General features: G+C 28.6%; 6 protein-coding genes and 2 non-coding genes across 12 annotated transcripts; 4 read left to right on the top strand and 4 right to left on the bottom strand.

Annotated features, from left to right (window-relative positions):
* Window positions 1-27,112: 27,112 nt before the first annotated feature.
* LOC107164258 (uncharacterized) lies at window positions 27,113-32,550 on the top strand. 2 transcript variants are annotated; one of them, XM_015512017.2, is made up of 2 exons: window positions 27,113-27,439; window positions 30,313-32,550. In XM_015512017.2, exon 2 carries the CDS (start codon window positions 30,381-30,383, stop codon window positions 31,842-31,844), a length of 1,464 nt encoding a protein of 487 aa, XP_015367503.1. In that variant the 5' UTR covers window positions 27,113-27,439; window positions 30,313-30,380; the 3' UTR covers window positions 31,845-32,550. The 2 variants fall into 2 exon arrangements, with proteins under 2 accessions (XP_015367503.1, XP_015367511.1); XM_015512025.2 differs by lacking the exon at window positions 27,113-27,439 and adding an exon at window positions 29,785-29,976.
* On the bottom strand, window positions 32,124-90,349 carry LOC107164547 (uncharacterized). 2 transcript variants are annotated; one of them, XM_089218524.1, is made up of 5 exons: window positions 90,096-90,349; window positions 55,449-55,623; window positions 38,349-38,475; window positions 36,821-36,836; window positions 32,124-35,029 (listed from the first exon to the last, which is right to left on the bottom strand). In XM_089218524.1, the coding sequence occupies exons 3-5, from the start codon at window positions 38,458-38,460 to the stop codon at window positions 32,521-32,523; spliced, it is 2,637 nt and encodes an 878-aa protein (XP_089074650.1). In that variant the 5' UTR covers window positions 38,461-38,475; window positions 55,449-55,623; window positions 90,096-90,349; the 3' UTR covers window positions 32,124-32,520. The 2 variants fall into 2 exon arrangements, with proteins under 2 accessions (XP_089074650.1, XP_015367897.2); XM_015512411.2 differs by lacking the exons at window positions 55,449-55,623; window positions 90,096-90,349 and adding an exon at window positions 51,120-51,350.
* A 3,885-nt stretch (window positions 90,350-94,234) lies between these two features.
* On the bottom strand, window positions 94,235-102,157 carry LOC107164435 (uncharacterized). 2 transcript variants are annotated; one of them, XM_089218523.1, is made up of 5 exons: window positions 101,895-102,157; window positions 101,549-101,782; window positions 101,259-101,399; window positions 97,712-98,016; window positions 94,235-94,802 (listed from the first exon to the last, which is right to left on the bottom strand). In XM_089218523.1, exons 2-5 carry the CDS (start codon window positions 101,771-101,773, stop codon window positions 94,658-94,660), a joined length of 816 nt encoding a protein of 271 aa, XP_089074649.1. In that variant the 5' UTR covers window positions 101,774-101,782; window positions 101,895-102,157; the 3' UTR covers window positions 94,235-94,657. The 2 variants fall into 2 exon arrangements, with proteins under 2 accessions (XP_089074649.1, XP_015367755.1); XM_015512269.2 differs by lacking the exon at window positions 101,259-101,399 and having other exon boundaries at window positions 101,895-102,150.
* LOC149058234 (5S ribosomal RNA) lies at window positions 97,444-97,562 on the bottom strand. Its single transcript, XR_016190648.1, has one exon. It is a non-coding gene; the product is annotated as a 5S ribosomal RNA (ribosomal RNA).
* Window positions 102,158-105,032: 2,875 nt separating the features above from the next.
* On the top strand, window positions 105,033-105,104 carry TRNAH-GUG (transfer RNA histidin (anticodon GUG)). The gene has a single exon. It is a non-coding gene; the product is annotated as a tRNA-His (tRNA).
* A 217-nt stretch (window positions 105,105-105,321) lies between these two features.
* Window positions 105,322-112,358, bottom strand: LOC107164134 (uncharacterized). Of its 2 annotated transcripts, none has more exons than XM_089218522.1 (4): window positions 112,234-112,358; window positions 107,818-108,024; window positions 106,106-106,419; window positions 105,322-105,718 (listed from the first exon to the last, which is right to left on the bottom strand). In XM_089218522.1, exons 2-4 carry the CDS (start codon window positions 108,019-108,021, stop codon window positions 105,580-105,582), a joined length of 657 nt encoding a protein of 218 aa, XP_089074648.1. In that variant the 5' UTR covers window positions 108,022-108,024; window positions 112,234-112,358; the 3' UTR covers window positions 105,322-105,579. The 2 variants fall into 2 exon arrangements, with proteins under 2 accessions (XP_089074648.1, XP_015367324.2); XM_015511838.2 differs by lacking the exon at window positions 112,234-112,358 and adding an exon at window positions 108,475-108,647.
* On the top strand, window positions 111,578-117,248 carry LOC149058232 (uncharacterized). The gene is made up of 4 exons (XM_089218521.1): window positions 111,578-111,661; window positions 111,753-112,531; window positions 115,132-115,341; window positions 116,260-117,248. Exons 1-4 carry the CDS (start codon window positions 111,578-111,580, stop codon window positions 116,357-116,359), a joined length of 1,173 nt encoding a protein of 390 aa, XP_089074647.1. The 3' UTR covers window positions 116,360-117,248.
* Window positions 117,249-125,694: 8,446 nt separating this feature from the next.
* Window positions 125,695-134,458, top strand: LOC107164624 (uncharacterized). The gene is made up of 3 exons (XM_015512511.2): window positions 125,695-125,902; window positions 128,780-130,158; window positions 133,649-134,458. The coding sequence occupies exons 2-3, from the start codon at window positions 128,780-128,782 to the stop codon at window positions 133,893-133,895; spliced, it is 1,626 nt and encodes a 541-aa protein (XP_015367997.1). The 5' UTR covers window positions 125,695-125,902; the 3' UTR covers window positions 133,896-134,458.
* Window positions 134,459-135,326: the final 868 nt, after the last annotated feature.

The following is a 135,326-nucleotide window of genomic DNA, read 5'->3' as shown; positions in this document are numbered from 1 at the left end:
GTTGATGGTATACAAGTTTAAATATGTTATACTCGGATAATTTTAATATTTTTTTTTATAGTATTAAGAACATTAAAGTTATAAATGTGATTAATTTAAGTTCAGATGTTAGCTGTAAATGATCAGTCATCATAGTAATTGTTATTTAAAATCTATTAAAAGGTAAATAAATGTACCCTAATTAATGGTCAATAATTTAATTAAATATTAAATACTGAGAAAATTAAAATGATAGTAGCAGTTTATGTTTTGTTTTAAACATAATTATATTATTTATTTTATGTTTAAATATCATTTATTATTATTTTCTCGTTTATTTAAAGTACTTATGTCTCAAATTTAACACAGCTTTGCTTAAATATAATATATTATTATTTAAATTATTTATCATATAATGATATTATATAGTGTTTTGAAAAGTGTTTGTAATGTTTATAAGAACCTTGAAATATTAAGTTAAAATAAAGCTATTGTATAAAATAAACAGAACATTTAAAAAATAATTTTCACTTGTATGTATAAATATTAGTCACTTATAAACATTTATTCCTAGGCGCCGACATACTAAGATACTACTGAGTATTAGTAAGCGTAAATTAATTACGATATTTACAACAATGAGAATACATTTTAAGTAGCCAGTAAGGAAATAAATTAAACAGTGAGCAGCTTTTTTTTATAAATTTATTATTAACACAATGTTTATGTTATAATTTACTCCGAGACCTACACAAATAGTTTTATAAACTGCTTGATAATGTACCAAAATAAGAACATGACTGAAATCATTTATCTCTTTAATTGAAGAATTAAGCAATTATTTTGCTACATCCTACATGGCTACTACTCTGTGGTGCCCAACCTTATTACTAGATGTAGCGGTCGCTACACTCTGAAAATAAGGGATGGGTGGGTATAATAACATAAAATATGTTCATAATTAATTATCATATTGGTTGCCGGTTGGTACCTATTTACCAATATTATTAATTAAAATATGATAAAATAATATAATTTTGAGTTTTTAAGGAGTTGGGTTGGTGGGTAAAATTATTTCTTGCTACACCTGAAAAATATATCTTGAGTGTTACTGCTAAGACAAGAACTAATCTTTTTAAATTAACTTACACATTGTTCAATGATTAATGTTTATATCGCATCAAATATAATGTAGGTATCTTTTGATCATTAAAAAATTTCTTGAATGCAATAAAAAAATGTGTAGAAACAAATTGATGGCAAAGAAATAAACAAAGAAAAAATTACATCAAATTTTACACTTGATATAAGGAATTTTGTCAGCTATAATTTTTAATAATTTCAATAGAACATTTAGACATTTTTTTTATATTGTTTATGCTTATACTATTAAATAAGTTGAATACATTTATGATTAAATTATTTTAATTTTTAATAAAAGTTTGGTCTTATCTATTTTTTTTTTTGGAGTTTGTATCATTAATATCTGTATCAAACAATTAATTTCTGTATTGATGTACCACTAACAAGAGCGACTATTGGGTGATTTTTTTACTTTTATGGCATATTATAATGGTATTCCTTATAAATTGTGGTATAGTTTATAAATTACTTACAGTCATACAGTAATGACTAATGACTAAATACAATATTTTGTATTTGTACATTATCGATTAGAACATTTTGTAATTTGTTTTAAAGATAACATTTAAATATCATTATATTAATATTATGGTTATTGTTGAGGGACTCACAAATTAATGGCTCCGATTAATAATGCAATTTGTATTTTACTATCTAGTATCTAGTAGGGGTGGCCACTAACCTTAATTTTAGGAGTCGTAAATTTATGATACTATTTCGAAGTGAGCCACGTTGTAAGATAGTTAGGTATATTTATAAAATGAAAACGTATTTTTAATTTTATAACAAACAAAGGAACATTCATTTTTTACACTACATAGAGCATTATTGTTCAGGTAGGTACACATTAAGAATTGGGATCCCACTTTTGAAAAGTGCTTTTTATATTGTATGAATTAATTTTACTCTAAGCTTGATGTCAAGAGCCACACGAGACTCACTCGGGAATTGTATGCGACTCATTGTGGCCACCTCTGCTAAATAGCATACAATAAAACTGCAAATTGGATGAGTTGTTTTGCGCAGTTCAAGGAGGTGGAGGAGAGTAGCAGACCTATTGGCTACCTACAATATATTAAAAATACAGTACATACTCAGCCAGTATAGATTGGTACCATACTGGGTATGATTATTTCTTATGTAGTTATGTGTGTAGATATTAACTATTAGATTTTGGATTTAAAGATGATGGTGTTTAAATATTAAAATTTACTTTTTAAATATAATATTTTTGTAATTAGGCCACTGACGGTGTAGCCCAGTACAAGATCATTTGAAGAGGGGGCGAATTGGTTTCATAGATTGATAGGTAATAACAAAGACGTAACTGAATACTGAATACATATTTCCCATTATCATATTAAAAAAAAAATACCTTTTTTTGTATCATTTATTTATAAGTTTAAATTTTAATGCTATATAGCTATGACTTATAAATTTCATGTTAATTTTATCATAATATATGGCGCTATAATTTAAGTAAAAAAATTCCCTAAGGAGGGGTAATCTCCAAGGTTGCCCCCCCCTCAAAGCCGCCACTGGTGTAGGCAGGAATTATCCAAATGGGGGGTATCTTTTTGGCCTTTTTGCACATCACTAAAAAACGTTTAACCGTTTGGATTCGTACTTCGTTTTCGTCATTGAACATTATATTATGTTGTTGTGGTGCCAGTGCCTTTATGAAGTGTATTAATGTATTATAACTGCGACACTGCATTATACAATCAAAATCAGGAATTTAAATATACTGGATACCCAACGACCTATATAAACAACAATTTTTCTTGGACCAAAACTGACTATAAAAAAAAAAAAAATAGCCAAAACAGCGGCAGCTGTTGCCAACATCTTGCGCTTGTTATCATATTAGTGACAACTTTTATAAAATTATTTACCGCTAAATTTGTAAATATTTCGTATTAAATAAGTTAGTAATTACCATGACAAATCAGATTCATTAATTATTCGTTAATTGCTACCAAAGATCATTGTTTACGACCAGGAATTAAAATAGACGTATAATATCTTAATACGTGTTTATAACTGTAGGTAATAGATTTCTCATTTTTCATTAGTCCTAAATTTTTTTCTTTAAAACCAAAATGAGTTGCTGTGTTCCATTTTGTGATTCAAAAAGAAAATTAAGTACTTTTGGTGTACCTATAATGATTTTTACTTGTGGAAAGTATGGAATGAAGCTTTAGGTGTTACATTAAAATCTAAATCCCGGATTTGTGAACATCATTTTAAGCCTCAGGATATAACAAGAGAATGGATATCAGGCCAGGGAACTAATAAATACACGGGGTTGAACTCTGGGCCTTTGGATTTTGGGTATGGAGAAAAATCAAGAAAAAATTACCAAGTCCATGTCGATATCACGACTGTGGTAATACTATCACTATAGCAATACTCCGCGGTGTTCCCACAACAATAATAATTTTATATTTTGTAATCGCAAAATTATTATTTTAAGTCCAAAATAAGAGTAAATATAATATTTTTTTCACTCGTTCATTTTTTAAGTTCAATATATCGCTGATCAATTTACTCTTAGTACAAAATAATATTTTTTAAATGTGACTGACGTGAAGAACCTCCGTTTTTTCGAACCCTCTCGGAGAAATACACTTATTACGATAATAATTTCGATTTTCTGACGGCTTTTCACTGACGATCTTGACTTTTGGGTCTGGGAAAAAATGTCAAAATATCGAAAAACGGCTTAGAGGTTTTTCATTTGTATACCGTTGTAGATAAATAGCCCGTGGTCAAATTTTCGAAGGGATGCATAACGGACATATTACATTTACATATTCCTTAGTTCCTTACATACATACATACCTACAAACATTTTTTGACTTGTTTTAATTTCTCATGTTATATTTTTTTAAATATATAATAATATATTTATCTAACATAATATAATTTGAAATTTAAAAATTTATTGGTCCAGGAAAGGGCCGTTTTAAATGTGTGCGATGTGTAGGTACAGCCTACATCGCCCACTCTTGTAATGCAGCGGCGGGTCGCTGATCTTATGAAATGTATCTGTGGAAATAAAAACAATATTATCAGGCCATCAAAAAAAAAAGAGGAGAAAATTTGTATCTAAACGCCTAAACGTCGTTTATATTTTTTCAATAGTATAAATAAAAACAAAAACCCTTCTTATTAGTTTTGATATCGAAAAAATAAAAACAATAAATTTTCTCCTATTTATAGTGTGAAGGTGAACATTTGGTGGTTGCTTATAGCTTAGACCACAGCCTGGGTGGTTCTTAACCACGCAAAACAATTTTTATAAATTATTTTATTTATAAATAACAATGATATACTTAGTACCTATTTTATATTATAGTAATATACTAATATGTATTATTTAATATATTATGTATAGAATGCTAGTATGTATTACCTCTAGCATCACTCTGGACAATGACAATCGTCAATTGGTTCATATCCAATGCCTGGATATGCCTTTGCAACGTCGTTCGTAAACCTTTTGAAACGGTCGCTGATTGTAGGAAGGCGATTTAGTGTATTGGTCCGATACGTCATATACATACATTAGCCAATAATGTCCGAATCCGCTACCCGCTTTCAATTGCATCTTGTTAAAATGCGTTTAAACTCTCTCCGCGATCTTTCGATATGCTGTGTGTGCAGGTAGCGAATCGGTTCTTGGTTAGGTGACCAAACTCCTTCCCATCATTGCTTATCGTATTAGATATCAGTAATCACTCTTGACTGAATCTGCCGTTCACTACCCAAATTGGTGGCTCATTTTTCGGAGGCTCCACAAAGTTAATTGAATGGTATACCACACCATGACCACTACAATTATTTAAAAAAAAAATTGATGGTAGAATCTTGCATATTATTTTTAAAATGGTATATGTTTAATATTTTAATTAATTGATTTGATTTATTTTCATTAGCATTATTATAATACTAAATACTTATATTATATTACTTTATAATATTTACCTAAATACATTGCCACATTGACCAATGACCATACGCCCTCCACTTGTCAGTATGTCACTATACAGGGTGATTCTTTTATCAAACAACACTCATTATTCAAAAAAGTATTGAATTTTTTCAAAATATTTTTTTTACATAGGTAGTTTCAAATTGTTAAAAAACCAACGCTTTTATTAAAAAATTATATTTTTAAATATTTTTTATCCTTATCATTTTTTAAGTTTTTTACTTTTTTGAATGGCAATATAGTTTTTTAATTTCATATTCCAAAGCAGAATATTTTTCTAAAAATTTTGATACATAAAAATCGAATTTAGAACGAGTAGTTTATGAGTTATAAGTATTTTAAGTTTAGACAAGCGGAGTAGTGGACAAACATTTTGCGGGGTAACCCCGTACCATTCCACTCTGCCAATCTAAACTTTAAATATCTATAACTCATAAACTACTAGCTTTGATTTTTTAATTTAACCGATTTTTTTGTTAAAAGTTAAAAAAAAAATAAAATTACCTATCTTATAGGGTTTATTTTTCTGAAAATTTTGACCTTTCAACATTTTATATTCATTAACTCACGATTTTTAATAATTTTTTTAGTTAATAGATAAAACGGCAAAAAACTGGTTCTTATATTGGCGGATAGTGCCTCTCTACGGCTCATGGGTATATCCTCACGGAACACTCTGTATACGATATACTCTTAATATCCACAACTTTCATAAAGATCGTTCTTAGCGATCAGTAAAATCGGGCCCTCTGCAACTCGTGTGGAAAAAAAAATGATTATTATCTCTTCGTAACGGAGTGTATTGGTGAATTTAACAAGCAAATACGAGAGAACTATTATTTGTTACTTAGGTAGGTCGTAAGTACCTATATTATTGATTTTCGATCGCTGATAGTTTTAAAGTATAAGACCTTGCCTGTCTTCCTATTTTCACTGTCTGTCCAACTAGAAACCACTCCTTATGTTACGTCCCTTCCCATCGTAAGAACTATAACCACAACGTCCACAACCATCCTATATTACATACTATTAAAACTATTATTTCTTATTACAAACAATTTCCTCATCTTAGTTTTATTAACAAATTTTTTATATTTATGTTATAATATTTCATTAACTTATATTGTAAACGAACGATAAAAATTACAAAACTACACGACAACTATTTTAATATTCAACAAATATTTTCACAACTGTTTTATTTTTGTTTATATTATATTAAAAATAGAGTATAGTTGTTTATTAGTTTATTACGTATATGTAATTTCCAATTGGCGTTAATAAATAAATAAACTAAATATAGGTACATTAATTGTTTCAATTTCAAACAACACAATAATTTTAATTTTAAAGTTTTAATAATTCATAATTCAAAAAAATTTAGGTCACAAAATGGTGTCACCTCCAAGCAGTCTTCGCCATGATCTCCCTTTGAGTCCACTCTAATAGGTATTAAATAGATTAAAATGCAATAAATATGTACATTTTTTTCCGTATTAAATCACCACATGGGAGCCGAACTGTTTTCACATTGCTTAGCTCCATCACATTGCTTAGCTCCAATAAATATGTACCTAATATGTATAAAATACACTGCTTAACTGATCTGTCTTAGAGTGTTGCCTACCGACATTATTATAACGGTATAGCTAGCGAAAGTGACATTTTAATAGTTGAGGAGGGAAATTATGATTTGGTTGAAATACCATTAATGTTTCAAAATTATCTGAGTGTAAGCTTCTCCTTAGTTCTTCTCGACGCACGAAAATTTAGTTTTATATTTGTGATCTTTGATTTTGGTGTGGATGGTGATCCGCACATTAATTGATATTTATAATTTTTTTAATATATTTAGTATTTGTAACAGTTTGGCTGTACTGTCGTTCTGGCTGCCTGCCTATTAGGTTAGGTTAATATTTTGATATATATTAAACAAGAATACAAGATCATGTACGAACTCGTGTATTACAATTCCTTATAATTTAACTTATTAATGTAATAAAAGACTATAAGTACGTTTATTATAATGTTATGCGTGTAGTTATTATTTGAGCGTCTAGATAGGAATTGTACAGTACCTATTTACATTATTTTATGATTTATAATAGGTACCTATAGAAATTTTGGTTTGTAAAGTGATTATATTATCTACAATCAGAATATTTTAGATATGAAAGAATTAAATTTCATCAAAATTTAATAAATATTTTCGTACAAACTAGTAAAAATTATTGTTTATTTTTTTCGTAAAATTTTTTTTTTTTTATTGATAATTTACAACTTCGGCAACAAAGGCCATTAGTTATATTTTACATTACGTTTGCTTACATGTTTAGATTGGTTATAAATATTGGTTTGTTAGAGGAAGTTAATTAAATCCGCGTTGAGTTGGTGATTGGCTCCAAGGGCTGCATCGAGGTTGTGTGATATCCCGTATTTGATCCTTTTTTGATTATACTTTTTGCAGTCCGATGTGATGTGCTTGACAGTGAGATTTGTTCCGCAGGTTGTGCAGATGGGGGGTTCCTCTTTGGCCATGAGGAAACCGTGTGTGATTCTAGTGTGTCCTATTCGTAGTCTATGTATTACTGTTTCTTCTTTTTTTTTGAGTGAGGGGTACCATTGGGTAGTGTCACCTTTGATTTCGTTGAGTTTGGTATTTTGTTTGGACCAGATGTTTTGCCATTTGTCGTTGGTGATTATTTTAATGTATTTTTTGTGTCATCGTATGATATTTGTTCTATCAAAGGAGTATCTGTATTATTTATTGCGAGTGAAGCTTGATCGTCTGCTATTTCGTTTCCTCTTATTACTGCATGTCCGGGTATCCACATAATGGTTATTTTTTTTCCTTTTCGTCAATTATTTACTCGTATAATTGAATACAGTATTTTTACTTTAGAAATATTTTCAAGCTTACGTATTAAGTATATAGTATATACACATAACGCAACGGCTCAAATATGCGTATAAATTTTATATATATAAATTTTAATAATTATATATTTATATCGTATATTCGGATCTATACAATGTATGCAAACCAAAAGTTATTTTTTCCAATTTTGAGTATTTATGATAATAAATTAATAAGTGTGTTATTAAATATTATACAGTTATTACATATATGATACGCTGATATAATTGGATGTTGAAGTTAAAATGCAACCTTTTTTTGTATGTTAATACTTAACAATTGTAAACTTTCCTACGTAAGAAGGCACTTACATTTAACAATAAATAATTTTAGCCATTTTAGGTAAATTTTTAGGTATAAATGTTGATTAAATAAAAAAACATTGATTGCGATCAAATGTGAAAGTTTTATAAATAATGTTTAATTAATAAATTAAAGTATAATGACTAATGATGCTTAAAACAATACGTATCGTGGTATTATTAAACGTTTGAACTATAGATAGAAAGTAAAAAGAGGCTTAAAATTTTCGCAGTAGAAAAAAAATACTTAAGAAGAAGTGATTCTTTTAACTGATGTTCCACCATTGTTCTGGATAGAGAATTTAAACGGATTTTTAAAACTAAAAATACTATTTTTGCATAGATAAGTTTGATGTAGGAAATTTTTGGTTTCAACTTTTGGTTTAAAAACTATTTTTTTTAAATAAAATTATTTTTCTTATGTCATAAAGTTTTAAATTCTGAGTGGAGTATTTTGAAGTATTATTTTAAGTAGTTTTAACTACAATTGTTATTTAATAGATATTGTCATATTGATATATTATATGATTATCATCACTTTTTCCACTAAAATTAGGAGTGCTGTTCCATGGACCATGATTCCTGTAGTTGATTACACCTGAATTGTCATCAATCGAATGCGTTTATTGTATAATTTGTTTTTGATAGTTTCTTATCATATAGATTAAGCGCGAATAGTGAGTAGTTAGTCTTAATTATTCTTAGCAATGCATTTTTTGTATTAGACATCTATATAAGGGTATAATAAATGTATATTTTTTTCAATTTAATTTATACATATAGTTAGTATGGGAGAGATGAAAATTGCGATTTCAGTACAATATTTGAACTGTTCAAGTATTTATACTTTATACTTATATATATTTTACAAACAGTTTAAACTTATTAATCAAGCTACCTAACGATACCTACTGATACATATACCTTGGGATAGTTGAATTACACTTATTACAAAGAAATGGTCGAATTGCACTTGGATTGAAAAAAGTTAATAGTTGAACTGCACTCGAACAAATTTCAAGTAGTGCTCGAACTGCACTTGTTCAAAAAAAGAGTTTAAATGGAAAACGCGTGGAAACTTGTTACGAGTCGAACGTGTATAATGAAAATCTGTTAAAAACATTACGAATTTTATGTTTTCGAACGCTATGGCGTACTTATTTAATAGCATTATATTATATAGTTCGTGAATGCTATTTATATAATGCAAATAGTTGTTGTCATAAAAAATCTACAAAAGAATCTAACCTAATTGGATAATAAATAGTTATCAATAAAAATATAAGATTAATACTTATATTTTTTACCATGTATAAAAAATGTTGGAAATGAAAAAAAAAATTACAATAATTAAATTTGATGGTTTAAAAAAAATAATATATGTATAATAATAATAATAATAATAATAATAATAATATAATATAATAATTATAATGTATATTAATATGATTCACATAATGTGATGTATAAATCAATCATTTTTAACCATGCTAATGATTAAAATCATTGTAAATTCTAGGTCTGTAAGTGAGAAGGAAAATGGGTGTTTAATAAATGTTTAACTCACTCAAATGCTTGATAATTTTAATGAAATACATTTTTTGAGCCCAGGTGCAGTTCGATCATTATCCTTTTAACTTCAAGTGCAATTCAACCATACTCATCTATCTCTATTTTATAATAGGTAGGTATACCTATTATTTACCTAATTTACCTATAATATTCAGGATGAGTGTTCCCATAGGATATAGTGGGTATACTACATACCTATATGCCGTATACTCTCAAGATTTTTTTTCAATATTATGGTTATACTGTGTATAATCTCAATCATAATCGATATTATACCATTATTATACAATATTTGTAAAGATTGACGAAATATAGGTACGTATAATATAAAGAGGATGATGTATAAAATATTTGGTTTAAATTTTTTTCGATATTATTGAGCTCTTTACCGGCTTTACTCCTATAAACCATAAGAAAAATATTTTTATTATATTAAATATTTATATTTGATGATATAGTACACTCTCAAAAAATTAATGGGAACACCTCTGATAATATTACATAGTTTTTTAAAACATTTTTTGAATATAGTTTATCTACTATCTACCTAACATACAGTTAATGAATATACAGACATACATTCTACTAAGTAATTTAGATTTCTATTGTTTCAATTAATAATAATAATAATAATAATAATAATACATTAATAATGTTAATATTCTACACGTTGATTTTACAATCAATGAATAATATGTGTGTTGTGTTGAGACAAGTGTTTGGTCACACTAAGTTTCTGTATCCTGCAGCAATTCGCCTATTTGGTGTTAATCTCAAACGCTGCAGGTAGTGCAGTTAAATGCAATATTTTATCTTAAACAAAATCTAATATTAATTTTATCATGCTATAATTTTATTATCCGTATAATATTTTATGTAGGTAGGTATACGTTGTACAATTATACGTAATACGTAATACTTACACATGTGTCTATTGTTAGTAATTTTCTATCCACGAAATCCAGACAAAAAGTGATGCGGACTTGTCGTCATACGTATTATATCAAATACATCACATCATATTGTGTTGAGAGGCAACAGTATATTACATAAACAGAAAAAATAAAAACCATTTGTATAATATAATAATAATACTCTCCCTTTCTAACTCAGACTTATACAAATCGGTATTATCACTTTGATTTTCGTTAGCATGATTCGAGAGAATTCGAAGGCAAGGAGGAAATGTGGTAATAATAATGCTGTATGAAATCAATGTGTTGTTTATCCACAAACAATAAATAATAATAAAAAAAAAAACGACAATAATATAATATATATAGTTTGCCACGGATTGTATATATACGTATACGTCATGGTATGTGATTTTTGCGAGTCACACGTATGGATTTATATTTCGATTTCGTTAAAATCAATTCACGGACGTCATCAGTGCGGGACTCGACGAGTACCTACATCAAAAACATTATACATTTATACATTCAATAACAATATACCTATTATATTTATAGATATAAATATGTGTACCTAATGCGTATTAAAAACCACATAGAAAAAAAAAATATGAAAACTCGATGCTATAACGCATACAAATTTATCATATTATTACAGGTATCTATATTATTTTATACCTATGTAGTATGTAATAAAATATTGTTTAAACTATATCCTCCCTAATTACTTAGTTAATGGGTTAAGCATATTAATGTGGCTTAAAAGTTAATTTTCTTAGAACGCTATAGCTCACGTATGGATCTAGCCCGTAATAAATGGGAAGCCTGTGTAATACATATGAACTGCTGTCTTCTGTTGGATGTTCTGGAGTTCATTATTAATTCAGGTGGACATTTTTAATTATTGTGTTTACGATCTACGCAATATATAAGGTACCTAGTATCTAGGCAATAAGTAGCATGCTTAAAATAATCAGACTGTATAGAATCGCAATATAATTATACACCTTCGTAACTTTTCAGGTATATGTCAACTACAGAAGACGTAGACGTATAATAATATAATAGGTTGGTCTGAATATACTCAAATATTATAATACTTGTTAATTATTATTATTTAATTTAGTATTTTTTGTGTAAATACTAAATAGTATTTTTTACGGAGATGAATGTACCCATCATACGCACAGAAAGGTATTAATTTATTGTATCACACTATTACTACGCTACAAAACACGAATACATAATATTATGAAATTCACTAAAAACCGGGGAATTCGCTCTACTTTGTCGCAGTTTTAAAGTGTACATTTTGAATGAGTAAGAGGTCACTGTAACAAATGTATTAAATTTTAAATTTGAATTTAATGATAAATAATTGCATTATATGAAAAATGATTTGAACAATTAGAAGCCACGTGTCATTCTCTATTTCTAAGGATATTTTATAATTTATTAATACATAATACATTACTATTCGTAATTTATATTAGTTTTATATATTTATAGTATACATTAGTTGAACTGATTTTTATACTCTTATGACCGTATATGATGACCTATGAATAGGTATAAGATATAGTTTAAAATTATTCGAAATATGCAGGTATTTTAAAAATTGTATTGTGTACAGAAAATATTATAGTTAACCCAATGGGTTGTGAAAAGTTTAAAGTTCTTATGAACGCTATGATTAAAATTGTTGACAAAATAACTATAAGATCATTTTAGAAAAAATCGTTATTTTTGTTTAAATATCAAATTTCATAAAATTAATAAATAAATGCCAAATGTGTATAAAACAAATTGAGCATAGATATAAAATGTATTTTTGATAATTTAAGAATATTCTAAGAATTTTTGAAGAACTTTGTATTAAATTGTTAATTAATAATTTATTATAAATTTATTAAAATCTTGAAAATGTTCAAAATATTTTTCAGTTAGAAATTCCACCTTACAAAAAAAAAGTTTACCTGAAAGCAACATTAATTTTTTATGATTGTTCGAATCAAAAATGTTTATGTCATTGGATTTTCTGATTTTCACCGGTAAATTAATGAATTTTCATCTATAGATTTTTGATATTTCATTATTTTATTCAAAAACTAATAATTGTAGATAGGTGGTACTCAACATTTTCAACAAATCTTAAAATTACTTACCATTTTTCATACATAGTACATTTTTCATATTATTTTAACAGTTATAGAATAGCCATGAGGATTTTTTTTTAATTTTGTAAATTATTTTTAGTTAGAAATCTATAAAAGTCTCTTCATAGCTGCAGAAATTAAACATTTTATTAAAAGATTCCACCCACGTTTTTCTACCTTATCCAAAAAAAAGTTTATCCGATAGTTACGGTAGGTTAGCCATGAGATATCTTCGATTTTTAATAATTTTTTTCGTATTCGATAGTCTATCATTGAATTCAAAAAATATTATACATCCATAATTACATTGACATACTTACTCATCGACAACTACTGTACAATAGAGCCATGCTGCTGTACCCATGCCGCATGTCCATCTTTTTTTTTTTAGTTTAAAGTTTGTTAATTTGGTAAGTACTAAATACTTTTTACCAAAAGTACCTATCAGATATAATTTGAAACCAGAAACCATCCTAAAAATTGAAGATTAGTGCGCTTAAACTGCAACTCCAAAATATAGTGACTGCAACACCAAAAAAAATTATTTTAACTAAAAAAACACTTCGTTTGCTGTGAGTAAAATTAAAATAGGCACCTACATTATTCTATTTAACAACATAGTTGTATATAAAATGGATGATAATTATATTACGTGTCTAACATACTACAATGTGATTAGCTTTATGGTAAAATATTTTTAAATTTTATTTTCGTACTAATTATTATTGATAATACTATATTTTATTATGCTGTATAGCTGATATCAATTATATAAATTAATATCATATATACTATTCGAGAAGTGATGAACTTGAATTTAGTTCTTAATTCCGAAATTCACTTTACTGAATCTTATTTGTTTATAGCTTACAAATATATATTATCATATCATTTTAGTGGATAACGTATGAACTATCTAATCAAATTTAGAAATTTACTCAAAAGTCAAAATATATTTTAGTTTTTATTTTAGTTTATACTTATAGTTGTTTAAATTGAAAAAAAAACTAAAATTGTAGGTGTATAGGCAAGTTTAGGTAATTATTGGTAAAAATTGTATTCATGTTGCTATAATTTGCTGATTATTTCAAAATAACACTTGAAAAAAGAAACATTGTGATTTATTTTATTAAAATAATCATCAAATGAAAATGAATTATAGCTAAAGCGACCAATTGTAATAAATATAAATCGTTAACATTATATTGAATTTATACAAATGTTTTTCAACAGAAAAAACTATATAAAAAGATCAATTATTAGTAATTTATTGTGATTGTGACTAAGGAAATTCATAGACTTGCCACGGCTGAAAAATTAAAATGATTTTTTTAGTAGAAAATCGTTGTTACGTTGGAATTTTGTGGTAGGTAATTTTTGGTTGAAATCACTTTCAAATTGATTAATATTCCGATGATAATAACAACTATAGACGGTATTTATTTTCAACGAAATCATAGAACAAGATTCAAATCACGTTAACCTACTTCTTACTACATTTAAGAGTAAAAAGAAAATTTTGAACATGGGTGACAGAATTGCGGTTTCTAGATAGTTTTATTTGCAGAGAAAATTATCAAAAAAAAAAAAAAAAAAACTAAAGCTGATCGACGATCGTTAATGAGGTGAGCTGGTAATACAAATTATTTTAGTTACTTATGGTAAAAGAATATTAATGGTTCGGTGGATTTAAAATTTGTTTTCATATGTGATAAATGTTAACTTTTCATAAGCTATAACTGTTTTATTATAATCGGGTGTAATTTTTAAATGTAAATAAAAGCAACCTATATATGAGTGTTATATAAAATATTTAATTAAAAATAATCCTTACTGGTTACTTGTAACTAAACAATACATATTAGGAAATTTAAAAATGTTATCACAGCCGATTCACAAAACAAGTTTTATATTTTCACAATGTACACAAGACGTCACACGTTAACGTCGTTAACATTATAACTAACGTAAGACTGAAAAAACTACTACTAGTACTAGTATTATAGTTTATGTTGTATGCATATATAAATATAATTTATACGAACTAATAATAACTGCAGGTGATCACGGTTTAAGTATTTGAATTTTAAATAAAATTCGTACCATGGTATAATTTGGTACCTAATATATAAATGAAAAATATTCTTTGTGGCAAGTTCATGGATTTTCGGACATTCCGTGAACGGCGTGAACTAAATACAAAATATTTAAGAATTATTCGTTGACGTTCCTGAACCACTTAAATATTCAAAATCTAAATTAGTAATTTTATTTTATTAACGTATATAACGCGTACGGCATACTTCAGTTGTTCGATTTCAAGTACGAGAATATAAATTTTCGTTTGTATTTAGGTTACCTATATGTGCTATGTCTTACACTAGGACTAGGTATAAAGGCATTGGTTCAAACCACAGAAATAGATAATATTTAGTATCTATATACTATGTGGTTCAAACGAACGGTATCCTCTGTTATAGAAAAATAGTTACATATAGGTATAGGTTGATATTATGAACGATCGGAAGCTCTTCTGATGGTCAACTCTCCCGGATCTACTCCAATATACCTACTACCTGATCTAAACATGTAAACTCTCCAGGGTCCACTCCAGTACTACCCGACGGGAACATGTAAACTCTCCAGGGCTTACAACACTTCAGTACTACTAAGTTATTTGATAATTTGCTTATTACGCAGTTGATAACACTAGATAATCTATCCGTCACCTGTTATCATAATACGTTAATATCACCTATTACCTACCTGTTTATTTTATCATTAGTAAGTTTTGTATGAACTATAATTTTCATTTATATTTTTTAATTACTTTTTGCAATTAAAAATAAGTGTATTCACCTTGTCTTGTTGTCTAGCTGATTGTTAAAAATGTAGACTTGCTATTTTAGGTACTTTTAAGTTATAATATTTTTTTTTTTATTATTAATGAATACCCTCGGCAACATGGGCCATTGGGTTTAACGTGAGAAATTATTAATATAAAGGGGGGAAAAAAATACATGAATTGTATCTATATCTAAATTAAACTAAATTTTGGTAAGAAGATTGGCGGCTGTGATGAATTGTATGATGTTGGTAATGGATTGAGGATTGTTGTTCAATATTTCTGAAAGTGATGATTCGGGTAGGATGAAGCTAGCTAAGTTATAATATTATGTCTTGTATTATGTAATATTGTTTTTACTTATCATTTATATACTAAATAAGCAAACATAATGTTAATCCACAGAGTTTACTCATTTTCTTTAAGTAAACATAATTTTGACCCAGGAGAGTTCACTAGTTTTAAAAACCGGAAGAGTTTACCATACACTCGGGAGAGTTTATCATCGCTCGATATTATTATAATATTATTGATATTATCATTCAAAATTGTTTTTTGGAGTTAAGGTAGGTCTCCATTATACCCGTATGCTGTGTATACATAAAATGTTCAGCTATTTCCAACAACACGGTAACGTGGTTAATCGTGTGGTAACCGTATAGGTACCTAACCAACCAATTACAGAAAAGTATTTACGCGAATGTGTATAGTGAAAACCCACTTTATGGAGTTATTGCGCACATACCGCATACAGTATACCTATTATATTGTTCTGTGCTTATACCAAGCGAATATGAGTTATTAATCTAACCTAGTATGGTCCGTGATATATACAGTGACAATGAACAGTGAACTGACTCCGATACATACATTATTGATACGATTATATTCATGCAGCAGTATTAAGATGCGCGATACCGTGAGAGACAACTGTTATAAAAGTCGTGTGAAAAAATAAAAAAATTTGGGCCACACGAAGACAATTATTATTCTCGAGGAACGAGTGGAGAAACTCAGAAACTGGCGTAAGTCTCATTGTAGTGATAATAACTTGTACACATTTGTTCTCGGTCGAGGATGACTCGGGTACAAGCGATCATCATCATCATGAAATAGAAAAAAAAGGGAAAACGTTGAACATCTATATTTTGATGTAATATGTATGACATATACTCTTTTACGACGGCTCTATTATCGTTATTATAATATAAAAACTGTATATTATACAGTCGGGTTTCGTAGTACCAATTTCAAAGTTTATCGTGATTCATACTGGGCTTGGTCACGAACTTATATAACCTGTATTTTATATCAAACGTTCATATACGTATACATCATGCAATGCTCGAATCAAGATTTTAGTAGAAAAGTGTTTTCAGGAGACCGGACCAATGTCGTTGTACATGGATTCAGAGGAACGGCTGTAGGGCATATAGACCGGAGGATGTGAAGATAATATTATTTACATAGTCACAATAATGATCGATCGTCGATTGTTTAATATACTTATCGAAGTACCTACACTAATATTATATTAAAATGGCATGTGAAATTGGTGAGCATATAAGTTTAAGTGCAGCCATGTAGGTATCTATAGCAAAATATGCTTATCACTCGATTAAAGAGTGAAATGAAATAGAATACCGTTAATAGTTTTCAAAAATTATCAAGTTACAAAGAATAAAAAAAAAAAATAATAAAAAAAAATTATAATAATATTATATTCAGTATGAATTTATTTTTAATACGTTTTATATTATGTGAATAATGTAGCTGTGTTTTCAAGTCGCAGATCGTTGTAATAAGGCAATAGCTAATAGGTGAAAATAATCAAAAGTTCCTGTGAAAATATTGAGATGTTTGTGTACTGCGGTAATGCGTATATAACGTGTTATTTTAATGGCATACCAACGAGTGAAACTCGAAAATATTGATAAATATAGTAGAGATAAATGTTTAAAATTATTTAATTTAACTCAACGTTGAAGTAGAGCGACGAGTGAGCAGTGATTTATACAGCCAGCTGTCATCAAATTTTATAAAAACATCACTGCATCCTGTTTTGTTTTTTAAATTTAAAATTGGTTGCTTCAAAACATAACATAACTAAAACTATACAAAGAAAATATAAATCAAGGGGGTAAAAATAAATTGACTAAGCTGGCTAAAGGAATAGATCTGTCTTTTACAGTGGCGCTGACCTCCCCCCCCCCCAACAAGTGTTGTTAAAACAATAGCCCCCAATAATGGGGTAGGTGGTCCTAGGGGGGCTAGGTAAATTGAGTCCGAGATAAGTTTAGTACATTTTGAAAGCGGTAAATTGGGTCCCGGGGAAAAATAGGTAGTAGGTTAGTTGAGTCCCGGAAAAAATAAGGCAGTAGGTAATTTGAGTCCCAGGGAAAAACTATTTATATACATTTAAAATTTAAAAATGTGTACTATAAAATGTTTATTTGTGATTTGTGGACAATTCATTGTTATATCCATTACAATCTGCATTTTCATTACATGTTCATTTGCATTACATTATCTACTGCATGTATATGATTTTGAAAATAGCAAAATGCATTTTTATTGCATAAAAAATAATTATATAATTAATAAAAATCCATGTTGCTATTTTCAAAATCATATACATGCAGTCAATGAATGTCCACAAATCACAAATAAAAATGTTATAGTGTATATTTTTAAATTTTAAATGCAGCATATAAATCGTTTTTCCCTGGGACTCAAATTACCTACTACCTATTTTTCCCCGGGACTCAATTTACCGAGTTAGGGTCATTTTGGACTCGATTTACCAACCCCACCCAGGAGCTTAGTCCCTAATGATCATAAGGACCTTAAGGCTGCTGATATAACGTATATAGTATCATAAAGTAATATAATAGTATAATAATAATCTGGGTTTGAATATTTTTGGTGGTTTCTGAAAATAATTTTGACAATGGTACTTTTTTTGGAGCTGGTCCTTTAAATTTAAAACGAGTACCTATATACCTTTTTAAAATAATACTATAAATCACGATACACAAAAAAAGGATTATGATTTGTGAACACATACAATATAAAACATATTTCATATTCAATACCCATTACCCAATAATAATAATGATTATTATAAGCGTTGTACATTTTTTTAATGGCATCCTGCAGACATCCCATGACAGGTGCATGTTAATATTATAATTGACAAGCATTTAACTGCATTTAATATAATATACAAATGACGAGGCGCCTATAAGTTTTTTTTGTGCATATCATTATCTTCGACCACACCGTTATAAAATAATGTACGCCCGGTTGTATATAATACACGTGCGATATAATAACGAGGTAATTGACACGTGCGAAATATGTAGCTAAATACAAATATACACATACATAATAATAATATAATAACAACACAGTATATCTACGACTTTCGCCATCCATCAATTTTTTTTTTTTTTTTTTTTAAATCTTTTTGTTCGATGTTACACCGCATACATTATTATAATTATTATCATTATTGAAAATAAAATGAGAAATAAGAAAAACATTAGTAAAAAAGAATCACTCTCTCTTTCTAATTGTAGGACGTAATGATCAAGTTAGCGCGACCACGCGGCGGCGTTGGTGGCTCGTTCGTAGAGAAACGGTTGTCGACGAAAAAAAGGGTTATCGAATCGATCATCAACTGTACAACACCACAACGCTCTATGCGAATCAGAGAAATTGTTGTTTTTATTTTATTATCGTCATTGTTGTTGTTCGTCATCAAAGTGCACAAAGGGCTCCTGCCGCCGTATATATATATATATTTGTTTCCTATTACTTATTGTCATCGTAATTGGATGATTTCTATATTATTGTCGTTTTGTTTGCGACGTTAGCGTATACCTATCGTTATTATTATTTTATTATGAATTATGATTGTTATATTATTATCATTATTATTTTATTATACCGCACACATTTCAGTGTTGGATTATTAAACTTGAATAGGTTATATAGCTACATACTTATTTACCTACAACAGTTCTATTTAATATCCCTACACATAATATACACGATGACCTGCTTACACCTTACCTCTAATTTAATATTTAATTTTGGATCAATTTCAAGTATTCACGCAGATGTCAAATCTTATTTGTATGTCCGTTGTTTTTTTTTTTTTTTTTGTAGTTGTAGGACGATTTAATTTTTATAATATTAATTTTCTTTAAAAATGTTATGTTTTGAATGTCAAATAATAAAAATGAAAACAATATACTGCATGAAAAAGAATTTGTTTGAAAAATATGTTAGAAATTCAAAACTAACAACCGAGTTATAAAATACGCTTCAATCATTTGTTTTTAATTTTTACTCAAAATGTTATTCAAAAGATCTCTCCACTAGGGTATACTCATAATATATCAATTTCTTCATAATTACCAACATCCCTCGGTAACGATGGTAACGAAAATATATACATATATTAAAAATATTTAAATTTTAAGTTTTTGTACATTTGTACAGTTATATTATTTACTTATTATCTAAAATAATGCTAATTATCAATTAGATATGAAAACAATAAATAAATTAAAATATTTTTAATCTCCAAACCTGGGTTTCAATAAAATTTCAGCTTGCAGTTTTTTGGAATTAATTTATAATTGTTTTAAATGTTATATTACTATAGTTCAAATGAAACAAATCAATCTAATAGGAGCCCATCAACATATAATGTATCCATGATTTTATTTTTTTCATAAGTATGATTTGTTTATTATTTTGTATAATATATAATTTATTAAATAATATGATTATTTGATTTATTAATCGAATTAACTCTTACTTGTCTTTATCTGATTTTATAACATAGTGTTTCAATAATAAAGTGACTATGTAATTTCTTGACTGTTTAAAGACAATGCATTCGTAAAACTAAAAGAAATCAATGTTTTTTTCTAAAATTGAAAATAAAAGACTAGGTATGGTGAAAATCGATTAATCATGCATTTTATAATGTTGCCGTTATTAAAAACGAGAGTGTATGTGTGTACGTCTTGTAATAATGGACTGGAGAGTCCGTTGAGTTTAATAGATACCTATAATAGTGCCGTGAAAAATACGCTTGTATTATATTTCAAACAGCTATAACGGTATTGATATTAAATTATAATGAAGGAGTTGTGTATGCTTATCATTCACAAGTTTCCATACAAAAAATATATTTGTACTGTAACCGGTGTATGCCTATATAAAATACAAAGTAACGAAAATGTTTTTACTAGACTTGTATTACATGAATATAGTTATTAGTTTATTACATTATAATTATACGTACCTATCAATAAAAATAAACTAGTTTAAATCTAAAATATCAAATATAATAACACAAATCTTGAGATTTAATGCATTGTGCTGTTTGTTATAAAATGTAATGTTATAAATTATAATCCTTTCAGAAATTATAAGTTTTTCCGTGACATTTTACTAAAATGTCACGTTCTGATTATTATAGGTGTACAACTCTACAACCGCAGATAATAATTATGCGCGGATAATTTTGTCGAGTGGAATATTCACATTTCTTGGTTTTATTTTTTATTACTGAAATGAAAAACACCTTAATTGAGCAACGTAGTAGTTTCACTGTGTTTACAAGTGAAATAATGATAATATAAGCGCTGTGTTTTTCACGATGGATGAAAATAATCATAGTACCTACAAGTTCTTTGAAGTTTGAATGTAAATATAAAATAAAAAAATTACATTATGAAATCAAGATAGAACCTTACACTATTATAATTTATTATGGTGTTTGATTTAATAAAAACTAAAAACAGTTAATTATTTAATCACTATACCACTATATTTACACGTCTATAAAGCACCACGTCTCTACGTCAATTTTTAATTTCATTAACACTATGCTTATATTATAATTATATATAATGCAGGTCTAGTAAGTACACAATAAATTGAATTATTATGAATAATGATGTATTACAAATTACCAATGATATACTATTTGGTCATTTGGATAGACATGTATCTAAGTAAAAATGCTTGTAATCAAATCATCAAGTACCATGATAGTGTCGCAATGATTATGTTAAATAAACATTCAATTCAATTTTAAATTTAAAGAATAACTTTTTACTTATACTTGAATGTGAACTGTGGCAATTAATATAACTTAAAAGTATACCACTAAAATAAATGGTCTAAAAATGATTATTAGTAATATTTTTTTCTAATATCCATATTACAAGCCTAGTTTATATACTTGCGGTTTGTTGAGTGTTGCGAGTATTAATTATTATTACTCTAATATGAATTTATAATTTAATTCATGTATATTTTATTTTAATATCAAAAACATTTGTAAATGAAATCATAAATGTTTTGTTATACGATACTAAAAGTAATCAGTAAATAATCTAACCAAATTAAATATTAGAAAGAATATAAGTTACATAATATATTCTTTTTATCTTTAATATAGTATAGGTATGAAATATAATGTATTAAAGTAGTTTTTGTTGTTTTGGATATTTTATACATAATGAAACAATCGATTAGAAATTTCTTTTGATACATTGTAATCACATCTTATCTTTGATAATCATAATATTGATAGAAATACTTTTTATATTGTTATTACTTATTGTAGTCACAAGTCACACCGAATAGATATTATTGACACGGAATTGTTTGGACAATAATTATCAATACGTCAATCCAATTTCGTTGAAAATGTGTTGATATTTTTATAATACACCTAATTTTATCAATGCTTATACAGTTACTTAATTGCAAATGAATATACGTCTTGTTAAAATGAAAAAACAACACAATACATATATACAATGTATTATACAGTGATATACATATACTATTCCGTAGTACGTATATAAAATGTATACGACCAACATAGGCATACAAATATTATTAAACTATTTTCTGCAACATTGAGGATAAAGGAGATTTGGGGTTAAAAACAAACTTATTCTGTTGATAGACTAGCGTCAAAACTATTAAATTCATAAATTTTTGGTTCGATTATATAATACAAACATTTTTGCAAGAAACACAGAAAATTTTTGAAAAATATAAAGTCAATACAATAAAAATTCTTCTTATATAATGCTATAATTAATTTATTGATTTTCATAATTTGTATAATATTTTGATTGATTAAATTATCATTATATCAGTCAATATCTTTCAGAAAAGAATGTATGCGATCTGCAAACAATTTTTAAAAGCTCATGTTTGGCTCTTTCCATAATTCTAAAAAGATAAGTGTTTAGCTGGTCTAAAGGTTTCCTACTAGTCTGAACGTAATCACTGTTTTGTGTTTAGATGTTTGTTCTTTGGTTTAGACATAGAGTGACAGCGGTCGTTAAGTTTCAACTGTCTACAGTGTGTAGAGGTAGACGCTGCATGGAAGATAGACATTGAGAACTGTCAGTGCACAATCTACAAAACACTAATATTATACAGTGAAAACTGTCTAAAGCGGAATCGCATGGGACCAACAAAAAATTCCGCTTTAAGCAGTTTTCCGCTTTATTCAATAAAACGGAAAAATTCCGGTTATTCAATTCAAATAAATAAGAAATACATACCAAAGAATAGTTATCAATTTATTGTTTTAAATACATAATATAATTCTTTAAAATTCATTAAATTTAAACTAAAATCATGTATAGGTTTTTTATTACATATTACATACTACATATAAGACGACAATTAAATATTACATATAAACATTTAGCATTTCCAAAAATGATGAAGTGTTTTTTGTTTTGTTACGGTTGCTGCTATTTTTTGTTCTGTATGTTGTTTTGTTTGATGAACGGAAGATAAAATAAAATAAAAAGTGTACGTACGACTGTTGGTGTAAGACTGTTTCACAGTTACAAAGAAGACATTTCATATCGTTTAAGATGCGATAATATGCATTGTATGTACATATGAACAATTTTATCTTCTTTATCTATCACTATTTAACGATGTACATTGTACATTCGCAATACGCATATCGACATATCTATATTTTATACCTTATTTTTGGTTTAGGTTTGACACGCGCGTGTCATTTTTCCGGTTTATCCAAGGTTTTTACTTGCATGGGACTTACAAAATCGTTCCGTTTCCGCGTTTTGAAGGTTCCGTTTTATTGAGGTTGAGCGTCTACGTAAAACTATAGGTACGTGCCGGGACCATAGAAAAATTCCGTATTGGATAGTTTTCCGTTTTATTCAGGGTCCGCTTTAGACAGTTTTCACTGTATACGAAAATCCAAAACTATGAGATGCATTTAATTTATCCATTTATACCATTGAAGAAGGTTGATTGAGAATGCTTCTTGAGTTGACATATAGACAACAATCTAAGACTAATAAATGTATTATTAAAGGGAAAAATGAGAGTGAGCATGCTTAAAAAATCACTCTGTATATATACATTTATATGATATACCATACACGACAAAAACAAGTACCTTCTAATTTCTATACAATTTGACAATCATAACATTTGTATACCTACTACAAGTATATAAATAATATGTATAATATCGCTGTTATATAAATCATAACTTTCAACACGGTAAAAACGATGTTTAAAAATAGGCACTTTCATCGTTTAAATTTCATGTATATCTAAACCTACCTATTATATTATGAGATAAATTAAAAAGCGCAGTCACCTGCAGTCACCTGCAGTCAGCCAGTTCAAATCCCTATATGAGTTATCCGTAAATCCACGAGTGTTGAGCTGTTATATTATTACTGTTATTATTATTGAACCGATTATAATTATTATCTACTGTACTTACCTATACAATAACGGTCATTATCATTACATTCCTCTGAACTCTCGAGCACCGGACAACCGGTCCGTTATTTTTCTATATAGCCCCCGTTTATAAGTGTTGGGCGGCGATATCGTTGGAGATATTATAGTATTATACAATAATTATATTATTTGAACATGATGGGACGATGTGCCTAAATTTCTAAATACGGTACGGTAGCAACACGCAACTGGCGAAATCCGACCGAAATCACGCATACTGGCTAACTCTCCCGCGTATTTTAAGGTTAGGTAATATACTATATATATATATATATATATATATATATATATATATATATATATATATATATATATATATATATATATATATGTATGTATAATAATAATAGTGGTAAACGGAAAACTGGTACGATACTTATTAATGTAGCATGTACCTACTGTAAAATAAGAATGTGAATAGATAAACATTTTAAAAGTTAGTTTAATGATAAGTTATTAGGTGCTAATAATAACTTATTAGATAAATAGGTACTAATATCTATTAAATTTAACTAAATTCTCAACATTTTTTCCAATCAACTCTCAGTTTCAATATTTATCCACTTTTACGGCATCAATTGTAATATGTTATGTTGGAGAAGGTACGCGAGAGACGGTTTTGATATTTTTTCGCCGATGTCCTGGTAATGAGTGCATATGATGAAAACATGTCAACAGTGACGTATACTTTCGTATATATGTTCGTACGTAGTTGATTTTCGCGTTACTATAAGACTCATATTATACGGATAGTGCAGGGACATGACGACATACAAATTTTTATAATTTATAACGTTATCTATAACCCTAAAAAATGATAATGACTTACCAAAATCATTTTTCCCTTAGCACCTTTGAGTGACTAAAATTCAGTCGTATTGTTTTAGTAAAAAAATGTTTTTCATGGTCTTTTCAAATCTCTTTATAAAAAAAATTGAAGGGTTTGGTAAAAAGATGCATTTTTTTTTTTTGGGGGGGGGGCAGGTAGCTTAGATCTGTTAGGCACCTGTATAGTAGTTTTGTAATCAGCACCTTCATAGTTCATAAATTATTAAATTCAGGACTTCCAGATTTTTCATTGAAATTGCGTCTCCTAATGTCGAATGTTAATGTATCGGTAATAGTTTTACGTTCCTGGTTGTTAAATCACCTACCTACATGACTTGTGTCCCGACTGTGACTATTATCTTTATATTAAACTACCGCCATACCCAGTTAGTGAAGGTTTCCAACATAAATTTGGCGGAATGTTTTAATCTGGTCACCCTAATATTTATCGATAAACAAAGTATGCTTTGTGTTAAGATTTTCAAGATAGCTATTAAAATCGTTGTAAATAGTAAAATAGATAAGATATGGCATGAAACATCAGAAAACATGAAACCTTGATGTTAAATTTATTCGAGCCGATATTTTTGCATGAAATATGCGAGTGTAAAATAAAACGACGAAAAACAATATTTTTAACCTACCTTTAAGAATATTACATAAATATTCTATATTATTGATATCGGTAGGTAAGGCATTTGAGTGTCACAATAAATATAAATGTGTAATCTATACTGAATATATAAAAAATTATGTTTTTATTCTTCACATCGGATTAGTGTAGTCAATAAACATGTGCATAATTAGTGCAACGTTGACACAATTGATGGTTAACTGCTTCGGAGAAAAATGTTGCGCTTCGGTGGCGAAAGATGTGAGACTTACGCGGGACTGGAGGAATGAAAATATGCGTCATGACCTGAGAGACTGATGGATGACAGATGATGGGGCGCGTGATGGAGGGGAAAAAAGTGCGAGTGTCTGCAGATACGGAAGACCGAACGCGCGACGGGACGCACAGGACGATGAGCGGAAAAAAAAAGACGCGGTCGCGACAATGCACAATATATAATATTATTATGGAAATGTATTATAAAGACGTCGTGCGGAGACTGTAGAAAGCGGCCCGACCGGAGACCACCGCCGCCGCGAAAGAGACGGAAAGTAAGAGAGAGAGAGAGAGAGTGTGTGTGTGTGTGTACATCACTACATCATACACACACAAACAATCGTCATCACCGCCGCACAAATGATCCAAACGAGTGAAAACTGTCAAAAGAAGAAAATCGGTTTTTGCATTAAAAAAAAAAAAAATAATAAATGATAATAATAATAACAACACAAACGGTCTCGTGCGTGTGTAGGTTCAACGGAGAGAACGCGAGCCGAGATAAACAACGGAAGAAAGAGAAAAAATCCTAAGAGGTGGCTGGCTTCGGGAAACTTTCCAGCGGTTCTGGTCCGATGGTCCTCTCGTCCATGACTGTCAGGGGTGGGGTGGGGGGGGGCACAGTCCACGCAATGGTTTTCCACCGCTGGCCACCGAGGGGGCCCGCCGTCTCCGGTCGGCGTCGCCCGGGCGGTTCTCTCCCGCGAGTCGTGATCCCGACGCCCGTTCAGTGACTAATAAAACCTCGGACTTGCGTTATTAAACGGCTACTAACCGATCCGCCGCCGTGGCACTACGCCGACATACACACACACACACACACACAAACAAACAAACAAACAACACACAAACGTGCGCGCGCCGACTCCGCAAGTCGTTTTATGTTAGTGTATGATAATAATATATTATTATCGTTTGCTCGTGTGTCCGAACCAGTGTCATTGCAAGTCATCTCACCGTCGGGGCCCGACGTGCCGAAACGGACTTCCACCGCTTCCGGTCCCATCAATTTGACTGCTGTTCTTGTTCCCGACCTGCACTGCCGAGAAGGTGAATACTCACAAATGTTGTTTATTATTATTATTATAAAGTGTTTCTGACATACAAGGTCATCAAACTTATTGATAACTCACTAATGTAAAAATTTAAAATTAATAGTCCGCGGCGATTTGGTATTTTTTTTAATCGAGTTTGTTCTACCTCAACTACGGTCTTGCCAGAAAAATATCCGTGTCTTACGCGATCATACTTGAATATGTCTTACATAGAACATGAGGTTTTCCACGAAAAACTAGTGAAATATCTGTACAAACATAATTACTTAAGTACTTATTAATTTATTATAGGTACTTTCTCAAAAAGACTTAAACGTATGAATAACATTTTGTCAGATTTTATTGTCTCACAGATTTATGTTTGAATTATTTTTTTTGTTTTCAATACGACTGGTTAGTTTTCTTTTGTAAAAAGCCATTTATAGGATTTAAGACTTAGACTATGTTCTGGGTAGTAAAAAAAAAATATTATATGAATATGTAGCTAGCATATTTGCATATACACCTTCCACGCAACAATTGTTGATTTATTTAACTAAACTTTTCGAAAAATCACAATATGGAGGGTTGCGACTAGGAAAAAATATGATTTTTTAATTAATTAGGGATTAGTAATAGATATTTTTCTTGAGATGGAAAATAAAATATTTTCACTAAGATGAAATATTGTATCTATTGTTATAAACTCTTATTTTTTTGAAAACACAATAAAGTCCTAAATACTTGACATTTGAATCATGTTGTATATAATTTATATAATTTATACCATGGTCTATGATGAATATCGATTTCTTTAGATAATCTACTATAATATATAAGATTGTTTAATTCAAGAATTTCTAATAAATTATTATCAAGTTCAAGTTCATTAGTGAATGTCGTTTACAAGGTAAATTCTTTCGTTACGTATTGTTTTGGTTAGGTAATCAACTCGTAGTATTTTTTCAATGCGTTCTTATCATTAAATTAAAAAGCAATGATGAACCAAATTTTTTATGGATTAAATAAAATTAAATAAATGTAGGTAAATATAAAAATTAAATTAATTAATTATTGAATTATTTATTTATCTATTTATTTATCAACAAAGAAAGAAAAACATTATATGAATTAGCACAATTAACAGAACATTAAAAGAACATTAATAGACAATTGATTATAATAAAAATTACAAGTTACAAAGACAGAATTTTAGTATATAAAACAAAACTATAAAATACATAATTAGGCACTATGCTTTAAACATAATAAAGTTTTAGCTTTAAATATTTGACGAGACAAAACGAAAAAATCTAAGACTGTGGAGATTCTATTGGCGTTAAAAATGGCTCTTGAAAAAAATGAATTTTTTCCTCTATTTGTATTAAAATTAGGTACACGGCAATATCAGAATTTTGTGTATACCTACTAGGGATTCTAAATCCAATTAAATTTAAAATAGCTGAGGAGCTTTTATTATTATTTAAAATATCATAGACAAACATAACATCTATTTAATCACGCCTGAAGTTAAGAGAGCCAATACAAATTAAACATAGATAGTCTTGAACCAAAAGAAAAGAGTTTTTAGATATACTACAATGAATAATAAAGGTAACTGTTTTCAGAAATTTATACTGAATATTATTAAGCCTATTTGAGTAAGTTGAATAATTATTAGACCAAATTAAAGAGCCATATTCTAGGTTTGATCTATCTAAATAATTATACAAATTTTTTAAACATATATGTACACTTATTTGGTTTAATAGGATGACAAAAAGATAGCTACCTAATTACAAAATTGTTTTTAATTACAAATATTTGACTAATGGTTATAGGTTATACAAATAATTCAGTATTTAATTGTATACATATTGTTGCATATTTTGAATAATTGAAAGCCTAGACTACCTATTTGATAAACATTTACAGTTTGAAAATAATTTTTATTTGTACATTAAAATTATCAACAAATTCTTGTAGGGTAGAATATTCATCATTGAAATACAAAAGCCTATTGTCATGAAGATTCTATATGTGGATACGTGACAGTCGACACTCAAGTTTAATTTTCTACTGTATTGTCCGATGTTAAATCTACTATTGGAAACGAATGTGCACAAAACAAATTAAATCAAACACAAAAACGAACCCCTCTAATTGGCGTAACCTGGAAATTTCCAGAGTCAACGAGATCGAGAATTCTTTTTCTTTTTCTTTTTTTTGGTGGGAATAATATGTTACAGTTACAGAAATAGAAAGTACTTTCACCGTTTCCGCGCTTCAATAACCGCGTGAACCTACCAACGAATTTTCGTTGCACCGTATCCTTTCTCGAACCATCTGAATGTTGTCTTGCACAGTGACACGTGGGTCGCGAACAGTATCGGAGTGTTAACGATCAACACATTTTCAGATTTTATATTACATTAACTATTAAAACTCATAACGAAATAAAAATATTTATTTTTTTTTTAAATTATCCTATGACCTCACAATAGTGCGTTACAAAATTTTACACTAACTATACAATCACGGACGTACATAAAGGTAATAAATTATTAAGTATAAACGAAATTTTGAAAAATTAGTCACAGGTCATTATAAAATAAAACAACTTTATGAAAGTGAAATGATTAAAATGTAATTTAGTGATACCTAGTCATTAGTAGGTATCGTAATTGTGAATGATGAGATGGAAAGTAGAAATGTTTTTTTTACACTTACCTACTAGTAACTTATTAGTAGATGCACTTAAAATTATTTTGACGCCCATCATTCGACATAGACCAAATTACTTTTAATAATTATAGTTATAATTTTCATTTCCATAATATAATTTAGATATACATATTTGATTTTAATACATTTATTTATTTTTTGCAGAACATAGCTGAAGGATTGGTTTCAAAGGATGTCAACAATTTTTTATCAGATACCGGTCTAATAAAAAAATGTTTACAATGTATATCTGGGTTGCTGCCGTATTGCCGGTGATCTTAGTATCAGCCAATACAGAATCACGGTCCTACAACTCAGCGCCAAACACACAAACTAATTATATAATCACATCGAAACCATTCACCGTTAGAGATGATGCAAACGCGGGGACAATAAAATGGAGGCGTGACACGATAACCGGAGCATCACTTATCGGGGCATCAGATCCAGCCAAAATGAAATATTCAATAGAGTGTACGGATAACAACGAGTGTGCGGGGATTGAATTGGGAGGATCTGATGCCACATTTAAACCGTACACCCAGGATGAATTAAACCGAATACTTAAACGTTATGGCGAAGCAGACAGTGAGTCAGAATCATCCGATAAGATAATATCGTACGACGAAAGTGGCAATCAAGATAAATCCAAGGCTTCGTGGAATTCAGTAGATCCACAACAGGGTCCGAAAAACCCGTACGACGATCGACGTGGATGGGTCACTTTGGAACCAATGGCTTGGTCGTCGTCACATATCCAGAAATGGGAGCCAAACAATCGCCCAACGTGGCCACCACCACCTCAAGACCATACACAAGCCAGCTATTCTCCATGGGCCAGTAACAGGCCTATACAACGACCCAGTAATAATTATCATCAGCCGCATCAACCACATCAGCCACAACAGCAGCAATCTGAATGGACTACTGAGCGCCCTTGGATTCGACCCACTTATGATTATTCGTCCAAGCCATCACAAGTGTCTAATTATCAAAAACCTTCGGCACCTCATAACTCACAAAGCTATTATGGATGGAACAATGCAGAGCAAGATATAATCACGGATGGAAAACCTGGACAATTTCCTGCTGATGCTTACCACAAACCATGGAACGGTGACTATGGACAGACATCTTATGGTGGCCCGAGACCCACAGAAACTGAAGGGGATGGACAATGGGTGCTTTTATCCAGCACTAAAGGTTATTCTATCCCACATCGACCTAATAGAAGTCTTCAAGGAAGGTCAGTATCCATAGACACGGTAAACAGTCCAATGGAAACTGTGAGTAGATCAGATGAAGTTACTGGTCGATCAGCGGATACGGTTAGTCGGCCGATATCTTCCAAGAGAACTGTGCGATTAATGGTTTTACCACCAGATAAAGATTCGCAAAATGTGACTACATCACACAATGGCATGATCGAAGTAGATGTTTCAAGGAAATCTGTGGATCAAGAACAAAGGGAGTTCGCAGCTAGAGCACTAAAAGAAAACGAAAATAATGTGCAAGTGTTTTCCGACAGGTCAACAAAATCCAACGACGAGCGAAGAGCTATGTTGGCTGCAGTAGGCGCTGGAATGCTACCAGCTGCTACCATGGCAATGTTCCTGCCTGTGATGGTTAACAGAAAACGCAGGGATCTCACGACCAGACCAGAAGTAGTACTGCATCATCACATATATCCTAGATAATTATTGATTCTAAAATGACCTGTAATTTCTTTTCTTTAATTGTCACCTTTTTGCGTTCCGCTCAATGTTTATTTGATGTCGTTGCCAATACCTTTAATACCTTTTGAGCACTGTTATGTAACTACACGATAATTAATTATTTATTTATTTAATGTAATATTTTAAATCCAGTTGTATTTTATTTATTTATTAAGTGCTTACTGTATATTGTAATTTGATACACAGTATCACATTTTATTTTATTTTAAGTAAACATTTTGGGTAAAAGTGAAATAAAAATAAGCACACATTGTATTTATTCGATAAATAAAACACTGTATATTGTTACGTATAAAAAAATATAAAATTTAAATTAATATTTACAGACAGGTACATATTATGTGCTGTTATATAATATTAGCAATGTACCAATTACTTAAGCTTACAATATGTATTTAAAATATTTCATATAAATACATATTATTTTATTTTCTCTCAAAAACATATTACAAATCAATTCAATTTACAATATGTTTATAGATCCCAAAACTTGATCATAAAAAAAAATCCATAGAATATTGTATGGACATTTTTTAGTTAAAGTTTTTAGTCTTGAAAATATTATAAGAGAAATCCCCCAGTTCATTGTACATTCCCATCATATCACCAATCTTATTTTAACTCCACTTAAAAGTAACTAATTTGAATAAATTCTATGTCTAATTGATCTTCGTTGTCGTTTATCATTGGATACATTAGAATCTGACTCGGAATTTTGTTCCTGTTTGTTCTCTGGCTGTTGTCTGTCGTTGGACTTTTGTAGATTCCTAACCATATGTGTCATTTTTCTCTGTATAGCATTTACATATTGCGTGAAACTAGCTGCTGTGTTTTTTAAGATTTCAATTCCCATTTTCAATTTGACTTCAGCTACTTTTCTTAAAAGATCTATTAACGAAAACTGGTTGTTATTCACAGTAGGCGATTCAGGTATTTTGGTCGAAACAGTTGACGTAGATGTGGTGGTAGAAGATTCGATATCATCAACTGTTTGATTTTCAGCACTCTTATCAACAGTAGTTTTGGTAGGATTAATTGTAGTTTCATCAGGTAATTGAGCATCAATTTCATTATGTTCGTCTACTTGACGCCTTATTCTTAAACTACGAGGTCCGTGTTCCATTTTCATAGTTTGGTGTACATTAACAGATATTTGTTCAGGGTTTATACTTTGTTCATAGAATTTTGGAATACCTTGAAGTGCAGAAAACGTTGGATCTGATGATGACGTGGTAGAACTTTCTTTTTCATCAATTCGGTGATTATCAAAATTATAATTTACAGCTACAGCTTCTTCTTTAGGTACATCTTGAACATATCCTGGGTACTTCGGCGCTTCAAAAACAGATTGATCTTCTTTATACACTCCCTTCATCTGTGAAGTACTCTGATACTTAGGTTGTTCGTAAGCGTTGGATGAATCAAACTTGAGTTCATCATAATGGTGATTTTGGTAAGTATCATCTTGGCTGTCTTGTGTCTGTTCAAATGCTGGTCCCTCAGATGCATCTGAAGGAGTATATGGTGCCTTATCTTGAGTAGCACTTACATCAATTGTCGAATACTTCGATGTATCTGGAGCTGAATATTTATTAGTGTCAGGGGGCGAATATTTAGTACTCTCGACAATCGTGTATTTAGTTCCATCGTGTGTAGAATATTTAGTTGTATCGGCTGTTGCGACATATTTAGTTACATCGTGAGCAGAATATTTATTAGTGTCATGGGAATTGTATTTCGGTACATCATGAACGGCAGGGTATTCAGATGGTTGATAAGATGACTTGTATTTAGGAACTGCGTCAGGACGTTCTCTACCATACGGATTATGACCATAAGACATTCCAGACAGTACTTGACCGAACACTTGTTCTTCTGGTTGAGAGTTGTCAGTTTCAGGAGGAACATAACCAGGACTATGCCCATGACTATGACCATGTACGTGAGAATCAGTGCGTCTTAATGGTACCATAGGTATAGCAGCTCCTCCTAATGGTGAATATAACAGTAACCCTGCTAAACCAGCAGTCAACATCAAACCAACTAAACCAACTCCAACATTGGGCATAACTTCACGAGCTAAATAATTATAAATTCGAGTTGATAATGGTCGACCTGGAGTTATTTTAGTACTCTGTTCATCGATTTTACTTTCAGCGTCATCATTAGAAACTTTAACAGGCTTACGCTTATTTTTATTCTTCTTCTTTTTCTTCTTTTTTAATGAAGTGTTTTGTGTAGTAGAATTACTCGATTCTGTGAGATTATCTACAATTTCAGTAACATTTAGATTTGAAACTGTTGTGGAAGACGTTGGTGTAGTAATAGTAACGGTGGGCACAGTAGTAGAAGATACTGCCATCGTATTATTTAAAGGTTTAGAAATAACAACGGCTGTAGAAGTTATTTTTGTTGTTAAAGGTTTTTCTGTTTTTTTAGTATTATTTGCAGAGGGCCTCTGTCTAGGTGGTACATGAGGAAATGTGACAACAGGGGTTCCAAATCTTGTATTATTGTCAAGGGGTGGTAGTTCAGAAAGAGGAGTGGTCACTTCTTCAACTTTTTCTTTAACTGTAGTTGTAATAGGGATTTTTCCAACAATAACTGGTGTCTTATTTTTAAATTTGGAATCTTGTAACTTTATCGGTGATTCGGTAACTGGGGAATGAGGTGTAGTCATTTTTTCGGTTGTAGGTTTTCTTTTTCTTGTAGTAGTTGTTTCATACGACTGTAAAAGTGAAGAAGTAGTTGTATCAGCCGGTTTAGGTACTTTTTTAATTGTAGCCATATTTAACGGTGCTGGTGAAGATTCACCACCCAATAAAATCCAAGTAGACAAATCTCCTGTTGGCCTTGTGGATCCATCTGATGATATTTTGTAACTGTAAGGGCCTACAGCATGTACATCTTCATCAGTTAACACAGGCACCGCTTCTCCTTTTACAGGTGATTCATTTTTTTGAACTGTTCTAATTTCTGAAGATACAACGACATTGCTAGATGTGGATGTTTGAAGAAGTTGATCACTAACTGACTTCACAGAATCATCCATCAGTGGCGGCTTAGTAGTGTGGGCCCTGGCATTCCCTGTATTAATAGCTGTCTCTGCAAATACAACGATCGGTGTTGTGTTTCGATCATCTTTCCTATAACAATAAATATAATTATTCAGTTTATTTAAAGATAATATACTTAAATAATAAGGATTTTAATGAAAAAAGTCAGATTAAAATATTTTGAATCTATTTTATTGGTCTAGTTATTCCGTATAACAATATATTATACGCCTAAATTATTATAAATTATCCTAAAACGTATAACTTTATCATATTAATTTGTACAAATATATCATAATTATGACATCACAGCCTGGAAATTAAAACTAACTTTTAATAATAAATTAAAATAATCTAATTTAAAAAAGCAACGTAAATACAGTTAATTAAGATATACACCCATGATCGCTGAACACACGAACGAGGAAAAGGAAATAACTGTAATTAACAATAGTAGAATAATTTAAAAGAAACTAAATAATCAAATTCTTTACATAGTGACAATAATATTAGTAATAATATGGCTGATGGTAGTTATTTGTATTGTCAAAGCGGTGATCAAATTGATTTATATTAAACGCATGCGTGAGTTGACGACCAAACCATATCCTTGGCATTATCCAAGGGAACAAAAATGATATAACACCTAGACCACTGGTCAAAATAATAGACATAGGTGGAAAAATAATTGACCAAAAAGTTATCATCAATGGCCCAATAAAATTAAAAGAAGTGAACAAGTATAATAAGTCATCTAAAAATTGTATAAAACCAGAACTAGTTGGAGAAGTTGAAGTCGTTATTAACTCAGAACATACTTTTGAAGCAGTGCCACCCGCTCGGCACTGCGCTACGTCTGCTGGTGTTAGAGTTCCCACACCAACCCCTCCACCGCCCCCTCCCCCACCACCACCATTATCTACAGTTCCTCCAGCCCCTGCAACAGCAGCTGCCCCTCCAGCAATTCCGGCAATTCCGGCTACCCCAGCCGCTGCACCTACTGTAGCACCTACAATTCCAGCTGCACCACCAACCACTGCCGCAGTAGCCACACCAGAACCCCCTGCACTCCCTGGATCTTGTTCCACTACAGAATCACTTAACGGAGGTTCCATTGCCGTATCTATGTCTTCCAATATAACTATTGTTGGTGGAGGGTTCCCATCACTTAATGGTGCTTGAGTGACGGATATAGGTGTTACAAAAGTCGGACCTTGATATTCTATTGGTGTTATAAACGTAGGGGCTTGTAGTTCAATTGGTGTTATAAATGTTGGTGATTGCTCGTTAATATTAGCTGGAATGTTGTAATTTGGGTGATAATAGTTGGATGAGATGTAAGTTGGACGAATAGTAGATGGTTTTAGTTTGTCATTGGGAAAAATCAGGGGTGTTTCTTGCCAATTTTTATATGGGTCTTGCGTAGAAGTTTGAGTTTGATATATAGATCCAGATATAGAGTCGGAAGAAGATAAATCATACTTTGTAGGTTTTGGTTTTGGAATTTTCGAATAAGTTGGTACAGGCAAATATTGAATTTCGGGTTCATGTTTATATGACGAGTCGTGCTCCCCAATATTATGCATGAGAATAATTGAATCTAAAGAATCAGCACGGACTGGGTTTTGAAGGTTATTGATAGAGTAATTTATAAAGCTCTCTACTAGCCGACTATCTGATGATTTAGTTATGTTTTGTTTTTTTCTTTTAGTTGAGTTTAAAAGGAATTGGAAAAAAGGTCTTAGTGACGGATCGGGTTCAGCGTAACGGGTGTCTTCTTTATTGTTTATGACATTCGATGCGTATTGGTTTTTAGACGTGCTCAAGTAGCTTTCCATAAATTCCAAAGATCTCGGAGTGGCCGTAGTAAAAGCTGTATACCTGTTAACAAGATCATCTGTAACAAATAAAATAAAACAACATTACAAATTGAAATTAATGTTTTTTGGAACAAAATGTTAGCGGAGTATAGCATGATTAAGTCAAAATTAAATATTTAAGTATGTAATAAATGTTATTATTTTAATTTATTGTATTAAAAATAACATAAGATTTCATAAAAATGATGGTATTCAATTTGAAATCAATGCCTTTGTATAATTAATGTTTCGTCTAACATTATATTACTAAGTGTAACGGCGTTATGAATAGGCAAATATACAACATGTACGCTTATCATGTTATTAAATTTCCAGGCGCTATAAGCCTGAATCTAAATATTTTACTTTCATAATTTCATTTGATTAATTTTAATTAATTTTTCAATAACAATATTAATTTTTTTTAACAGAACATTAATTATTATTATAAATTATTACTAGTTGGTTTTTTATTTGTATAATATATTGTAAAATTAAAAATGTTTAAAAAATATACTGTTATTTTGAACAGCATATTATATTACCTATTTTATTTTATGGTATCAAAAAATATTACTAAATTTAATCACTACGAATGTATATTAAAATTATATGTTGATAAACATTAAAAAATATATTTTTTTTATTGAAATCTTATTTTAATTTTATACAATATTTCGGTTATTGATCAGTTGCTCATTCACATATTAAATTCCACGTGCATTTGTTGACCACACGTAATATATACACATTATACACTTATACCGTGTGTTCAATTTTAAAGGTAACAGGAAATATTTCGATCGTGTGACCTTGAATTTGATTCGGGGTTTTTATACTGCATATAGGACTTATAAATACATATTTTTTTAATAAATTCAAATTTTTAATTTTTTTTTATCAGCGCATGCGCAGTAAAATAAAAATTTCTTAAATAGCAACCACTACTTTGGAGACCGGATTTCGATTTCTTTATTTTTTCTGAACAACTTTGATCTTTACAGTTTGTTGATATCTTCAAAATTGCCATTTTTATGACGGTCGGAAGTTTTAAAATAGTAATTCGTAAATATCGCATTTTTCAACGGTCTATCTTAATACTATTAAAAACAAATTAAGATAATAGTAGTAGATCATTTAGTAGTTTTAATAAAAATAAACTGTTATAATAATACCTATAAATACCTATAAATTAAGATAGACCGTTGAAAAATGCGATATTTACGAATTAACTATTTTAAAACTTCCGACCGTCATAAAAATGGCAATTTTGAAGATATCAACAAACTGTAAAGATCAAAGTTGTTCAGAAAAAATAAAGAAATCGAAATCCGGTCTCCAAAGTAGTGGTTGCTATTTAAGAAATTTTTATTTTACTGCGCATGCGCTGATAAAAAAAAATTAAAAATTTGAATTTATTAAAAAAATATGTATTTATAAGTCCTATATGCAGTATAAAAACCCCGAATCAAATTCAAGGTCACACGATCGAAATATTTCCTGTTACCTTTAAAATTGAACACACGGTATATATGTATTTTTAATTTCACCTTTTAATGTGCTGCTAACTGTGTTTGGCTCTTGAGGTCTCCCGAAAACACTAACTACGTCACACACGAGTACGATCGATAACAAAACCAACCGACGGTTGATTCTTCTCATTTTAATACCACCGATCTGAAAAAAAAAATGTCAGTGAATTGTGTACACAATTGTATCCTAAATACATTTTTTTACATTTCTATTCATCTATTTTATGTATGAATTCTTAAACACGTATAAAAATATATTGTACTTCGTATAATATATAATTTAGGTTGTATATTATAATATTATTACTGATAATTATTTATTAGGATTGTCGTCAGAGTGTGAATTTTTCTCTCAATATTTTATTATCTCCAATATCATTACCATTACCATATTTCAGTATATATATATTTTTTTATCTTTTATACTAAAAAAATTAAACATAATGTAACAAACATTATATTTAAAATAAATTTCATATTCGTTGATATTATTCTAATATAATAAAAATATGAATGTATCATAATTTACGTCCCTAGTCTAGGTACTAACTACTAATATTATTTATTGTATTGTCTTTACTAGTTATATTTTTTCTATAGTGTGCTCTTTTTACGCCGTAAGTGATCACACGAATTTCAAATAAAATGTGGAGCTTACCACATAACTTTTAATTTATTCTAGAAATAGACATAAATTATAAATTTAAGAAACAAAATTCAATAATGTTATATCAACTATGTCAGCCCAAGAATAATAATATGAAGTAAACCTAAATAATTCATTATTAATACAAGGTATATAAATAACAAAAATTTCGTGCAGCAAATAACGAATTTGGAGATGATATAAAGAGTTATCCAGTTAAATATATAATATGTAAAATAATGGTGAAGAGGTTGCTTATACTCATAATGAGTGCAAATCGAGAAATATGGTATAGGATACTAAATAGATTGACCTGTTGGGTGAGAGGGCTTATAATTATATTAAAATTAGAATAAATTAATATCGATGTTCTTAAAATCTATAAATTTTTTTCTTAATTGTACTATAGGGATATGAGGCACTAAGAGATATATATTATTATATTATATTACATTTGAGTAACAGTAATATCTTAAGTTTTATGCGATTAAAATATTGAAGTTGACAATGGTACTGTAGTCTGTACTACTGTAAAGCAACTCATTAAGGTAACCTATATTATCATCTATACCAAATCACAACATCTTACTATATTAATTATTAGATTCATCATTAAGATACTCAACTTAGAATTTCAACTACCTATCATTTTTTATATATTTCCAAATCTAAAAAAAATATATAGGATGATCACATTTATTGTTAATAAAATAAGATTATAGTTTAATTATAACAACGCAATTGATTTACTTTAATTTTATCTTATTCAATTTTTTAATGTGTTTACCGTAAAATTGGGTTATTAGGACAGATAAAATAATATTAAATTACTATTTCTTTCATGGATGTTACTAACATGCATTATCTACTAAACAATTTTTTTTTGATTTGAATTGTGTCCTGATTGATTTCATAAAAAATAGTTACTGATATTCCCTTACTATAATAATAAATACCTAACATCGTTATAGTTTCTTAAAATATTAGATTGATAATTTTCTAGGAAAAATGAATTTTAAATTAATTGTAGGTACCTACATAAAATATATCGTATTTGTACTTGGAACTTTTAATTAAAGGTGGATTCATTAAAATTCAATATAAATAATTTTAATAACTGCAGTGAATAAATAATGTCATATTCAATAGTTTATAATTAAATTAATTTACGATAAATTATTATATTGGTGAAAACATAAATAATATTAAGTCGAATACTACCATCATAATTGTACGTGTTTAGATACTTTGACATTTGATTACTGCTACATAGGTGATAGGAATTAGCGAAACCACATTGTTTGTTTTTTATTTAAAAACTGTTAAAAATTATTATATTATAATAATTATTTCTATTTTATTGTGTAATAATTTAAAAGTTTTCATTGCAATTGTATAACTTTATATTACACATAGAGCCATATTGGAACTAAATTTATTTGTATTTATTAACGAAAACATTTTAAGCTTTTAATGGCGTTAAAGCTCATGTAAGTTATAACTTGTAATAATAATATAATTTCAATCGCTTGACGATAGATATGATAATATATTGGTTATAGGTAAGTGTGTTTTACTCATTTGAACATGATGGTTGACGTGCCACATGTATTAGGTATTCAGAGACGTTATGGTCCAAAATAACGTTTGCTGCGCATAATAATACAAAATCATTTGAATCAAAAACATTGACAAATTGATCAATTTTTACTATTACAACAATAACTCTGAAGCATACGAGTGGTACGCGTGTTTGTGAGTGTACATTTTACAGGTCCTGCTGGCCACCTAATGTGTCGGCAATAAAACACAAAACCCATTGGTCTTTAATAAATGTTAAACATTTTCTTTGGAGGGAGATGGCGTGCTGGTCGCTGGTGAGGTGGAGCGTTTCAAAGGCATACTCCAACAACATGACCGCACATTAGTGTGACGTTTTCACGTGGTTTGCCGCCTACAGAAATTAACAGTTACAACGGAGAGCTACCGTTCACTAGATGATGATCATAAAAATAATAATAATAATACCTATCTAAATTGTTTCGTTATTGTCGTTGTCCCGCGGTCGTGACAGAAATATAAGAAAGGCCGTTAGACACTACATATAACCGCAATGTTCATATTACACGGCTGACTCCCCGGGGTAGATAGCTTAAAATCTTCAAGCTATACGTTGATATGATGAATATTATAGTTTTTCTGCGCACATATATGAATAATAATAATATGACGACAATATTTGAAAGCCATTTCGTATAAGTCAGTTGTTTGTTTTAAAAAGCCGAGAGCAAAAAATAAAATATAATATCCGCACGATTGATATATATATATATATATATATATATAATAATGAATGTCAGTAGATACTTATAATTAGTACAATATATAATATACAGTTGTGGCCTGTAAGTAAACAATCATACGTCGAAATGGCTTTGATGACACAGGCGATGGATCAAACTAATATATAATAATATAAAAACGTATCATGCATAACAATAAATAAAGTTTTGCGTTTTAAAATTTAATAGGAACTCAAAGTGCGTATCTTCGGATTATAAGTTAGAAATTAACAATCGAAACGATTTTCGTGAGATATTAAACAGTAAAAGTTGGAACCCATCCATCTAAACAAGCATATTTTCCTCAAATTTTTAGTATTGATCGATAAATGTGTGTTGTTTCTTATTGGCTCATCTAGGATTTGCTTATTTATTGTATTAAGTGAAAAAGTTTTTATTCTTATAATAATAAGATAATTTTGAACTAATAACCTGTTTTTATTGTCCCTATCCTGCGAGTTTTAGGCACTACTTACTATTGTAACGCAATTAGTATATTTTCCTCAAATCATTTTGAAATGAGGTACATAGGTACTATTGTTAATTTTATTATCGTTATCATCATTACAACTTATCCAGGACAGGTGTGTCTGATTTATGATTTTCATTATAGCATGTATTTTTGGTATTAGTTTAAATAAAAAGGTTTATTCGTCAGGATGATTACACCAATTTATTCATTTTATACGCCTTCTCAACTTGTTATATGATCGATAGAATTACGGTTGAAGACACCTGTATTGAATCGTTACAAGGATAAGCTTGGGATAGAGTGTAGTAATAATATTGTTATGAATCGAATTCATTTAGTTTTCACTGAATCGTATTTACGTGGGCACCTACGCGTCATTCTTACACGACGAAGCAAGTAATATAAATATATATTACAGTTATTATATTATATACAATTTGCGACGTTTGCATATGCGTAGGTATTTGTATGTATGAAAGATTTGGATGGTTTTAAATATTTGTAAGTAAATATGATAATTTTTGGTTGGGTAGAATAATATTCTTGGCAAGTTTCTATGCGCTCTTCGTTTCGTCTATATCAGTGTCATGAAATAATTCCAATTAAAACGTTTATCCTAAAAAATCATTGTTTAACAATATTATATTATACACTGTATATTACGTTTTCAAAAAAATCTCAAGTTGTGATAATGTGATCATTGACAAATTTGGCTAAGCAGTATTTATTTATGTTATTTAAACAGGCTAATAACCCAATACATGTTTTATAATATGTGTATAATAATAAGTGAGATTATATATAAATTATAATGAGTAACAGTATAAATATCAAGAAAAACTGCAGAAGAAAAATAATAATCTAATAATTTGAATATAATAGAAACATAAATGTAACTACTGATAGTATCTATTATTATAATTACAAAAAGAATCAATAGAGTGAAAATTGAAAACATAAATTTGTGTATTATTAGGTAGTGAATCTAGTGGATCTATTTAAAGGTATATTTATTATTTAGTTGGTTCTGTAGAAAATCTAAAAAATATATTTTTATTTAATTATTTCCAAAAAGAATAAAGATAGTCATTTCGTAGAGCTTATTTTTCTATACATATTGACGTTTTAAAATGTTATTTTTATTAATTTCCTGATTTTTAATATTTTTTCTAGTTTTGAAGAAATAAAATATGATTATATAACTAGGCACATGAAATCGTTCGGCCCGCCATACAAATATGTTGCACTCGCTTGGCGTTTTGTTTTACATGTTTGATAACCTTACGGTGTGTTAAATAATTCACAATTTTTCTCATAACTATAAAAATAATTAAAAATCAGGAAATTAACGAAAATAAAATTTTGAAACGTCAATATTTTCAAAAAAATAAGCTCTATAAAATCCGATAGTGAATATTTGTAAATAATTAAATAATTAAATATGTTTTTAACTTTTTTACCAAAGCATAAAAATTAATTTGAAATAATCGTAATTCTTATCTTTGTGAGTCTTATTACAAAACCAGAATTTTGATATCTCCATTATTTCGAGAGATATCACAATGGGTAAATCCTCGCGGGACATCCAGTATACCTATATTAAATATCATTATAATATTGTTTAATTTAAACGTGTTATCTAATTGAACTGTGTCTGATAAGTTTGCTTAAATTATCTACAGTAACTAAATACATCATTGTATACTTTATGTAAACTATTTAAAATCGAGTTATTGCGTTGTTTCTAAAAGATATATTATTTTCTTTAACTTTGTAAATGTATTAAGCCATATTCGCCCACTGAGTATTTTATACGTCACACAAGGTATTTTATATTTTAAATATGTATGTCTTATGTCTATGACTGTACGCTATATATTTTAAAGAACTGTTAGGAATTTTAAACATTTTTGTCATTTTAGATAGTTATGGATGATAAACGTACCATTCATCATTTTCAGAGATGTTTTAAATACCTAAGACCACTTGATTGTTGATTTATGTACCGTATTTTACTGGACTTTATATTATACACACGAAATATAATGAATATAATATTTCCAGTTATATTACATTCTATTAACATTTAAGCCGTCAAATTTATTACCTTTGAGCCTATATTCATATGAGCCATAGCCCATAGATGTTAAATGGGATTTTTCAAAAAATACGAGACTTAAGATTTTAATACCTCAACCTAATTCTATCGTATTTATTCACATATGAGAATATATTTTGGAAAACAATTGTTTGATATAAACTAGAATTCCAAATAATGATGATTCGCTAGAGTTAACTTCAAATAAACCGTTCACGCTAAATATTTTTTACTATATGTAGGTATATCATAATATTATGGAAGTCCCCATTTAGCTATAGGTAGGTACATGTGAAATGTGTGTACCTCAGTACCTGGATATTTTAACGATCAATACCATACAAGTCAATCCATAACCTAAAGGTTTACATGTATATACGTATAATTCATTTGAAAAATACCTCTGAATATATTCTGAGTAAGGCATTTGCTACTTGTAGGTTATAATTTTTTTTTTTCGGAATAATATTTACATGCGTGGAGAAAGGCGAAAGCTGAAATAAACCAACATACATAACGCATAGTGCAGTTGTTGTTTAATTTTAATGGGTATATCTAAAGCTTGTGAATATTATGTAATTATGTTATATTATTACAAAATATATAATATTTATTTTCAACCAAAAAAATAAAAACTAATATGATTTCCTTAAAATCTTCAAAAATGATATAATTTGATCACATTAGATACATAAAATACTGCAGAGCTGGCATTTGTTCATGTATCAATTCGTATAAATTACATGACGTAACATAATTCAAGTTTTTTTTTATTTCAGGTTCAACAGGTCTGTTGAAAAACATTAAGAATAATATTATTAGGTACCTAGGTATATTATATTATACATATTTTGCACTGCTACTATACAAATTATAATATACATAAACATAACATACATATATACACACAGTTGACTATTATTGATACCTATCTACACAAAAGTCTGGTTCAATTGTGGTTATAACAGAGATTATTTGTGAACTGCATATAAGTATTATACACATATCACATCCACACCCACATTTTGTATTGACACAATGACACGACAATAATATATACTATTATATATCCATGTGCGGAACGTCATACGCGTAATACCCATAATACACTTCGGTCGTTGAGCCGTGATGACTGTATTATGTATTACGCATAATATGTACAGTTACTTTTCGTGCGTGTCCCGTTGGACATCACGTACGATTGCCGTGTTGTCCAATTAAGACGAAATGCCATTAGCAATAATACAAACCTAATAATATGGTTATGTAAATCGAATAAAATCAAATAGGTAGGCATAATTTCGCGGATCTGGCCAAGAATAATTATTTGGAAGTTTATTGTAAGAAATAAGTTTCCCGCGTGCACAAAAAAAACTTCTAGAAATTAGTTCTGAGTCAAATTTAAATTCGCAGGTCTGACCATTGCAAAGTGGCTATAAGCATATTATAATATAGAGAGTGAATATTAATAATATTATAATATACCGTTGGGTAAAAAACTTCATAGAACTCCACATAATATAATGAAACGTACGTAACGCGTCACAAACCGGACTATTTGCAAGTGCGAGTTAAAGTCTCTGGTCGGGGAAAAAATAGATAAGTATATGAATAAGATACAGCCATATAAACGAGTGCGTAATAACATAATAATTACACCCATCATCCATCCTAAAGCATAAAAAACACGTACACGTAAAAAAAAAATTATAAACAGATAACAGTCAAATATAGTATATAACATGTATTATAGTCTTACGCATTGTGCACGCTTGCTGGTAATAATAATATAAGAATGCGTTTACCGTTATAACGTGTTTGGTGGGCAAGACCCAAAGAGAGTGCGCGTGTGTGTCTACGTAGCTATATATAATATTATACGTTATGATGGTATAGCCCTATTTTTGTATACCTACATATACGATATACCTAAGTTATAGTTATACATCAATGTCACCTATTCGGATAGAACGGCGGAGAAGACGCGTTCACCCGTTAACGCATGCATGTAATATTATATTGTATAGATTAATGTACGTTGTATTATACTATTGGACTATACCAACTAATATCATAATGTTTAATAATCGCGTACTAAATATCCGTCGCCGGAACGTCTCTCCTGGTCATCGGGTTACAATGTCCATCCCCGGGAGTATCTATAGTCACGCAAACTTAACTACACGGAATAATAATTAATTATTAACTACGTATGATAACTATTTACCTATATAATATTGGAGTATAATATTACGGTTAGGTATCGAACACTATAACATTGTATCATTACAACGGTGGTTTATAGTAGAGACTAGAGGTGTACCCATATAGTATACTATAAAATGTAATGTGGTAGCCAGCGATCGTGTGGGTCATTGTTGATAAGCACGAAAGCGGAAAGGATAAAATCGAACTGCCCGCGGCTTACACCTACCTGTTTGGTCGACGGTCTCCCGTTTCGTCCGTCCGCGTCACCGTAACTTATTCGGACTTAAGCCGCGCCCAACGAAAATAATTATTATTATTAAGCTCCCCCCCCCATCGTCACAGATTTGTGTTGGCTACATAATATTATAACATACTATAGATAATATATACTATTTAATATACAGTAAACTGTACACACGTAAACGAGTTCGTTCTATTCGGCCAAACATTGGTATTTTTTCTAATATTAGCTCTTTTTACCTACTGTTAAACTATATAGTATTGTACGTAATAGCAATTATATTATGTCATCTTTTACAAGCGTAATATGATTGATGTTTAGACAAATCTATAGAAATGTACGACGTTCGTTATTTTCATAAGTTATATTATAATATAAATGATGCTACCACCTTTAATTTTTAATTATAGGCGTTGTAGTTCAATATGAAATAAGCTTTATTGAAATGATAAAAAATAAATCTTATAATATCGATAAACATATTATAATTCAATAAAAACGAAATCACATAATACAAATATAACTTATATTTATATACTGTGTACAGTAATAATAAATTAAAACTTAAAAGTCATTTTATCCACGTTTATTCTTTTTATAAGATATACCCGCACTTCCTACTATAATTTCCAGTTCAATATGTACTTATATAATCAAACGATAGTTGAATATTTACAATTGAAATACTATCTACGAATGATATTTTAAAGCAATTGTATAAAAAAACATCGGTGTATCGTTCTTTTAATTAGATAAGTACTTAGAACTTTTGCTCTAATAAATGTTCTACCTCTCTAATTACTTGTTATTTAAAAATGTCGTATCAGCTAAAAATCCTCAAGTTTAATTTCAATTTATATATTTAATTTGTTATATTATTATCTGTCAGAACCGGATCTCAATAACATTAAAACTTTAAAAAGAATTATTCTAATCAAGCTTGCTTGTTTGTTTTTAAAATAATATTTTAAGTAATTAAGCAGTAAATTTAGCTAGAAAATCACTCAGAACAAATATAAATATTTTGTGTTTTTGAATTAAATAAATTTGACGTATTTCGTTGAATTTGTTATACCTTAATGTATTCAAATAAAATTTAACTATAAATAGTAACGCAATGAATGTTACCTGTTATAACTTCTTTACATTAATGTGCTAGGGAAAATATATAAAATATAAAAAATACATTTAAATAGTGCACTAGAAAATTAATTAATTTTTTAAGTACGAGTACTTATCTAAAATATAATATCACGATAAAATATTGGTAATGACATCTAGTAATTTATTATTTTTAGAATAATTTTTATTGCGGAAGTAAATAATAAATATTGATAAAAATAGTTTAACATAAAAATAAACTACAGTTGGGTATTAACTTAATCATAATGTGCTTATTACAACCAACAGCTAGGTATCTACTGATCGGAATTATGCTTTATTATACGCCAAGTGCAATCGTACACAACAGAGTCTAAAATTGCATATAATTTTTGTTTACAATATTATTAAAGCAGATAGGTAATTTAAATAAGACTAGCATCGTTTAACTATTAATCAGTTTGTTTGATGCATTATTTGCATACGTTTCTTGGATAAGCAATTTTCAAACAAATAATTTGACCCATCAATAGCGAGACGTGAATCGTTAGCTAGATAAAAAAAAAAAATGCTTTAGATTATGGTCAAATTTAGAAAGTGAACCTAGATACCATTTATACCATCAATCAATTAATTGAAATAAATATAAGTAGGTATATAACCAGTTGAATTAACATGGACTTGATATACAACTACCTATATTTAATGTGCATCTTTGCACCATGAGTAATCTGTAATGAGTTGTGCGTTGAATGAAAACGGGGCCATCCTATGAGTAGAACAAGTTTAAAAAAAACCTCTGTTGTTTTTTCAACCATGTATCGTGCGTGTTAAAAATCACACGAGCATATTTTCTACGTCAAATAAAAGATATATACGGACGTTCGTCGTTAGTGTAAAATTATAATAACTCTTGTCACGTTTCATTGATTGGACACGAAGCAAAAACCAAAATGTGAAGAAAAAAATGTATTAGTTTTATATCCGAGCATTATAATAGACTTCCATATCGTCTCAATAAAATTATGAAGGAAAGGAAATTAATAAGTGGTCCACGCTTGGATAGTAGTCGTATGTCTCGTGTATATAATAATACTTGCAAGCATCGCAACTAAAATATAACAATATAATACTTCATGAGATAAATTTTTTATTCATACTCATTACTTATGCATAATGAATAATGATTCATCAGACATTCGGATAATATGATCATCGATCGATGGTATTGATAATTGTTTATATTCCAAAAATATAATCGTGTTGAACTTTGCAATAATTATAATATGTTTTGTCACAAATGATGCTATACAATATACCTATAATATTCCTGTATACTCTATATAGACAATATCATTGTTATTATTAATTATTATGATACATCCAAATCCTGCTGTTTTAATTGGATCCTATTGTTTTGGTTATTGGAATTATTTTTTTTGTCTGTTAATTTATTTATAGTGAATTTTCTATGGAACAGACGCATTTGTAGGAACCAATCTGATTTAAAATCGCGGTCAGTTTACAGGAAGGTCATTGCCAAGTCATGGTAGGACGATTTTGTTAATAATTCAATGAATATAATATAAACAATGATTTTTTACGCACGAATAACGGATATACTCATACACGCCTATAATAGTACTTAAGACCAATCGAAAGATGTAAAATATAAAATGATTGTTTTACACACACACACGTCGAACTTGCAAACAAATTTATGTGTACACCGCGTGTGTCTATAGGTACTTTACACCGGAACGACTGCAATCTTGTGAAAATAGACGTGACGTGATTTGTTAAGAACAGTTATTATTATACTATTGCGGCGTGTCAGTTTTGTCGGGCGTAAGATAACTGATAAGACACATACATCATATCATAATACATGCAAAATAACATGATGTGCGAGTGAGGTTTACAACCCACACGTCAATGTACTCGAAGAGTTTAACAAACATAACTATAATACTATTATTATTACGAGTATAGAGAACTATGACTAGGTAATGAGTGATTACCATTTGGGAACAACAGTGAATCCGAAATATCATAAATAATATGTTCTTGATGGAGGTATAAGTTATAAAATGTGTATAGGATTACGCGGATTTTTGTGTAGGTGTAAAATATTGTCTACTTTACTGCGACGACAGAGTTACAAGTTACGTACACAATACAATTGAAATATACCTAATATAGCTGTGTTATGTTTTAGACATAGTTTTTGAGAAATAGCGTTTAAAACGTTGAAAAATTACGTGGAATTAGAATTAATTAATTATAATATATTATGTATTAAAAACTATAATAATAATCGAAAGTCATTCACGTGCATTAATATTACCTACATTATTATGTTTTTAGTATATGCTGTAGGTTGTAGGTAAGTACCTACATGTGCAACATAATATCTTACATGATACTTTCATAATATTATTAAGTATTTGTGGTATCGTTTATTATCATTGTCAGCGTAGTGCGTGATCGAGTTCTCAGCACGATAGTTTTTAAATAATAACTCCTGTAAAGGCATTCATTCTCTCTTAAGTAGGGTCTAATTACGATATTAATAGAATAAAAGCTCATCTCCGCTTTCACGATACCCAGCCCTAACGCCCCTAACCATAGTTGTTATAACTTATACGGATATATGAATACTAGGTATAATAAGTATGTAGATCGGTGGCGCACAGAGGCATTTTAAGATCACATGCAGTTTAAAAAAGTTAGTTACCCACTCATCAAATTTTTTATTTATAAAAACTATTTTCACTTATTAATCACTGTAGTTCAAGAGGAAATTAATTATTATAGACTATAGATTATGTTGTGAATTTAAAAGCTCCAATGTGACACTTACAGTAATATATACCCACCCCTCTCAAGAACTCAATGTCTCAATATGCAGTCACATTACTTGCTAACCTGCCTCCAGGGTGCCACTGTCGTAGATAGATAATAATATAATCAGGGATGCGCAATATCAAAGATACAATAATTGTATCTTGTATCATGATAGTACAATAGTATTGAATAGTACCAAGACATTTTGATTTTCGATATTAGATAATTTCGTCACGGATATTTTTACGAAAAATTGTCCCGGTGCAATCGAATTGAAATTAACGATAACAAAAAAATTTACCACACAATTTTATGATTTGTAAAGTTGTAAGATAATTTGAAAAACATAAAATTAAATTAAGGTACCCGTATGTTCGTAGCTCATACACGGTATACGTATCTACATTTGTACAGATAACTTACTAATTCATAAGTCCATAAGACCATAACCAATTTTATTTATTTATTCTTTTTTGACCACAAGTCCATAACCAATAAATTATACATATAAATGAACTATATTATAAAAGTACAAATTAAGATGTAATTTATTGATTTTGGTGCATTTATATTATATAGTGATGCTGTATTAAATATAAATTAATAATGTGTTCATATTGACTTATTGTTTATTTAATATAATTATGACTTCAAAGTATTTGTGTATTGACAGTATAGTGAATTATGTATAGACGTTTTAAGTTTAATAGAGAATAAAATTCGATTGGAAATATAAAAGTATCATGTATCTTGTATCTTAATATACTAAATGTATGTATCATACTTTTTTTTTAGTATCTTGCCTAACCCTAAATATTATATACAAGTACTCACTTAATATCTTTGGGGTTGCGAACGTTGTGTGAGAAGAACACCGTACACGCGATACAGTTGACGGGGGAGAAACGGAACGAAAAACGACTACGATATTATTATGATAAAACTGAATAATACGCGAGACGGACAATGTGTAAGCGAGTGCGTGGCGGGCGCGAAGACGGACTGACGGAACTACAAAAACTGACCTGTAAACGCGAAGACTGCGACGGGCATAATAATAATATAATATCCACGGCGGCGGCGGCTGCTGAGACCGGCGGCCGGTGCATCGAACTCTCCTCCTCACCGTCCCCGACCACTACCGCGGTCGCGGTCGCCACCGATTAAACGTACGTATAGGTGACTTCTTCCATTTCCAAACGCCGAGAGGGTGACCTCCATTGTGGGTTATTATTATTGTCGTAAACATACACACATATATGTATATATATATATATATTTGTATGTATACACAATACATATTATTCATTTATATAGGTACGTGTTTATATATATATATTAACGAACAGACGGTCAGTCCGTTTTCTTGTGTATGACGACGAGAAAGACTACAATCGAGGTGCATCCGTGCGCGAGCGAACGAGTAGAAAAAACGAAGAAACAACAACAATAATAATAATAGAAGTCTGCGAAGACATAAATTTATTTTCGAACACTTGCGTGGGACGCGATCGGTTTGACCGAGTTTGACGAGTTTATTTACGTAGTTTATTATATATTGTCATCATTATTATAAATTTATAATATATACATAAGTGCACCCAATATTAGTTTACACGTGTATACGGTGTTCCTATATCATAATGACACGTTTTGTATTACGCATGTGTAGAGTACCTATAATATAATGACGGCCTGACGACTTTCGATCGCCCAGATTCTGTACATTTTTTTTCTCTCGATAACATTTAATATGTAGGTATTTACATGAAAGCGCCATGAACATACCAACGTCGATCCTCGATATCATAAATAATATCATTTAAGCATACTTAGCTACTCTTTTTAATATAGAGTAACCGGAAGAGCCTACTCTGCATACTACGTTCGAGGCACATACCGGGAATGCGTATGGTTTTAAACCTATTGGCTATAGGTAGTGTACGACTGCAACACATATTACAATATGCCTGCAGCAGTGCAGCCTGCTTGCATTTTGTACCTATATGGACGAGTTGAGTTTACGTGAAACACTTTCGAATATACTGAAAAAAATGTCTGATTCAGTTCTTTATAACTTTGGTCCCGAATATCATCACTGCACGATTAAAAATGAATTTTACGATGACATCATCATCAAAATAAAATATAAATACGTGGTGTCCGTTATACAATTATTATTTTATGGTTTTCGTGTGATTAAGAAATACGGTGGCCAAGTCGAGTTTTAATTAAAACATAAATTAATACATCTTTCTTTTCATTAACATAAACTAGTATTATAATATGCTTTGAAATACCGTATTGTTTATATATAGATTGATTTTATTGAACGATGGTTTTGCACACAATGTAGCCATGTAGGTATACGGACACGGTGTATAACATAATATTATATTATATATATACATCTATTATACCTATACATACGTGTTGGGTATAGAGACTACAATACAAGATTTGTGCCTATTTTAATTTTTGTACGTTCTATTATTCTATATATCTACAGTATAGCACATAAAAACAGATTTCTTATTGACATTTAAAATATACTTACACGTTGTATCAGCCATAAAAGCAATTTGTATTAATATTTTGTTTGTGCGTGTTTTCATTCATTTATAATTTTGAACTGTTGGACTGTACTTAACATTTGTAATCCATTTAATTGTACAACTAATTTTGTTATACAAAGATATCATAAATTGAATCAATGTATAACATGATTTTATGGTTATATCTATCTTAATATATTATTATTGTGAGTGTATTCTTTGGTGACTTTAACGCTAGCAGTGCTTCACTAAATAATAATATTATTATTTATTAATATATTTTAATTTTTAATATTAACTATCTGTAAATTGTTACGTAATATTCTAATAATATACTAATTATACTTGAATAAAATAACTTAATTGTTTGTATAATATAGTTGTATTTGATTTCATAAAAAATAATGATAAATATTTAAAAACATTTGAGTCTTAGGTTTAGGTATACACATTTATGTGTTAAGTTATTATTTTAACACCTTTAATTTAATTTAATATTTATTATTAATAGAATTCTATGTTGTATGCGACATTTCAACGAATGTGCAACTATATATAGGTTAGGTATGCATTAAGTATACAGTTTTATGTATTGTTTTTTTTAACTATTCAAAAAATATAATAATATGAGATTATAGTATTTACAACCAAAATATGTTTTTAAAATAATATTAGAGAAACAAAAATGTCATTACTCATAACTTCATAAGTCATAAAACATCAATACAATATATTATTAGACATTAGTGTATAAAGTTTCATCTAGAATTATTAGACAATAGGTATAAATGGAAATCAATAACGTTATTTTTCGGATCAATAATTTTTACGTGATCATCCATGAACAAGAAATGTATATGTATGTAAAATAACATTCATTGAATATATAGGTAACGTACAATGTACCAATAAATATTATAGGATATTTATAATTATAATACATTTCAGGCTTCAATCAATTTAGCTATGACGTGTTAACGTGTAAAGTAATAATAAAAAAAATTAATCATGATTTAGGTTGACATAAATACTTGTATAAATGGCCAACACTTAAAGATTTAATAGAAACTCATTACGCACATTGGTTCAATATTTTCTTAGAACTACTTTATATGGTTATATATTTAATACATGTGTATGTATTTATTTAGGTAAGCACGTATTCTATTGATAATTTTTTTAAATAAGTGTATTTTTTATGAGTTTAATATTTTTTGTCTATTTATGTAATCATAATATAAATACTAATACCTACCAATAACAAGATAATACATTATATAAACAAGGCATTTAGCAAGTATAATGCTACTCCAATTCTTTTCTTTAATAATAAAATCATTCAAATTCTATATTTTTTATAATGCTCAATTATACCTAGATTTTATATTTAAAATATTAAGGTCTAGTATATTATCACTGTGGTGGTAATAACTTATTTTTTCAAAAATAAGCATCAGTCTTTTTTCCCTATGACCAGAATAATCAGATGACCATTTTGAAAATATTGCCTACCTATTTACATCAAAATTCAAACGAGTAGTTTTTAAGTTATTTAACTTCGTGTAATAAAAGTTATGTAATTCCAAGATAATTGGTTTAAAATATTTGACTTATGAAAACTATGATAGTTTGAGTATTTTATACTATTTTAGTAATATGAAGAATTAGGTATATATAAATATATCTGTAACATTTTATAATTTTTAAAAATTATCTGATTATAGTAAATAATAGATCTATTATAACATATTTGGTATTTTTTTACAGGCACCACATAATATTTTTAGCCCTGGTACAGAACTAAATCCTGATCTCGAACACTTTTCTAACATATATAATAATATATAATGTATTATATATATATATAATATATTGAAGTAATTTTGTAGTTATTATTTATACATGAACGCCGGGCCCCTCTAAAGTCTGTGCCCAAATTCCATTGGGTCCTTCCGACCCCCCCCCCCCTTGTGGGGACCATGATTTTTAAATCCATTATTAAATTTTAAATAATAATTATCCTTGGCATGTAATTTTAATCAAGAAAAATAATTGTTAACATTTTTTAAATTCATTTACATCAAAATTAAAAAAAAATCTGTTTAATAATTTACTGTAAAACAGGTTGGATCTCATTTGAAAAATAGATAAGTTTATACTGTCACGGAACACTCTTTAGAAAGTATAGAAATTTGAATAATTAAGAACACGGGGCTTAAGTTTACTTATTTATCCTTTCAAATTCCAAATTTAGTATTTGAGTGAATTGATTAATTTAAGAAATAAATTAGGTCGAACATGCTTGGTGAATCATACTGCATATTTTAGGATATCTTCTTAAGTAATTATGTAGGTATACATAATAAAGTACTCATTGCTTACCTATATTTATATAATATAGGAAGGTCCTGTTCGACGTCGGTAATTGTAGGTATTATAGTTAATAAAGCAATAGTGACTTATTAAATAATTCGAGTTTTAACTTTTAAAAATAAATAATAAAATGTAAAATTTATAGTAAGAGTGCAATTTGTACAAGCATATTTTCAGGAAAACTAATAGAAAATTGTAAATAAAAAGTAAGGTTGTTATAAAATAAATAAATTACCTGATTTGAATTATCATATTTGCTCAAAATTTCAGATTGGTTTCTTTTCTGAATTTTTCGATACAATATATTATTTTTTAGCTGTTTGTATACTTAGAATATACAGACGTTCAAACGGTCCATTTGGAAACAGATTATCGTCAGGTATATGTTTAAACGTGATTGAATTTCGACTCTGAAAAAAAACCATTAAATTTATTATTTATTTATTTTAGAATTATTACTCGTAATAATATATAACATAAATAATATAAATATTAATCATTAAAATTTTGAGAAAATATACACGTCATTCAAAATCTATGATCAATGACCACATACATTATCATAAACATAATATTATAACAATTATATTTATGTACCTTCATCAGAAAGTTATTAGGCACTTATTGTAAGTAATTCAAATTCTCGGAATATATTTAATATTTTATCTTTGTGTGAGTAATAACAATAATGGGTAGTCCTTTATACTTATGTATAGTTATTAGTTATAACTTATAACCTAATTAAAATTACTATTGTTAATTATTATTTATCTAGGTAAGATTTTTGATGGGAAAATAGTTGTGTCCTAGATTATGGGAAGACATTGTTTCTGCGTGCATACGCGCAGCTAGGGGAGTTTGAACATTTTTTGTTCCCGTTATAACAGCAATGACAATAAGCCCTCAATTTTCATTCACTATTATTAATGAAATCTAAGGACATACAAAAAATAATACATCACATTCAATTTATTATTTATGTATTTATTTGTTTAGCCTAAAGTGATTTTATATGGTTTACAAATTACAAATAAAAGTGCATTGTACTCTGTAGAGTGTTTGGCGTACATGTATATATTTTTCACCATAAACTGTCTGATAACTTTATACTTTCGTAATAAAAACAGAATATTTCTCAAAACAATAACCATATGTAGCTGGTAGTACAAAACTACAAACTCCCATCATGATTAATATTATCTAATACATACCGCAGACTTCCTTTAAGGAATGATTATCTAGTTTATAGTGATTTTGACGTTGGTCATATAATAAAATACAGGATGGGTAATCACAAGACCACGGTCACATTATATTCGATATCAACTTTCACATACAAGTATTTGTAGAAATGTAGATATATTAATATTATAATATAATATATATATATATATATATATATTATATTATATAAAAACCGATTCCCCTGTAGTTGTTATCTTTATTTCGTATATTTGCATAACCTTGTCGTCTTCCGATCCTGTGGTATAATATTTTATAGCGAGACGCTGATGTATTTACTTACCTATTTAATATAATGTTCTGTGTATATTATAGTACTTATATAGATAGAACGGGAAATTGGTTTATCGGAGGAAAAATAATTTCCCATCCATAGAATATAATAGTTTATAACGTATAGGTATGTATACATATATTTTTATATCAATAGGCATTTATTAGATTATTAATATTATAATTAGTCCCTGCAACCACATCGTCGCATCATCGAAAATATAGGTTTATCGTTTATCACTATAATATTATGTACATTGTACCTATATAAAAGATTTCGTGTTTTTCGCAGAACCTCGCGTCAGTATGGTTGTAATTATTTATATGGCAACAATCGATTTTGTTGTCCGCAAAAAATGTTTATCGATATTAATTATTATGTGTGATCACTGATCAGTCACGCGTTCAGATGAGTCGAGTCACCATCGGGTCGTGATAATTATACCTATATATATATATGTGTGTGTGTGTGTGTGTGTATGTGTGTGTACATGGTACGTTTGTATATAAATATATGCATATAGGTATATATTTCCCTTAGATATATTATAATTTATAACGTTAGCCGCTTGATGAAGACACGCCATCGGTGCGTATATAATATATTTTATAAATACGAACACGTGTAAAGTAGGTATACACTGAAACGCGCGACTGCAATCCAAAACGGTTTTCTTTGGACTGAAAACTAATTTCGTTTTACGCCACACGAAAAATGTAGTCCGACGATGAATAATTATCAAATAATTTCCACGGTGGTTCTGTGAAATTAAGTTTAATTAACTGTTTAATAGCGTTTATATTGTTTAGACAACACGTATAGGTACCGTAGTCGTTTTTGCCATTTCGGTCAGTCACATTTGCTTAGACTCTCAATTCTCATCAAGAAAAGACTATATAGATACGATGACATTCTGGTGGTGGTACTTTCAAAAACAAACAATTCGTTGAAAATATTTTTAAGATTATCATCTTTCCACTGCATTTGTAGGTTAAATATTATGTAGGCATAACAAAATAGCTAATTTACCATTAGTCATTAAGTAGCTACTTCATTTGTATACAGATATATTTTTATGGATTACTGTTTCGATATGGTGCTTATAGCTAATATGATGTTATTCCATGGTAATGTATTTACTATAATCTTATTATTACTGTGCAGGTAGGTAGGCATGACTATTGGTAATAAGCAAAAAAATAAGCTACAGCTTATAGATAATTGTATCTTCTACAAACCAATCATACTAGTTTCGAGTTTATGAGTATTAAGTTTTATGTAACGAATAATATTAATGTTATATTATTATATGAGCAAATAAAATTGTTCAATTTTCTAAAATCCACTAGGTATGTTTTACTAAAACATGATCAATGACGACTCGTAATGAGTATATATTGAATAGGTACCTACTAAATTAAACTTCTAAAATAATGATTAACAACATGTAGGTAATATGTTTTATTTGCTATATGTTTCTCTTTATAATTTGAGTGTAGGTATGCTGGTATGCAGTGCATGAATTAGTAAACAGAACGGATAATTTTTAGACTTAAAAAAACTAGCATCTTTGCAAATATTAGAGGCAACCTAACCGATGCTGTATATTATATCATATGGTTAGCTATATGTTAGATAATTGCTTATTAAAAAATTGAAAAAATTGAGGTTTAGTTTTAATTTTATTTATACAGTATAATAAATTCTACGAGATTTCTGTAAAGAATCATATTTTTTTTAAAGGGTATAATATTTACCTTCCCGACTATAGTACATTTTGGATGTAGGTACCTAATTTAAAACCACAATTCTGTACGATTAAAGTTGAAAGTAAATTCTATGTGTGTTGGTAGCCGTAGCCGTGCGCATCAACTTTGTGTGATTTAACAACGCTTTATGCGGTTTTTTTTTGGTCAAGCAAGAAAATTCGCATTTATATTATTTTAAATACAGCGTTACAAAATTATTGTTCATATGATATAAATTATAATATAATAATATAACGCAGTGTCAACCTATGATTGTCACCATGGCAGTGCTTTGTTGGTTGTGCTTTGTCCGGAAAATTGAAGTCACTCGCGATATCCAATATTTTAGATACATCCATGCAATACCTAATCAATATATGCTGTGAGTCATATATATTGGATAGAAACATTAAACTTAAACCTATAACTCGAGATGAGTGAAAATAATTATTTTAGATGAAATGATTTTGATATTTTAACTAACCTAGTATTTTAGTTATATTTCTGCACTTTTAAGAATATTTCGAATGGTTTATACCTACTACTTATTAGTACTTACTACCATACTATATGTTACACATGCAATTATTGAAATAATACATATGGTATGCACATGTACTGTTGACTGTATTCTTGTGAATTATTGCTTTTTAAAATACTTTCCGTAGAGTAAAATACGCATTTTTGTAACTAAATTTTGCAGACCATTATATTATTATGTGCATTGTAAACATGTGAAAAAAATTAATAACAATTTCACAGAGAACAGGACAATACAAAATTATTTGTCCACGTCCTACTAGGTGACTATAATAATGATATAGTCAACATTGCTGATACAAACGAATAGTACCCAATTTCGTTCGATGGTGCGCGAATTCAAAACAAACCGTTTTTTCTCACAATCATAATATCTATCGTGTCTGACAGTCGTTTACAGAGCTCCCGCATGCATTAATGGGTACATTAGTATAACGATGACATACACACACCAAAATAAATTGCCTTTCATTATAGTATTTGTGATTTTCAAACGGTTGTGGTGCCATTCCTTCCGTGAAACTAAAAATCACGATTTTTGCAGGTTGAGAGATGCATATCACAGGCACTACACACAAATGACATATTATATGTAATGCATAAAATATGTTATGTGCATCAAATGCATGTGAAAGAGATTTTATCGAATAGTAGGTAATAATAAGCGAAGATTATCATATTATAATCATTAAGCACTCTCGTCTGAAATAAGTTAGGATGATAAAAAAAAACTTATCTTATAAGCCGACTAGCATAACAAATGCATATTAATTCAACGGTTCACCAAAATGTAATGGATCAATCGTAAGTCACTAAACCTCGTTTAAGAAACCATTAGCTCGCCGTTGATTCATTAAATGTTCAATAATAGTTTACGCCAAGATGGCATTATAATGTCATTATTGGTTTATCATTATAATTTGTCATACAAATTAAGCCAAAAAATTATGTATATATATATATATATATATAACCGCGTGTAGGTGTTTCGACGTTTCGTAGGTTTACCTTAGTAGGCTAAATATTAGTACCTAATAATAATATTATTTTATGTGCATGCGTCATGTTATATATTTATATTATGTGGTAGAGGAGTAGCTATATATATTACACGTATACTGTATAGGTATATATATGCAAACACGTAAAATCATCTGAGCACGGCGCCGATCGCATAGAGTGCGTAACCCGGAAATTTTTTTTTGAGGTCAAAGCGGTATTCATTATGTATCGGGTGTTCTCGACTTGACCTCGAAATAACTCCTGCCCGATACTAACATTCTTCGCTTTTATTATTATTCGATCCCTCTGGTGTGTACGTTTCAAATATTTACATTGGAATTCTCGTGCTCAAATATTTTTGATTGAAAACATCGTTGTAATAATAATTGATAATGTTATTACCGACCACGAGTCGGATAAAATCGCATACCTACTCTGCGTGTACGCCAACACACCTATATTATATAAATGCACGAGGCTAGAACTTAAATAATTAATAGTGTCTATTGCCGAAAAATAACATCTTACCGGTACTGTTCACAATTATATATTGTATGCAATATACCTATAAATAATAATGTGTCCGAACATTGACTATTATATACATATAAGTATATAACGTAGTTTAACAATTAACACAGTGACGGTTATGACTGTAGTGTGCAGGTATATAGCATAATTAGCATTACAACAAATTCTATCAAATTAAGCGTCACTTTGAAATATTGGCTAATGCTATGGCAAATCCTATAACGAATGCTAAAATATCATGACTGTACAGCACTACAGCATGATGTGACCATCAGTGTGTTAACTGCCAAGTATTTTATACCATTTATAGTTATTAAACGCATACTAATAAAATACGTATTCCAAATTTCAATAACTATATCGTTGTAACGTATTTTAATAAAATCCACCTGTGAGTAATAAAACCAAACGAAATACGTTTTTCTACTAATGCGTTTTACATGAATATATTATGTTATAAAATAAAATAAAACGTATGTAGGTACACATGCAGCAAAGTATATGCTTATATAATATATAGTATATATTGTATATATTATATACATACTGTCACAGTGAAATACTATATTTATACGACTGTAATTGCAGCAGTATAATATACGTATCGTTTAATATTATATGCGCTGTATACAATCATTTAATATTTGTTGGTACTATTTATATATACTATGATAGGTATACATAACTGTATACAGTTAAATACAGTTGGGGTCACACATAGAAACACACACACGCACGCACGATGAAAACTACGCCTGGATAGATATGTGCACAGTGTATCCTTTCGGTCCGGCATGAATTCTGTATAAAATATATAATAATCATATGACGCTCGCGATGCAATTCTTACAAATTATAGCGCTCGGTTGCGGACGGTTAACACTCTATTATCATCCGATAGAGATGGGTCAACTGGAAAAACAAAATCAAAATAACTGCACAACTCTACACTCTATACAACAGTATTGTGCACACGCTTAAAATATTATGGCGATGGCGTGCATTAACATGAATCGCAGTAGACGGTATATCGATATAGGTATATATTATATATTATACAAAACCCGATGAAATCATCGTACACGATTTTATATGCAATATGATAGCCGCAATATTTCTAACGGCTACCTATACGACTTTAGATAGTGGGTATAATATTTTTTATATGCCGATTTTTAAAACGAGTCGATATGTATCAACGAGATTAACGTGTATCGCTTCAAATTGCGGGCCGTAAAGTTGGTCAAAATAGTATTATTTTTTTTTATATTGTGTATATCTATGCAGTGCCGCTATGGGTTATAGTTTTAAACCTAACGAGGAGGAAAGAAACATATGTCTTAAGTTCTATACTCGATTTTCCTGTTATGAAATGTTGTTTACATCATAATAACTGCTGCAAATCTGTGTGATCCAATCGGCAATCATCAAAAGAAATTACATGATTTGTTGTTTTTCGGCTTTACCAAAAAAAAAAAAATGTTATATGCAAGGAATGGGGGAGGGCCATAACTGTTATTTCCCGAAAAATATAATTTTTAAAACAATCGAAATGGAGAACTAAAATATTTATTGGTTAACACGTGGATTTAATCTATCAATAAATCTGAAAGAGAATAAAAGTAAAATTGGCAGTAAAATGTATGTAAGTACTAGAAAAAATATTTCGTAAAGAGCCTGTCTGTCTGTCTAACAATTATTGCGCGTTGCACAATAGTCAATAATGTATAGTTTTTCTCCAAAAAGCATATTAATTTGTATGCAATACATCCATGGACCACGAGTATCTTGTTGCGGAAACAAAAATATTTTATTTAGTGTACTAGTAGAGTGAAAAAAAATAACTAAACAAATATTCTAACTGCTAATGAATTATTAAAATAATATAATTTAAATAGTAACTTAGTATATTTAGACCATTTAGAGTAAATAGATATTAAAATATTCAAGAATTGAAGAAATTAAATCCCAACAGTTTCAAAAATACACTCAAGTTTAATTATATATTTTTTTTTACAGAAAAAAAATGTATCTAATTAAAATAAACACATCGAAAGAATGTTTTTACTGGTCACAATGTTAATGAACTTTATGTATGGTTTTTTATTAAAGTAAGAATGACCTTACAACGCACTGCATAGTGCATACAAAACAAATAAAAAAAAAAAACATAGATGATATTTTATAATGTTATTATAAATTATGTATTTTAAAGACTATTTGTGACTCATACGTTGACATGTATTGTAGGTATTTGGCAATCGATTTACCGATAAAAAATATGAGAACGATGATAAAATGAATAAGATAAATATATATTATTCAATGGTTGTTCAATGGTTGTTCAAGGTGAAAAGACGATTCCATATATCTAACAATAATAATATGAAACATTAAGCTCGTTATACTGTTGTATTGTATATGTTACGGGCAAAAGTCGAAATCGGGCAAACCTCAGAAATGCCCGGGCAAAACGCGAATTGCCCACAATCCTTGGGCAAAATGTCATATTTCGGCTTTTGACCGGGCAAACCTAGTTATGACCAACCTCATTTGGGCAAAACTGTATACTGACTTTTATCGTAAGGGCAATAACCTAACCTAACCGAAGTGTATTAAATACGTTCGCTAAAATTTAATACAAATAGTAATTTTTATCGTATGATATTATTACGATTATAGATGACCACGCGTATCTTGTTAATTTATCGCTGTTATTGTATTTTATCAACTCGTTATATTAAATAGGTACACAAAATACACCTTATCTAAATGGTACAATATTGTACTGTAGTTCGTATTTTTGTGAGCTTATATTAGTACGTCTTTAGCAATGGCTAACGAAATGCGTGTGTCTGATTTTAAAACTAAATTTGAATTAAAACTTAAAGAAATTACAAAAAGTGAATGTAGTGCTCTAATAAGTGATACAAGATACGATGAACTCATAAAAGATGTAGAACAAGCGAAGGTCAATTCAAAGAAAACAACGAGCGAATACAGGAGACTCAATTTCCACCTCTAGCAGTCGAAACGACAGTGAAAATTCCAGTGCCTTGTATTGATAGAGGAAAAGTCGATGCAAATAATGTGTTAGGTGTTATATTAAGTGTTACTGATGATGGATTCTATAAAATAGGAACCAAAAATGGAATTTTGTCATCACTTTATGCCAGAAACCAAATATTTCAATGCAAGGAACAATTTATTAGTAGCAATGATGTACCGAATATCGAAATACCACTGAGGACTGCTAGTACTCAAAATTCGTTAACTGGAGGACAAGGGTTTATTTTTTGTTCTTGCAAAACTAAGTGCACTACGAAACGATGCAAATGTAAACAGCAAAATATTTTGTGTAGTTCTAAATGCCATGGTTCTAATATGTGCAGCAACAAATAAACAAAAATATTATTTTTTTATTATTATTTAAATGTATTCAATTATATCTGTACAATATTTTGTGATTATTATTTTTTTGTATTTAAAATTAGTGAAGTTATTTAAGACGTTACAGTTTGGCCCTAATGAAGTTTAAATGTATTAATATTTTTAATTATTTATTTTAACATTATAAGAGTAGGTACCTAATATTATTATATGTTAATTTTTACACGAGTACTTAATATCATTATATTTTTATTATTATTTAAGTGTATTCTATTGTTGTTCAATAATATTTATTTTACAATTATTTTTTATATTTACCTTACGATAAAAGTCAGTATACAGTTTTGCCCAAATGAGGTTGGTCATAACTAGGTTTGCCCGGTCAAAAGCCGAAATATGACATTTTGCCCAAGGATTGTGGGCAATTCGCGTTTTGCCCGGGCATTTCTGAGGTTTGCCCGATTTCGACTTTTGCCCGTAACATATATATATCTATATGTACAAGATTGTCGAAAAAATGTTATTAAGTGCCAAAATGTTTAATTTAACATAAAGTATACAATTTTTTTTAATAATAGTTACCTACTTGTTTTTGTAAAAGTTTGAAACGACCGATCAATTGAACTTGTTAGTAAACTTATAATTGATATTATAAAGTAAAATATTTTGTTTAAGTGTGAATGGTGATTATAGAGGGTATTATTGGCGAGAAAAGTCACTAAAAAAAAGGTGGGTAAGTCGTGGATGTCGCTCTGCTGTACAGTAGGTTACAAGTGGGCTACTGTAATGGATGGAATTAAATTTGAATCCAATGATATTATATCATAGTATACGAAAAACGATTCTGAGTGAAGACGGTTTATCTGTCTAGGATATATTATAGATTATTAAACATTTTCAAATCTTAGATTTAAAATAAAATTTTTTCATGAATTTCTAGCTTAAAATAATTTGCGAATTTTCATGATTTTTACGTATGTTGTCAAAATTAAAATTTAAATGATTGTAAAAAAAAAAATGTGACTATGTATTTCTTTCATTTTTCAACTGCTATTGTAAAAATATGTTAGGAATCTTGTATTAAATTTTCAAATCTTAGATTTAAAAAGAAAATTTTTTATGAATTTCTAGCTTGAAATAATTTGTGAATTTTCGTGATTTTTACATAATATGTTGTCAAAACTCAAAATTTGAATGCTTATAAAAAAAACTCGTGCCTAAGTATTTTTAACTGCTATTGTGACAATGTGTTAGAAGCCTTGTATTAAATTTTCAAGCTTTACTACTGAACAAATAAATTTTTATCGATATTAATTTTAAAAAAAACTAATAATGATCGAAAATTTCAAATTCCTATGAATAGTTCAACTTAAGTCGAAAATTTTTGAAAATTGAATGGTGGATAGAATATACTTATATAAACATTCGGTGAAAGTTTCATGTATCTATGGTCATTTGTTTTAATGTTACATCAAAAACCAAAATCGATTTTGTCGAAAAATGAGTGTGCGTAAAATTTCCCGTTTTCCCCTTAATTTTTAGTTTGTTTTTCTCGATCATTTAGAAAAGTTTTAAGAATTTTTTACTTTTGACCCCCGCAAAGTACCAACTAGATTCACTTTCTGATCGAACGAGGTACTGAAGTCAAAAATCGAAGCATTTTTACTGCCCCAAAACGTGATGACAGACACACACACAAAAAAAAACACACATCATGGTAAAATCAATACATTTATTGCTCCGCTCAGAATCTAAAAATGAGAAATTCCATCTTGGCTAGGAATGCATGACTCATAAAATTTCGTTTCCTAAGTATTGGCGAAGTACAATAATATGTGAATATTGGTATGATTGACAAAATATGGTAAGACTGAGATTACGGTCGGTATCAAGATTAGTAAATTAAAATATAAAATTTGGATTAATATAATTATTGGTACACAATAATTTGGTATTACTATTTATATCAGTTAAACTGGTAACATATTTGAATATAATATAATATAATATTCAACGAATAGTCGACTTTATTTTATTCAATAATTAATGAACTTTAAATATATACGTAATAACTTATGAATAAATAAAATATAAAATGATGAATTAATTATCACATTATTTGTATCATTACATTTTTGTGTATTTACACCTATTACAAATCCAGTTATTACACAACACAAATTTCTATCATCCAAATGTAACGGTAATGTAACGTAACTAATTAATATTGTTAAAACGTTTTTTATTCAATTGCTTGGACTCGCTTGTAGAATAAAATAATACTAATAAAATAGTTGGTACTTTATGAAGTCAGTATAAACTACAGTTATAATCCAATTTTTGATCAATCTATGATAAGATATTAAATCATTAATACATAATCACTTAGCACACAAGTAAAAATTTGCAATTGTATTGCATGTTGTATTTTATTGCAAGTATAGTTGTGTTAAAAATATAGGTAAATATTAAAAAAGGTAATTTTTGATAAAATTTACTATAAATACTAAAATACGTTATTATTGCTGACAAACTAATATTATGTCTTTAGTTTATAAATCTGAATTAATCTTTATCAAATGTGTACCATAATTAATTGTTTAACTATAAATCACATTTTATCGTTTCATCGATATTATTATAAGTCGTTTTATACAATACAGACATGTAAATATGTTGAAATGATAATAATATGTACCTATTTTTATTTTTTAGACACTAAAATTAAGTAGGTACGTAAAACATGCAATAATAATAAACATCGTATTTATTTTGTCCGATGTTGAACATTTTTATCAGTTACTACACAATTTCTAACAGGTTATTGACACATCCATGTTATTTCCACAATTAATAATCATAATTATATTCCAAGTCCGAGTATGTTGATTGATAGTCGTCAAACCAGCTTTATAAATTTAATAAAGAAGAAAAATATAAAAGATACATCGTTTCATTAATGTCAAAGAATTCAGTGGTATGTTTCTATCTACGGATTTTCAACTATCAACTCGATTGTAAGATAATACATCACAATAACTATTGTTAAGTTATCTATGCGACTGTAGACGTATATCAACAAGTGATTTGTAAAATAATTGAGGTTGAGTTTTGGAGTTTTGAAAAAAAGTAGTTATATAATTTACATACAAACATAGTACAAATACTGAACTACTGAAGTACCGAACACATTACACGTACAAATTATGTGATATTACAATTATAGGTACTACACGCATTAAAATATACAATAAAAATATTATAGTGATATTACTATGTACCTAATTATTGTTAAACTAAGTAGCTGATACTGCTCAGTGTTGCCCGTGACAAATTAACTGCCTTTGGATTTACTTTTCTTAAGCTCCGTTAAATGTAATATAAACAGATTTTTGATTTTATAATACAATTATTTCGATTGTTTTGACTAAATATAAATTACAGGTCTAAAACTGTGATAAATCATTATGAGAAATATTTTATTGTTGTTTAACTAAAATGTTACTGAAAACTAGATTTTATATAGTATAGAATATAGATATATATTTATTATTAACCATAACTAATCCTGCACAGCATTGCTCCGTGACAAATCAAATAATGCCAACGGATTTTCTCTGTTTATGCTGCAGTCTTTATATCCGTTAAAACAAACCTCACATATTTTTGAAATTTTAACCTAACTATGTGGTTGGTGTTGACCAATTAATATAAAATACCGGTCTAAAATTGAATCCAGTTACAATAACTATTTACTATTTCTGTAACCAATGGCAGCCTACGTACAAACAAAAAAAAAAATTGTTTTCCGTGGGGAGCCTTTCTTTAAAATGTAAAATTTAAAAATTAGCTTTGAGCTGCACAGTGCACAGCTCCGATCTAAATATACTAAATTTCAGAAATATTATACATGATTATGGATCGTTTACACATACACATATATCTACGTAAACAATGCTTTTTATTAATAAGTTAAAAAAGCGGGTAAGTCGTGGATGTCGCTCTGCTGTACAGTAGGTTACTGTAATGGATGGGATTAAATTTGAATGCAATGATAGGTATCATTGTATACGAAAAACGATTCTGAACGGAGATGATTTGTCAGTCTAGGATATATTATATTTAAATATTGTCATATATTCTATTTTGAAACAAATATTTGATTTTTCAATTAAGACGCATTTTGCATATGGCATGGTTAATCAATTAGTGTAGTTATCATGTAGTTATCATAATTCATAATACCTTATATTATCATAGATATACATATACCTGGTTTGAGGATAAATCGTTATCATTACGCGATTTCATAAAAATTTAAAACTCAAACGCTCAAAACATTTTTCCTATAATGACGCTTCAAATTTTCTGTATAGCTATTTGAAGCAAAACTTATGAAAAACTTAGTGTTGAATTTTATAACCTTAGATAAAAATATAAACATTATTATGAATTTTGAACTACAAAATAATTTGCAAATATTCATGGTTTTAACGAATTTTTGTCAATATTTGAAATTCAAATGCTTATAAAATTTTAATTTGCATTTCCGGTGGACATTGTATTTTGATAAAGATTGAAAAACTTGTAAGGAATCTTATATTACATTTTTAAATCTTAGTTTAAAAAAGAAATTTTTTTATTAATTTCTAGCTTAAAATAATTTGTGAAATTTTGTGATTTTTACGTATTTTGTCAAAATTCAAACTTTGAATGCTTATAAAAAAAAATTGTAACTATGAATTTCTTTTATTTTTCAACTGCTATTGTAATAATATGTTAATAGCAATTTTATTAACATTCGGTGAAAATTTCATGTATACATAATGATATATCAATGGTCATTCGTTTTAAAGTTACATCAAAACTCAAAATCGATTTTGTTGAAAACTGATCGTACGTAAAATTTCCTGTTTTTCCGTTAATTTTTAGTTTGTTTATCCCGATTATTTAGAAAAATATTAAGAATTTTTTACATTTGATCCCCCAAGCATCAACTAGATTCACTTTCTGATTTAACAAGGTACTGAAGTTAAAAGTCGAAGCATTTTTACTGCCTCAAAAATGTTTTGAAAATTAAACTGTATATAGATAACACTAACATAAACATTTCGTGAAAATTTCAAGTATTTACAGTGATTAGTTTTTGAATGACAACCATATAAAAAAAATCAATTTGGCCGAAAACTGATTTTGCGTAAAAATTCCCGTTTTTCTGTCATTTTTTTTTGTTTTTCTCGATTTTATTGAAAACTGTTGGAAAATGTTAACTTTTGACCTGTATAATGCACCAAGGATCTTCAATTTTACATCAGAAACCACTCCCAAAGTTTGAAATCGAAGCATTATTTCGACTAGTTATGCTGTACACAGACACACACACACAAAAACACACATCATTGTAAAATCAATACATTCATCACTTCGTTCAGAATCTAAAATATTTATTCAAATAAATAAAATAGTCATCATCTATATAATAACATTATTAACAAAACAATACAGTAAAGGTAAACTAAAGCTATCATATGATTCAACCATAGTAACAACTTAATAACTATGTTGGTTAAATAAGTACACTTAGAATATTTAATATCTTAAATACAGGCGAAATGAAAAAGTCGATGTTAGGGCACTCTTGAAAAGTGTCAAAGTGGGATAGTCGGTAAGATAATTTGAACTATAAGATGGCAATAGTGGAACAGAAAGATTACAATAAGAATAAACGTTAAAGGATAAATTTTAGTAAAGAAGGGAAACAAATGTGACCGTCAATTAATTTATATATAAAGGTTATATCAAATGGTTCACGAACGTACATAATAATAAGATTCGAATATTCCTTATTTTCATCGAATTGGATTGTAATTGTTATCAATAATAGTTAATTTTAATTTTGGATGATATACATTTCAAAATACAGTTTTGAACATGCTCAATATTATCGATATCTGATTTAGTGAATTGAGCATTTCCATATGATTAAACATTAAACTATATTCCAAAATGTATCCAACTAATGCATTGTAAATGCATTGTAAAGTAATAGGAATGAATGTGTATTTTTAAAATCAAAAAATTGACGTTTTATAAAAACATAATATTTTTAGAGCTTTATTAATAACTAACTACCAAAACTATTCTAAATTGCATGTTATTATTTTTGTTATTACATTAATAATATATATAATATATATAAATTAAAGGGTACTTTATAATTAAAGTCGTTATAGAATAGTTAGGTATGTGAATTACTACCAACATTTTTGAAACTAACATAACTATTCCTAGACATTATAAATGCCGAACTTTATTTTTTATTTTTTCGTTATGTTGATATACATGTTATTCCAGACAAATAGCTTGAAAACAAAGTTTTATTTTCTTAAATGTTTTTAAAAGATTATTGAAAATTTGAAAAACGAGTAAATTGATACATTTTATTTTTTATAAGCGTTTTAGTTTTTAATTTTTATGAATTTCTTTAGAATCGCATAAATAATTTGTTGTTAATTTATAAAGTAATAATAGTTTCTGATTTAAGTGAGCCGTGTATTATAAATTGCTGTAAAATAATCACTGAAAAAAAGAATTTTAATTATTCGTTCCTAAAATAATATGCTAGGTATTGAAGTTTAATGAATTTATAGCGCCCGATGAACCCCAATCATGCATACACAACCAAGTAATATGAATTGCCTATACAATGTCCATAATAATATTTGACAACTCCAGAATATGGAACAATTTAAAAATAATGTTGGTAGAATCTATTTTTGGGCGGATAAGGTAGGCAATACTAAATGCATTAAAATATACTTGGCGTTACGCCGCGCAGTCGTTTCTATACACTGAGCAAATAATGTACTTTCTATGTCTTAGAACATATTTTTAATGAATATGTTTTAAACGTGTTATTACCGTTTAAAACATTGCTTAAAGTTCAAAATTGGTTTGTTTAAAAAATAAATGAGGGATTCAATTAATATTAAAAACTTAATATTGTGTAGGACGCTTAGATACTAAATAAATACATTTTAATAAACATGTAAATAAGTAATAAAAGATTTTTTTTAATAAAATGACGTATAGTATCAACTAGTTTTTAATGTTTTATTGTATAGTATAAATTATACGTTTAAATTTTAAATTTGAGATAAACTGATATAAGCTTAATATGATAAAAACAAAAGTAGGTATTTAAATATTTAATCATATCGCGCAGTGTAGCGTACTTAGTGCTGCGTATAATTGTAGTGTACAGACGTGTAGTCGTTGCATTTATAGGTTAGAATATTATATGTGTTTGTGCCTATTCTTTTGTTCATGTGCTGTATATATTTTATTATTTAACAAAACTTGTGGCGATAATAAAATATTTTACACTCTCAAAAAAGGGTTTCACTAAATACTTAACGAGAATATGAAAAAGAAAAATGTCAATACTTAATTCTACTATTACCATCAGTGTTGCAACTTGCAGCTCACCATAAAATTAAAAAGTGAACTTTTTGACTAGTTAAATGATAAATGATCCTATACGTATATTGTAGTGCAAAACGATTTAAAAATAACGAAAGAATTTATTTGTTTAATTTTTTAATGACAGTGAAATTTTTATTTTTGATGTCTGTTAATTTCTTTGGGACAGTACAGACTCTACCATTTATCTGACAAGTGTGTATTTAATGAACGTTTTTTGGTGTATTTGACTCATCGATAAAATACGATCAAGTTTAACGACGTTTTTAGTTGAAATTAAAAATACAGTGATTTTAGATTCTGAGCGGAGCGATGAATGTATTGATTTTACCATGATGTGTGTTTTTTTTTTGTGTCTGTCATCACGTTTTGGGGCAGTAAAAGTGCTTCGATTTTTGACTTCAGTACCTCGTTCGATCAGAAAGTGAATGTAGTTGGTACTTTGGGGGGGTCAAAAGTTTTTTCTTAATACTTTTCTAAATAATTGAGAAAAACAAACTAAAAATTAAGAGAAAAACGGAAATTTTTACGCACACTCATTTTTCGACAAAATCAATTTTGGTTTTTGTTGTAACTTTTAAAAAAATGACCATAGATACATGAAATTTTCACCGAATGTTTATATAAGTATATTCTATACACCATGAAATTTTCAAAATATTTCGACTTAAGTTGAACTATTCATAGGCATTTGAAATTTTCGAAAATTATTAGTTTGTTTTTAAATAATATCTATAAAAATGTATTTGTAAGGCAGAAAAGCTTGAAAATTTAAAACTAGGCTCTCAGCATATTGTTACAATAGCAGTTGAAAAATAAAATAAATTCATAGTCACAATTTTTTTTTATAAGCATTCAAAGTTTGAATTTTGACAAAATACGTAAAAATCACGAAAATTCACAAATTATTTTAAGCTAGAAATTCTTAAAAAATGTTGTTTTTAAATCTAAGATTTGAAAATTTAATACAAGATTCCATACAAGTTTGTCAATCTTTATTACAAATAAAAAGTCCACCGGAAATTCAAATTAAATTTTTATGAGCATTTGAAATTTAAATTTTTACAACATTGGATTTTCACTTTTAGCGATTTCCTTATTTTGGTGTAACTTTAAAACAAATAACCGCAGATACTTGAAATTTTGACTGAATCTTTATACAGGCATTTTATATATTTGATAAAATTTTCAAAATATTTAGATTTGTTTTGAGCTGTTTACTGACATTTTAATTTTTCAACTTTTTTAGTTTTTTTTTCTATAAATATCGATAAAAATTTATTTGTTCGGTAGAAAAGCTTGACAATTTACTTCAAGGCTTCTAACATATTTTAACAATAGAAGTTGAAAAATAAAATAAATTCATAGTCACAATTTTTTTTTACAAGGATTCAAAGTTTGATTTTTGACAACATACGTAAAAATCACGAAAATTCATAAATTATTTTATGCTAGAAATTCATAAAAAATTTTCCTTTTATATCTGAGATTTGAAAATTGAATACATGGCTCCTATAATATTTTTACAATAGCAATTGAAAAATAAAAGAAATGCGCGTAGTCACAATTTTTTTTTACAAGCATTCAAAGTTTGAATTTTGACAACATATGTAAAAATCACGAAAATCACGAAAATTCGCAAATTATTTCAAACTAGAAATTCATAAAAATTTTTTTTTAAATCTAAGATTTGAACATTTTTAATAATCTATAATATATCCTAGACAGATAAACCGTCTTCGCTCAGAATCGTTGTTCGTATACAATGATATAATATCATTGGATTCAAATTTAATTCCATCCATTACAGTAACCCACTTGTAAGCTACTGTACAGCAGAGCGACATCCATGACTTACCCGCCTTTTTTAAAATGTATTTGACCGATTTTAGATTCTGAGAGAACGATAAACGCATTGATTTTAATGATTTTAAAATGTTTTTTTTATTTCAATTTTCAACATTGAAAGTGGTTTTTGGGACCAAATTTGATAAATTAATACTTAGACAAAAAATGGATCTCCCGGGGCAAAATTTTTTGGATCCGTATATAAATTGCCTATATTGGCCCCTTTTATACAATTATTTTTGTTGTAAAATTATATGGCCAATATAGGAAATTTTATATACGGATTCTACAAAATTCTTTCCTAAAAAGATTCATTCATTTATTGAATTATACATCACGACTCGTCATGATTATATTTATTACTGATAACAGTGATAAGCAATAATAACTCCTGATTTTTTTTAATTTCAAATTTTATTGAATAACAACAATTTGACGTGCTTTATTTTAAGCGTTTTTATTTTTATTTTTATGTTTTATATACGACTCGCGTAACTGAATTCTGCAATGTTGAGTTGTATACTTGTACATGATAAAATTTATCTAAAATTATGGTTATCTTTATATTTATATTCGACATGCATTTTATATCATAGGTAAAGCTAATAAGTATAAAATTAATAAAATCAAATTGCTCTTAAAAATTCTTTCAGAAAACTAATTTGACAAGAATTTTGAATAGACTTCCATCTTCAGGAAAATGTGCATCAAATAAAAAATGATCCATTGTAGTAGGTTCGTTGAGAAATTAATTAATCGTTCAAATTTAAATTTAAATATAAAAACATTAATTACATAGGTACAACATTCTCTTAACAAACTACTTTATTCGAATAAATTCGTAATTTAATATTATCAAAATGTGATGAGCCTGATTAAAATAAATTTGTTTATTGTAATTTTTATATATATTTATAAACAGCAGAGGTAAATTATATAGTTTAGTTAAAGTATATATCTATTCTTTATTAGTTTTAGGCTTATGAACATGTCATTATATGAGTGCGTGGGGAATCTAAATTAAACTCTGGACGCGCACAATGCAACAGATCTCTGTTAATGCTACCGCATACTTTCGGTGAAGCAAAATAGCAAATTGCCATCATGTGTGGGAGATTTCACTTTGATTACTTATACCACGGTAGCATGGGCTGGGGCAACGGAGCCGTGTCCACATTACGACAATAGGTAGGTACCTATACCTACAACAACAACAAGTCGGTCGTTTCGGATCTAATTACAAACCGTCGACCGAGTTAATGAACACTGTCCCTATCGTCACTATTATTGTCGTCGACATCGTACACCTCCTCTATATTTGCCGCCGCGGGGTTAGTCCACTTGCTATAACGATATTAATTGAATATCGTCCTATCCGTCGTGACTAGTTCATAAAATTAAACTCGCACGGACATCGTTTTTAGCGTACCTAACGCACTCACACAAAAACACATTTACAGGAATAATAATAATACTTATATATTTAATACAGTTTAATAGTTATTAAATATAATATATATATTATAGCAATTTCTTGAAAAATTATATTCTTTCTATAGTTTCTTTTACAGTGTCACCAGCGTTTCAGGAACTGATGTTGAAATACAACGCGTCTGATATATTTTTTTAAGGAGGTCGAACGTTTTTTACGCGAAATTTGGTGAAAAAACTAAAAAAAAGAACTTGACTATCGAATTATTCGATCTCTATGATTATTATTATTATTGTTTATCAGAATTCGAGGGTTAGTGTTGAAGTTATCGGCTACGAGATTGTATAATATACTCACACAATTATACAAATTTAAGATTCATGTAAAGTTAGCTCTACTGTGAGCTTCCCTTTTCACCGCCCCATCACGGTCCCTCCATCAAATTTACTCATTGTACGTATATGTAGTATAGAATGTAAATGTTCATTAAACGCTGTTTTATAAATAAAAAACATACAAAATTTTTTTAATAGTTTCTCGTATTATCGTGTAATTTTTTATGGTGTTACTTTATACCTACGTAGCTATAGAAGCGACACAATTTATAGATATATCTATATTATAATCATTTTATAGGTATACCTATAAAATATATTCCAAATGAATCAAATAATATTCATTATGTGCCTAACAAACCAACTCACTCAGTCATTTATAGTAGGTATATACAATTTATTATAAAGTATTAATATAAGACATTAACGACATTAGCTAATAATATTAGAATATAAAGTATAATCTAAAAATTAATTATCCACAAATAATATTCATAAATTACAACAATATAACTAAAATTGTTATTCTTGATTATTTAATGTGTAATTTCATCCAAATTTGAACTTAAAATAACTATTAAAAAAAACAATTTGAATAGGTTTTAGACTATTGTCATTTATAAAATAAAAAAAAATAAAAATATTGAACATTTCAAATATCTATAAATAACTTAATAAAAATATTTTGAAAATTTTATAATGTAAAGAAAATGCCATTATAAACATTTAGTGAAAATTTCATGTGTCTGCGGTAATTTTTTTAGAGTTACACCAACATCTAAAATCGATTTTCTCAAAAATTTATTTTGCATGAAAATTCCCGTTTTTCTTTATTTTTTGGATTTCACCCGGTGATTTTAAAAACTATTGGAAATTTAAAAATTTGACCCCCCTATACACCAGCTAGATTCATTTTTTAAGCGGAAAAGCTACTGAAGTTGAATATTGAAGTATTATTTCCACAACTTATCGTGTACAATGTACACAGACACAAAAAAGAAAAAACACACATTATAAATTCAATACATTCATCACTCCGCTCAGAATCTAAAATAATGAAAAAATATTCTGTTCAATTTTATAATATGAATTTGAATTTATAAAATATATTAATGTTAAAAGAATAATATTTCATATGTTGACAACTATTCAAAAGTGATATTTTTCTTTGCAAGGAAAATGTATGAATCACAAATATGTTTATGTTAACAAGTAGCTTTGACAATGAAAACCGAAAAATCTGTCAAAAAACAAAAAACATAATATATTCAGCTCAGAAACATAGTTATGTTATTATAATAAATAATAATTTATAAAATATAATAATAATTAATATTGACATGGAGTATTTAGCAATAGTTTTTTTTTAAACATTATTTTGTTTGTTTGTTTTTTATCATCATAATTTTATATATCTTTGTTATTAGTATATTATCCATTTGAATTTGTGACATAGGAACTGGCTTAAATAGCAGTAGGTATGAATTAATCTACAAAAACTATAAAAATAATTATCTTCTATGACGATAGATTATAGCATAAGTGTTTTTAGTTATGGCAATTTTTGACGAAAACAAACACATCATCAAGCTTAAGTGAATAATTACTAATCATGGCTATTGCTGGATCCCTTTGTAAATTAATTTCCACTAGTATGCTGTTCCATATATATCACTATACTTATGCTAACAATTACCCCAAAAACTTAAATTTTGTTCATTTACCAATCGTTTTTTTTAAGCTGTTTGAAAAAAAAAATATCGAAATAATTCGGTCATTTCAATTGTGCAGGGGTCAACTTCACGCACGTATCTTATTCTAATTCATATAATATATTATGTATTATTTATTGATTTCTCAGAAATCAGAAAAAAATAATTAAATAGTAATACTGCATAGTATTCGGATATTGAATCTCAAACTAGCTTTCGACTGATTAATTGTGCGTAATCATAATAAGTAGAGTTATATACATTTGAAACAAAAATACATAGGTATAATATGCATGTATTATATTCTACATTGTATGTATCAATCGGTTATTGTCGGTCCAAAATCGATTGATTCCACTCGGGAACATAACGATTCTCGCAAAAAAACATGGTCGCGCATTATGCCTTCGTCTGCAGTGATGCGCTGTATGTCGTCGGGACAACATAATAATTCTGTGGGTTGGTATATTTTTTGTTATTATAATTTATAATAATATTTTTATTATGAACACTGCAGTGTTAAAGGCTATCGCACTATGCGACTATAGACGTGTTGCTTACGACAATAATAATAACGAGTAAATGCTTGTAAATACATCATATATATACATTAATAAGGTTCGTGTAGTTTGCATCCGTCTCGGCCGAATAACTCTGCGTGATGGTGACGATGAAGTCACTCGAGGATGTGCGCCTAACACGTCGTTGCGGCGGTGTCGGACTAATTAATACAGCTCCGCGCAAGTAGTTCATCGCAGAATTAACAACAGTATAACATACATATATAATTGCGTCCAACCCAAATCGTACCGGAACCATACAGTAAAACAAAATGCGTAAAAAACTACTGGCAATTAAAGGAAATGAAAAAACAATAAATAAAATATAAACAAATAATATAGTTAAGGACATCAAGGTACACGCTGAAATTTTGATGATTGCATGTATACCCATAAGTTTTCCTTCGCTTTCCGGCACAACATGTCAACTTCATCATATGACGTCTGTGGTCTGTGTTGAGTTTCACGTAAAATATAACGTTATTTATAAATACACATCATTAGTGAATAATGATACATTTTAACAATTGTACACGTACAGAAGTTGTAAATAGCAATCGCTTTTATTGGAGTATTTTTTTACATAATGCGTTCTATACATTTATATAATATAATATAATATTTGCTAGTAATTAAGAAACAATGTTAGTAAATGTTGTATAAAACACTTGTCCTATGCAACGAATTTACAAGGAGAAGAAATTTAAACTTTCTGAAGTTTAAGTACAAATTAAATAATAATAGGATTAGAAGTTGCACTAGCTCAAAGTAAAAAGTCCTCAATATATTCGAATACTTAATGTACTTTCTGAAGAAACTACACATAAAGTAAACTATGTCGTACAACGATCAGATATTTAGATTTCAGAATCATTGAAGTTTATACTTGTTTTGCTATCAAAAAAACCTAATAATCTAAAAGACTTGCATGAACAATGATGAATAGATGTAGGTATTATAAAATTTTTTTTATTATTATTAATGATACCCTCGGCAACATGGGCCATTGGGTTTAAAGTGAGAAATATATATAAAAATAAAAATAATTACATGAATTGTATCTATATCTAAATTATACTAAATTTTATTATTAAATTATTGTTTTCACTTTTCACCATTAATTAATCTTATAAATTGTAAATAATATATCTCCTATGATAAATGTTATATATGTTACGGGTAATGTTAACATTTGGATAAAGTCGACATTAGCCATTCGTTTTTGCTAATGCGTAATTTTTCGTTATAAACATGAAATATCAACATTATCCGGATAATGTTAACTTTAACCAGTCAATATTGGATAATTTTAAAAGTTATGTATTAAATAGTGTTGTTAGCATTATATACAATGATAAAGTGTTGGACTGCTAGAGTATAATATCTTAGTTACCCTATAACCGAGTTGGTAAGTTATCATACCGATAAAGTGAACAATATAATATAATATATAGGTTTATTATTTATCTAAATTGCATGACATTTTTATTATAATTTTACATGCTATAGCTATACGAAATGCTATATAAAATGAAAAATAAACTCATATTAATAATTTATGCATTTTATGGTAATAACTAATTGTGTTTTAAATATATTCAATATTGTTAGTAATTTAAAATGATTTTGTAAATTGTTATCGTTGTTAAGACATTATCCAAAAATTCTTGAATAATATCATATTATCCTGTTAATGTTAACATTAACCAACATTTCATAATATGCATGGCGGGTAATCTCAAAAGTTGGCTAATGTTGTATTATCCTGCTTAATGTCGACTTTATCCAAATTTTAACATTACCCGTAGCATATATTATATATATTTTGTAATATAAAAATGATTTACTTCTAAAAACCACCCTTGTTGATGTTGAAGATCGATACATTTTTAAATATAACACTTGATGTTTCTCTAAAGCATGTAGGTTTCAATTCAATAGTTTTAAAAAATTAGACTTATTTTAAATGTACCTATATTATTATTTACTTTCCGAAAAACATACCAATATGTCATGTATTAAATAAGGATATTTTAACTATCAATAATTATGGAAATGTAATCTCTATTTCTCATTATGAGGGGGGAGGGGGCGCCAGTAAAATGTTGCCCCGATGAGGCACATAATAATTATAATTATGCTTAAATTCGCCGCAAGTACTAATACTAATAATAGGTACATTCGTTACGCCACCGACTATCGGCGTTGTGAAGTCTTAGCATTCGATCGATCAGACACTTCGGACACAAGCCCCCACGATTTCCCGCCAGTGGCACCAAATTTCACTAAAATGTAGATCAGCCCGATCGTAATTCATACTGAAACACAATATATTGTTTTATTTTAATTGTCGAACGTATCTCCCCCCCCCCCCTTGCCAACTAGGCCTTCTGGTCGTCACACGGATATCGGATTGACCAATGCTTTGTCAGAGTACAGTGTTATAATAGTATAATGCTATATGTGTATTGTGTACGAAAAATACACACACATCGCCATTGCCTTCGGTCGGTCCGGCCGAATTGTGTTATACGTCTTAATATCATTATAATAATATACAAATATAGACGTGTACGATTGAACGCGAAACGAGTTTCGACAATTAATTCATTCCACTCCGCGATTGTTTTCTTACTGATATCGCTTTTCCGGTAACGAATCGTTCAAACAAAATTATAGCCGGTCAATGTCGTTGGAAAGTGTTATTCTCATTAGCGACAACTAAACAAAAAGGATAGGTTTCAGACACGAGTGCAAAATAGTGTTTTGATGTATGTATATACTTGATATATTATATACTAAATTAAACGCGAGAATATCAAATTACATTTTGAATATCTGTTCACAACTTTCTCACGGCACTGATTTTGCGAAACATCATTTTCGAAAAAAATTATAACATTATTACAAACGTGTGCACTTTTTCAATGTTATTATATTAGGTTCAAAATGATTTTTTTCCAAACTGACCAATGAAATTACAAAATATTCTTCAAATAATGTTCGAAGTAGTCGTTACATGCACCTTTACTAATTACAGACAAATCATTCTTTTGAAATATCATACAAACAAGTCATAAATACATTTTTTTTTGTATAACACTTACACACGAACAGTGAACGCACCATACCTCAAACTATATTTTTGATTTTTTTTTTTTACTATATTAAAAGATGTTCCTATTAAAAAAAAAAAAAAAAACTATTGTTATTTGGTTAAATTATTATTCTATTGTTTTTGGTATAACATAGAAGTCGCATATTATGTTGCACATTTAAAAGAAACAAAATATATTTGTTTGAATGTTCTATTAATATATTATATTTATATAATACTATATTTGATTATGTAATGCCGTTATCGACAACGTATATTAATTAATAATATGAAAATATATAATCAAGGGCGTTCTTATGGGGGGGGGGGGGGGTGGCGATGGGGACGATCGAGGTGGACTTACTTACATACCTAGTAATTGATCAATTTAAACATTTATATTAATTAGACTAACGAGTTTGGCGCTTTTGCATATTCATAGGCAGATTGCATTAAATAAAAGATGTAGAGATTTAGTAATATTAACTAATAAAATAAATTTGTATACTATGATGATTTGTTTTTAATTATGCAACATTTCATAGACACAAATTATTTGTAGAGAAGTAGTTATTAATTCCACAAGATGAAAAAAATAAGTTTCAACACTGTATCTGAATCCCATGTACCCCCCCCCCCCCCCCGATAGCCAAGGTCTGGAGACGCTACTGTATATAATAAATTATTTTTATTTGAGCTTAATAAAAAAAAAGCAGAGTATAAATCCAATTAATCTTTAAAAGTTTTTTTAAGTTTAAAAAAACGTATTACTTAGGTCCTGAATATTTATACATAACTAATAAATAGTATAAAAATACATATTGATGCTATATCCGAATCATATCGATGGAAATTCAAATTTCAAACCATTATACTTTAACGTGAAAGTATTATTTGCTTTAAATAAAAATATGTTGGAAACTATAATACACGTGTTTTCACTCTTATAAAACGAATACAATTAAAATATAATTCCTAATAATCATATAAGAATGGAATAGTTAAATGGCTTATTGACGTCTCCCGCATAACTTGAATACGTCAATTTTTGCACAATTATTAATTTGATAAGCTACGATATTTTCCATTACAGTATATTATACGCGCTTCAATAAACACATTAATAATTATTATTTAAGCAATTATTTGGGGGGAAAAAAATGACGACCATATTATTTATTACATTTTGATGTTACCATATTATTATCATTGCTTCTATTAAAAGTAAAATCACTGTATATATCAGTTTTAAGTAATTACGGGATATTTCAATAAGAACGTTTGATGTTTCATTGTAAAAAAACAATTTGTGTGTGAGATATCCACTCAATTTCTATTTTATTTTAATGAACGTTATATGGCAATTTCTGCACGGCTTTGCTTGGTGGCACGTATTCGGGAGATCCAATTTTCTATTAATTTGTCACATAAATCCAGTTGAATTTGCTGGATGATGGCGTTTGTTATGTTGACTTTGAGGGGATCAATTGTTTTTGGTTATTTGCATAGACCTGCGATTTTAGATAGCCCCAAAGAAAAAAGTCTAAAGGCACGAACTCGGAGTCCAGTTTATGTCACCATTGTGTGATATCATCATGCCTTCAAATCGTTCACGCAGAATGTCCATCGTTGCACGCGCTTGTGTGAGGACGTGGTGGACATTTAAACGATGTTATATTCCATACATAATTGCCATACCTATAACGTCAATAAAATTAAAATTAAAATTGAGTAGATATCTCACACACGACTTGTTTTTTTCACAATGAAACATCGAGTGTCCTTATTGAAATACCCATTATATAAGGGTAGACGTGTCACGTGTTATAAATATTATGAGGACGTTTATAAACGTATAGTTTCCAAACATATCTGTATTGAGCATTTACGCTTATTGTCACCACCTGTTGACCCGTTCGCAATATCCAACAACCGATTGATTTTGGCCGCCATTTTTTTTAATCGAATTTTTTAATTATTGGTGTCATGCGGTCACATAAAAATATAACGATGAAATTATTACTGTACAATGTGCTGCAATGAGATCACAGCTCATTAAAACCATATATCATAATTGTGTTGTGCAATTTGTTGGAAGTCATTGATTAGTGGATAAATTATACAAGTATATATTATATAACACGGTTATTGATTAGGTTTGACCTAATTGTTACATTAAATATTTTATCGATAGAAGTTTTGATTGACCTAATACACAAATCGTGAACATTTTGAATATGATTTGAATAAAAATGTTGCACTAACACCCAAAACTTAATGAAAAATATCAAATTATGAAGACTTGCGTGGAATAAATTTTACATTAGGTACTTCATTTGGAATGGGTAATTTATATGTTTAGAACAATATCGGTAAACATAATATTATTGTTATTCGTGAGAATTGTGAAAATATCACATGAATGAAAAACCTGAAAACGTAGATATTATATAGATGTTTGAAATTTTACGTAGATGGTCCTAATGATTTAGATGAGGAAACGTGAAAATAATGCAGTTTTTCTAGAAACAACTTTGAAAAACGGTTCAATTCAAATTATTATTATGGGTAGCGTTATTTAATATGCCTAATGCCCTAATATATAACTTCACTAATGTAATCAAAAAATCAATATATTATGATAAACTCAATATAGTTATTTAAAATTATAATAAAATATCATAAAATGATGGACTGAAAAGGAGTGGATTCCCGGGTATATTGTTTACCTGCACCGATACCGTTGAATTGATTCCCGGGTCATCAAGAAGTGTATATGAGTTGATTCCTGGGTCATTTTATATTTTTTTCAATGTTTAGTAAAATATTTAGCCAATTGGCTGACAAGTTTCTCAAAAATATTGTTTTTTTAGTTTTTTCATATTTTGAAAATCATTCAATTTTATTTATCAATCATTTTTTTTATTATATTATATTCATTATTTATTCAGAAACTTACTAGTAAAAAATTATTAAAAACATTTAGTGCGATATGTGTAATGATTTTTTTTTTTCATAAATACACGCGTGGTCTCGGTGGATATAATAGTGAGTTGTGTGTGACGGTCGAACTCTTTACGGTTGTAAACTCTTTACTCGTGCAATCTATTGATAATTGATATATAACAATAGGTAATCAACTCATACATATTACCTACCTCTTAAAGACCGGGAAATCAACTCGTACATAACTAATAATGACCCGGGAATCAACTAATACATAAAATAGGTCTCGGGAATCAACTCATGACCTATTGCGAAATGATGCATATAGCATATATGTATTTTTTAAAATTATTATACATAACATATTATAAATACCTAAATTAATGGAGGATATTGTATAGGCACTTAATTTAAAGCAACATGTTAAAGAAATCAATACTTACAGATTTTTATACTTGAGTTTAAGTATTCAGAAATATTTAATCTACCATAATTCGAAAGCAACTAAATAATTTATAATTTAATTTTACTCGTCCCAAATAATATAATTTAAATAATTAATTGAAGTGTACAATGCAGGAATAAAAAAGTATTTATAAATTATAACTACATACATTATATGTAGGTATATCATATAGAAATTTAAGTTTTTATAAGAATATTAATTAATGGATCTTTTAAGATGAAATAACATGGTTATTGATTTATACAAATTAGGATTTGGTTCTTTATAAAATGATACTCATAGGAAAATTGTTTATTATAATTTAAATTAAATATCTGACAACTAAAATATATTACACAAATCTATACAAAATAAAGCTTAGAAAATTTGAAATTATTAACATATAGGTACATGTTATCTCTCATATAAATATATAATTTCAAATTAGTAAAATTATTAATCGAACAATAATAATAAGTTGGTAACCTGCAACCAGCAAAACAAATATTTAGAAAGCATACAATTATTAAACCTATAAATTATCGTATAAAACATATATTGTACAAGCTATAATTATCAAACTAAACCTTGGTGTAATATATGTATATAAAAATAATAGACTATAAATGCGATTTTTGAATATTTATAATACTATTAATGTCACTCTTTAAGTAATATATTGTATTAGCTGGTGATTAAACGGAAAAGTGTAATAAAATAATGAATTTTATTATACTCTTAGCTTGATATAGAAACGACCCTATTATTATTGTTAATGGACCAAGTCCTCGGACAAAGGTGGTTAAGATTGTTTTTGAATGTAAAAAATCAAATGATTTATTATTATTTGCGTTATAATACCGGTAAGCAATAACGGATAACACACAAATATTAGGCAAAAAGTAGGCTACAATACATTTTTTTCAGTCTGTTCTTACTCGAATAATAAAAAAATATACAAAACCAACGGCAAACTCTTCACCACCGACAATACCGAAAACGTTTATATTTTTATAATATTTCATCGACTGTGCAGTTATACAGTGTTACATAAGTAAAGTTATTACATAGGTAAATATATTATGATACATATTACACACACGTCATCATGATGTACATGGGCGTATTAAAATATAATATTTACACGAGCAACAAGCTAGTGCTGTCGATGTATGTCTATATTGAAGTCACATTTTTGCCCATAATATATATATATATATTGAAATATTTTGTATAACATATCGCAATAATTTCATGTTTCCACACGCATCGAACATGACAAGTATCATTTGTGGGCCGCGTTCTAACTCCGTTTGATTTATTATAAATCCGCGGCGAACCATGCAACTCGAGCGTATCTATTGTCACGATCCATACATACGTTATGCGTCTGTTGTGTTGAACAACATAATGAGTGAAAATACGGTAGAAAAAGTGAGGAATAGCAGTAAATAAATAGTAATAAAATAAAATAAAAATTATATAGGAAAAAAAACGCTATATAAAACTCTATTTTGTATATAATATAACTATATAGGTAGTGCACGTTGGTCGACAATATTATAGGTGCATACTATATATTATAATTGTCTTATCAGACGGGATGACCTTTTTTTCTTACACTTCCTGTAGGGTACGCACGTCACACAAAACTGAATTCGATGTCATATACGATTAAATCATCTCACATCCAGTCCGACGATTTGCAGGCGCATCCGGTCGTTTAAGTCTTTCAGCGCGAAAAACATAATATACAATATAGGTATAATGATAATAATATATAAAATGAATCGACGCATTTTCGCGTATTCTTATATACTATTATTCTATATACGCATGTATACTTGAGATATCTTATGTATTCTCAAACGCCATTGAAGAAATACTTTTAAATCCCGAACCATTACACCTATTTGACCTTGGCAGTACCTGTCAAAACATCAACAAATCTACAGTTTCTACTGTTAATTATTTTCTAAAAAAAATATTTACTGTAGCATTGACCTATTCCAAAGTGATGATAATTTATAGTATTTATAACTTAATTTTGTTTTCGAATTTAAAAATCTAAAATAATAAATTTATATAGAGGTATGAGTTATGATGAAAATGTAACTATTAATTTCCATTGGTTTATTGAAATAGGGTTTAAGTTAAGACAGGGACACTGGGTCAAATGAGGTTTGTATTGTATGTAGCATATTATTACCTTGTAAATTACTTAGAAGGCGTATTAATAAGGGATAAACCACATCCCTATATTGGTACATTTCAAATAGTTAATAAATATAAATATATTAACTTTACTATAGATGTATCGTAAATATAAGTTTCCATTATAATCTTAAATATACCTTACTTTGTATAATCTAAACTCTCTTCCTCTGTATAGCGGACACCTATTAATAGTGTACAAAATTTCAGCGACTGAAAGTGTCCAGTTAGCATATACTTAGAGGTTTCACTGACTTAGTTAATACAATATTATACAATAACATTTGGTTTGATAGTATTTTACAATATAAAAGATTTATACTTTGATTAAAAATCTTTTGTATTATTATATATAATATGAACTAGAAAGTCTAAACACTATTATATTAATATAAAACTTTTTTTTTAATATGATGTATCGAAAAGTGTTGTTGGCTGTGAATATTTTTCTATTTTTAAATATATTTTCACTTACACAGAACGCTTGATTTTTGGTGCACTTAGGAGAATTAAAAAGTTGATTATATTACTCTCTCTGGACATGAAAACTATATACCATGTATTTAATGCCTTCGTCCGACCAAAAAGCGGAAATTACTTGACGTATAATAATAATAATTAATAGGTATACCTATATCGTACATATTATGTGTAAAATAAACAATAATTAAGATACTATAACACAACCATAGGCGCAACTAGAGGCCATAGATGCAGCTACGCCCCCACACCCCTAAGTACCATTCTTCAATTTTATAATTACTATAACCAATCTTAAATGCACTGTAAAAACATAAGCACACTAATATTTAAGTATATAAACAGTAGTATACCTCATAAACACATTAGGTATATTACCTATATATTCATATAATAACTTAGTTTAAACAGATAAAAATGTCAATGTTACATAACTAATATTTGATACAACCATATTATATAACTATAATCATCATAAATAATTGGTGTTTCCACCAAAAACGCCAAATAAAAAACAATCTTACGTATAACAAAGAAAACTTTTTTCATATGATTTTTCCATTTTTAATATTTTTGATCTGGGGTTGCTAAATTAACGGCTGCACCCCCCTAGTTGCGCCTATGAACACAACCTCTTAAATGAATGTATACACAAGCTACATCTATGAAGTGATCTCATCCTACAATCTGTTATCAGACATAATTATATTATATTATCTATTATCTATATATTATATAAATATGACTTATATATGTGGATCTATACCAATTAAAATCAATATACCTATAGACGGGGCTTATAGACAAGGAAACTGCTAAACCAATTCGCACCAAATTTTACGCACTTATATTCCTTGATACTCTAGAAATGTTTATAGCTTCGTTTTACAACCACTACCCAGGTTGCTATAGAATGGCTCACACAGAAATGTCGTTTTGGCTCACGAAAATCGAATAATATTTGTTTATATTAATTAATAAATAACAAAATTGTCTGCACCCTAACGATGAGCCATGCGTTTAGATGTAGGGCTAATGATAAGCAGGGCTGTACATTTAATGTATTTGTATGTTTTTTCTATAATCTGTACAGAGAAAATTGATTCAATCAAAATTTATTTTGACTTATTTATAATTTAGAAAAAAAATCTTTTTTAGGGGCATATAATTGCACATTTTTATGGTTGCTTAGTATTAATTTTTATCTTCTTAAAATGTTTAAATTTTTTGATCCAAGTACCTATACTAAGAGCTCAAAATACGTTCTAAATATTTATTTATTTTTCCAGACGGTAAAGAACAATCGTTGTTATATTATGTATGTAAATAAAAAACAATTTTTGTAAATCATTTTTAAAATTATTTATTAATTTCAACAGGTTTTCAATAAAACCGTTTTTATAGACTATTTTTTAAATTTTTCAGTGCATATTTTTACCTGTTTTTAGCGCATGCATATTTAACACATTTTTAGTGCATTAAATTCACAGCCCTATTTATAAGGTATAACTATTGTGTAATTGGCGAATATTATGCACATTTAAAAATGTTTTTGAGTTGTATACTTACAAGTTGTAAGTTACAACCCTATGAAAACGATAATTTGAAATCGTACCTTTTACCTTACAATCTTTAAAAAATAGCAAACCAATTTTATTAGTCGCATAACATATAGATTTAAGTTTTTTAGTGTAATATTAACTGGAGTTATGCTGCTAAATAACAATTCTATCGCTATATAGTACCATATATTTATATATAGATTCGGTTTCATGCGTATCTGCGTCCACCAACGCGATCTTCGTTTTCGACACGATGAAAAAATATCAATAGAACCGTCCTGCACGAGACAAGGACATAATAATATGTAATGCGCGTGTGTGTATATAATATTATATGCTGCAGGTAACGAAACGGTCACGAACGCTAAAAATCGACCGATAATAGTAAATTCTCGTTAGAAACTGGACACAATAGACAGCGGCAGAATAAAATGGTAAGAATTTGTTTTCGGTTATTGGTACATTTAATAGTAATAATGATTTACTCAAGAAGTTAATAATAAAAGTATACGTGTCCCGCGTAATAGAAATCTTACCGGATAGAGAACAAGTGTGTTTGTTATAATACATATATAGTATAATGTACCCTACACGCAGGCACACACATATTATATTATTATGTTCCCACACGTTCAGATTAACGTTGCGAATTCGGTTGCGGTGTGTATGCCAACATACCTATATTATCATGTATAGTTAGGTACTATTTTAATATGGTCGAACCAGTATACTCGTATATTATAACTCGTATGCGATATGAACCTCCAAATCGCCTCGAAAGTTTCGCACATATTTTTTAATATATATCTTATTATTAGGCACCATGCGAAATATTATTCGCCCGGTTTGCTCTACATATCCTATCCGCATAACGTTATATACTATCAAGCTGCTTGCGGGAACCCTAGGTATTCGAGGCGATTATTACTTTTCTCTGCGTATTGTTCTCGGCCATATCCGTTTCCGGTCAACCAAGCTTATATTATCTGTACGCAAAATCTACGATTATTTATACAGGTATATATATATATATATATATAGTTTTTATTTTTTTGCACGAATCCGCAACACTCGCGCAACTAACTGACAACCGTTCTTTTAGTTCTTTGTGTTCCTTTTTACCATCTACATTCATAGAATTACATTTTATTTAATTCACCTATTGCACTCTATTGTTTGAATTTGCAAAGTTTTTCTCTTGTGGTTAATAATTTTGTAAATTATATTATTTACCTGTATTTTTTCGCGCATGGATTTTCCGAGCAATAATTACATTTTAATGCATTTACACATTGGGAACAAAATTTCTACATTTAAATATTACATCTACTGGTTAATAAAGCAACGTATGAGTATCATATTTATCTACAACTTATTTAAAAATATGTCTTTAATACTATGATTGATATTGCAATATTTTTTTTTAGTTTTTATTGAATGGTTGAAACTAATCTATAATCTAATAGTCTATATTTATTTATTTAGTTTTACTGTACATAATATTTCAACAACTACAATTATTAATGTTATGTTATTCAGTAAGAATAATTGTTTAAACATTTTAAAACGATTATGTTTAGATGATGCCTAGTATCAGTAGTACCTAAACAACTATAAGTATTATATCATAATATACAATATATACCTACTTATGATAATAATATTATCGTCAGAGAAATTATTGTTGATATACCTAAATAGAGAGTTTGAGTACCTATCGGTGTATACCTAATACATATACTGCATACATTGATTTGATAAACAAATAAATAAACTAACATTAAATTATGAGATATTCTTTATTCAAAACACTTTTTAACCAAAAAAAGTCAAAAACAGAATATATACACCGTGATAAACTACCGGTGTATAAAAGTGGATTTTCCAGGAAGAAACAAAGAATTAATTATTATTTTGTAAATTTTATTGCAAGGTTATAATATATGTATAGAACGTACCACGGTTCGTCGAAACCGATAAGTTCATATCATATCAGGACAGAAAGATGTAATTTTTTTTATATACATACAATAATGACTTACCCGGTGACGTAGAAAGCAGAATTTCGATTTGCAGAGGCAATAATGGTTTCGAGCAGTAAAAATAATATTACAAGCTCTTCCTGCACAAAGCATACAAATTTTTTTGTACACTTATTAACGATCAATGGAATACAATGTAGCAAATTCTAACATCGTATTGGTCTCCGTCGATCGTCGCTCATCGGCGCTGGTTTGCTGGTACTTTTAAACACGTGACACTGGTCACTGTTGGTCGGTGTAAAAAAAACCACAAAACTTATAAAAGCATTAAAGTCGTTTATAATTACGTATAATATACGTAGCCACGCGGCACTCGATCACGCGCAAGCCGACGTCTTAACACCAGTGATATTATTATTATTGAAACGAATCGATCGGACAGATGAGATGCGGTCGCACCGATTGACGGGCACAACAGGGGCGGCGGTGATATGCTCTTATATTACACGCATAAGACGACAAGGAGAAAATGCGCCTCGGAACGAGAATAAAATATACAATAACAATAATGATAAAAGACAGAATGTAACAGAATTAAAAAAAAAATAATAATAAAAAACCAACACGAGTCGTGTTTGCGATGTGTTAAGTCGAATAATAATAATGGAACGATCGACACATCGGACACGATTCCGACAACAGTGCATGCGCCGCGCGCCACCACCACGAGAATGGGTACCACCGCCGACGCCGCCGATGGCATAGAGAGAGACCCCTCTCACCACGATAACGCGCCGTAACACTGTGCATCGACATCATAAAGATTATTTTTTTTTCTTCTCTTTTAATTTGAACCGAAAACGTCCATTAAAATATCGAACATTACACGAACTATAAGGTATAGGTACCTCGTCGATCTATATAATATTATAAAGGTATATTATAATGATGGTCGTCAACGCTCTCCTATTCACCGCCCACGAAATGATAAATAAATACACAACATTATAGAAATACGTAGGTATAAGAATTATACGAGTATTATAGATATGCATGACGACATGATATTATTTTAAACGTCAAACATCTGAAATTCAAAAACCAAATTAGAATCTCTTCTCGTCTTTTTCTTTTAACAATTATTACAAAATATAACATGATAATTGCGTGGCCCACATTCAAGTTCCGTATACTGCAGACCCGGATAAAGTACTTTGTGAACTTTGAGCATTTGAGTCGTCAGATAATATAGCCCTATTAAATATATTATAATAAATATTACACTATAGAGTGACATATTTTAGTGTTCATAGAATTTTATCGTGTTAGGTGAAGAGAATATTAGAATAATAAAATTAAAATAAATAAATATTACTCATAATTATTATTACTAAATTACATTTTAATATTATTAAGTAAATATAGGTAGGAGTACATATTTATTTTTAATATGAAATAAATCACTGTTGTCTTTGAAACAGTCGACTTCTTTATATTTTTGTACTTTTTTTCTGGCTTTTTAATTTTTAAGACTTTGGATTATGTCTTTAATGTCTACAGTAATTTCACAAAATCCAATTTTGATGCTGACAGATTTTGCAGATTATACTGTGATGATGATGATTATGATACGTTTTTTAATAACTGACATTTCACCAGTGTGGTTATTAAACATAATAAAATAGAAATACGCAAACATAACAATACCTTTCGACATTTTATAACTTCTCAATTACATTTAATTGCTATACAGTGTTGTAATTTATGTAAATATTAAGCAAACTATTCTCGTTTTCATTTTTGTTAGTAGTAATTAATAATTAGATATTGATGAAAACCTAAAATCTATTTTAATTAAACTTAACAATATTGAAAGGAAAAGACGGTTGGGTGGTTTAAATACTTTAACTTGCTTATACAAGCATTGGACGGTTATCGATATACGTAGATGACCGATAGACAAGCGACTGATCAACAACGATCGGCCGTAATCGTAAAATACATACTATTCATTTTTTGCCCACCTTAACCGTTCAATAACCAATATCGAGTCGTGCGAGCAAGCTGCAAAGACCGCGGACACAACGTCGTCACATTATGTGCATGCACATTGCACATGTACAGTGTGCACACTATATGGCTGTAAGTATTCCTCGAGCATAGTTTATAGTAATATTAATCAGACCGCGGATACGACAACGGCCACAGTGTTTATAACGTTTATGTAAATAATATAATATCGATTTATATTCGATATAATAATATTATTATGTGCACCAGCTATTGTCGAGAGGCCTGCAGAAAGTCGTCTTGAGTAAAATATGAAACGTGCAATTGTGGTAAAACTGCATCACCGACAATGCAACAGACCTATTCAGACTCGTCCATGCGCCGCTGCTATGTTTAACGATATTTTAAATGCAATTTTCTATAGGCACACGCGGCGGCTGCAGTGGTATAAATTCATGTAGGTAAATATAAACTATATCCATTAGATAGATATTATTATGTTCTATACGAAGTTCCGGTCGTATATTTCGATGCCGTGTTTCTATTTATTGCGTACTGTATATTACACTGTATATACGCTTACATTATATTATATACGTAGAAGTAAATATATTATACAGTGTATTACGATCTACGACATGGTATGATAATAATAGTAATAATAATAATAAACGTGCGTTTAGAGAAAACGTTGGTATTCGATTAAAATCGCATCGAAAAGAAATCAACGTCAATATAATATTATAAACCAACATATTATAGTACGTTCATGTAATCATAATATGTAGTATTAAGATTCATGGCTTGCCTATCATAACATAAAATTGAATCTGTTGATAAATATTATAATACAGACGTACGTATAATAATAATATGTATACATTATATTACTGTGACTTATAATACCTATATACATAAGTGTACCTATATCAATATGAACCAATGTACATAATAATAAAGAACAGAAATTGGTAAAGCGTGTCACATATTGTGATTTTTAAATTTAAAATCGATAAATAATTGTAATTCGGAAGACAATAAAAATACTCTATATTTACATAACGTAACTTGTTATATCATAAAGAAAATGTCTAGGGAAAAGCCGGCAATTACAGAGTAGATTTGTAAATTTACGTAGACAATTAGTTGCTTATTTTTAACTGAAAATTACGCGAAAAATTTGTATTTCTCAATTATTATTAAATTCAATCAAATGATTTTTTTTCAGATGCCTATCTTTATCTATAAGGACTGATAAAAATGTCTGTTCCCTGAGTTCCCTCCTCCCTATATAAAACTGAAATGCTACTAAATCAATTATCAGACGATATTCAAATTCAAAATGGTAATCTTAACATGGAAAATACTAAAATAGTCCTAATAACCATAACATTGCATGTCCATGGACGTTAAAACCAAGATTAAGAATTACAGATGTTGCAGAAAACAACTTAAAGTAGATTATTAGTTTTTATATTTTGTCCTGTTATAAAATTATCGTATAATATTTTATCACTAATTCCTAAATGCCCATTTACAAAATAGCTAATATAGGTACAGGCATGAGGCAATGCATGTATGGTTCAAGTGGTACAGCTAGAGTTAGTAGTACTAGCTTTTTTTTTTGGGGGGGGGGGGGGAGAGGAGTGGTAAAATATGTTTGGAGTTTGTTTTAAAATGTAATATTTTTCTGATTTTTCACTTTAAAAAGTAAAAATAATGACCACCAAAACGTTATAAGCAAACAACATTATTGGCCATTTATATGTGCGTGCTCCCGGAACGTTTCCTCGTGGTAATTATTATTTAATCTAACCAATAATAAATCGGGGCCGGAGGAGAAGTATTGGCAACATAGTTCCTTCTCCGGTCCTCGATACCATAGGAAAAAAAAAAACCAATAATAAAACATTTAGGATTTAGATGTTCTGTTTAAAAAACAGCCACGCATCCGAAGTAGAGGTAGTTGAGGAAAAAATAAAAAATAGCACTTAACAAACCATTATTTTTAATGTTAACAACAAAACTCTACAAAATACAAAATACATCATACATTTTAACATACAATAGTTAATATTATAAGATATATATATATATATATATATATATATAAAATAATAAATAACAAATATAATATATATGAAATGTAATTTAATAATATATAAAAAATTATAAAAAAAAAACAATCATCTATATATTTCCAGGTATAGTACTTGGATATAGGTCATAATATGATGAATCAAATTAATGAAAATAGTAGATACAATAGTTGGTATACATTAATCGTTATGGTGTAGGCACGAGAGAAATAAACGTACAGATGTACCTAATAAGATTTTTATTTTGAACGAGGTCATGTTCATCATCAAATAGCATTAGTAATATATGAGTATTATAGGTACCTACATTGAATTAAAACGAAAGATTTTTGAAAAAAAAAAATTAAAGTAATATTAAATATTATTATTTAGTATTTACTGCTATATTTTTTTTAAGTGTGTTACTGTGTGGATAAAATATGCAATAACAATCGAATGTATACACAATATGACTGCGCACAGAGTTTTCGTTTTGTCAAAACTCAAAAAGTCAAAACAAATTTTATTTATGTTTTAAATCAGATCTAAGTTATCTTCGGAGCTGTTCGATTCGGAACATTTGTATTTGGCCTGACAATCTCCGTCTGCCCTACCATCTTCAATGGCTTCTTGCAACTTGATCAACATTTGCTCGTATTTCGCGTCTATTGGCATCACACTGTAATCAATACCACATAATATATTATTCAAATATTTGCAAGTATTATCACGTCACATTATTACTCTCAATCAAAATATCGCAGTAATTATTGCACAGTGATGGGGACGTGGCCTTGTATAAATATGTTTTTTTTGCATATTGTTATAAAAAATCAGTTTATTTTATAAATCTGCAGTTGTAAATTTATGATTTATATAATTATAAAATATTATAGAATACCAAATTTAATACACTATAAACATAGACGGGCAACGACGATGCAGAATATTATTGACAACTGTTGGTTAAAATAAATAATACGTTGGAAGACAAATAAAATCAAGAGAAATTAAATCCTTAGTACTTATTAATAACTATTATACATGTGTACGTCAATTAACTATGGCAGTTTATGGATATGAATCATTTTTATAGACTTATCTGATGACTAGAAGATTCACTTTACACGCTACAACGATATTTTCAAAAGTATATGACTTTAATTTGGTGTTATATCAGCCTAGGATTTTTATATAATATTAAATATTTTATAAATGATTTGATATAATCCTTCAATCCTTGTCAGAATGATGTTATCTATTGTGTATGATGCACCTAATAATGAATGAAATAATGCAATGATAAAAAAGGCGGGTAAGTCGTGGATGTCGCTCTGCTGTACAGTAGCTTACAAGTGGATTACTGTAATGGATGGAATTAAATTTGAATCCAATGATATTATATCATTGTATACGAAAAACGATTCTGAGCGAAGACGGTTTATCTGTCTAGGATATATTATAGATTATTAAAAATGTTCAAATCTTAGATTTAAAAAAAAAAAATTTATGAATTTCTACTTTGAAATAATTTGCGAATTTTCGTGATTTTCGTGATTTTCGTGATTTTTACATATGTTGTCAAAATTCAAACTTTGAATGCTTTTAAAAAAAAATTGTGACTACGCATTTCTTTTATTTTTCAATTGCTATTGTAAAAATATTATAGGAGCCATGTAGTAAATTTTCAAATCTCAGATGTAAAAGGAAAATTTTTTATGAATTTCTAGCATAAAATAATTTATGAATTTTCGTGATTTTTACGTATTTTGTCAAAATTCAAACTTTGAATGCTTATAAAAAAAAAATGTGACCATGAATTTATTTTATTTTTCAACTTCTATTGTTAAAATATGTTAGAAGCCTTGTAGTAAATTTTCAAATCTTAGAATTAAAAATAAAAACTTTTATGAATTTCTATCTAAGATAATTTGAACATTGCCGTAATTTTTACGTCTTTAGTCAAAATTTGATTTTAAATGCTTATAAAAAAAAATCGTGCCTACGTATTTTTAATATTTCTTAACTGCTATTGTTAAAAGTTATTAGAAGCCTTGTATTAAATTTTCAAGCTTTTCTACCGAACAAATAATTTTTTATCGATATTTATAGAAAAAAAAAACTAAAAAAGTTGAAAAATTAAAATGTCAGTAAACAGCTCAAAACAAATCTAAATATTTTGAAAATTTTATCAAATATATAAAATGCCTGTATAAAGATTCAGTCAAAATTTCAAGTATCTGCGGTTATTTGTTTTAGAGTTACACCAAAATAAGGAAATCGCTAAAAGTGAAAATCCAATGTTGTAAAAATTTAAATTTCAAATGCTCATAAAAATTTAATTTGAATTTCCGGTGGACTTTTTATTTATGATAAAGATTGAAAAACTTGTAAGGAATCTTGTATTAAATTTTGAAATCTTAGATTTAAAAACAAAATTTTTTATGAATTTCTAGCTTAAAATAATTTGTGAATTTTCGTGATTTTTACGTATTTTGTCAAAATTCAAACTTTGAATGCTAATAAAAAAAAAAATTGTGACTATGAATTTCTTTTATTTTTCAACTGCTATTTTAACAATATGCTGAGAGCCTAGTATTAAATTTTCAAGCTTTTCTGCCTAACAAATACATTTTTATCGATATTATTTAAAAACAAACTAATAATTTTTGAAAATTTCAAATGCCTATGAATAGTTCAACTTAAGTCGAAATATTTTGAAAATTTCATGGTGTATAGAATATACTTATATAAACATTCGGTGAAAATTTCATGTATCTATGGTCATTTTTTTAAAAGTTACAACAAAAACCAAAATTGATTTTGTCGAAAAATGAGTGTGCGTAAAAATTTCCGTTTTTCTCTTAATTTTTAGTTTGTTTTTCTCAATTATTTAGAAAAGTATTAAGAAAAAACTTTTGACCCCCCCAAAGTACCAACTACATTCACTTTCTGATCGAACGAGGTACTGAAGTCAAAAATCGAAGCACTTTTACTGCCCCAAAACGTGATGACAGACACACACAAAAAAAAACACACATGATGTAAAATCAATACATTTAGAATCTAAAATATAATAAAACTGCCAAATTAATATTTTAAAAATTCAAATGAAAATTAGTTATCAGGATTATATTAAGTATGGTAACTTGTAAAAATAATCTCTCCTTTACCCTTTTTTCAAACCGTAAAAGATAAACATTTTTATTCAATGCATAAAAAAAAATATATCTATTAAATGCTAAAAAACATATAATATCGACATAAATGCATAAAAATGTATTTATCCTTGATTAAATAAATAAATAATAATAAAAAAATGCCAACGGCACGTAGTGTTCCCAAGCGGTCACCCATCCAAGTACTAACTACGCCCGACGTTGCTTAACTTCAGTGATCGGACGAGAACTGGTGTATTCAACGTGGTATGGTCGTTGGCATCAGTTTGTTAGTTCTAAATTATATTTAAATAAAAAACCAACATGGATAACCATTAAAAAATATGTATATTATTTTTGATATGGCCCATCAATAAAAAAGTTGCCCATAAAAAAATTATTTTATTTATAATAATTGTGAAGATCCTACCCGTCCAGTAATTTAGCCGTTTTCCAGACCATTTCGGCGCTCTTCAGGTAGCTCTCGGCCCTGGCCGGTTGCTCACAAGCCACGCGGTTTAGGCAATCGTAGCGACCTGATTCATCGGCCACCAAATATCCAAGGAACAACAGTAAATCCGTTTCAGTGACCATGTTCTGCATGAGTCCGGTCCCTGCTGCATCCGGTCCATCCTTCCGACTTTTGCCACCGTACCCCTGCATATACGACGCTCCCCAGATCAGTCCCTTGAGAACCAGCATTAACACCACGTTGGACATGTTTAGGCTGAGCATCTAGACAAACAGATTACGACGGACACTGTATAATAATCGATGATCGTTCACATACCGTTGAGTATGGTAGTGCGGTCATCGATGAGGAGGACAGACGAAGGTATACAGAATGGTTCATCAAACATGTTTCTGATACCCGCTATTCTCTTTAATCATGTATTTATCAAAATTTAGATTTTTGGCATTTTCAAGTGTTAGTACTAAAACCATATTTTAAAATTGACTACTTATGTAATTTATGGAGTAATAAATACAAATGTATCTCTTTCAAATGATAACCATTTGTGGTCATTATATTATCTAAAAAATCACCGCTAGACATTCTTTACACGGTGGAAAAATATATTAAGTATAAATATAAATGGTCTTCATAACACAAAAATTATAAATTTCATCTCATTTCATCTAGAGTACTTAAAAATTCCAAAATATCAGGATTTAAATAAATGCATGATTAAAACATAAAACGGGAGTGAGCATACTTGGTGAATCATTTTTTTTTTTTTTTATTGAAAGAAAGAAACAGTCCACGGCCGCTGTGGCCATTGAACGCAATATTATATCAGTGAATCATTTTGTATATAAGTATAATAATACATAATGTAAACAGTAGGATTATGCATAGACTTGAAAGCCATCATATAAATGTGTTATTATATATGTATATAGCCATAGGTATAAGTTAGCGGTATAATGTTTATAAAAATAAGTATGCAATATTTAAAATGTCATCATAATTGTGTGAAGACCAAGTCAACTACTGATGCGGAAGTATCGTTAATTACGTCATAATCGACACCACAATAATAAGTAGCACCGGAGAGCTCGTAACGCAAAAGATCATATATCATGAGGTTGTGAGAGTTTTGAGATCGAAAGCTTTTAATAAATGTATCAATGCAGTATATATCAATTCAAGACGATTTCAATATAAATAAAAGTATTTTTTTGGAAGACTAACATAATTTTATTACTTTATTATATGGTATATATATATATATATAAGTGTAAAGTGTATACTACATATTATGTTTCGAATAATTTAGAGCAATAATGATTGTGCAAAATATTTTGTATTAATTACTGGTTTCTAATTAAAAATTATAATACACGTGAATTTGTGCGTCTGTTTGCCAGTATCAGATAAATTGATTTCAGTATGTTTTTACTTATTTTCTTTCAAACAATTACAAAATGCATGGATTTTAGATTTGGCTTTATTTAAATACCGAAATGTATCACAGTGTAATACAATTTTAATTTGCTTCAACGTTCCATGACCGTCCAAAATTGTAAGGTGAGGTCGTAGGGAGTGAGAAATTATACGCCCCATCGCAGCTGGCCAACACGATTTTCATTTTTCATAGACTAAAGTAATTTTCAGAGTGGAAACACTGTGAAATGGTTAACAATAAAAAAAAAACTATTGAATCGGATGAAAAACATTTTATGGTTACTTAAATTGTTATTTAATAAAGCAGTTTTCGTTTAAAAAGATAAAACTATTTAGTATTTAATGGTCAAATAAGAATTGTGGATTCGTACTGTTTAGAAAATTCGAAATTAAATCAAATTAAATTACAGCATTAGATAATATGGTTTAGGGCTCTATTAATTTTCAATACAGAGTAAGTAAATAGGCGTATTTTGGGAAATGCAATATTAATATATATATATTCTGATGAATAAATGATGATTTATTAATAATAACTAATAAATAACAAGTACCCAGATAATGATGATTATTTAAAAAAACGTAATTTTATGTTTTACTGCGGATCTCGCTTAACGATAATCGTAGAATTACTATCTAAATTTTTTAACTCAAAACCTCTAAATGAAATTTGAAAAAACTGTAAAAATCGGGTTGCGAAACTATAATTGATAGAATATATTATACGGCCAAATACTTATAAAAACTAAGTGCGTTAAAGCAAAGATTATATTGATTTTCGTGTAAACTAGCGTGTAAAAAAAACATTTATTGAAAATTATCTTTACGGTAGGTAGACATCTCAAATAAGAAGAAAGAGTTTATGTACTTACTACTATTTGTACAGCAGCATTAGGGTTGTCAGCAGGTATAGGTGGTACCAATGGTGTAACTAGGATTTTAGGGGCCATGTCATAAAACCTCTGGGGGCTGGGGCCCCTAACATTTTTAAAATAAACAAAAGATATTTACTATTTCAAGTTGGACAGTTTTGAATGTACAAAACATTCAATTAGTTCACCAAAGTTTATTTTTTGCTAACATTTTTTTCTATGTTTATTAGACCTAAACCTCGAAGATGCTATTAGTTCGCGGTAATGGTACTTTTCTAAAAGTTTTTAATTATTTCTTGAAAACGTTTGTTTTGAATTAGCACAGGTTACCGAAAAATTCAAAAATAAAGCTGTACAGTCTTTGGGGAAACTTGATGACCATAAGTGTTTTTTTTTATAATAATTAAATCCACTAGTTCACGTATGGTTGAAATCTTATTAATTTCATTTTTAGTGTTATTCTCATACAACAAACGTCTGAAATAGATTTTTCATTTACGTCTTTTTTGTTTTGTTTTTATCTCGTTAATTTAAATTTTGAGTTTGGGGGACCTGACATTCAGTCACCAAAACCGGCCTATTTTTAACACAACTAACGTGGTACCGATATAGTCTACGATGATTACAGTTGGCATTAATAATTTACAACTCGCGTTTGTACTTCAGTGCAATGTGCCAATGTACATAGTACGTTAAAATGATATATTGTTGTAATAAAGTGCGAATTGTTACGAGCTAACAATGAGCAAAATACATCGTCTAATTTATTGTGAGTTTCTATTATAATAAATGATAACGTAATATATATAATATACCGAAATAATCGTATTTTCACTGTGTATAAAACATACAATTCATATGTAAACATCGTGTCATTGTGACAAATCCAGTGTATCATTTTGAATCAAATATTAAAATATAACGTGTATATTTTTATTATGTATTCATTATATGGGTTTATGTGTGTGTGAGTGTGTGTGTGTATTGAAAACGATCGTATAGTGGTCGAGACAGCGTTAAGTAGAAGAGTCAATAACAGCATTGAAATATACTGTTATATTAAATTGATTGAAGACTGAAGTAAAGGCAGAATCGAAACGCAATATTAGTCATATAGAAATAAGATTCTCGAAAAGACTTTGGACAGGGGACGGGGGGTGTTAAAGTATTGTTGTATACATAAATGAAATACTAGCCAAAATGTCGGGTAGATCGCATAATCCAAGGGCCATCTTGAAAAACTGACAGGGACTGGACAGGGTGGTCAGGGAAGACATTTTGCAGAAACCCTGGCCGGTGGACCTCTTTTTTACACCCGGATTTATACAGTGCTGGTTCTAAATATACAATATAATAATACGTTGCACACGCGTTATTACCAACAGTGACAAATTAAAATCCCATTTAAAAAATGTTTTTCTTAAATCTTTCTACGAGAAAATAACATAAAAATCTAAAAACCAATGTAGTATGTGTTGTTTTGTACTTGACTACTGGTGGCTCCAGTCCTGCTGATCATCGACTTGGCGAAACCCGCAAATATCGACTCCATGTCCAACGCCTTCGACTGCTGCGAGGCGTCTCTCTTCCGGTCTGCAGCGATTCCGGTGTCACCGTAGTCCGCGCGGTTATCACCAATCGCGTGTCCCTGCACTGCACGACTAGCCAACAACAGTAAGCACACGGACACGATTCCTGTTGGCTGCATCATCACGATTCCCTTTAAAAGAACATTTATTTATGTATAACACATAAAACATATAATACGGACAATTCGCCATAAACTACGTCATATAAGGTTTGGACGACGTAGTCCGGTCGACGACACTCACCTGTATATTATATTTAATAACTATTGATGTCAAACAAGTCTTGTGGTTGGACGATGGTCGTAATAACGTGGTAATGTCCTATATAGTGCTACGGTGTTGTGTTGGATCGTCTCCGGCGTGGTAAATGACTGGTCCAGACGATCAAACCACCGATTTTGTTATGTCTCCGGCCGGGAAAGTAAAAGTGTCACGTATTGTTCGTGCTTCAACAGCATATCGTTGCAATTAAAGTTTCACTAGAACTCATATGTAACAGCCTGCAGACAAACGGAACCGTTTGTTTACGCCGTCTGTGTGTTTGGCGGAAACTTGAAACCTACAGAATAAACGGCAGGACTGCCGCAGCCACTATAAATGAACAATCCGTCAAACTCCGTGACTGTAAAACAATTTGGTTTGTTCGTGTTTACCGTGTGTTAAGTGCAGATAATTATTGCTATAATTACACTTCCGTGCTCGTCGAATGTGTAAGCTTACCTACAATAGTATTTGTATTATCATTTATAATTATATCTTATGTACACTTTCTACGATTTCGTTAAATAAATAGCATTGAAAATTAAAATTTTTCATACCTTATAATAATATACATAATATAATAGGAATATCTTGCTGATGTATTTTTGAATGAGGTAGTTAATAATCTTAAAAATTGAATTTTATTATCAAGTAGGTATCTATTGTTTTGTAAAAATAATAAAGTGGTGTAATAATTAATAGGCAAGTAATCTAACTGTTATGTAAATAAACTGCCTATCACGCATTTTATAGGCGAAACAATAAGAAATATCAACAGGAGCAGGAACCCCAAATCTTTTGATAAACAATTCATTTTTCTATATATTGATACTTCTGATAAATTTTTCAAGCCTTATTGAATTTTTAGTACCTAATTAAAAATATCGTTTAGCGTAGAATGAATCATACTTTAGAATTTTGAAAATTATTATTCAATTTAGAACACCACCAGAAATACTTACTAAATACCTATATATTCGATACGTTTTAGTTTTTTATTTTTAATCAAATATAGCTCTATGTCAAATCAAAAACTGAGTTTCAAACATATGTGTGCCAAGAGTTTCAATTCAGGCACCTCGATTAACATTTTCAGTGGTTCGTTTATATATATATAAACAAATGGCTTACAATTGGGGAACGATGAATTAATTAAATTAATATTAGTATACTATATCGTTTAAGATGGGAATGGGACACTAGAAACCCTAGTTATTTTTAGTTTTTGATCTATTAAATATAATATATTAATATATTATACATAAATATCTAATCAACGTTATTAGTAATAAATAATAATAATAATAATAATACACTTTGGTAAGTGTTGATGAATGATGATAGACTAGTAATCTATCCAAACACAAAAAAGATTACTTTGGTTATTCAATACACTTTTTGGGTAAACAACTTATTTTATTTCATCCGGTGGTGACCCAGGTTAGCAGTTGAACTTGTTCGACCCTAACAAATCTATTTAAACCGTTCAGGGGCATCAAATGCTCACCTATCTACCCATGTGCGCATGTTTATGGTTTCAAATAAAGGAATATTAGTAAATTAAATTAGAATTAATTGTAATCGTGTGCTTAAGAAAATATTTTGAAAATAGAATGGAGCGATCACATTTGGAATGCAATTGTTTTTAAGACGTGAAAAGTACAGAAATGTATATTGAATACCTATATGGGCTATATCACAAAAGTGTGCTGTTTGCCTGTGACAAAGATATTGACCATTTAAAACTTTAAACTTTAAACTTTTAAATCCAAAAATAGATTATTATAATCTTATTTATAATAACCTATGTCTGATTGCATCTAACATTCAATATTTAATAAATCAATATAAAGTTGATGGTCCCAATCACATAATTTTAATTTGTTTATATACTATAGGTACATATTAGATGGGGTAATTCTGAATTAACCTGCTTTTTTTCTACAATAATGCAGCTATCCAAAATCTGATTTTTAGATTTTTTAAATAAACCTTCTTAAAGATTATGTTTTAATATGTTTGTGTTTCTTTGTAGTATATCAGAGAAATGTTCTGCGGAAGTAAAAACTGCTGTTTTCCAAATGAAAATTATTTCCCCTTTCTACTGTACATTTTTTAGCAGATAATTTTTCTGAAAATGTTGACACATCAAAACCAAAATTTGAACTAGTACTTTTTGAGTTATAAATAACTCAAATTAAGTTTAACTTTGTGCAGTTTTCACAGTTATTAGTTGGAAAACAGTGGCGTTCGGTCAGGGATGGTGAGATACGCGCCACTAGCCCACCCTAAAAAGAATACATTAATTAAATTTATAATAATATATAAAATGGCAACAAGGAATTTTGTAGTATAGGTTTTTTAAATAAAAGTATAAAGTACGTTTTTATTTTTGTTGTAAATTATTTCAAATTTGAAAAAAAATAAATCACGTAGTTGTTATTCAGGTACTAATGCAATATGTTGAATGTTGAAGGAAGCGCTCAGATTTTCCTCTATTATTAATCGTAATACAACAGTAATGACAAGGTACAGTAAGACGGGGTGACCACCAACCATTATAAAAATCAGCAATAAATGTTTGAGGTAATATCGGTGTATTGAGCGCATTTTTAATAACAATTTTCCTATAACGTCAAGACTTACCGAGTACTTACACTTACCTTTTTTAAGCACAAGTAGGTACACATACAATACAATTAATAATTATATTTTGGTAATCAATTACTGATAACATTAAAAAAGTACTTTCAGTTCTTCTATACAATACCTATAATTTACATCTATAACGGTAATTGTAAATAAAAACTGTTTCTTTAATTTTTTTGGCGCTAAAATCATTTTTAGGGAACACTTATTTTCTTTCTTACTGAAATTTTATTTTTTTTATTGAAAAACTGAAAAGTAGTACCTATTAACATTTACTGATTTACATAACAATTATCAACTAAATAATTTACGATAATATTGATTGGTAACTGAAAACTGAAAATATTATAAGAGTATTAAATCAAATCATATGATTATTATTAGTTACAATATAATATTATATTATTATAATATGTATAACAATCGAGGCCTAATGATTCATATCTTATAGTAAATTGATATTTCTGTACGGCCGTGATCGTCTAGTGGTTAGGACCTTGCGTTGTGGCCGCAATAACCCAGGTTCGAATCCTGGTCACGGCACAAATTTTTTTGCATTTTAAGAATAATAATAAAAACCGCATTTTTTAGTATACAAATAATAGATGTATTTTTGTACAAAATAGTTGGAAAATAAAACAAATAACCATATATATTTTTTAAACTTAAGATATAACTCCTATTAAAGAGATGAATCAATAATTTGATAATAATAATAATAATAATAATAATAATAATAATAATAATTTTTTTTGTCAGATAATGCTTTTATCATAAAACATTAGGACCATGAAAATTGATTTGTGATTAATTGGTGATTAGTGAATACACATTTACCAACTATGTAAAATAAATAAAAAGTTTATGTTTATCCACAGATTGTGCGCAGCATATTCGTCACCGTCGGTCAAACTATTAATTCCACAATTAATTTAAAACAATTGCTTTTAAGGTTATTGGTCAGGTAGATATTTATTAAATATAATTATAAATTAAATAACATATAAATTAAATTCATCTAGATTTTGAAGTTGTCGGTAACAGTTTGACCAAAGCATTTATATTTTGACTCGCAATCCCCGACCGCCATTCCGTTCTCGATGGCCTCTTGCAATCTGTTCAACGTTTTCTCGTACTTCGCGTCCAACGTTATCACCCTGAAAATGTCAATATTGATGTAGTTTAAAATTTAAATATCATCATCACGTTTAATTTTTTAAAGCATAGGTATCTTAAGACCATCGCAAACGACGTTTGTAATGCGTATTGTGGTGCAATGTTGGAATGTGGTCGTATGGAGATGAGAGACAAAAAGAACATAAATTGATGATATTGTTTTAAACTCTTTGAGAAATCATTGACTCTGATCTCGCTAATGTATATATTATATACCTTTTACTACTTATTATAAAATATATAGACACGACTGAGCCACTGAGGATAATTATAGCGGGATTAGCATCCATCACCCAATTGTTCGTACAATTAATATAACATACTGCATTTATAATAGTATGATCCTTTGACCGGCGAGTGCACCTTACCCGTCAAACATTTTCGCAGTTTTCCAGACCATTTCGGCGGTCCTGAGATAGCTCTCCGCCCGCTCCGGTTGCTCGCACGCCACTCGGTTCAGACAATCGTACCGGCCCGACTCATCGGCCACCAGGTATCCGAGGAACAGCATCACGTCGGTTTCAGTTACCATGTCCTGGAACAGTCCCCCGACCGCGGTCGAGGTCGAATCCTCGTTTCGTGCTTCTTTGACACCGCCTCCATTTTGCATGTACGACACGCCCCATATCAGACCCCTGAGCACCAACATCAGTACTATATTCGACATGTTCAAGCTGAGCGACTGTAAACAAAACGAACGTATATAATACATAGGTACTATTATTATTATTATTATTATATATGACGTGGTTCAAAAGTTATACCGTGCATGATAAGTATATACAACTAGGTATATGACATATAAACGCAGAGTATAATTTATTATTAAATATAATTGTATAATAGAGCGATCGTTATAAAGAGGGCAGATGACTCTTCAATAATATTTGCTTGTTTGTTGTCGTGCTAGATACCTATCTATATGTCGCCAGATAAATTAGTTTGTTACATGATAAGATGATAAAGTCATACCGGAACATTTGTATGTTTCATAATTATTAAATTTCTTTATAATTATGCCAAGGAATATTATTTTTTCTGACGTATTTAAGTATTTTTAAATTTTTTTATTTTAGAAAAAAATATTGGATTTCAAGCTGTTCTAATTTGTTACAATTGTAGGCTAATAACCTCAAGATGTTAAAGCCTTTATCATAAATAAAATAAAATAAAAATATTGGATTAAACTATAGTATTGATCTAAATAACTTTAAACTGAAATAGGTGATTGATATTTCTGGAAAAAGTATGTAGATACTTTTACCTTTTAAAAAGTTGTTAACATTTATTTGTCTATACGATATAGGTATAAAATGAATTTAGTCATTGTATTTAAAGAAAAAGCTAAATAAAACATTTGTTTTCATGATACTTTATATTATAGGTGATACCTGCTGTCAACACCAAATGATTATTTCTTGTTTTTTTTTTCTGAAATTATATATAATATTGGTTCTTGTATATTTGATATTCATTAGTGTTTTTATAGATAAATTAGATCCGTTTAGGGTTAAAAGTCTTCTGCCCTATTAATTTTAAATATATAAGCCAGATAATAGTCACATGCATAGGTGGTATTGTGAGTGTAAAACAAAGTAACTTATACAAAGACACTTGTATTTATATATATACTATGTTGTGTCATTATTTTGATTAATTAATAGAAAGTGGAAGTAAATAGCAAGTAATAATACATCCATATTATAAACATAAACAGTAAACCCAAGTATAACATTAGAAATAAGATTCCCGAAAAATTTTACGACAGGGTATTCTAATGTAATTTGTTTTTAATACTAGCCAAGATGTCGGGCAGATCGCAAAATCCGTTGGCCATCTTGAAAAATTTACAAGGACTGGACAAAGTGGTCAGAGAGGACAATTTGCAGAAACCCCGGGCTGACCTCTGGTATACATCACGATCTATACAGTAGTGGTTCTAAATGTATAATAATAATACGTTTCACACGTGTCAATTTCTAATAACGAAAAATATTATTAATCCTATTTTTGGTTTATGTATTATATATATGCATGCCTGCGAGAAATAAAATGAAATAAAATACTATTGTATTTATACTTGACCACTGGCCGCTCCCGTTTTGCCACCGATCAATGTCTTGGCGATGCCCATTAACACAGACTCCGGCTTTATATCTCGCAGTTTATTCTCTTTCTGGTCAGCTCCATAGTCCTCTGCACGATGTTCGTCGATCGCGTGTCCCGAAATGGATCGAATAATCAACAGCAGTAGGCAAACGAAACAGGTCACCGGCGTCTCCATGGCCTGCAGTTTAATTTAAATTATCAGAAAAAAAAAACAAATTGTTTTCATTTATTTAACTGAATACCACTTGAAAATGTGAATTTCAATTTAATTGTGCATAAAGATATCTAAATAAAATTAAATACTTGTACAACGTACATTTTTAAAAAGAATGATTATATATGATTCTTAAATTATTTTACATTATAAATGTGTAGCCTATTAGACATTATAACTCGTAAGTATTTATCATTTTTATTCAGCTAATAAAACATATTATTTTGTATTTCTTATTAGAAAATGTCAAAACTTAACTGATAATAACGGTGCCTACATTTTGAGCAATTACTTTCAAAGTTTCAACTGAACGAAATTAAAAAAAAAAGAAATATGTTCTAAAGCATACGGAAGTAACAACATATGAAATCTATATGAAAATACGTTATTATAATATGGTTGATCGGTACTCACTAATGTAGTAATATGATGATATAATAATGATAATGTATCAGTATTGTTGCTGTAGAATTTATAAATAACTATTATTTTGTAATGGACAAATGGATCACAAGCAGTAGCAGATTGATATTCTCGCAATCGTCTTCGGTACGTGAATGACAAGTGTTGTCGAGCGAAGGGCTGATTTTGAGACGTCGCCGATTGATAAAGTAAAAGCGTCGTATAAACACATTGTTTGTGTTTGAATAGCATATCGTAATAATATTATTATAACATATCAAACGCTCAAAATCGTTTATTTTCGAATACTTACTGTATTCGATCGTCATACACGAGTAACAGATATTTTTGTAAAATCACGGCTCAAGAGTTGAAACGAAATAGTTTTGTTTATAAGTTTGAAATGTATTTAACCGCTTTCACTGTACAAACTATTTGATATACATGTTTAACTATTTTTATTCAAGAATTAATTTGAATATAATGAATTCTTTTCAATAGTATATTTCAAAATGTGTGAATAACTTTTTCGTTAAAACACGTCTTAAATATTAGTCTAGATAGAGAATAGAAGTGCTACATTTAAAGATTGAATTAAATCTTGAAGGGCTTAATACATAAAATTTAATTTACAATATTATACTAAAATTATAACTTATCATTATTATAAGAATTTTACAATAATTATCGTACAAAAATGTTTAGACAAAATCTGAAACAGAGATACAGTAAAATACAAAGATTATCTTAAATTATAATAAATAAATTAAATTTGAATTCTTAAATTATTTTACAACTATTATAATTTAATCATTATGAATAATTAATAATAATTTTTCGAACTCATTTAAAAATAAAGTCTTATAATTTGCCTATATTTAGTCCCGTAAAATCGTTATTTTTCCACACTCAAAATTTGTACTATTGCATATTGTTTAATAGGTTATGCTTAGTTATTCAATATTCATACTAATAAAATTAAATAATAAAACAATCGTTTATATGTTTTATATTACCTATATATAATTTTGAATTATTTTGTAAATATGTTTTTAGCTAATCCTACTTAATATTTATTTTTAAATTCATACGAAAATACTTAAATATACTTAATAGTTAATACCTAGGTTATATATATGTGCCAAATTGTATTATAAATGATATAAGGACTGCACTGTAGTGCTTTTACTTAACTCAATAATATATGTAATTTATAACTAAATAAGTATAAATAGTATTATACTATTATTTAACTACTATGTATCCAAATTGTCTATCTTACAATTTATAGGCGCAAAATAATAAAAAATGTATTTTTGAACATAATATGTTTATGAATGACTGAATGAGTTTTCATTATAACCAAAGTAATATATATTATATTATTATATTACTATATTACTATATCTTGCAGACTAGTAAAGGAAAAAATTGAGCTAATTTAGTATTTGAAGAAGGCTAAAATTGTGAAATGCTATTGCCGTTCTTCGTATTTAGATTTACCCAACTGAATCAAACATTAAACTTTCGTGAAGTGATAAAAATAAATCTTGTAATTAATTATTTGATTCATCAAATTACTATCTTTGTCTGTTATAGCTCCCTATACGGCAATACATACATTATTAGCTAATATGATACACACCAGTACATCACACAAAAATGAGTGTTTATGTATGTAAATGTATAAATAAGTCTTAAGGCATATTTTTAAGTTATAAATAACAGCAATTCAACACTTTACTAAAAATTTATAAATCAAATTAATTATAATTATTAATTATAAAACAAATTACTTAATAATTAAATATTCTACTCCAAAAAAAAATTCTTGAAATATTATACGCGTTTTCTAAAGATAAAAATAACTAACAATTATTGAACTATGATATACTTACAAATTAAGATTCTTTTTAGTACCTTTAAATAGTGAACATTAAATTATTCTTTATAAATACCTTACATAACCTACCTATTGAATGGTGTTGAGTCGCGACCTTACAATATAATTTTAAATTAGTTTATTACTAGGTAGCGAGAAAATCTTATTTTTATAATATTATAAGGGCTATACAGAATACTTGTAAACTATTTTTAAACTATGCTCTTTAAATAGTTTAAATGCTTAAAATAACATTTTTTTGTAAATAACTAATACAAAATAAATGTGTGGTTATATATGACGTATTTTTAATGTTATAAGTTAATATACCTAAAAATATCTTTGATAGAGATACTCTCGAATCTTCATAGAAGTTAAGAAATCAATTGAATCTTTTTTCTAATATTTATAAATTATACATAGGTATACTTAAATAATCAAAACATTTAATTTATTAACATTTTCTAAATCCCATAAATTAATCGTATATAAATATTTTTAAACATTATTTTTCATTGCATTGATGTTTTATTGCAATTAAGGAAAAGTGAAAGTAAAATGTAAATTTATATTTTTTTTCACAGAAACGAATGAAATTCAACATTAAAAAATTATTATTATTAGTCATGTAGCAATAAAAAAACATGAAATTACCTAAGCCTAGGTGTAATTAATAATGACACATTCTGAAAAACAAGAGATGACAGGTATCCTTTGGCGCAACCAGTTTTAACTTGTGATTTCTATACCGTTAAATCGTTTCAGGTTTTTATTTGACCACAGCGTATAAAAATATTAAACTATTCAATTTGTATGGAAAATCCGAAATAAATAAAACCACTGAACAAAATATATAAATTTAAATTATATATTCTTGTGAGGTAAATAATAAGCATTTTCCTTCCTTGACGGAAAATAATAACGAATTATGTGTATACAATTAAACGAGCGTACTAAGTATTTTAAAAATAATTGCTCTACAATAGAATATACATGACAAAGTTACATCAGAATCAGATGTACATATTCTATACCACTACAGAGACAATAAAAATAATGACAAAATTAAAAGAAAGTGAATTATGTCAATTTTGATGTTACACCGTTATTATATATTATATATGATAACACTGCGATCTTAATTTGTATATTCTTCCGTGTCTTGAGTATGAACAATGTGCATGGGCTTCTAGAAATAATATATATTGCCGTCTTTTGTCTCATTCGAATTCGATGAGCGACAGTGTAAAGGAGTATAATAAGTACCCAAATACTCGAATAGGTAATATGTTATTATTGTTTGTGAATATGAAAAAAGTAAGTATTATAAAGCTACATTATATAAATTGATTGAATACGATGTGGGTAATTTGTAGTTGGCCCGTCTTATAATGTATGATGTTTATAGGTTATATTTTCGATATTGATCTTCGTCAGCTATTCCTATCAGAGGCCACAGCTCGATGTAGACGTATTGACCACAACAGAGGCGACCGATACTACTACCGAAGAAACCAAGAGCTTAGAAAATATTTCACCAGTTACTGAATCCAGTGCCGTGACGGTTCAAACTTCAGTTAATTTTTCGTCGTACAGTCCCAGCGTGGTTTACGAAGACTTCAAGCCCAGCAATTATTACAGGCCCGACGGCAACCCTATATTTGAAAGGCCTAGTCCGCAAGTTACACACGAAGTTTTCCACAAACCTGAATACTTTGCAAGGCCCAATAATCAAACAAACCAACTGCCACCGAAACCCAGCGATAATAATATAGTAGTTTTCCCACAAGCGACCCAAGAATATTACTCCCGATATTCGCAACATGACAACAACCGATCTAACGGACCGGAGTCAAGGGGTCCGTATAAGTTTACCGATATTTCCTTACCTCTGCAGAAGTCCAAGCCTATGAAACACGATTTCGGTGGGATGCTACCCGCCAGTGCTTACGACAACAACTACTACGAAAGGCATTTCGGAAAGTATCAGGTGAACGAGATGTCGCAATATCCGTCACACATCATACACGAACCGCTCAAAAACTATCACAGCGTCACGACTGTTCATAAAAAAGACCCATGGAGGAGCATGCTCAAGGTGTTGGCCACTATCCTACCGGTTGGTCTGTTGCTCGCTTCCTTTCCACCGACCGTCATCAAAGTGAATTCCACGCAATACCCCTACCAGTGAGTAAACACATTATTTTAAATAGAAGCGAGTTGTTTGTAAAAAAAAAAAAATGGGATGAAAGTATACATAACGCGCGCAGAAAAAATCAAACGTCATTTTATTGGTGCAAAGCACAAACTAACGACATTATACCTAATTACCTATATAGTTATATTTTTACGTTTTGTCAATATATTGGAAAAATGAAGAACATTTTAAATATTATTTCTCGGGAAAACTGTTTTGAGTGTGAAACGAGAAAAATTGTAGTTTTCGTGCTTAAAAGATTGCCCTGTAAACATCATTATATCCAACCCAATATTTACATTATATTATGTACACTTGCGGCTAGTTCCGATATGAGAAACAGGGCGGGGAAAGGGGAAATCTACGAGGTGGTCATAGTCGAATCGTTGCACCCGGTGAAAAGTGAGTCCTTATACGGTAGATCGCACAACCCGACGATGACGACCAAGTAAACCGTTCTCTCTAATCGGGAGACTTCTCGCGACGGCGACGTTTCGTGCGGGTGAAAGCGTCTTGGCAGTCGAGGATTTACGCGTATATAATATCATATATATATACCTATGTACCTAATATTCACACACGACGATAACATAACCCACCGTGGCACCCGTATTCCACGCATGTAGCTTCTCCTTTCGTACGAATACTGCGATTACGCTGTCATACGGATGGGATTTGAAATAAAAAAAACCGATTGAATAATATAACATTGGCCAGTCTATATATGTATAATAAAATATACTGAGTAGCGAGTCAACCGCATTCAATTTATTCTCCATAGTATAATGGCATGAGTATAAATGTCATACATTAATAATACATTGTTGTCTCCCAACTAAAAAAATATTAAATACGATTTACTAGTCAATAGATAAAACGTTTCACCAGGTATGCACATCTTCAGTTTTTCCATTAATAATTATTAATTAACTCGGCCTGATTTTTGGAGTTTTTGAATACACTTAAGGGCCATATATTTCAAAATGCTTGAATTTGTTGTACATCTCAAAATGTATATGTTCTGTGCTGATATAATTTTTTTCTTTCAAATGAGAACCACTTTTTTTTTAAATCCCCTTTGTTCCTCTAAATTAATTAAAACATTTAAAAAATAATATATTATTGAATACATTTTATCCCTTAATATCGAGTCAATTGTTAAAATAACTTTAATATTTCTAAGTGCGTACCTACCTAACTAAACATTTGAACAAGTAATTTCTCAGTTATTAAAATATATATAAGGACAATTATCCTTAAAAATGGTTTCACATAAATATAAAATAGATATGGTATTATAGATCTAGTATTTATTATACTTGAACCATTTTTGAAAATTACAAATATTGATATAAATTAATATAAATTACTAAACATTGTAAATCATCGTAACCCGGCCGGTAACCCCCATGTTTTCCAAAACCGTTATCATAGGGATATCATCTGTAGTACACAAAGGTGAATTACTCAAAAAAATAGTGAAAAAGATTTCAAGAATTTGATAATATGGTCTGTGAGTTTATTAAAATATAAAAAAAATCTAATTTTGAATAACAAATATTATTAAAGGAAAAAAGATTAGTGAATCACCCTGTACGTATATATTATACGTGCATGCACACTGATGCGGGTCTCTGTGGACTACGGCCAGCTGCCGCTCCCTAAGGAGAAATCTTCGGTTGCACAAAGGTCATCGCTGCAACTTACCGTGACTTAGTGTATTTTCTAGTTTCATTGGTATACTTACTTTATGTCGCGAGCTTACTATTAATATTATTATTATTATTATTATCATTATTATTAATTAACATTATTTTTCAACTTGTTAGTACTTGCAGCTGTGTATATTGTTTACGATATGCCATATACATATGTATAGATGGTCGACCGAGTAAGCATGTTCGACAGTCGACGTTGTATTTTATTCGACATTCATAATTCAGTTATTCGAATTACGTGTTCGTGGAGCGCACGTGCAATTGTCCAGAGATTTTTATCGAATTAATCGGCCTGAAAAGTGAAAACGACTAATTAGCCACATTTTTTTTGAAAATATTTCTTAAACTATATAAACACTGACTGTAACTGCAGCTGCACAATAATACACGAACAGCTAGATTAAAGTAATATTCAACTTCGGTACAGGATAGGTTATTAGAGCACATAGATATTATAGTTGATGCAATTATTTTCCATGCTTCAGCGTATTTGAAGTTTAAACGTAGATTAATCATCTTTGTTTGATCAACCTCTTAGGGGGTTATGATGGCATGTTTCCTGTCTGAATGTTCAAAATAATTTCTTTGAAATACGTCTAATGCATTGTGCAATATGCACTTATTATATATTTTAATGTGCGTATATTCGTATTTTCAAAAAAAAAAATATATATATATAAGGTTCATAATTTATATCATATTATTATGATCTAGAAATTAAAGATAGCTCGGTGTCAAATTTAACAATTTTACTGCGTACTATACCTACTCATGAAAAATATTGCCCATAGTCATACGTTTCAATTCAGAGTTATTATTATTGTTAATATTATTATACCTACGTTTGAAATATTTACACACTTTTGGTGTAGGTTCCAAAAGAATTCGACAGTATACCATCAAAATGTTATTACTGGAAGGTATAAGGCATTGAGAAAAACAAACACGGAATGGAAAATAGACGGAGAAGACAAATCACCTGGATATTTAGACGATTGTTTGAAAAAAAAAATATGCGAAACCTTAAAGAACAACTATTCGCATAGTCAATTAGAAACTCTACAGCAAAACTATAAGCTTAAGTAAGATTATTTAAACGATTTTTAATTGTTTAGACACCAACCGACTGCGATGTACTTAATATAAATAATATTGTTAACGTATTACTTAATAATTACAACTAATTAGTAACGTGTCTTTGTAAATAAATTGTTTGATAAAAATTTTAAAAAATATATTGACCAGTAAGTGCTATTATACAGAATAATGATTTTAATAATTTTGATTAAGTGATACTTACGAAAACCGACTATCACAATAATAATAGCTATATATAATAAAGTATAATAGGTACCTTTTTTTTATAAAAGCAGTTTTTTTTTTTTAACGACATAAAGTATTATAATCATAATTAGTCCACACGTTTGAGTTAAAGCAAAAATATTTTAAATTTTGAATAATAATTTTTCTATGGTGTTCTACTATAATATTATTTTTGATTTTTTTAAATGTTCGAAGTTACAAATACTCACATCTGCCGAAAATTAAAATAGCACGTTGTTTCCATTCTGTATATTACAATTTTTCATTTAGCAGAACTTAAATATTTTGTGTCATTAGCTTTAATATTAAATCAAATCAGCTTAAAGATAAGAAAACTATTTGTATTTATACGTTGCATGGCTTTCTACGATATTTTAATTACTGAGTGAGTTATAAGCATATTGTAATAATCTACAGATTCATATAACTCACTTTAAAATTTAAACATCGTATATAAAATCGATATGTACAAACACAGATTATGTTCTTACTTTTAAGTTTTATAGCACCTAAATCAATTTACTACAACGTGGAAGCTAACAACAAAAAATTGGTACTGAGCAAATAATTATAGCCGGGTGTGGTGTCGTCCTTTTAATATAAGACATAAGTGTAACATCATTAGCCGTATAGTTTAAAGTTATGGGCACATATTATCACTGTTTCATTATTTTCAGTTGGGCCACTACAGACAATGGCCCGACGATGGTGGAAATCGCAAAAGCAGCCGCGTCCGCAGAGCCGGAATCGTGTCAAGTATTCGTTTGCAGTGATTGAACAAGTTGGGCGTTACTGTGGTGTTATAATGTATATAATATATAATATATAGGTAGTATATACATACATTAGTGTATTATATAGGTATTCTTTAGGTGCTGTCTGCAATAATAATAATAAATCGGGGAACTTGTATAATAGAAAAGGAAGGTACATTTCTATAATATCAACACGGTAACCACAATTTTTATGTATACCGTTCAGACCGCGAGAATTCCATTAATGCACGGAATGCAGACACGTTTTAATGGCTGAGTATCGGAAGTTGACTTGGCCCTGGGCGAACTTTCGTTCCATGATAGCCATAAATAAATAATAATAAACCAAATCTGCTGGATGAATTTCGACCAAGAATGTGGTTGATGACACATTCATATAACCATACGGAATTACGGTTATCGCTTTCTTTTGTGGCTTTTGACGGGATCATTTGGGATCAGATGATTCAATTTTCGACTTCAGTACCTTGTTAGATCAGAAAGTAAATCTAGTTGGTACTATATGGGGGCTAAAAGTAAAAAATGTTTAAAAAATATTTTTCTAAATAATCGTGATAAACAAACTAAAAATTAAGGGGAAAACGGGAAATTTTACGCGCAATCAGTTTTCGACAAAATCAATTTTGGTTTTTGATGTAACTTTAAAACAAAATATGACCATAAATACATGAAATTTTCACCGAATGTTTATATAAGTATATTCTATCCACCATGCCATTTTCAAAAAATTTTGACTTAAGTTGAACTATTTATAGTCATAGGAAATTTTCGATCATTATTAGTTTTTTTTAAATTAATATCGATAAAAATTAATTTGTTGGATAGAAAAACTTGAAAATTGAATATAAGGCTCCTAAAATATTGTTACAATAGCAGTTGAAAAATAAAATAAATACATAGTCACAATTTTTTATATAAGCATTTAAAGTTCAAATTTTGACTAAATATGTAAAACTTACGGCATTGTTCAAATTATCTTAAATATAAATTCATGAAAATTTTTCTTTTTAAATCTATTTAATTTAAAATTCTTTATAATCTTTACCTTTATCGACGAAAAAAAAAAATTTCCACCGGAAAGTCAAATATTTTAATAAGTATTAATAATAAATAATAATAGTATATAATATATTCTAGACAAATAAACCGTCTCCGCTCAGAATCGTTTTTCGTATACAAATACAATGATATAGTATCATTGGATTCAAATTTGATTCCATCCATTACAGTAACCCACTCCTAACCTTCTGTACAGCAGAGCGATATCCACTTCCCGCTTATTATTATTTTTTTTTTTTTTGTAAGCTTGAGATCGTCTTTAACTTAATCATTGATTTCTTAATAATATTATATTGTCTAATAAAAATATTGTTTATTTTTCATTACGCTGATGCTATAGTTAAATTATTATTGCAATGGCACAACGCGTTCACTTCAAAATCCGAAACAAATATATTATTCACTTGATACAAATTCCAATTTATCATAAAAATAATGTCATACAATACAAAATACAATGACTACGCGTCATACTATGCAATGCGGTTGTCGTACGACATTTTCGTAAGCACATATCTTCGATTTCGTCTTTCGGTCGTTTCAATGAAACGTTTAACGGAGTATAACGTATTTAATATATTAAGTAGGATGAAAAAGTAAAACCGAAGAGCTGCATGCTCAGACACGCCTAACTGCGAAATTAAATAACTCTCTGCAGCGATTATATACATTCTCTCTCTTCGGACGTTGTAGATTTAGCGTTATGATTTAATATTTTGTATAATACGTAGTGTGCATAATGCGTGTGAATGCAAGTGAATATTAAGGTCAACGTTAAACTTTTAAATGGTTTTCAATAAAAAACCGTTCAATATCTAATAACCAAAATGTTTACAGTATAGGTACACCGTTTTATCATTCTATTATTCACGATTAAAAAACATTTTGTATTAACGCGTGCTTTTTAATTATGGATTTTAATTTAAAAAATATACCTATTTTGAAAGTTTAAAAATCTTCGTAGTATATCTGTATTCTATGCAAATCTCTCAACCAATGCCCAGTAGTACCTAATATAATATAATATAGTATTATATCCTCTTTTACATAAAAAATATAAACAATTATCTAGATACAATGGAATAAAAAACCTTTTTGTAATTGTATCATATTCTTATCCTAAGCATAATAGTATACATTGTAGCTAAGTAGCTAAATATGATATTGGTTTTAAAAAAATATTATTTTTAATAAAATAAGTAAAATACCTAATTTAAAGCATTTCTTTCTCGCGCCTTGGGATTCAAAATTGAATAAGGATACTCTGCAATTCTACTTAACATAGGTAATAATTATAAATACATTTTTTTTAAAAACATGAAAATTGTGGGTAAAAAAAGAAAAAGTTGAGCAGGATATACAGACAGTAAACACTCGTTTCGCTTCAATCATCTCGGTGAAAAATGGTGTTTTGATATTATTTTTAATATTTGAAAGTAATGGAAATCATATAGCATTCAAAAAATAATGCTCTGTTTAAATTTATAATCTCACGTCTTGCGTTCATTAAATTGTTTATAGTCAATGCTGAACCTATAAAAACAGTTGATTAACAAATAAATCGTTGTAAAACCAATACATTCCATCTTCACTCATAATTTAAAATCTTGAAAAAATGTTAATAATAGTCTGTCTTTCGACCAACTTAGACTGTAATCTCACTCCACTTTAAATTGTTTTTTGAGTTTGAGTTGTTAAAAAATTACTTGATGAGTAACTCACCCTAGACATCGAGGTGTATCTCATTTTATTTTTTTATTAATATCTACAATATGTTGTGCATAATAATATTTGCAACGGCTATTTAATGATTATGCACCCGAATATAAAAGAGAGACGGCGATATGAGTGACTATTTATTATAGTCATTATAATTATTATCAATACTAAGTTTGGAAACTCAGATCTTCGTCTACGTATAATATTTGCTTGTTGATTATAACTTTGTTTATGTATTTCTGTTTCTATAAATGGATATTAGTCATTATTTAATTTACACAGTCTTCCATGACAGTTCAAGAATAAAAACCCGTATTATAAATTCTAAGATCACGATTTAATTTATTACCGAAATATATAATAAACATAGTCTTGAACTAGTTGAACTACTATAACTTTCATTGTCATTTGTCAACATTCCCTTTAGGTTGCTGGAAACGATATTAGTACAATCATATATGCGTGAAAAAATCATAATATTATGTATTATATTTGTTAAAATGTCATAAATTCTAAAACATATTGATATTCCATACTTAATAGACTATAAGTTATAAGTTTTATAATATTTGTTAAATCTATTAATTTGGTTGTGCATACTACCATTGTTTCAGGTATGGTTATATTATATTGTAAATACGTCATTATTCGAAAACTGATGGATTCTTCAAACAACTTTCTGAATATAATTATTATAAATACCTACTACCTACTTTATTATTCTTAATTATTTTTCGAAGAAATTCCTACAACGTATGCGTTATTTATAAAATACAATATAAGTTATTATAAGATTTTTTTCCCTCACTTTTTCCTGTAAAATAAGTTAAAAGTATGTTGGTTTTTAAAGGTCAACTACTTTTTAACTGACAAACGTGAAAAATGTTATAAACACATAAATGAGCAAAAAACACGCAAGTTTTATTTTTTACTAACTATTATCTGGTTCATAACAATTTTTCTAACCATATAATAAATAATTAATTATCATTTCATGTGGTTATTATAATGTACGATATACATAGGTACCTAAAGTGCCTTAATTTAAACTGCTGTTTTATATTTTAGACATGGTCAATAATATGTGAATTATAAATTAAGTTCACCAATCTACCAGCAAAAACACAATAATTCTTAAAAAATCACCATATGAATTAATAACAAAGACAAAAGTACATAGAACTTAAATAGTTACATATAGTAACATGTAATGTACATTTTGAGTGAATATATAGGTAAATAAAATTGTATACGATATTATTATAATATTATGTGATTTAGTGATAAAAAGTATTAAGAGGATCCTTGCACTATTGCATGTTATTGTTTTCTGTGTCTAAGACTTTACCCCTAGTAAGGTAAGAGTAACATACCAAATTGTTAGTCCAATTAAATTTATTACAGATAATATTGAAATGTAAGCAATAATTATTGATGACGATTTTGAAATTACTTTGAATGCAATATTATTTCTGTTATGCAATTATCACTTATCAGTATCATCATAGTTATAGTAACTTATGTATGAAAAATAGACTTATGTAGACATGTAGTAAATACAAATAATATAAAATAATGAAATTTTTTTTAAGTATTGAAACCCTATTTTAACTTTGGTTATATTATGATTGTTGTATTTGTTCCTTTAACGTTTCATGACGTAAAAGTTAATATACATATAAATCACTATCAAAATAAACTTAAAAACATTAATATCGCCTAAAAATCAAAATATTAAAAAAAAAATTCAAAATATTTAAATTTAATCTGGAACTGTGTAGACGTCTGGTTATATATATGTTATTCACATAATATGCAACTCAATGAACTTTTTTATATTGCAATTAAAATCTGATTTGAGTAATTTGAGGAATTCTACAACTATTTGGCTACTAGCCGTCTTGGAATTTCCCTGGAGGTGGTACAAACAACTTTCTATAAGTTACAAAATAATTGGGAACATCATTATTTAACTTGATGTAGAAATGCACATGGTTAAAGCTTATTATTTGATTCATGTATTTTTCTTTAGCATAAATAATTAGTAGTTTTTAGTTTTAAAAGTAGTTTAAATTGATTGTTTCAAAAGTTTTAGGCAAAACCAAAAATACTTTGTGAAAATTGATTTCATTTTAATCCGATAAACCACGTGAATATTTTCCTACGTTTGACTTTGTGGCATTATTTTTTGCCAATTATTTGTTTTTAAATATTTTTAGTTTAAGTATTACATTGATTTCTTAACTAAGAGTTGAGTTCTGCGGTTGACACTAAAACTAAACTGTAATATGATGATAAAAAGTGAGAGTACAAAGTTATTTATCAGTTTTTCAAATGTAGGTGCATGTATCGTATGAATCAATTCAATCAACTAATAATCTGTATGAATTATACCTAAGTATATACATTTTTACATAACCACAATCATAAAAACAAAAAACATTTTTTTTAGTTTCTTTAAAAAAATAGTATAAAAGAAAAACGAATGAAAATCTGCTCATCAATTAACAAGACTTTAGTTGCATATCAAATGACTTTTCATAAAGTTTTTTGGTAGGTAAACTTCTTTTAAACCAGGATTTTTTCTAAATTCGTCGTTTTTCAATCTCCTACAAACGATACAAGAAGGTTAACTAAATACATATTGATTCACGACTTTCATAAGATTTATAATATGTATATAAATATTATAACAACTATGATGTTTTAAATATATGTATTATAATGATTTATAATACTTGAAGTGTATATATTGATAAAAAATTCATTAATCAGACGATGAAATTATTATCCTAATAAGGATACATATGGTCGTAATAGTATGGGAAAATCAGAGAAATATGCGATATAACCGAGTTCCCATGGCTATAAGACAATGATTGACTGACTTTCCATTAAAAAATAGCTACTCATACGAATTTGAAATATTAGTTTAAGATTCATTAGGTATTTATACAGTATTGAATTTAATATATCGTTAAAGAAATAAAAATATTCTTTCAAATTTGTTGTACCTGTTTTATATTTGTAATTAAATTATACACTTCTTGGTGGTTTATAATCTGAAATTATCTAAACTACATGTATTAATGATATAGTAATTAATAATAGATGGTAATTTTATTGTATTGATAAATTACAATAGGAAAAAAACGACCACACGTACAAAAATGACTAATTGATATCAAATGATTTTATTGTTTAGTATTAAATTACAGAAACATAGAGGCCATTGAGTGATGGCTGTTTTTTTCTCACTGTAGAGAAAATGGGGAAAGGTTACGGTTGGTTTGAAACATGTGTATGGAACGAGGATTCGTCTCTAAAAAGCCGGTCTGTACCAGGGTTTTTAAATAGATATATCAAGAATTCCGTCCAGTGTCAAATCGAATAAATAATAACAATATCATATTAATTAGAAATAAAGATAATAAAGATAATATTATTTCAGCTTTTGATCCAAATAAACTTTTCAGTCTATATTTGTGCATGTCCATACCATTTAATATATATTAAAAATGAATAGTATACAATATATGTACAGTGAAAAGGGCAAAATTTTAATTATTAAAAATAATAAGTTCGACTTATAGGTACTCATATTTTTTGAATGCTTTTTATCACGACCATATTTATACGAATTATTTGTTATATTTAGAATATACTGAATTTTTTTCATTACACATATATATATTATTACGATTAACTTATGAAAATGTAAATAATATGAAAAGTTATATTTTTATTTTAATGCATTTTATAACAAAAATAACTATACAAATTATTAAGACTAAATTATAAAAATGATTAAGGACGGAATTATTAATTAAGTATATACCTTTTTTTTAACTGGGACGAATTGGTGTACCTATACCTTTTTTTAATAGGGACGGAATTGGTATAAAAAAGGTTCTTGGGACGGAACTCGGATGCTGCAGCCTCAGTAACTAGAGACAGGGGCCGACGTTTAACCTCCAGCACAACAGTGACTACGGACAACCATGATTATAATTTAAATTGATGTTTTTATTGGTTATACTAATCGAACTTATTTAATGACTTTTTAAGTAGGCAGTTACCTTATAAAATAAAAAAGAGAGAAAGCGTTTCTAGAAATTGTTTACAAATAATATTTCAGTTATTGGCGTAATATTAAAACTTATAGTATCTTACTACCTATATATAATAAATACTGTATATTTTATAATCTATACAATTCCATTATTATCTAATAAAAATTAATATAATATTATTATTATAAATAATAATATTATATTAATTTAGGTACCCCCTAGTAAACTTCATACCGTGATATCGATTTGCAATATTGTCATAGCAGAACTATAAAAATACAAAGCGTTTTACAACAACTATTAATACATATACATTTATCTTTAAGCAGACGCCAGCCAGTAGTAATAAGTAAACAAAATACAAATAATAAATTTATTTCCGTTTTAAAATTAAAATATTATATTATAGCTCAATCATGTAGAGTTACCTAGTATATTCCATTAGTGTAATACATTTATATGGCGACTATTTAAAATGTATGATGTTATCATGTGTATCTTTACTTACGACAATATATAATATGTATTGATATAGTTTCTTAAACTACTTCAAAAATATACAATTTTATATTACCCTATAAGTAATTGTTTTTATTGCATTAAAAATTTAGCTTTCACGTGTTTACAAATGATTCAACAGAAGTGTGAATGCACTATATGTAGGCCTTACAAGTTTACATGCTATAAATAATGATACACGTGCACACACATAGTCACACATTCATTCAACTGCGCATACTGTATAAGCAGTTTTAAGCGGAAATCGACAAATGCAATAAGAATCAGCATTGGAAGGCGGGAATCATAAAAATCACGAAAACATATTTTCTTCGGCGCGAGACAAGATGATAAATATGTTTTTGAAGAATATTCTTAAATTACTTTTTAAATATTTTTTTATAATGACTGTCAGATGAATACGGCATTTTTAAATTGTAAGAATATTACAATATCACTTTCGATAAAAACGTAATGTCTTCCCTGTATATTTCATTATGCTAGAAATTTAGAAACATACTCCAACACAGAAAAATACAATCATCGGAAATCATTTCAAATGACAGCGATGATATACCAAACTATTCAATAAATAAATATTTTTAAACGAAAAATGATACATTGTTAAACGAATGGCTGATTTAAAGTTACAAAGTATAATATATATAACGTATATATAATATTTTACTTTTACCTTAAAGCCCAATACAATAATAATATTATAGTCCATCAGTACAATGTTGTTTTTATTTTTTCGATATCCCAGATCCGAAAAAATTTTTATTGTTGAAAAATTCATTATTTTTTAAGTTTTTCAAATTTAAACACTTCGTATTTGCAATTTACAAAAAATTAAAACAACGTTACTCACTAGTAAATGTTCTCCTCTTTATAGTGTGAAAATGTGGTTTTTATCTCGTGTAAAACCGTTTTCACTATGTTATACACTTTTGTGAGACGGAAACAACACTTGCGGGTTTAGTGCGGTTTAGTGTTGCAGTATAGCCTCTAATATTATTTCTAAACCCAAATTTATTTTCAGAATTAAAATATGATCACATTAAGTATAATATAATGTGTTGACAATAGTTTAGGTAAATTAGGCTTTCATTTTCAGGAGACCTATAAAAAAAAAAGGTTAGGTTAGGTTATAGATAATATAAAGTCCTTTTATAGCAAAAAACTTTAAATAAATACCTTTCTTACAAAATATATAATATAAAATATTGGTTCAAACAGTAAAACCAATTTATAGAATATTTAATCTATGTACAATACAATATAGTATATGAAAGTATACAACATATTTTTTATGAAATTGAAAAAATAAAATACTGTATAGCTTTAAGTTGTATACAAATTTCTTGCCATATAAAATTATATACTATAATATACATATTACATATTATGGCCTTAGTGCCAATATATTTTTTAACTGTCGTTGTACCTATAAATGATCTAACTATATTATTATAGTATAAGGCTTGAGACGATTCTATAGAATTTAAAATGTGCTTAGTTTCTTGCACTTTCATAATTATAACCGTTGTTCTATACCACAATTTATAAATTAAAATTTTTAATTTAATTTAACTATTACTTTCATTTGGAATATTATAATTATACCGAATGCTTGTTAATTATATTTTATTTTTTGTATAACTAGAACAATCCCCAGCAGTTTATGCATCTATTTTTATCACGTCAATAGAAATATTCAAATATATTTATATGGTGTTTAGGTTCGGTTATGGTATACGTTAAGGTACGTCATCAAACACAAATATAACATTGTGCCCGCCTTATAGGTACACAACAAATTAATACATTTCATTCATATAATCATATCGTATTGGCTGGCCAAAAGTACAGACAGGTGCGTACCAATGCAGTTATAGGTATACGAGTCACTACTACGCTACACGAGAGCAGGGGAAATTAGTTAATGAGTGAAAGAAAGCATCGGTGCGTACCGACTGGAGAACTATACGACATTGGGTTAGTCTTGTGTGGCTTGTTGTAAGTACGGTACGGCCGCTTGTAGAAAGTGAAATGTGAATATTTTTACTTTTTAAAACCAAACTAATACTCCGATAAGACTGAACCAGTGCACAGTTTTTACGTTGTAGAATAAAGTTTGTTTATTAAATACAGTGTTGTGTGCATTTAAAGGATAATAAAAACAAATTCTAACGGTAAGTTCAGTTTTTGATTTATTCATTAGTCAGTTAATGTTATCGTAAGATGATTGTATTGTCTTGTATATAGTATTTGCAATATACCGCTGCGTACTTTTATGGAACATTTTCGTTACAAAATCTGATTGATACTAGTAAAAAAAACTAATTTAATTAATTTTTATTAGCAATATTTTTTCAGTAATACATATTAAATTCCATTTCTTCTCCACTTACAATATATCATGCATTGAAATAAATTCATATATTTTGAATTATATAGTATCTATTATGCCTATATTATATCATTATGCAATTATGGTGATTACTGCAGCAGTCATGCCCGCACTTAATAAATGATAATGTTGACAATCGGACACACGTGTTAGTGCAACTAACCTAGCCTACATATTATAGCATTATATTTATTTATTATAGTCATATAGCTATTTATAGGTACATGTTATGCAAACATAAAATTGTAAAACATCATTTTTTTAAAAAAAACCAACGAAAATATTCAAAAAACTGCTATTCATGCATACTATTCAAATAAAATAATACATAATATACCTAAAAAAAAAAAAAAAAATACTATATTACATTGTGGTATAAACTATAGACGTATTATAAAAGTAAATACATAGGTATAGAGGGTTATATTATATTATTGTTATGGTTAAAAAGTTAAACGATGTAACAATGGACTATTATTTAAATGTCTTACAATACCGGTTTAGACCCAAAATATAAGATTAATATAAAAACCATAGGGTGTACACCGTCGAAACAAAAACCCATTTAAGTTTAAACATTGGTTTTTAATAGAACACCTGTCATATTGATACATCTTGTAATATTAAAAAATATACACATTTTTATGTAAGGGTAAAAATGTTTAAATCATTTGTATATACACTATAAATGCATGACGTTACGACGACCGTTACTAACATTATCATATTCTCATACTCGTAATATTTATTCATGTCTTATGATGTTTTTTAGGATAAATTTCCGTTCTCTTGATATAATCTTACTTCAGTATAGTAAATACAAACATAAAAATAAAACTGAGACACCATTAATTATTCAACATCATGGTAATATTATAATAATTAATATTATACTAAAATTAAGTGTTAGTTTGAACGACATACGCTACAGGCATTATATATACAATATATATATATATATATTCAAGCCTTTCTATATTTCTCACACATCCATAATGACCCATGTCTGTTATGTTGTAGTCCAAGAAAAAAATAATTTCTTTTAATTCAAATTAAAGTCACATCTTGTAGACAATAATTTATCAAATTTCATTTATTTTTTAAACAATTAAAAATTAAAATATGGTTACAAAATTTTCACACAAAAATAACATGACGAGATCAAATTTAACAAATTTTCCTCGTGTATATTTTTTCTTTATGCAATTATTAATTATATAGAATATATATAACTATATTTTAGCAACTCAAATGTTAATTTTATTACTTAATAGTCAATTTTAATATTCTTAAAATCTATTTAACTATACCTATCTCTCTATTCCTAATAATTAAACACTAATATACAATCCAACATTTAACTTTTCGATTCTATATTTCTTATACTTTTACTATTGTGTAATATTTATTTCAATGCATATATTTTATGTATGATATTAATTATCTATATGACTAATTATTTTTACAAGTAAAATAATAAAAATTTAACAAATTTAAAAATAAACAAAAACAATTTTTAACAAACGACCTTTCAAAAAATGTTAATCATAAAAATATATTTTTATATTATTTAGTTGATAAAATATGATATGATAACGTGATTAAAACCATTGATTAGTTCTATGTTTTCACGTCGCGTCATCGTTTATAATTATTTTTAATTTCAATTATCACAAACGTTCGTGACATTGGCAGAAGCATTCGATGAACTAAGTGAAAGTGTGAGAAACTCGTGATGACTGTTGATCTTTACAATAGCATTAGGTTTAAACATTGAACTGAAAAGCCCAATGCCTTAATGAAAATTATTTTATCAACAGCAATTTTTCAGTTTGTCTGGTTTTCAATAATACATATTTTCCTTATCATCATTTCCATTTTTAATATTTCACTATACGATATGCCGGAACACTCATATATTTAACCAGTTAGAAGACGAAACGGTGCGTTTCACCGTTGGGACCTGTCTAGAATAAGTGTTGCAGAAGGGAAAGTAAACTTCGATTCTTAGGTCAATGGCACTCAGAGCGTTAAAGTGTAATGAAATAATCATATAGTGTTTTATTTCTTTTTGACTCTAGTTCGTCATATACAATTATATATATATTAATTGAGCAATAAAATAAAAGTATGGTTCATATTTTCAATAAACGCGAATATTAATAGCCAATGAATACGTATTAATTTATTGGCACGTGTGCAAATATATTGGAATATAGATGGGATAACTTTAGAATATTCTATGTGCTTTAACATTGTATTTTTTAGAACGATGGTGAAAAAAATGAGGACAAACACATTAAATATAATTTTCTAAGCAAATAACATTGATCGATATTTTGAATTTTCAATAGTTAAATGCTCGAAAATGAATTATTTAGTAAAGATAAAACTAAAATATAACTTGTATGACTAAACATGTGTCACAAACTTTTATGGTGTTGTAAATATTACGCATGTATAATATTCAATGTATTAAAATGTTTGACCTGCTTTTTTAAATACGTATTATTATGGAATAGAAATTTAAATAGACTTAAAATTATTTCAAATGTTTTATAAAACACATAACTATCAAATACATTGTAATATACATATATATTACAATACCTACATTATGCAGTTTAAGACTAATCAATAGTACATATATTTTTTGCAGATGTGGAAAATACCATTCCTGTTTATTATATTACCTCTTATTGTTAATGGTGCTTCCGATAACAATAATGTTCAAATGACAAGAACATCTATAAAAGTAGCCAGAAATCTAGATCCCGATGCCATGGAAACGTTGGAAGTGAAAACTCGAACGGGAGACATCGCTACCATAGTTGTAAAGAAACGTGATGGCAGACAACAATTTACCGAATCGTCACCCAAACCTGACTTACAGTTAGTGTCAACAAGTAACGAAAATACACCTAGAGTACCAGATCCTGTCGTCATACGATCGGATTCGGTTTATGTAAAAAATCAAAAAGACGAGGAAAAAAAATCTAGAAGTCTTATTCATGTGGATTCCGACGGAATACCCGTTATTACCGGAGTTCGAGAACCCGATGATGAAAATGACACCCAAGTATGGAGAAACGCAAGAGTTATCAATGGTGTATTAGTTCCAAATACAAATAAAACTAACCAACACGTAGTAAAAGAAGAATATAAGACAGTTTCTCCAATGTTCAATGGCGTTTGGCAGGTGTACAAAAAAAAACCTGAGCCAGAGAAGGCACAACCTATTTTAAACAACGAACAGCAACATTTTACGGCACAGCGAGATTCATATGACGAAAAATATATGACAGACAAGATCCTTGGGTACATAAAAAATATAAACGGAAACATTTTAGGAAATGACCGTACATCCAGGATGTTGGAGCCAAAAATGGAAGCTCGTGTGTTGCATGCACCAAGTATAAGTGTTTTCCCAAATTCTGCCGCCTATTCACCAAAAACAGTATCAAGGTTATCGTTCGAAGAAAGTGCAAGGACCCCCGTTTTACAGTATGCTCATCCAGAGTTGGGTGTTCAAGCTGCAAAATATGAACCACCTGTTCCCGCTCACGTTCCTATAGAAGAACCCCAAAGAGACGGTAGAAGGCAACAAGCGCTTTCATATTTTGGACATGATATTCACGCGGATAGGAGCCCATACGCATTTGAACCTGGCTTAGAAAAAGAATCAAGGGTAAAAGTTCCTAAAAAATACTCTCCACATTATAGTTTACCCGAAAAACAGGGGAAATATGTACCTAGTTATTATATTAACGACGAAGCATCATTTTGGACTCTAATGAAGAATAAAATGAAAACAAGTTTCGATAAGATGTCGGATTTAACGAGACCCGTAGTTGATCCAATAGTAGAAGCTACACACAAGATAACAGGGAATTTGGGTTTCGGAAACGGAAACCGCGAACTCACTAATGTGGTCAAAGAAAAGCTGGGTATGGTATCCTCTCCATCGATCTTGTTACCTGCATTGGGTCTAGTAGCTGGAGGAGCAGCTTTGGGATTAGGTGCAGTAGCAGTAGGAAGGTTAGTTGATCCAATATTTTATGAATAAGAATAAACAATAATATAGATTTAAAAATGTAATTCGATATCAAATCACTTCAAAATTGTGTGCACATGATTTTACTTTTACGTACATACAACAAAACATAATCAGATTTAACTATTGGATAGTCTTTTAAATCTCATCTTAATCATACAATTATTATAAATAAGTTATAATACATAGTATTATACTCAATAACGAAAATGTTATATACAGTGAAACTTTCATATAACGATGTCGAATAAGCAGTAAAAAAAATTCGTTAAATAGAATTACGTATTTTTTTCAACTTTTTTTAAATTATTTTTTTATTATGTATGTATGTAAAAACCACATCAAACATCATATTATTACAGTTTAATTTAATTTTTAACCTTAAATATAATTTAAAAGAAATAATCAGTAAGTTTTGTTTGCTTATTATTTTTGAAAATTGTCCTTCTTTCGTAAAAAGTTTCTATATCGTCAAGTTTTAAAAAAATTTCATCGGGAACATTTGCTTCTTGTCTAAAACCATTTCTTACCACCGATAAAACGTTTAATATGTCTTCTTCTGTGAGTTTGGATTGTTCTACTGCATGTTCCTCTTCGTCGTCTTCTTCTTCAAATTCATCAGGATTTTCTTTTTTTCTAACCTCTTCTACAATACTTTCTTCAGTAGGTGATTCATATACGGCGATATCTTCATCAATTTTCAAATAATCTTTTAAAGTAACGCCATCGCAGTGAACTAACTCCCATTCTCGTTGTACATCTGGTATTACATATAACTATGACATAAACTATCAATTTGATAGTGACAACATTTACAAAAACTGGTTTTTATCGAATAATTATTTCGTTATATAGAAACATCAGATTCGTTATTTGGAAATAAATTTACGTGTAATTAACAATGAAGGTCATAGTTCTTAAAAATATTTCGTTAAACAGAAAATTTCGTTAAATAGAAGTTCGTTCTATGGAAGTTTCACTGTATTATCATTATGTAAGCTTGATGAATTAAAAAAAAAACTTGTGATAGATGTGCAGTAAAACCGTAATTCATATTCATAAAAATATTGAATATGAATAAACAAAACGTCATAATTGCAATAAAACCCAACAAAAAAGAAGCTCAACAGTTCATTGGAATTCTAAAAATTACGACACCTTTATTTACAAGCACGCATAATATTACACTATTCATAAATCATATGTAATATGAACAAAAACGCGTATGGTTGATTGAATATGCATATAATATAGGTAGTCTTATTTTGCATTTCCCTGAGTAAAATAGTAAAACATATGCAAAATTTTAATATTTTGACGAGATGACGGAAAAATGTAAAAAGAAAAAGTATAAAACATAAATAAAGGGTTTCACTTTTTCCGGCTAATCAATTGAATAAATATTTAAGTGTATACGATAAAATATTAACTCCCTCTAAACTGGACAATCGCAGAGAAATCGTTAAGATACGTCCACAGCACCAATGACAGATAGCATGACTGAACATTTTGGTTAAATAAAATATTAAATAACACACAGAGCATGACATTGAAATCGAAATGAAAACGTGGTTGACGGTTAAACAACACAGTATACGTTTCACTTTCCAGCCGTTAGAATAGGACCATCAATAAATGTATGTATAAGATACACTAATAGGTTACCGTTACACCTTACTGTTTATATTATTGCTTTCTATAAGTTATAATTCTGAGTTTAAGCAAATTATTGAGAGTGTATAAATACAGTCTCAGAAAAAATATCAGCCGACTGATCGTTATAACTGTTCTTCAAACATGTTTGGCGTTTCATTCGGAATAATTTGCATTTTTCTTTGGACTATCCGCCACCATCGATTTTCTATTTTCAATCAAACTAAATATTATGCAGTTATTGTGTGACGGTTTAGCTCTATATATAATTGATAATCAGTTATTATTGGCTATTATTGCTTTCATAGAATAGAAACTATTGCTCCACGCGACTAAGGTACGAATACAATATAATTCATATAATATTGTGTATCTACCTACATCATTATTTCGAAATGTATAACTTATATGACACATACGAAAATGTTTACTTATATTATACATTATATAACATTATACATTATAACCAATGAATTGAATAAAATATATATTATTAATGTTAATCGTAATAACTAATAACTAATAAGAATAATTCATTTTAAAACAATAATATAAGTAAATTAAATATAATATATACAAATCGTTATTCATTAGTATTCACATTTAAATGAAAATTACTGATGACCAAGGTCCAGATTTCAATGCAAAGTGCATCTTTTTTGGTTGGTCATATATAATGCTTTCCAAGTACATAATTCGTTTCATGTAACGAGTGTTTCAAAGCTAAAAATTGTATTCTGCATTTTTTGCTTATTTCGGTGTTTTTTTTTATTTAATAAGCATTTGTAGCATATTTGGGTCATTTTTATGGTTTTTAATGTATATTCGTTCAATATATTATACAAATTTAGCGTATTTATTAATATATATTTTAGTATCTATGTTTAGAATGAATAATATTGCTTCAAAACATATGCGTGTCAACATCATACAGCATCAAAACAATTTTTCCATTTTTTTTTTAAATAAAATAATAAATATATTTTAATGATATATTCCAAATTAAAATATCAAACTGTTTAAAAAAAATATGTAAATGGCATTTTTCAGGTCATTTTCGAGGTAAACTGCATTTTTGGCTATTTTTTAGAGCATATTTGTATGGTTTTAAATGCATTTTAATCCAGGCCCTACTGATGACATATTATACAAAAATATTTATGATATTATTTTAATAATTAATTAAAAATAATGAATCTAAATAAAAAACAAAGACATTTAATATCGACATCAAAATAATAAATTAAATAAATGTCTATTCTGAATTTGATCTTAATATTGTAAATCAAAAGTAATATTATAATACAAAATCGTATAATAATTTATAATTTTTTTTTTTTTATTGATCTAAAAAACATCAGCTTTTATGGTCATTAGTTTGACATTAACTTAGTTTACAAAGGTGGTTAACTTATGTTATAGTGTGGCTTAAATTGGGTTATATAGCTGAATTTCTTTTATAAATGTTCATGATTGATTGGGGGTCCGGTCCAAGCGCGCTTCTCCTATTTGTTGTGATATCTGGTGTTTTTTCTTCGTGTCATCGTGTTTTTGGCATTCGGTGATGATATGTTTGACTGTGAAGTCCACTCCACACATTTCACATATGGGTTGTTTTTTCCATGATATGTCTGTATGTTATAAATGTGTGCCCCATTCGTAGTCGATTTATTATAGTTTCCTCTTTAGTCTTTAGTCCTGGGTTATACCATGTTTGTATGTTGTTTTTTATTTGGTTTAGCTTTGTGTTCTAGTTAGTCCATAGTTTAAGCCATTTATAATTTATCAACAACTATTAATGCTTAATTTCATGTATTACAGGTACCTCGATTATGACGTGGTAAGAATGAGAAATAATGATGATATAATAGAATTCCAAAGATCATTAAATGGATCATATCAACCAATTTTAATTCAACCAGCACAAATAGAAAACAAAGCAACCAACGATGAAAAAGAAGCTAAACCTCTGAGTAGAAATAGAAGGTCGATGTATTATAAAAAAGGAAGACCATATACAAATCGTAAAATTAGAAAAGTAAAATTAACTCTAAAAACACAACAATAACTTATGCTATAGTTTCCTCTTAATTATTATAATACCAAATAATTAAATAGGTAGTTATATATTTATAAGTATTATTATATTTAAATATAACAGTTTACATAACTACCTACCTAAGTAGTATTAAATTTAAATAGTGGTCATAATAAGTATCTAAGAAATGTATATTATGTTACATTATTTGAAATAGGTAGATAATTTCCTATATATAAATGACTTATTTATTCATCAGCAAAAATGTATTATCCTAGGTATATTAATTTTTATAATATGTAGACATATTAATATACACTTTACTGATTTTTTAATTATTGTTATAATGTGTATTTATGACCTTATCGGGCTTATACAAATGTATAATATATTATATACTATATGAGTATTGTTAAAACTGTAATAAGTTTCAAATTTCAATCACCATGAATAAACTATAAATAATAAAAAGCCAAATGTAATCGTAAATATTAAAAGTAAATAAAGTAATTTTATTTTTAAGCGATTTACTATAATAAATTATTACTGATTGTATTTATATTTTATTTAAATATATTTTATTAAAACACAAATTTTGTTTGTCTTTGTATATTTATGAATTACAATTTAATCGAATTTATTGTAATTAAAACGTTAGTCAATAAAGCTAATGATAGATATGTGAAAATTATTAAACCTTTATTTTAAGTAAATTATACATATGCATAATATGAGGATAATATAAATTCACAGAAGATGTTAATTATTTTTCCATTTTAGTCATATATTATATACATAATACACATATTATAGAGCTGCAGGGTTTACAAGCTATAGAATTAATAAGAATATATAGCTGCACTTCATTTTAAACGAAACTTTAAAAAAAATAACTGTTCCTGCCTATTAATATATAATTTTAATAAATAATATTAACTATAGGTAGGTACCTAATTATATAATAAGTATTTTGTTTATTATTTCTACCTTATTTTAATTTTTGATGAAAATCAGTTGTTATTGTTATATTATTATTGCAAAAAAAAAATATATAATTTGGGTATTAAGCTATATAGTATAATAATTTACAAAACATAACAACGATAATCATCATCATAATCAATCGATAATATTGGTGACTGATGTATAGTCCTTAAAAATAGTAGCGTGTATTTTTATTTTTATATTAGTCTTAAAAAATTAATTGTATGGTTTGGAAACAAACCATATTATGTTAAATCCATGAAGAATAAAGATCTTTATTCTTCATGGTTAAATCCTACATACCTACAAATTATAGGTATTGTATAGGGTACAATATCGGTAAATAATATTAAATAGAAAGAGTTCATTCAAAACAGTGGTATAACTTGTAAACATATGATTCATAAAATCATAATATTATTGCGATAACGTTGAAAATTCGTCAATATAATATCACAGTATTATTTAACAAAAGAA

The sequence above is a fragment of the Diuraphis noxia genome, unplaced genomic scaffold, assembly GCF_037042655.1.
Source record: "Diuraphis noxia isolate RWA-SAM2 unplaced genomic scaffold, SU_Dnox_SAM2 contig0002, whole genome shotgun sequence".
In the NCBI taxonomy this organism is placed as follows: Eukaryota; Metazoa; Arthropoda; class Insecta; order Hemiptera; family Aphididae; genus Diuraphis; species Diuraphis noxia.
Note: the sequence above shows the minus strand (reverse complement) of the source record. Positions and strands in the feature narration are given on the sequence as shown.

Coding starts and splice junctions, on each gene's coding strand:
- LOC107164258 (XM_015512017.2), top strand. CDS start 30,381: ATGTTTACAATGTATATCTGGGTTGCTGCCGTATTGCCGGTGATCTTA.
- LOC107164547 (XM_089218524.1), bottom strand. CDS start 38,460: ATGAGAAGAATCAACCGTCGGTTGGTTTTGTTATCGATCGTACTCGTG.
- LOC107164435 (XM_089218523.1), bottom strand. CDS start 101,773: ATGATGCAGCCAACAGGAATCGTGTCCGTGTGCTTACTGTTGTTGGCT. Junction 101,400..101,548: donor CTGGAGCCACCAGTAGTCAA/GTACAAAACAAC, acceptor TTGTATATTTAG/AACCAGCACTGTATAAATCC. Junction 98,017..101,258: donor GCGATCTACCCGACATTTTG/GCTAGTATTTCA, acceptor CTGTTTGTCTAG/ATGCTCAGCCTAAACATGTC.
- LOC107164134 (XM_089218522.1), bottom strand. CDS start 108,021: ATGGAGACGCCGGTGACCTGTTTCGTTTGCCTACTGCTGTTGATTATT. Junction 106,420..107,817: donor CGGGAGCGGCCAGTGGTCAA/GTATAAATACAA, acceptor TTTTGTTTACAG/TCGCTCAGCTTGAACATGTC. Junction 105,719..106,105: donor ACTGCGAAAATGTTTGACGG/GTAAGGTGCACT, acceptor TGACATTTTCAG/GGTGATAACGTTGGACGCGA.
- LOC149058232 (XM_089218521.1), top strand. CDS start 111,578: ATGAGCGACAGTGTAAAGGAGTATAATAAGTACCCAAATACTCGAATA. Junction 111,662..111,752: donor TGTTTGTGAATATGAAAAAA/GTAAGTATTATA, acceptor TGATGTTTATAG/GTTATATTTTCGATATTGAT. Junction 115,342..116,259: donor CAGCAAAACTATAAGCTTAA/GTAAGATTATTT, acceptor CATTATTTTCAG/TTGGGCCACTACAGACAATG.
- LOC107164624 (XM_015512511.2), top strand. CDS start 128,780: ATGTGGAAAATACCATTCCTGTTTATTATATTACCTCTTATTGTTAAT. Junction 130,159..133,648: donor GGTGCAGTAGCAGTAGGAAG/GTTAGTTGATCC, acceptor CATGTATTACAG/GTACCTCGATTATGACGTGG.